Raw genomic sequence first — 140453 nt, forward strand, 5'->3', positions numbered from 1 at the left:
TACCTGTTGGTCTTCCATCCAAATGCTTAAACAGATTTGATTGATTGATTTTCCCCCAAGCCACAAAGCCAACTGAGGGGCAAGAGGATTCTGCTTTCTTTCCTTTACAGGAAGGACCCAGGTTCTTTCTGGAAGCTTACAGGATACTTGGAAATATATTCTGCACATGCTCTAGGGCACTTTTATTTTTGGGGTTACTTGATCATGTGGTTGGTTGGTTGGTTAGGTGTCACTGAGTCTTTGTTGATTCTTAAGTGACTACGTAGATAGATTTCATCCAGGAATTTTAATCTGTACATCCATGCAAACTTAACCTTTCTCTGTTTAAATTATAAAGTTCCAGCTCCTTTTGCTAATGTAGACAATGTTTTTAAAAGTCCTTTAGGGCAAACATTTCTGGACAGTTGCATCAGGTGTGTGTGTGTGTGTGTGTGTGTGTGTGTGTGTGTGTGTGTGTGTGTTTGTATAAGTATATGTATACGTGTGTATGTATATATATAAACATATCTATATCTATCTATCTATCTATCTATCTATCTATATACACACACACACACACACACACATACATATACATAGAAATATACACACAAACAAACACACACACACACAATCAGCACAAACTGCAGATGAGAAGCTACACAATATGAACTTTTTGTATATAAACAGTCCGTATTGTAGAGCTTCTCGTGTTTGTGTGTGTGTGTGTATACACATGCATATATAAGGTGTATTTTTGCAGACCCGTATTGCATAGCTTCTCGTGTGCAGATTGTGAGTGTGTGTTTGTGTGTATGCACACATCTATAAAAGGAGTATTTTTGCAGTATTGAATAGCTTCTCATGTGCAGATTGTGTGTGTGTTTGTATGTATGCACACATCTATAAAAGGTATATTTTTGCAGTATTGTATAGCTTCTCGTGTGCAGATTGTGTGTGTGTTTGTGTGAATACACACATCTATAAAAGGAGTATTTTTGCAGTATTGAATAGCTTCTCATGTGCAGATTGTGTGTGTTTGTGTGTATACACACATCTATAAAAGGAGTATTTTTGCAGTATTGTATAGCTTCTTGTGTGCAGATTGTGTGTGTGTTTGTGTCTATGCACACATCTATAAAAGGTGTATTTTTGCAATATTGTATAGCTTCTCATGTGCAGATTGTGTGTATACACACATCTATAAAAGGAGTATTTTTGCAATATTGTATAGCTTCTCATGTGCAGATTGTGTGAGTGCGTGTGTGCATATATATACATATACACACACACATCTATAAAAGGTGTATATTTTTGCAGTCTGTATTGCATAGCTTCTTGTGTACAGATTGTGGCCTGGTGTTGTTGTTAGCACTGCTGTACGGAGGGCAGAAAGGCAGCAGTTTGAAATCAAAGAAAAAAATCATTGTTATGTTTTGGCTTCGTTCTTTTGTGTGACAGTTTGGAAAGAGTTGGGGGCTTGAAGGAACTTTTAAAATTGGAAGTTATAATGCAAACAGGAGAACAGGCTTGTGTGCCGCTGGTTTCATATTCCTTTCTGATCCCTTCTTGGCTGCATTCACACAACACCCTAAACCCACATCCTGGCCCATGTCATCTTAAGGTAGCTTATCACAGCACGCAGGCGTGCCGTGGGTTTCTTTGTAGTGGGCCACGATATTTTTAATTGCTTTTTCATTTCATTTCTTGTTTCAATTAGGTATAACTTGTATAATCTGTATACGGTATCCTCGATTTACAACCACAATTGTCTCAACATTCTTGTCTCTAAGTGAGAGAGATGTTAAGTGAATTTGCCCCATTTTACGACCTTTTGGCCACGGTGGTTAAAGTGAATCGCTGCAGTTAAGTTAATATGGTGGTCGTTAAGTAAAACCAGCTTCCCATCAAACTATGCCTTAAAGATTGAAAAATACATACATAGGATTCATAATTTTCTAGGGTGGCCCAGAATTAATTTTTATTTTTTTTATTTATAATTGAATTTATACTGCCGCCTATTCGCCCATGGCAAATATTATAATATTATATCCAGTGTTGTAGATTCAGAAACCACGGGTTTAAAACTTATGCGAATTTAGCTTCTGTGGTTAGTTGATGCTGTAGTTAGTTTATAATCCCAAACGGGAATGCTAGATTAAATCCATAAACCACAGTTAAGTAAACTATTGGTAAATAGGTCACGATAATCTAACCAGCTTTCCTTTTTCCTTGTTTGGAAAAATATTAGAATATTAGAATGAATCCATCCCATACACACATATACATTGGATTCCCCAGATGGGTTGACATCATTTCCCAGAATTCTAAGCTGAACATTCTGGGGTTTGAAATCCACACATCTAGAAAGAGAGGTTTGTTTAAGCCCCCATTTAGAATTTAATAAATAATAAAAATGGATGGATGGATGGATGGATGGATGGACAAACAGACAGGAAGGAAAGAAGGAGAAAATGAGAGGGAGGGGGGAAAGAAAGAAGGAGGGAGGAGAAGAAGAAAAGAAAAAAGAAAGAGAGAGAGAGAAAGGAAGAAGGAAGGAACAGGAGAGAATGGGAGGGAAGGAGGAAGAAAAAGAAAGAAGGAAGCAAGGAAGAAAAAAGAAAGAAAGAAAGAAAGAAAGAAAGAAAGAAAGAAAGAAAGAAAGAAAGAAAGAAAGAAAGAAAGAATTAATTTGGAGTTTAGTCCTTTATAGCTTCTTCCTGTCCCTCTGGATCCAAAATAAATCTTAAAAATTTGACAGAGGGATTGCCACAATCTACCTTTCTTAAAAAAAAAAATAATCCCAAACTTCCAAATTCAATGTCTTAACTCCCCGTAAAACATTGAATTTGGAATTAAGTCTGCACAACTTTAATTAATCCCTGCCTCTTTCCTGCAAACTTTCCATATTCCTCCATCTCTTCTAGCAAATATTGAGAGTCTCCAGTGATGGGCCCAGGGGCACCACCGTAGAAATCCGCACAGGGCTACTCTATATTCCCTTCTGATATTTTTCATTTTTGAATAATTGTTTAATTTTGGTTTTTGTTTTAATTAAAAAAAAAACACCATCCTCTAGCCCTGTGGCTTTGGGCTCTCTCAACCTCAAAATTTCACTCCTTGTATCTTATATTTGGGGAACCAGCTTGTTCTCCCCCCCCCCCACAGTAGCCATTTTGTGACAGGGCCCACAAATATCCTCCTCCCACCCACCCCAAAGATTGGGGACCCTCCAATCGAGGGTTTATTAAAAATATTCTTTTCTCAGGAAAAAATAGCTTTACTTTTTAAAAGGAATAAGTTTAGCCTTTGAAATAATTGACCGTAAACCAGAATGGAGATTTCTCTCCAATCGATGATGATTAAAAAAAAAAAATCTAACATATTTTTTGGGGGGAGGTGGCTGGGGGGGGGGAGAATCTTTGCATCTTTGCAACCCAGGTTTGTTATTCTTGCAATTGTTGGCAGGACCAATTTTCCCAAGATTTAAGGAAAGGCCCAGATTACCAATCCCGTGATCTGTTAAAAAAAATCAAATCCTAAAGTAATCAAGAACAAACTCAGTTCAGAAGCCTAACAAGCCAACAATGGAGGTTTGGTCTTTGTGGTTGTTTTGTTTAAATAAACAACTAAATAAAATCGGCGAGACAGATGCTGATTTTTCTTCTTCTTCTCTCTCTCTCTCTATTCTGCAATCTGTGCAGGAAAATTTGAGTGATTTAAGATTACCGAGCTGGTACAAAGCCATTTCGTGCCCGCCTGTTCTCTGTTGTGTTAGTGGGGGAGGAAATGCCAAAAGTGTGGCCTTTTGCAAAATCCTCATTCTGTTCTCTGAGGTTTGGGGGAGTCACAAGACTCGAGGAGGGGGAGGAACACAAATAAACCCCCAAACATCCAGGTTCAAATTCTCGGGCTTTTGTTTGTGTGAATGCAACTGTGAGATCTGTTTAGGCCACGTTGCGAATGCAGGAAAAACAGGATCCAGGTTTGGGTTAAAACTAAAAACCCAAGATCCGGAACAGGAGGTGATTGAATTTTTATTTTATTTTTTTTAATTTTATTTTTTATATATATATATATCTGGGAAGCCTCGACAGCTTCCTTTTCTGGTGGGTACCAGGATGGGAAAAAAGAGGATGTTGCCTTGGCAACAGAGAGGCATTCAATATCTGAGATGCTGCCGTAGTAACAGCACGGAGGTAGTTTAGGGCTGTCGCCATGGCAACTTTCGGGACTGGGAAGAACCCTTTGAAACCGGGAGATGCTAAATGTGTTTACAATCCTTAGAGGGGAGGGGGGATAGGCAAAAAGAAAAAAAGAAAAATTCGCGCAACAACAAAGCCATGCACACAAGAGAGGAATCGCTGGCGGATGAGATGGCGCTCGGTCTCCATCCGCTTCCGAGCATGTCCAACGCACCGAGTTAGGCTGGGCTCGCTCTCTGAATCCCAGGGAGTCCATTCCTCTCCAGCTCTTTGACTTACGACCACAGTTGGTTTCAGTTGCTAAATGAGGCGGTTCTTTTAAGGCAGCCGTGCCTGATTTTATGGGTTGGATTTTTTTTTGGGACGCGAGTTGCTCTGGCTGTGTGGAGAATCAAGCCAAGGTTAGGGTTAGCAACGATTTGGCTTGTCGGAGGGGAAGGATCGACGCAGCAACCGTTGTAAATACACCCAGGTTGCCGAGGGTCCCGAATGTTGATCTTGTGACTGTGGGGGGGGGGGGACGCCACGGCAGTTATAAGAGCGAGGATTGGGGGTAAGTCACTTTTTTGTTTCATTTAATGGTGGTTAAATGGGTGTTTTGTAAGCTGAAGGATGATTGGAAAGTGTTTCTGGATTGAAAAACTTACCCGGGGTTTTTTGCATTCAGACGCTGGAAAAATGCCAGAGGGCATCTAGGTGGGGATAAGACCCGAGTTCAAATCCTCCCACGGCTATGGAAATCCCTGGGAGGATTCTGGGGCAATACCCTCCCTCTTGGCCTACCTTCCAGGAGTGTTGTTGTGTAAGGAGAGGGGGGGAATCTACATCTTGTGCTGTGCTAAGATAGAAGTGCATAGGATCTTAAAAAAAAGATTTAACTTGGCTATATAATCTTGAATTGCTAAACCAGGCCAAACTTGGTTAACATTTGGATGGAAGACCAACAGAAAAAGCAGACCTCAAAGCCCAAAAGAGAACAATGAATCAGTGGAACAGAAGTTGCCTCCAGAAGTTGTGAATACTCCAACACTGGAAGTTTTTAAGATGATGTTGGATATCCATTTGTCTGAAGTGGTGTAGAGTTTCCTGCCTGAGCAGGGGGTTGGACTAGAAGACCTCCAAGGTCCCTTCCAACTCTGTTATTCTATTCTATTCTATTCTATTCTAGTCTATTCTTTATTCTGATATCCTATCCTATTCTTTATTCTGATATTCTATTCTTTATTCTGATATTCTATTCTTTATTCTGTTATTCTATTCTATTCTATTCTATTCTTTATTCTGATATCCTATCCTATCCTATTCTTTATTCTGTTATTCTATTCTATTCTATTTTACTCTACTCTACTCTACTCCATTCCATTCCATTCATATTTTCTATCCTATTCTATTCTGTTCTATTCTATTTATTCTGTTATTCTATTCTAGTCTAGTCTAGTCTTTATTCTGATATTCTATTCTATTCTTTATTCTGTTATTCTATTCTATTCTTTATTCTGATATCTATCTTATCCTATTCTTTATTCTGTTTATTCTATTCTATTCTATTCTATTCTATTCTATTCTACTCCACTCCACTCCATTCATATTTTCTATCCTATTCTGTTCTATTCTATTCTATTCTTTATTCTGTTATTCTATTCTATTCTATTCTATTCTATTCTATTCTATTCTATTCTATTGTACTCTACTCTACTCTACTCCAGTCCACTCCACTCCACTCCACTCCACTTCATTCATATTTTCTGTTCTATTCTATTCTATTCTATTCTATTCTATTCTATTCTATTCTATTCTATTCTATTCTAAGACAGTGGCAAACTGTCCAAGTCAGTTATTTCTCAAATCTTGGCAGCTTGAAGATGGGTGGACTTCAACTCCCAGATTTCATAGGGTAGATGGCTGGGGAATTCTGGGAATTGAAGTCCAACCATCTTAAAAGCTGTTAAGCAATCCATCCAGATTGTTCCCTGGAGCCGATCCAGATCGGCTTTCAATCTTCAGAATAACCAGAACTCAATTAGGAATCCATTACTTAAAACCTTACAAAGATAAACAATGCGTGATCGCCGAATCTACTTTGTGGGATTGGCTACAGAGATAGCTTGCAAGCCATGCGTTGTTAAACGTCGCTTTTCTTCAATCCTTTTTTTTTGGGGGGGGGGTCATTTCTCCGTACCAAACTGCACATTTGCAAAACTCCCAATGGCCCCAAGTATTCAAGCCCCAAAATGTTTTGTTGCCCCCCCAGACACCACCACCCCCAGGACCTCTAATTGAAATACCTGCATTCTCCTCCAGGTTCACACAACCCTGTATTCCTAGGATGGTGCTTGAAGGAAGCGCTGAAGCTGTGAGTTCTCATCCTCTAACTCTGCGCCGGACCTGTGCCCAAAATGGGCGATTTTACCCTTCGGCGGGGGACAGCCTTCTGTTAACCAAAAAGCCCGTGAAGTACGGGGAATTGATTGTTCTCGGGTAAGTAAGTTAAACCATATTTTTTTTCTAGGTTTATTTCAAGTGTTAGGTATGGATTGAGGGTAAAGCGAATGGTTGCAGGAACTGGGGAGAGGTGTGTTATGGCCCGCCAGCAGAGGTGGTGGCAGATTCAGACAGTGAGGAGGGTTGGGGAGGAACCTGGGCCAGTCCTGGAGTCTGGGGAAGGCTCTGAGGAGGTCTCTGTGTCGGAGGCAGAGAGGGGGCCAGGGCCGTCTGACAGTTATCAGCTGCCTTCAGAGTCAGACATCAGTGAGGCAGAAGAACAGCTGGAGCCTGTTCCCAGTGTGCGCATGCGCAGAGTTGCCAGACAAAGGAAACAACTAAAGAACAGGGGTCAACTTGGGAGTAAGGCCACAGGTGGACGGTGAATGGCCCCTTGTGAAGTACCCGTGGTTCGTCCATGAGGCCAATGTTGAGAAAAGACACAGACACGAGCTTTCTCGGGATGGAGCAACCCAGATTGGGGTCTGGGACCCCCTTTTATTGAGATAGGACAAAGGCAGGAGGAAATCAGCATATGATTTAAGACAGCCTGTCAAACTACAATTGCTAATCTACTGCTCAGGGAAGTTCTGTCTATATATGGTCAAATCCTGCGCGTCGTTGGGTAAGGCACATCTAGAGTGAACTATCAGGATGTTATGTTATGAACTATCAGGATGTTATGGAGTTTGTTTTTTCCTGTGTGGTTCAGCGTGGCTGCGCATGCCCTGTTATGCACTGGGCCATGGGTGACCGCCACACCTACACAAGGAGTCATATGACAACAGCCCCTCCCATAGGGAATAAAAGAAGAGCAAAAGGGGAGTGGAGTTTGCAGGAGTTCCATTCATTAGAGTGAAGATCTGTTCCTGGCTTCTTGCCAGGTAATTGCTGCTACAGCGTGGCGTTTAAAATATATCAGCCTGGCAGCTCTCCCAGCCTGATAAAGGCCTGCAGTTGTGAAATCTCATGAAAGACTGTCGGCCGGGACTTTGCTGAAGAGGAATTCCCTCTAACCTAAATAAAAGAGGTTTTATCGAGATGAGGAGTCGGCATCATGATCTTGGGAAGCCTAGATCAGAACAGATATCCAACCTAACGAAGAGAAGGACTAGGGGGCGTGATGATAACAGTGTTTAAATATTTGAGGGGCTGCCTCAAAGAAGAGGGGGTCAACTTATTTTCCAAAGCACCTGAGGGTAAAACAAGAAGCAATGGGTGGAAACTAATCAAGGAGAGAAGCAACTTAGAACTAAGGTGAAATTTCCTGGCGGTGAGAACAATTAAACAGTAGAGCCACTTGTCTCCAGAAGTGGTGGATATTCCATCACTGGAGGTTTTTAAGAAGAGACTGGAGAGCCATTTGTCTCAAATGGTATATAGCAGTGGTCTCCAACCTTGGCAACTTTAAGACTTGTGGACTTCAACTCCCAGAGTTCTTCAGCCAGCAAACTCTGGGAATTGAAGTCCACAAGTCTTAAAGTTGCCAAGGTTGGAGACCACTGCTATATAGGGTCTCCCAATTGAGCAGGGGGCTGGACTAGAAGACCTCCAAAGTCCCTTCCAACTTGTTTTCTATAGGTTTCCAACACCATCACTTTGTCCTATTTGGGGCAGAGAGTGAGCAGAACTTTGCAAGCCAGTCTGGTTGGATTGCAAAAATTTTCAGGCACTAAACCGGTAGTAATGCTGGCAGGAAGCCACACACACACACACACACACACACACACACACACACCGGTCACCACACTACAAAACAGATGTTGAAACTCTAGAAAAAGTGCAGAAAAGAAGAACCAGGATGATGAGGGGACTGGAGGCTAAAACCTATGATGAACAGTTGCAGGAACTGGGCCTGGCTAGTCTAGGGAAGAGAAGGACCAGGGGAGACAGGAGAGCATCTTCCAATATTTGAGGGGCTGCCACAGAGAGGAGGAAGGGGGTCAAGCTATTTTCCAAAGCACCAGACAAAGAATAATGGATGGAAACTGACCAAGGAGAGATTCAACCTGGAAATAAAGAGGAATTTCCTGACAGGGAGAACAATCAATTCACAGAACAGAAGTTGCCTTCGGAAGTTGTGGTAGCTTCATCTCTGGAGGCTTTCAAGAAGAGACTGGACTGCCCTCTGTCAGAAATGGTGTAGGGTCTCCTGCTTGGATGGATAGGGGTTGGACTTGATGACCTCCAAGGTCCCTTCCAACGCTGTTATTCTGTTAAACGCAGGTACAATGGGTCTCTGGCTAACGGAGACAAAGGCCGTCACCGCAGCCGGCTGGCCCTCTACAAGCGACCCAAAGCCAACGGTGTGAAACCGGACGTCATCCACCATATCTCCACGCCACTGATGTCCAAAGTAAGTCAAGCCACCGACCGTGGTTGCAGAAATGCCCCTCCTTCCACCACCACCACCCAGCCAATGGTCTATTTAAACCTCAGGCTGTGTGTAAAGAGAGATTCTGAGCATGGGCAAAGTGCCTTCCCTGCCCCATTCACCACCACCACCAATTGCTCCAAATGGGGAAACGTAGTCAAAATTACAGTTAGTCCTCGACTTATAACCATTCATTTAGCGACCATTCAGAGTGACAACAGCACCGGGAAAAGAGACGGCTGTTTTTCCACACTTACGACCGCTACAGCATCACGTCACCAAAATTCAGGCGCTTGGCAACTGGTTCCTGCTTAATGACGGCTGCAGAGCCGTGGGGTCACGTGATTCCCCTCATGCGACCTTTTGATAAACCAGGTCAGTGGGGGGAGCCAGGTTCACTTAGCGACAGGCCGACTCATTTAACGCCTGCCGCAATTGACTGAACCGCCATGGCAAGCCATAAAATGGGACAAAACACACTTCAGTAATGCCTTACTTAGCAACAGAAATGCCGGGCTCAATTGCCCTTGTAACTCTGAACGGTCACTAAATGAACCGTCATAAGTCTCAAGTTGTAAACGAAGTATTGTAACTACTTGTCTGGTCCTACAGGCGCTGAGCGACCGAGGTCAACACAGCATCTCCTACACGCTTTCCCGAAGCCATTCGGTCATTGTCGAATATACTCAAGATGGCGAGACGGACATGTTCCAGGTATTTATCAGGTCCGGGGGAGGGAGGGAACATGCTGTGGGCTGTTGACCGCTGGCCCCTCCAGCAGCAGAATCAGAGGAGGAGGAGGAGGAGGAGGCATGGGGGTCAGGATCAGCATCAAGGCAACGTGAGAACTCCAAGGGGGAAGCGGGAATTGAACTGGTAGAGAGAGAGAGGGGAGGGAGGGAGGGAGAGAGAGAAAGACCGAGAGAGAGACTGAGAGAGACTGAGAGAGACGGACAGAGACAGGCAGAGAGACAGAGAGACAGAGAAAGACAGAGAGAGACAGAGAGAGAGACTGAGAGAGACAGAGGGAGAGACAGAGGGAGACAGAGAGAGAGAGAAAGACCGAGAGAGACAGACAGAGAGAGACAGAGAAAGACTGAGAGAGACTGAGAGAGAGACAGAGAGAGAGACAGAGGGAGACAGAGAGAGAGAGAGAGAAAGACTGAGAGAGACAGACAGACAGAAAGACTAAGAGAGAGACTGAGAGAGAGAGAGACAGAGACAGAGAGAGAGAGAGAAAGACTGAGAGAGAGAGAGAGAGAGAAAGACCGAGAGAGAGACAGACAGAGACAGAGAAAGACTGAGGGAGAGACAGAGACAGAAAGAGAGACAGAGGGAGATAGAGAGAGAGAAAGACCGAGAGAGAGCCAGAGACAGAGAAAGACTGAGAGACTGAGAGAGAGAGAGACAGAGAGAGACAGAGAGAGACAGAGACAGAGAGAGAGAGTGAGAGAAAGACTGAGAGAGAGAGAGACAGAGAAAGACAGAGAGAGAGACAGAGAGAGAGAGAGACAGAGAGAGACAGAGACAGAGAGAGAGACAGAGGGAGACAGAGAGAGAGAGAGAGAAAGACCGAGAGAGAGACAGACAGAGAGACAGAGAAAGACTGAGAGAGAGAGACAGAGAGACAGAGACAGAGAGAGAGACACAGAGAGAGAGAGACAGAGGGAGACAGAGAGAGAGAAAGAGAGAGAGAGAGAGAGAGAGAGAGGCAGGCAGAGACTGGGTTGTCCGTCAGCCCTCAGATGGAGAGTCAACAGCCCCCAGGTGGCTGAGGAGGAAGAGGAGGAACAGCTGGGTCCAGTGTCTGACGCACAGATGGGCAAAAGGCAGAGGAGAGGAGAGCAGTGGAAATCTATGGGCCGGTCCTTGGGCTGGAAGAGCAACCACTGCTAGCAAAACTCCACCTTAGCTCTGGCGATAAAAGGCAGAGGGCGGAGATGAATAGATGTGGCAGGCAACTATTCATCTCTCGGATGGACGGACTTGTTAGCCCGCGTTGAGAGAGAAACTTTTTGCCGCGGCTGCTGGCGCTCCTAATAGAGGAATCTTTGAGTTAACTTCAGAGGGTTTGTTGTGTATGGGGAGCTGGGTCAGAACAGAACACCTTTGCTGGGCCTCCAGAGATGACATCATGGGGAGCTGTTTAGCCCCTGTAAAAGGCAAATTTGGGTGGGTGGGTGGGTGTGACTCACAGTACTGCGGCCATTGGTTAAGTGGTTAAAGGAGCTGGGCTTGTCAAGACCCGATTGCCACATCATGGGACGAGCTCCCATCCTCCCCTCAGCTTCTGCCAACCTACTATGCCAATGCGAGTAGATAAATAGGTATCACTTCGGTGGGAAAGTCAGAAAATGCTCAATTGTGCTCTTAAGTCGAGAACTACCTGTACGCTGGCCAGAGACACCGAAATAATTTAAAAACAGTGATTTAAAAAACCCATCTTAGATTAACCGCTGAAGATAAAAGTAAAGGTTCCCCTCGCACATATGTGCCAGTTGTTCCCGACTCTAGGGGGCGCTGCTAATCTCCGTTTCAAAGCCGAAGAGCCAGCGCTGCCCGAAGACGTCTCCGTCGTCATGTGGCTGGCATGACTAAATGCCGAAGGCACACGGAACGCTGTTACCTTCCCACCAAAGGTGGTTCCTATTTTTCTACTTGCATTTTTTACCTGCTTTCGAACTGCTCGGTTGGCAGAAGCTGGGACAAGGAACGGGAGCTCACTCTGTTATGCGGCGCTAGGGATTCGAACCGCCGAACTTTCTGATCGACATTGATCAGAAAGAAATGGACATTGATTGACCGTTAGAGAAAAATAAAACCAGTGTTTTGGAAAGAAGGGAAAAAATGTCCGCTTTGTGATAAAAGGAAAAACGTTCGTTTCTTGTTAAAATTTTGGCCGCTGACTTGAGTCTCCTCCTTCTCCTCATCTCTCTGTTCCCAGATCGGCCGCTCGACAGAGAGCATGATCGATTTTGTGGTGACTGACACCACGCCGGGCACAAACTCATCCGTGGATGGGCAGACAGCCCAAAGTACTATCTCCCGCTTTGCTTGCCGGGTCATTTGCGAGAGAAATCCTCCGTATACGGCCCGGATTTACGCCGCCGGTTTCGACGCTTCCCGCAACATTTTCCTTGGAGTGAGTGAGTCACCAAGCAGCCTTTGTGTGCGTATGCGTGTGTACAGATAGTCCTCGACTTACAACAGTTAGTGACCGTCCAAAGTTACAACGGCACTGGAAATAGTCACTTAAGTGTTCCGACCTAGGCTTCCTGGGAAAGCATAAATCGCAACCTGAGTCCTCTAAACCTTCTTTTATTTATATGGCTGTAAATTATGGTCATTCACAGTCCGCAAGGCTTCACAAACAGCCTGTGAAGATTCTGACAGATGTCTGCTCGAGTTGCCGCAGTCTTTGAGGGGAATGTTGATAAACACCCACCTTATCTCCCTGGGAATGCTGCCAGGGAGCTAATTGCCAAATGCCAAACTTAGCACAGAGTCAAACATAACTTTTCCAAGCTTGAACCGACCAAATGAACTAATTGCTTCCTGCAAAAACTCACATCCCGTTCGCTCCTCTTTTATGTCTTATGGGAGGGGTCATTCATCTCCAAGCCTTACCCCCAAGTCGACCCTGTTTTCTTAATTGTCCTTGCCTTCTGGCAGCTCTGCGCACACGTACACTGGGAACAGGCTCCTGTTGTTCTTCTGCCTCGCTGATATCAGAGGCAGCAAATAACCCAAATCCAGATGCTTGGCCACTGGTTCATTTTTATGACGGTTGCAGAGTCCCTCTGCGCGCGCGGGGGGGGGGAGAAGTCACGTGATTCCCCCTTCCGTGACCTTCTGAGAAGCAAAGTCAACGGGGGAGCCAGATTCACTTAACAACTGAACTACTAACTTATCATACTGCAGTGATTCACTGAACCACGGTGGCACATGAGTTTTGCCCCGTTTTACGGACTTCCTTGCTGCGGTCGTTAAGGGAGTAGCCGCATGGTTTAGTAACATGGTTGTGAAGTGAATCTGAACTTCTTTATTGACGTTGCTTGTCAAATGGTCGCAAAAGGGGATCATGTGACACACACACACCCCACCCGGGACACTGCAACTGTCCTAACTACGAAGCTTTTGCCCAATGTCTGAGTTTTGATCACGTGATGCGGCCATAGTTGTAAGTGTGAAAAACGGTCATGTCACTTTTTGCCAGTCCCATTGTAACTTTGAGTGGTTGCTAAATGAACTGTTGTGCTATCAGGACTAGCTGTATTTTTTCAGGGACCCAATGGGGCACAGCCACTTTTGCAACTGGGCAGCAACTCGTTTGAAACCCAAAGAGTCTCTCACCGATGGCCATGAGAATGTTTGAATGTGTGTGGTAACTTCCTACCGTTGCTAAACGAACAGTTGTAACTCAAGGATAGAGCAGTGATTGCTAACCTTTTTTGTCATTGCATGCTATAATGCAATGTACGTGCAACAACACCCACCCACCCATGTACCCCGCCTCCCTGCACATGTGCGCCTCCCCTGCGCTCTCCCCCCATGCATGCACACATGAGTTCCCCACCCTCAATTTTGAGCCCAGTAGGCCTCCCTGCAGCCTCTGGGGAGAAAAAGCACGACCCCCCCCCCCGTGTGCATATGCATGCACCCCCTCCGCAATTTGTTTTGGGCCCATTAGGACTCCCTGCAACCTCTTGGGAGCAGAAATGGGGAGCGGGGGCATGCACCACATGTCCCACGTCCCATTTGGGCCTCGTGGGATTTCCTGCACTCACCTGGGAGCAACCCCCCCCCACCTTCCCCCCCCGTATGTGCATAAGCCCCCTCCGTGCCCCATTTTGGGCCTAGTAGGACCTCTGGAGCCTCCTGGGAGCAAAAACGTCCACCGCCTGCCTCCCCGTATGTGCATACACCTCCTCCGTGCCCCATTTTGGGCCTAGTAGGACCTCTGCAGCCTCCTGGGAGCAAAATCGTTCCTGTTCCCACGCACATGCGTGAACGCCCTCCCGCCCCGCCCTGCTTTTGGGTGTAGACCTCCCTTCAGGCTCCCTTTAGCCTTCTTAAAGCAAAAACGCGGCGTGCTGCACATATACCCCATGCTCCCCCTGCCCCCCCCCACGCCTGCGTGAATGTCTCCCACATGCGCCCCCCCCCCATGCATGGCAGAGACCCGAAAATCAGGTGGCCAGCGGGAGGCATGTGTGGTGGAGCTGAGCTGGGGCGACAGCTGACGTGCCCACTGAGAGGGCTCTGTGTGCCACCTTCGCCACAGGTTCGCCCTAACGGACCTAGATTCTGGTTGTCTTTGACTCGAGTAGGTTTGAGTGAGGAGCAGGTGGGGCATTTGACTAACCGGGACCTTAAAACCAAACTTCAGCGCCGCATCTCTCGTTGGCAGGAGAGAGCTGCGAAATGGAGGACTCCCGACGGGCTCATGGATGGCTTGACCACGAACGGCGTGCTTGTGATGCACCCCAGCGGCGGTTTCAGCGAAGACTCCACCCCGGGAGTCTGGCGGGAGATCTCGGTCTGCGGGAACGTCTACGCTCTGCGAGACAGTCGCTCGGCGCAACAGCGGGGAAAGCTGGTAGGTTGGCAACTCCAATGGATAAGCGTGGATTACAAGTCAAGATTTATAAGGCAGGAGAAAGAGGAGATTTAGGAGTGCAAAGAGCAAGAAAGATAATTAGGGGACTGGAGACTATACCGTGTTTCCCTGAAAATAAGACAGGGTCTTATTTTCTTTTGACCCCCCCCCCCGAAATAAGTGCTTGGCCTTGTTTTTGGGGAGGTCTTATTATTTTTGAGGTGCAGGAGGCGGCAAGTGGGGTCACCTCTTGGCTGCTGCTGCATTGCAATATTTTCGGGGAGGTCTTATTTTCGGGAAAACAGGGTAGATTATACAAAAGAAAGTGGCAGGAATTGGGCAGTTTAGTGAAAAGAAGGACTAGGGGTGACATGATAGCAATCTTCCAATATTTGAGTGGCTGCCCCAAAGAAGAGGGGGTCAACCTATTCTCCAAAGCACCAGAAAGCAGGACAAGAAGCAATGGATGGAGACTAATCAAGGAGGGAAGCAACCTGGAACTAAGGAGAAATTTCCCAAAAGTGAGGACAATTAACCAGTGGAACGACTTGCCACCAGAAGTTGTGGGTGCTCCCATCACTGGAGGTTTTTAAGAAGAGATTGGATAACCATTTGTCTGAAGTGGTGTAGGGTTTCCTGCCTGAGTAGGGGGTTGGACTAGAAGACCTCCGAAATCCCTTCCAACTCTATTATTATTCTATTCTATTCTATTCCATTCCATTCCATTATTACATAACATTAACAATAGAGTTGGAAGGGACCTTGGAGGTCCTCTAGTCTTGTGATTTGTCTTTGCGCTGACAGCGCAAACATCTGGAATTCTTCAAGGCTTCCATTTTTCTGTTATTCGTCTCTTCTTTTCTCTTCTCCCTCCGTACCAGGTGGAAATGGAGTCCAACATTCTGGAGGACGGCTCCCTCATTGATCTCTGCGGGGCCACGCTCCTCTGGCGCACTTCGGAGGGCCTCCTGCGCACCCCAACTTTGCAACAGCTGGAGCTGCTGCGTCAAGAGGTCAACGCTGCCCGGCCTCAGTGCCCGGTGGGTTTCAGCACCCTGGCCTTCCCCAGCCTGGCCCAACGGGGCGTGGTGGAAAAACAGCAGCCCTGGGTCTACATCAACTGTGGCCACGTCCACGGTTTTCACAACTGGGGGTTCCGTAAAGAGAAGGGGGGGCTGGAGCGCGAGTGCCCCATGTGTCGGCGGCTGGGCCCTTACGTGCCTCTCTGGCTGGGCTGCGAGGCCGGGCTGTATCTGGACGCCGGACGCCCCACCCACGCCTTCTGCCCCTGCGGCCACGTTTGTTCCGCTAAGACTGTCCAGTATTGGTCGCAGATCCCGCTGCCGCACGGCACCCACGCCTTCCACGCCGCCTGTCCCTTCTGCGGCACCTGGCTGACCGGCCAGCAGGGTTTCGTCCGGCTCATTTTCCAGGGACCCCTCGACTGAGCGGGAGGGGGAAGCACGGCTCTCCCGCTGGAGGAAGACGGTTGGAGAACATACCACACCCTCCGTGGGCCGCCGTGGACCGCTCAATCTCGTCATTTTGATTGTACTGGACTTCTGCATCGGCCGGATGGCCATCGCATCTCTTCCCATCCAAGCATTTGGGGAGGGAGGGGGGTTGGATTCCAATTTGGGGAGACGGATTCTCCTTGGGCCGCCTCCCTGTCCTCGCCCCTCCCCATGACCCACCCAGTTGTTCCCTTCCCACCTAGAACCCGTCTCCGCGAAGCAGAGGTCCCCACCACGAGGGAACTATTGCCGGGTTTCCGAAACGGGAGTGCGTCATTTTGGGGGTCAGGGGCTACGAATGCCAGCCGATTATCTTCAAACAGGGTATGAATCGACAGAGGAAGCTCGAAACTTGAAATCCGTCGCTTGGGCATTGTAGGCGATCTGCACGTTGCTGCCGTTGCGATTTCTCGAACCCCAGTGTTAGGGTTGCCGTGTGAACCCAGCCTAGATCCGTGTTTGGATCGGTGGGGAGAGCCCAAAAGAGCTTTGCTGTTGCTAACACAGAGAGATATATATCCATTATACGGTGTGGGTCTCTTATTTACATACTGTCTCCCGCCTTTATTTTGTACAACTCAAGGTGGCATACATTGCTGTGGTTCGCCAGTGGATCTGGCAGCAGATTCGGACAGTGAGGAGGTTGGGGAGGAACCTGGGCCAGTCCTGGAGTCTGGGGAAGGCTCTGATGAGGGCTCTGTGTCGGAGGCAGAGAGGGAGCCATATGCCAGTTATCAGCTGCCTTCAGAGTCAGACATCAGTGAGGCTGGCGAACAGCTGGAGCCTGTTCCCAGTGTGCGCATGTGCAGAGCGGCCAGACGAAGGGAACAGTTAGAGAACAGGGGCCAACTTGGGAGGAAGGCTCCAGGGGGACGATGAATGGCCCCTCCCAGAGGAAATAAAAGAGAAGCGAAAGGGGAGGGGGCTTTTGCAGGAAACAATTCGTTTGTTTGTTCGTTCGTTTCAGGAGTGTGAAGATCTGTCCCTGAATCTCAGAGACCCTGTGCCCAGAGTCTTTCCTTGCACAGCCCCTCATTTGGGAAAATATTCACATGGCAGCTTTCCAAGCTAGATAAGGTCTGTGGTCATAAATACGCCTTTGAAAGACTGTTTGCCAGGCCTTTGCTGAATGTGAAGGAGAGGAATTCACATTTGTTTAACAAAGGGGTTTTTGTCGGGACCAGGACTCTGCCTCGGGCTTTTGGGGGAAGCCTGGATCAGGACATACATAAGGATCCTTCCTTGTACAGTCCCAACAACAACAACAACAACAACAACAACAACAACTGCAAGATGAATTGGGCTGAGAGAGAGAAAGATGGGCCCAAAGTCACTACACTGGTTTTTCATGCCTAAAACTCAGTGCAACACCTTCGTCACCCCATCAAAATGTCTCTATTTTAATCAGTTGAAATTTCGGGGTCTTCTCTGGGTCTAAATATAAAACCTTTGGATTCCTCTTCCAATTGAGAAAAACAAATTTTTTTTTTACTTTATAATGCGATGCTTCTCAGCCTCCATGACTTTAATATGTGTTGACTTCAACTCCCAGGATTATCCAGTAAACATGGTGCCTGAGGAATTCTGGGAGTTGAAGTCCTCCCACCTTAATCATCCTGGCTAGGGGATTCTGGGAGTTGAAGTCCACCCCTCTCAAAGCAAGCTGACTGGGGAATTCTGGGAGTTGAAGTACCCCTATCGTAAAGCAAGCTGACTGGGGAATTCTGGGAGTTGAAGTACGCCTATCGTAAAGCAAGCTGACGGGGGAATTCTGGGAGTTGAAGTGCACCCCTCTCAAAGCAAGCTGACTAGGGAATTCTGGGAGTTGAAGTACACCTATCTTAAAGCATGCTGGCTGGGGAATTCTGGGAGTTGAAGTCCTCCCACCTTAAAACATGCTGGTTGATGAATTCTGTAAATAGAAATCCATTCATCTTAAAGCTGCCAAGGTTGACAAACTCTGTTCTAATCTATTTCTCCACCAAAAAAAAGGACATTAGAAAGAAATTTGCATGTGTGGGGCCATGGTTTTCGTAATACTTCTTTGTGTTCCCGTAACATGCTTTTCCTGTTTTACGCTTCCAAATTAACCAGGTTTTTTTTAAAGCTGGTAAAACCGTTAAAATTATAACCTCAGCAAAGGAAGCTGTGCCTGCCCAACATAGGATATTACACACCCCAAAAGACTGGCGATTGAAACTAATGTGTGAACGCTTTGGTAAGGTTCCTTGGCTATTCTCCCCCAAGACTTCCTACATTATGAACCTCCACAGCAAAGAACCAGGGAAAATGCAACATGGATCTCGCCTGGGATTTAATGCAAAGAGCATCACCATCATCTCAAAGGGTGAAGATGGGATATAATCAAGATCACGTGAAGTACTAGTACTGCTTTATAAAGCCTTATTAAGATGACACTTGGAATATTGCATGCAGTTTTGGTCAGGTATTAGAAAAAAGATGTGGACACTGAAAAGAGGGAGAGAGGGGAAACAAAAGAGTAATGGATGGATGGATGGAAAGGAAAGAAAGGGAGGGAGGGAGGAAGAAATAAAAAAGGATGTAAGAAGGAAGGATCAGGAGACAACGGGAGGGAAGGAGGAAGAAAAATAAGGAAAGAAAGAAGTAAAGAGGGAAGGAGGAAAGAAGGAAGGAGAAAGTGAGGGAGGGAGGAATAGCAATAGCAATAGCAGTTAGACTTATATACCGCTTCATAGGGCTTTCAGCCCTTTCTAAGAGGTTTACAGAGTCAGCATATCGCCCCACACAGTCTGGGTCCTCATTTCACCCACCTCGGAAGGATGGAAGGCTGAGTCAACCTTGAGCCGGTGAGATTTGAACCGCTGAACTCCAGATAACAGTCAGCTGAAGTGGCCTGCAGTACTGCACCCTAACCACTGCGCCACCTCGGCTCTATAGGAAAGAAGGAAGGAGGGAAGAAAAGAAAAAGAAAGGCAGAAAGGATTAAGGAAAGAAGGAACAGGAGAGAATGGGAGGGAAGGAGGACGAAAAAGAAGGAAATAAAGAATGAAGGAAAGAAAGGGAAGGAGGAAGGATCGAAGGAGAGAATGAGGGAGGAAAGAAGGAAGGAGCAAAAGAAAGAAAAAGGGTATGAGAGAATGGGAGGGAGGGGGGAAAGAGGGAGGAAAAGAAAAAAAGGAGGAAGGAATGAAGGAAAGAATGGGAGGGAAGGAGGAAGAAAAAAGAGAAAGAAGGAGAGGGGAAAGAAGGAAGGAAAGAATGGGAGGGTGGAAGGAAGGAAAAGAGGGAAAGAAAAAGGGAAGGAGAAAATGAGGGAGGGAGGGAGGAAAGAAGGATGAAAAAAGAGGGAAAAGAAAAAGGATGAAGGAAGGAACAGGAGAAAATGGGAGGGAAGGAGGAAGAAAAAGAAGGAAAGCAAGAAAGGGAAAGAGGAAGGATTGAAGAAGAGAATGAGAGGGAGGGAGGAAAGAAGGAAGAAGGGAGCAAAAGAAAAAGAAAGGATATAAAGAGAAAGGATTCAAAGGAGAGAATGGGAGGAAGGGAGGAAAGAGGGAGGAAACGAGAAAAAAAGACACAAAGAGGAAGGAATGAAGGAGAGAATCGGATGGAAGGAAGAAGAAAAAAGGAACGAAGGAAGGAGTGGAGGACGGAGAGAGAGAGAAAACAAGATAAAAAGAATCAGATAAAAAACAGCTAGCAAGCAAGAAAGAATCGAGCCAAAAATGAAAAAAAGAGAAAGGCGGACCTTCGGTCTCCCAGCAACGCAGCTATCAGCCTCTCATTGGCTGGATATGCCCGGGGGGTGGGGCGTGCCCGCCCGACCGCCCCGCCGAATGGACAAACCGAGAAGGGGGCGTGGCAGGAAGTTGGAAGGCGAGCTCTGCTGCAGGTGAGGAGGAAACCGAGCGGAGCGGGAGGTCACGTGGACACGGGTGCAAGGGAGACTCGTGGGAACGGCAGCACGCGTGTACACCCATCCGGGTCTGACCTCAGCCTGCATCGGGGGCATCCTCGAAGCCGCTGGGAGATTTCAGGAGGGCGGTCGCCTGGAACCCCTCTGGCTCCAGTTTTTAAAAAAAGCAAGTTTCTGGTCCTCATGCTTTTCAAAGGAAGGTGGGATTTAACCGCAGAGAAAGCTGGTTGCCTCTGAATCTTGGGGAGCACAATTTAGGATGGGCAAGGGTTTTTTTCCCCAGCCGTGCTTGAAAGGCAATTTCCTTGCTTGGCTGGAGGGGTGGTGGTGGACTAGATGACCTACAAGGTCCCTTCTGTTAATCTGTTAATGGCTCCTTTCCCAACCCCTAATCAGGAAATGGCTGGCTGGGAGGGAAGGAAAGGACTTTGTCCCAAAGATGTTTTTTTTCTTTTCCAAGCTGACTTTCTGGTTTTTTTTTTCTTTTCTTTGAAGGCGTTTTGCTTCTCCCCCAAAGAAGCTTCTTCGGCTCTGACCCCAAGTCCCCACCATGCAAGTCAGAGCTGCAGAAGGTTCCTGGGTGAGAAGCAAAACGTCTTCCAAGAAAAAGCAAGGAAGTCCAGTTGCCTCTTGGGGGAAAAAAAAGGACCTTTGGGACAACCATGGATGTCACCTGGGTGACGGAGAATCCCAGGGAGGATTTTGAGTAACTGTTATACAAAGCAGGGCTCGACCAGGCCCCTGGAAAGCCATGAAAACTGCCCCTCTGCAGGAAAAAGTTGGAATATTAAAACATGGGGTTTTTTCCCCCCCTTCTTTTTCAGGTTTAAAGCAACAGATTTTATATCTGGCAGTTGCTGCTTGAATTCAGGAAGAATCTGAGGTATTAGGAATGTGTTTGGAAGCCCTTCCTTCCTTCCTTCCTTCCTTCCTTCCTTCCTTCCTTCCTTCCTTCCTTCCCTAGCTTTCCTTTTATTGCTCCCTTCCTATTCTTCCTTCCTTCCTTCCTTCCTTCCTTTTTAGTTTTCCTTATTGCTCTCTTCCTATTTCTCCTTCCTTCCTTCCCTAGCTTTCCTTTTATTGCTCTTTTCCTATCCTTCCTTCCTTACTTCCTTCCCTAGCTTTCCTTTTATTGCTCCCTTCTTATCCTCCCTCCCTCCCTTCCTTCCTTCCTTCCTTCCCTAGCTTTCCTTTTATTGCTCCCTTCCTATCCTTCCTTCCTTCCTTCCTTCCTTCCTTCCTTCCCTAGCTTTCCTTTTATTGCTCCCTTCTTATCCTCCCTTCCTTCCTTCCTTCCTTCCTTCCCTAGCTTTCCTTTTATTGCTCCCTTCCTATCCTTCCTTCCTTCCTTTTTAGTTTTCCTTATTGCTCCCTTCCTATTTCTCCTTCCTTCCTTCCTTAGCTTTCCTTTTATTGCTCCCTTCCTATCCTTCCTTCCTTCCTTTTTAGTTTTCCTTATTGCTCCCTTCCTATTTCTCCTTCCTTCCTTCCTTAGCTTTCCTTTTATTGCTCCCTTCCTATCCTTCCTTCCTTCCTTCCTTCCTTTTTAGTTTTCCTTATTGCTCCCTTCCTATTTCTCCTTCCTTCCTTCCTTCCTTCCTTCCTTCCCTAGCTTTCCTTTTATTGCTCCCTTCCTATTCTTCCTTCCTTCCTTCCTTCCTTCCTTTTTAGTTTTCCTTATTGCTCTCTTCCTATTTCTCCTTCCTTCCTTCCCTAGCTTTCCTTTTATTGCTCTTTTCCTATCCTTCCTTCCTTACTTCCTTCCCTAGCTTTCCTTTTATTGCTCCCTTCTTATCCTCCCTCCCTCCCTTCCTTCCTTCCTTCCTTCCCTAGCTTTCCTTTTATTGCTCCCTTCCTATCCTTCCTTCCTTCCTTCCTTCCTTCCTTCCCTAGCTTTCCTTTTATTGCTCCCTTCTTATCCTCCCTTCCTTCCTTCCTTCCTTCCTTCCCTAGCTTTCCTTTTATTGCTCCCTTCCTATCCTTCCTTCCTTCCTTCCTTCCTTTTTAGTTTTCCTTATTGCTCTCTTCCTATTTCTCCTTCCTCCTTCCCCTTCTTTTATTTGTAGATTTGTATCCTGACTTTTATTTTATTAATAAATAACTCCAGGCGGTGAACATATCCAAGGCATTCTCCTCTCCCTGTTTTCCCCCCCACAACAACCCTGTGAGGTGGAATGGATTGGAGGGAGGGACTGGCCTAAGATCACCCAGCTGGCTTTCAATGCCTAAGCCAGGACTAGAACTCACCATCTCCTGGTGATTGGCTCAAAGTCACCCATCCGGTTTTCATGCCTAAAGGGAGACTAGAACTCACCATCTCCCAGTTCCAACCTGGCGCCTTAACCACTAGACCAAACTGTCTCTCTTTTATCTTTATAATAATAACCAAGTACATACCATGAGTATCAAATCTCGGTTTCTCCCTTGTCCAGGTTGGCATCATGGTGGACTCCCATTATGTTTTACCCAACGACATTGGGATCGCGACGTTGGATTGTGCCGAAGCTTTTGAGCTGTTGTCCGCGGAAGAGAAACTCTATGCTCATTACCTGTCACGGGCTTGTTGGTATGGGGGACTGGTGGTCCTGTTACAAACGTCCCCGGAATCTCCCACCATTTACGTCCTCCTCTCCCGCATCTTCCGAACTCAGGACACGAATCAGTTACAAGAGGTGGCCCGTTCGCTCGGCATCACAGATGAAGAATATCAGGTAATCGATCAATCAAAATGGAGCCAGGAGGGGCCTTGGAGGTCCTCTAGTCCAACCCCCTACTCAAGCAGGAGACCCTGTACCATCTCAGACAATTGTCTGTCCAATCTCTTCTTAAAAGCCTCCAGTGACGGAGACCCACAACTTCTCGCGGCAAGCCGTTCCTCTGGTTAATTGTTCTCACTCTTAATCAAGTCAGTCAATCGGAATAGACCTGGAAGGGGCCTTGGAGGTCCTCTAGTCCAACCCCCTGCTCAAGCAGGAGACCCTATACCATTTCAGACAAGTGACTGTCCAATCTCTTCTTAAAAACCTTCAGTGATGGAGCATCAACAACTTCTGGAGGCAAGCAGTTCCACTGGTTAATTGTCCTCACTATCAGGAAATTTCTCCTTATTTTCTAGGATGCTTCTCTCCTTGATTAGTTTCCATCCGTTGTTTCTTATCTTGCCTTCTGGTGCTTTGGAGAATAATTTGACCCCTTCCTCTTTGTGGCATCTCCTCAAATACTGAAATACTGCGGCCATGTCATCTTTTTCTTTAGATTAGTCAAGCCCAAATCCTGCAACCATCCCTCATAGGTTTTTGTCTCCAGACCGTTAATCATCTTCATTGCTCTTCTTTGCACTTTTCCCCCCCCCAAGTCTCAACTTCTTTTTTGTAATGCGGTGACCAAACCTGGATGCCGTATTCCAGGTGTGGCCTTACTACATTTTAATAAAACGCTACTAATGCCACATTCTGATTCTACGCCTCTGTTTGTGCAACCGAGGATCGTATTTGCTTTTTTTGGTGGTGGCTGCGCACGGCTGGCTCATATTTAAGTGATTGTTCCACTAGGATTCCAAGATCCCTCTCGCAATTACTGTTTTTGAGAGAGTCTTTGCCTTAGCTGTACTTGTTCTTTTGGTTTTTCTTGCCTAAATCGAAAATCTTCTTTTTCTCCACGTTAAATTTCATTTGATTGGATAGAGCCCGTTGTTCAAGTTTTGTCAAGATCCTCTTGGATCCTGAATTTATCTTCTGAGGTGTTGGTTATTCCTGCCAGCTTAGTTGTCATCTGGAAATTTGATGAATTTCCCTTCCATCCCCTCATCTAAATCATTTATGAAGAGATACTGAAGAGCGCTGGACCCAATTTTGTGGTGAAGTACTGAGGAGATTGTTTTTCTTTCTTTTCCTGCTCTGTTGACCACACTTGTTATGGCCTGGTAGCAGATTCGGGCAGTGAGGAGGTTGTGTGGAACATGGGCCAGTCCTGGAGTCTGGGGAAGGCTCTGATGAGGGCTCTGTATTCTGGTCCTTGGAGCTCAGCAAGGCCTAGCACCATGGCAGCCATTCTGATGAGCAAGAGGGCTCTGGTTGTGGCCCGCCAGTGGCAGATTCGGACAGTGAGGAGGGTTGTGGAGGAAGATGGGCCAGTCCTGGAATCTGGGGAAGGCTCGGAGGAGGTCTCTGTCAGAGGCAGAGAGGGGGCCAGGGCCGTCCGACAGTTATCAGCTGCCTTCGGAGTCAGGCATCAGTGAGGCAGAAGAACAGCTGGAGCCTCTTCCCAGTGTGCGCATGTGCAGAGTTGCCCAAGGAAGGGAACAGCTAAAGAACAGGAAGTAAGGCCACAGGTGGACGGTGAATGGCCCCTCCCATGGGCAATAAAAGAAGAGCGCAAGGGGAGTGGAGTTTGCAGGAGGCAATTAGTTCATTCCTGTGTTCTTGCAGTGTCTGAAAGATATCGGCCTGGCCACTCTCCAAGCCTGATCAAGGTCGGTAATTGCGAACTACCTTGAAAGGCTGTGGGAGAGGAAAGACTTTGCGGGAGAGGAATTCACTGTAAATTAAATAAAAGGGGTTTATCGGGACGAGGACCCATGCTGCTGGGAAAGCTTAGGTCAGAACAGCACTTTTGTAAAAGATTAAACTCTGGTTTTGTAAAAATGAAGGCAAATAAAATGGAATTCTCCCTTGCAGGCACTTCTGGTTTACACGGCGGCCATTTACGCCAATATGGGCAACTACAAGTCCTTCGGTGACACCAAATTTGTCCCTAGCCTTCCCAAGGTAAGCGCCAAACGGAAGACTATTGGGTGGGATCAGCTTTTTAACTTCTGCCCTTCAGCCAATTGGAAAGCTCCTTGGGCCTCATTGGGGAGGGGTTGGTGGAGGGGCGGAGTCTTGACAGTGGCTCCACCCCCTCTTGGGCCTTGAACATTTTTTACATTGATGTTTATTGTCATTTTTTTCCCCCTCAGGTCCATTTCTTTATTTTCATTTTTATTTTGTTACCCTCCCCTGTTTTTTTCTGTTTACTTTGATTTCTTGATATATATATATTATTTTGATATTTTTCCTCACTTTCAGTTTAGCTTTCTTCTAGTTTTCATTTTATTTTCATTTTTATTTCCTTTAATTATTTCTTTCCTCGTCTTTGTTTGTATTTTATTTCAGGTTTTCCCTCATGAATTTTGCGTTATTTTCTTCTTGCTTTGGTTTTCTTTTAGTTTTCATTTTTATTCTCTTTCATAGTTCCTTTCCTCATCCCTATTTGTATTTTATTTCATTTTTTATTCATTGTTGGTTTGAGTTTTTGTTGTCATTTTAGTTTTCATTTTATTTTCATTTTTATTTCTTTTCCTTATTCCTTTCCTCATCTTTATTTGTATTTTATTTCATTTTTTTCCATTGTTGGTTTGAGTTTTTGTTGTCATTTTGGTTTTCTTTTAGTTTTCGTTTTATTCTCCTTTTTATTTCTTTTCCTTATTCCTTTCCTCATCTTTATTTCTTTTTCATTTCATTTTTTCCCATTGTTGGTTTGAGTTCCTTTGTTTTCGTTTTGCTCTAGTTTCAATTTTATTTTATTTTTCTTTTGTTTTTAACTTCCTTTTTCACCCTGTTCATATTTATTTTGATTCTTTTCATTTGGATTTTTAGCAATAATATTTTTATTATTTTTATAATACTTTATTATTTTATACTATTTTATTATTTTAATAATATTTTATTATTTTTAATAATATTTTAATATTTTAAATAATATTTTATTATTTTAAATAATATTTTATGTTTTTAATAATATTTTATGTTTTTTAATAATATTTTATGTTTTTAATAATATTTTATTATTTGTAATAATATTTTATGTTTTTTTATTGTTGTTGTTGTTGTTATTTTTAGCACTACACACCAGAACAACTAGACACAAGAACAGTTATATCCCTGAATGCCATCACTCTTGCTAAACAACTAATCCCCACAACACTGTCAAATTATCTACTAAAACTGTATTACTATTATTCTTCTCTTCCTTCCTAGTACCTATTTCTTTCCACTTATGACTATAACCATGTTGCTTGTATCTTTAAAATTTATATTGCTTTTATTTGTTTCCTAGTATAATTTGATTGCTTATTAGTAACCTATGACTATCTCTAAGTGTGGTATCTTTTTACTCTACTCAATACATATGACTGTATTTTATCCTCCTTATGTACACTGAAAGCATCAGCACTAAAGACAAATTCCTTGTGTGTCCAATCACAAATAGCCAATAAAGAATTGAATTGAATTCTATTCTAATCTATTCTATTGCAATAGCAATAGCCCTTAGACTTATATGCCACTTCACAGTGCTTTACAGCCCTCTCTTAGTGGTTTACAGAGTCAACCTCTTACCCCCTCAACAATCTGGGTCCTCATTTTACCACCTCGGAAGGACAGAAGGCTGAGTCAACCTTGACTGTTATCTTTTTACTTTATCTTTTGTTCCTTTTGTTTTTCTAGGAAAAACTGAAAAAACTGGTGTGGGCGAGCCAGGCATTTTTGCAAAACCCGGAAGAGATGGAAGCTTTGTGGGAGAGCTGCGAGAAGCTAATGTACTCCCTGGAGCCTCTTCAGAGGCATTTAGGGCTCCGTGGGGAGGTATTGTTCTTGGGCCCATCTCAGCCCCATTTCTAGGGGGTGGTGGTGGGGGAGGGATTGGCCATTTGGGGGCTCCGACATCCACGCCTAGAACTATCATGGTACCTGTCCCCTTTCTTCCTTGTCTTTAGGGGGTTTCCACCTACTTCTCTGCAAATTGTTCCATGGAAGATGCGAAGCTGGCTCAGAAATTCCTGGATTCTCAGGTACTGTAGGAGTTCTAGGCTGCATCAACAGAGGGATGGAATCAAGATCCCGTAAAGTGTTAATACCACTTTATAAGGCCACACTTGGAATACGGCATCCAGTTTTGGTCGCCATGATGTAAAAACAGATGTTGAGAGTCTAGAAAGAGTGCAGAGAAGAGCAACCAAGAGGATTAGGGGACTGGAGACTAAAACATATGAAGAACGGTTGCAGGAACTGGGTATGTCTAGTTTAATGAAAAGAAGGACGAGGGGAGACACGATAGCAGTCTTCCGATGTCTCGGGCGTCACCACAAAGAAGAGGGAGTCAAGCTATTCTCCAAAGCACCTGAAGGCAGGACAAGAAGCAATGGGTGGAAACTAATCAAGGAGAGAAGCAACTTAGAACTAAGGAGGAATTTCCTGACAGTGAGAACAGTTAATCAATGGAACAACTTGCCACCAGAAGTTGTAAAATGCTCCAACACTGGGAATTTTTAAGGAGAGTTTGGACAACCATTTGTTTGATAGGATACCCTGCCTAAGCAGGAGGTTGGACTAGAAGACCTCCAAGGTCCCTTCCAACTTTTGTTATTCTATTCTGTTTTATGAAAAACTGGAAACCTTAGGCATGAAAGCCATTTGAGTGGCTTTCCCTCTCTCTCTCTCTCTCAGTCCAACCCACCTCACAGGCTGGTTGTTGTGGGCAAAATAGGAGGAGGAAGGGGTATTAGGTGTGCACTCCATGGAGTTATTTATAAATAGAATAGTGCTGGGTTAAAAATGAATACGTTTTTCCAAATGCTTTATTCTTTCCTCTGTAGAACATCAGCGCATACAACACCCGGCTTTTTAAAACAGAAACTGGAGGAAAAACCAGCTACGAAGTCCGTCTGGCTTCAGTCCTTCTGGATGGTAATGGCTGGAGCGTCCCTCCGCCCCTTCTTCTCCCTCTTGTTTAATGGTGACCCCCTAAACAAAGAATATATATATATATATATATATATATATATATATATATATATATATATATATATATATATATATATATATATATATATGTTTTATTTGTGCTGATAAATAAATAAAGGGAGACTAGTATAGATCTATTTCAAGCTATTTAGCTCTCATCAGCTAGCCATACCCTTACTGGGATTCGAACCTGGGCTGTATTACATATTAGGCAGATGTGTTAACCACTAAGCCACAGGCTCTCCTCCTTTATCAGCTGAGCCAGGGAAATAGGTATGTAATTAGTGTCACAACCCCTGGTATGCCCAAATATGGGAGGAAGCTCACTGCTTCCATTCTCTGTCTATCGGCTCGTCACAAGACATCATCCAGACAGAAACCCAATATTTTTACTGTTGTTGTTGAAGCAATGAGTTTCCTCCCATATTTGGGCATATAATATATATACAGCGGTTGTTAAGTGAACCTGGCCTCATTAACTTTGCTGATCAGAAGATCGCAAAAGAGACTCTGCCACCATCATAAATGCGAGTCAGTTGCCAAACGTCAAAACCGTGATCGTGGCCATGCTGCAACAGAGGTCACAAGTGTGGAAAAAAAGTCACTTTTTTTCCTGTGAGGTTGTAACTTTCAGTGGTCGCCAAATGAACCGTCGCAAGTCGAGGATGACTTGCATCGGCCAACGCCGCTTTTAAAATGCTGAATCCTGCCTCTCTTTTTTCAGAGCCCCAACTTGATGAGATGAAGGTCAAAACGAAGCAATTCCAGTTTGAGGGTTGCACGTTTACCGTCACGCGGGGTGATTACAGTCCGATTCTGCAGAGGGTTGTGGAGAATTTGCAGAAAGCGCAGGTAAGGGACGAGCAGAATGGGTTTTCTGATGATCTGGGTTAGCAGCTGTCTCAAGATCTCAATCTTGTAAGCTTGTGTGTCCTTCTGCAAACCCACCAGGTCTCCAAAGAGTCCCCCAGCTAGTATGCTTTAAAAGGGATGGACTTCAACTCCCAGAATCCCCCAGCCAGCATGCTTTTAAAGGGATGAACTTCAACTCCCAGAATCCCCCAGCCAGTATGCTTTAAGATGGGTGGACTTCAACTCCCCAAATTCCCCAGCCAGCATGTTTTAAAAGAGATGGACTTCAACTCCCAGAGTCCCCCAGTCAGCATGCTTTAAAAGGGATGAACTTCAACTCCCAGAATTCCCTAGTCTGCATGCTTTAAGATGGGTGGACTTCAACTCCCAGAATTCCCCAGCCAGCATGCTTTAAAAGGGATGAACTTCAACTCCCAGAATTCCCCAGCCAGCTTGCTTTAAGATGGGTGGACTTCAACTCCCAGAATTCCCTAGACAGCATCAATTCTGACTTGAGCATTCTGGGAGTTGAAGTCCACCCATCTTAAAAGGTCTAACTTAGAGAAGCAGTTCCCAGCAGCCTCTCTGTTTCCTCACCAGCAACATACCGCCAGGCCCGTTCAGACGGAGATGTTGGAGCACTACGCAACCAGCTTCAGGCAAGGCTCCATCCCAGCCCACAAAGAGGGGTCTCGCTGCTGGATTCGCGACAAAAGTCCCATCGTGGAAAGGTGAGCTTTGAACTTAGGTGACCTTGGAAAGAAATCGATGTCCTTCCTTGGGATGAGACGGGATAATTGCTTAATTCTCGAAATTTCATGTCAGCTTGTGAATTTATCATTACTTCTTAAGTTAGTTACCATTCAATGTTGCGACGGCACTGAAAAAAGTGACTAACCATTTTTCACACTTGCATCATCCCTATGGTCACATGATCAAAATTCAGATGCTTGGTAACTGGTTCATACTTATGACGGATGCAGCATCCCAGGGTCATGTGATCCCCTCTTGCGACGATAAAGTCCATGGGAACCCATATTCACTTAACTGTGTTACTCACTTAACAAATGTAATGATTCACTTGACTGCAGCAAGAAATGTTGTAAAATAGGACAAACTCGCTTAACAAATGTTTCACCCTACCAACATAAACCTTGGACACAATTGGAGTCATAACTTGAGGACTACCTGTAATAGGATAGACGGCCGTTATCAGACCTGAAAATAAGATGAATAAAAATTAAATTAAAATTGAATTTAAGAAATGGAATGAAGTTAAAAAAAATGAAATCCAATCAAAAAATGCATGCAAAATGAAATTAAAACAAAAAAAAATGCCATGAAAGAACAATCGAAGTGAAAGGAATTTTTAAAAAATGGAATGAAATTAAAAAACAAAATTCAATAAAAAGGCAAAGCGAAATGAAAAAAAAGGTAATGAACTAAAAATTGAAATTGGGAAGTGAAATTCAATCAAGATGCCATTAAGATGAAATGAAAAGGAAATAAAAATTGAAATGAAATAAAAAAAGGAAATAAATAAAATGAAACAAAATTTAAACAAAATGAAAAAATAAATTAAATGAAACAAAATTTAAACAAAATGTAAAAATAAATTAAATGAAACAAAATTTAAACAAAATGAAAAAATAAATTAAATGAAAAAAAAATTAAATGAAACTATGGGAAAAAAATAAAATAAAATTGTCGTGTATGTATACGTCTGTTGATACTTGTTCCATTTGCCTCCACAGCTACATTGGTTTTATCGAGAGCTACCGAGACCCATACGGATCCCGCGGAGAGTTTGAAGGTACTTTCTCTTTGAGATGTGGGAATCTTTGAATCCAGCACTTTATGTGGACTCGAAGGAGGAAGATTGGAGACAGTCAAGGAACCAGTTTGCCCTGTCCTCATAGAAAACCCCTTTGAGTGAGGAAGAAACGTGGCTTGCGCCCAGAGCTATGCTTCCGTTTCCCACACATCAGCCGAGCCTCGATTCTCCCCGCTCGAGTGACGCGAATACGAATCCAGCCCAGAGAATTTGCAAGATGCGAGAAGCTCCTCTGGTCTTTTGTTCCTCTGACGTCTTGTCTTTTTCAGGTTTTGTGGCTGTGGTGAACAAAGCGATGAGCGCCAAGTTCGCACAGCTGGTGTCCCAGGCCGAACACCTCCTGGAAGAGCTGCCTTGGCCCCGCGCCTTTGAGAAGGACCACTTCCTGAAGCCGGACTTCACTTCCCTCGATGTGCTGACTTTTGCAGGAAGTGGGATTCCTGCCGGCATCAATATCCCAAATTGTAAGGCTGTGCGGATATTTGGATTTTTCATTACAGCAGTGTTTCTCTTATTCTTTACATTTTTTATTTTTAATTGCATGTTGTTGTTAGTTGCGAAGTCGTGTCCGACCCATCGCAACACCATGGACCACGTTCCTCCAGGCCTTCCTGTCCTCTACCCTCCTCTGGAGTCCATTTAAGCTCACGCCTACTGCTTCAGCGACTCCATCCAGCCCGCTCCTTCTCTGGCATCCGCTTCTTCTTCTTTTGCCCTCCATCATTCCCAGCATGAGGCTCTCTCTCTCTTCTCTTCTTCCTTCTCATTAGGTGGAACAAAGTCTTTGAGTTTCCCCTTCAGGATCCAGCCTTCTAAAGAGCAGCCAGGGTGGATCTCCTCTAGGACTGACAGGTTGGATGGCCTTGCAGTCCAAGGGACTCAATGCAGGAGTCTTCTCCAGCACCAGAGTTCAAAGGCCTCCATTCTTTGGCGCTCAGCCTTCCTTGTGGTCCCAACTTTCACAGCCATCCGTTGCAACTGGGGAAACCATCGCCTTGACTATATGCACCTTTATTGTCAGGGTGATGTCTCTTCTTTTTAGGATGCTGTCTAGAGTTGCCATAGCTTTCCTCCACCGGTTTTATTGTATTGTATAAAATATAAGAACCAAAAGAATATAGGAAATTAAGGGCAGAACAGGGAACAAGAAAAGGGGCATGTGAGATACAAGGGGGGAGAGAAAAGAAAAGTGGCCATTGACTTCCAACTTCTCCAAGCACAGTACAAGATAAAACATTCTATAAAGGTATTTTGGAGGGAGGCAACTAAATCCAATATTGAAGTTTAAAGCTTGCACGGCAAAGTCGAAGAATAAGATGCATTAGAAAGTTTTGATTTAAAAGGAAGAAATGCTTTTTCTTGTTTGTGTTTTTAAAAAGTTTAGTACTTTGAGGAAAAGGGGGGGGGTGAAAAGGAAGGAAGGAAGGAAGGAAGGAAGGAAGGAAGGAAAAAAAGGTCCCCCCTCTTCAGTAAGGCCAAAAAAAATTGAAACAATACAATACATTTTGTAAATAAAAATGGGGGACAGTTCACAAAGATGACTAGGTGCAAATAGAAATGTATTTTCATAGCGAGAAAGATAAAGCAGGAATGGTTAAATTGAATATTTCATTTAAAGAAGAAAATATGTTCTTATTTGGTTATCATTTCTGGAATTTACGCTTGTGAAGAAGGAAAAAAAGAACTTTGATTTTCGTTTTGTTGATTAGAAAGATTTGGTGTTATAGAAATGGCTAGTCATCTATATATATAAAAGCCAAATACCACTCACTCATCACGAAATCTTCAGAACTGTAAAGCCTACAAACTTGAAATTTGGCACCTATGTTCCTCTTGGCTTCTTGGTGCTCACTAAGAAATGATTTTTCGAAATGGCTATCAGATCATTAGTATTTCTTATACAGTAATTAATATGCTCTGATACTAAGAGGTTCCACTCCCCCTCCCCACCTGAAAAGAATTCTGTTCCAACTGCCAGTTGCCTTATATTAACACGCTCTGATGCTAAGGAGTTAGACATTCTACTCCCCCTCCCCACCTGAAAAGAACTCTGTTCCAACTGCCAATTGCCTCACATTCCGTTACCTCAGTTCAAAGTGGCAGATGTTCCACTCCTTTACTCAGGAGCGGTCTGAGGCTCCTTACAGTACTAAACGTCAAGTCCCACTCCCAGAATTCTCCAGCCATTGTGCTTTAATATCTGGACTTGGGGCAGAAAAAAAATATATGACCCCTTTCTCTGCTCTCATCCAGCCCGGCTTCTGTTGGCCCCAGGGATGATGGGAACTGTAGTCCACCTCTTCTTCCTCCTCCTCCTCCACAGATGATGACATCCGCCAGACAGAAGGATTCAAGAACGTCTCGCTGGGGAACGTGCTGGCGGTTGCTTACGCCACCCAAAAGGAGAAACTGACTTTCCTGGCAGAAGAGGACAAAGTACGGCTTCTGTGTGTGTGTGTGTGTGTGTGTGTGTGTGTGTGTGTGTGTGTGTCTCTCTCTCTCGGAGGACATGATGGAGGAAAGCGGGACCTGGTGGGAGGGGGGAAAACTTGAATGACAAGTCATTTAAAGAAAAGCCGCAGGGCGTAACAAAAACCAGTCCTTTCGATCTAGAGAGGAATGACAGAGTTGGAAGGGATCTTGAAGGTCTTCTAGTCCAACCTACTACTAACCTCAACGGTGTCTTTTGCAGGATCTCTACATCCAGTGGAAAGGACCTTCTTTCGAAGTCCAAGTTGGCCTCCACGAACTTCTTGGTCATGGCAGCGGGAAGCTGTTTGTTCAGGTAAGACCTATCCAGACTGCAAAGCTACAATGGAATAGAACAGAAGGAAAGAAGAATAGAATAGAATAGAATAGAATAAGAGGAAAGAAGAATAGAATAGAATAAGAGGAAAGAAGAATAGAATAAGAGGAAGGAAGAGAATAGGAAAGAAGAATAGAATAGATAGAAGGAAAGAAGAATAGAATAAGGAAAAAGGAAAGAAGAATAGATAGAATAGAAGGAAAGAAGAATAGAATAAGGAAAAGAAGAATAGAATATAATAATGGGAAAGAAGAATAGAATAGAATAAGGGGAAAGAAGAATAGAATAGAATAAGGGGAAAGAAGAATAGAATAGAATAAGAGGAAAGAAGAATAGAATAAGGGGAAAGAAGAATGGAATAGAATAGAATAAGGAAAAGAAGAATAGAATAGAATAAGGGGAAAGAAGAATAGAATAGAATAAGGGGAAAGAAGAATAGAATAAGAGGAAAGAAGAATAGAATAAGAGGAAAGAAGAATAGAATAAGGGGAAAGAAGAATGGAATAGAATAGAATAAGAGGAAAGAAGAATAGAATAGAATAAGGAGAAAGAAGAATAGACTAAGAGGAAAGAATAGAATAGAATAAGAGGAAAGAAGAATAGAATAGAATAAGGGGAAAGAAGAGTAGAATAGAGCTGGAAGGGACCTTGGAGGTCTTCTAGTCCAGCCCCCTGCTCAAGCAGGAGAACCTATACCATCTCAAGACAAATGACTGTCCAATCTTTTCTTAAAAACCTCCAGTGATGGAGCACCTACAACTTCTGGTGGCAAGCAGTTCCACTGATTAATTGTCCTCACTGTTAGGAAGTTTCTCCTTAATTCCATGTTGCTTCTCTCCTTGATTAGTCTCCATCCATTGTTTCTCGTCCTGCTTTCTGGTGCTTTGGAGAATAGGTTGATCCCCTCTTCTTTGGGGCAGCCACTCCAATACTGGAATACTGCAATCATGTCACCCCTAATTCTTTTCTTTAGACTAGCCAGACCCAAAACCTGCTGCCATTTGCTTTTCTAGTATTTTTAGCCTCAGGGCTGGATATCTTCCAGGTGTTTAGATGCCACATCTGTAAATCTCTGTGGGTCCTCCATTTCCCAGTTATTTTTTTCTGCGACAATATTGCTTCGACATTAATTTTGCACGGGACTTGGGATTTCAACAGCTTTTTTCCCTCCCTCTCTTCCTACGTAGGACGATTCGGGGGCTTTCAACTTTGACAAGTCTGCCGTGATCAACCCGGAGACGGGAGAATTGGTGAGGATGGACAGAGGGGTTTAAGTGGATATCACATCTGTCCTGGGTAGTTCGCAAAAGGCGATCGCGTGACTGGCACAATAAGTACGAATCAGCTGTGGCCCGCCAGCGGCCAGCAGAGCTGACAGCAGATTCAGACAGTGAGGAGGGTTGGGGAGGAACCTGGGCCAGTCCTGGAATCTGGGGAAGGCTCTGAGGAGGGCTCTGTGTTGGAGGCAGAGAGGGGGCCAGGGCCGTCTGACAGTTATCAGCTGCCTTCAGAGTCAGACATCAGTGAGGCAGAAGAACAGCTGGAGCCTGTTTCCAGTGTGCGCATGCACAGAGTCCCCAGATGAAGGGAACAGCTAAGGAACAAGGGGAGACTTGGGAGTAAGGCTATGCATGGACGGTGAATGGCCCCTCCCAGAGAAAATAAAAGAGGAGCGAAAGGGGAGTGGAGTTTGCAGGAGACCATTAATTCGCTTAATTGGTTCGTGACTCTCCGAGACTCCTGGCCAAGTTTTGCAGATCTGGGCCTGGCAGCTCTCCAAGCCAGATAAGGTCTGTGACCGTAAATCCTCCCTTGAAAGACTTTGCTGGAGGTGAAGGAGCAGAATTCACAGTCAATTAACAAAAGGGTTTTTTTGTTGGGACCAGGAGTTGGCTTCAGGTTCTTGGGAAGCCTCGGTCAGAACATTAGTTGCCAGGCGTCCAAATTTTGATCCCATAACCAGGGAGGTGTTGCGACAGCCATCAGTGTGAAAAAAACGGTCCTCGGCCGCTTGTTTCAGCTCCGTCGTAACTTGGAACAGTCACTAAATGAACTGCAAACCCAGGGCTACCTGTATTGGTTTTGGCTTAGGAAGAACAAAGTTTTGGGGGGACAGTGACTTAGAATAACAGATGAACCTTCCATCATGATGTTCTCTGCTCACCCCAACCCCGTCCAGATTCGGAGTTGGTACCAAGGGGGCGAGACTTGGGACAGCAAATTCTCCAGCGTGGCCTCGAGTTACGAAGAGTGCCGGGCAGAATGCGTGGGTCTCTACCTCTGCTTGAACAAGGATGTTCTCCGGTGAGCCGTGACAGGCTTGGGGGAGGAGGGAGAACGAGGGGGTACCTTCTTAGCGGCGGGAAATCTGAATTGCAGCCCAGAAAGAGGCAGATTGGGTAGTTTCAACCTACGACCACCGTCGAGCCCAAACCCTCTGTGGTTAAGTGACACATTAGTTGTGTGAGTTTTTGCTTCCGTTTTACGACCTTTCTTGCCACAGTTGTTAAGTGAATCACTGCAGTTCTTAAGTTAGTAACACGGCTGTTAAGTGAATCTGGATTCCCCATTGACTGCCGGTCAGAAGGTCGTAAAAGCGGGTCACATGACCACAGGACACTAGAATTGTCCTAAATATGTGTCAGTTGCCAAGGGTCTCCCATTTTGGTCGCATGCTGCAACAGTCGTAAGTGTGAAAAATGGTCATCTGTCACTTTTTCCACTGCTCTTGTAACTCTGAAGAGTCATTAAATATACTACCCGTACCTATAATATAAGGGACACGGTGGCTCAGTGGCTAAGAAGCTAAGCTTGTCGATCAGAAAGGTCGGCGGTTCGAACCCCTAACGTCATGTAACGGAGTGAACTCCCGTGACTTGTCCCAGCTTCTGCCAACCTAGCAGTTCGAAAGCATGTAAAAAATGCAAGTAGAAAAATAGGAGCCACCTTTGATGGGAAGGTAGAAGCGTTCCATCCGCCTTCGGCATTTAGTCTTGCCGGCCACATGACCCCGGAGACGTCTTCGGACAGCGCTGGCTCTTCGGCTTTGAAACTGAGATGAGCATCGCCCCCTAGAGTCAGGAACAGCTAGCACATACATGCGGGGGGAACCTTTACCTTTTATCCATAATATCTTCCCTAGTTGAATGTTGACTAAATATCATCCAGCAGTGTTAATTTCCCACCCTTTGTGGAAACAGGCGGAAAGAATTTTAAAACCATTGAAGTACTAAATCTTACAAATTGTTAGCCTATATAACCGTACTATAGCAATAACAAAGTAATTAGCAGGAAAAGCAATAACAATAAGCATCTTATATAAAAGTAATAAGGATTATGAATGATAGTTATATGGAATGAAAATAATAACTTTGGGGACGTTTTTATTGATTTCAAAAAAATAAGATAAAATAGAAATATCTTTGCATTTATCGTATTTTTTCCTCTCTTAACTGGAGTGTTCATTTTGTTTTTGGCTTTGTCAGGATCTTTGAACTGAAAGGGGAAGATGCTGAAAATGTGATCTATATTAATTGGCTAAATATGGTGCGGGCAGGACTTCTGGCTCTGGAATTCTATACCCCCGAATCTGGTAGCTGGCGCCAGGTAAGGATCTAATTTTGGAACTGTATTTCCTTGGTGTTTCATTATGCCCCATTTGCAAAAGACAGAAATATTGGCTTTATTATTACTACATGATGATGATGATAATGATAATAATGTAATGCAGTTTTCTCAACCTTTGCAGCTTGAAGATAAGTGGGCTTCAACTCCCAGAATTCCCTGGCCAGCCTAACTGGGGAAGCCTTAACTAACCCTCAAAAACCTTCACTAATAATAGTTTCTTATTAACTTTATGTTTTCTTTATTTGTGAGTATTATTTTTGCACCCAAACCGAAAGCACCAAGGTGTTTCGGGATTGAATAATATCACTCTTATATTTATCTATAAATGAGTGAAACATAATGGCACAAAGTAAGCACAAAATATATCCATGTTTTTAGGACACTTACTAAATTATTGACAATACGATAAGTCGCATTTTGGTTTATATTGGTTTTTTTTTACTTATTATATATAATTATTTCTATTGACATTTTGTCCAACGTTGGCTTTATCATTTACTGAGTTATGATTATTCTTCCTTCCCCTGCCCTTACTGGCTGGGGAGTTCTGGGAGTCAAAGTTCACCCATCTTAAAGCTTGCTGATTGGGGAATTCTGGGAGTTGAAGTCCACCCCTCTAAAAGTCTGCTGGCGGGGGAATCTTGGGAGTTGAAGTCCACCCACGTTAAAACCATGCTGGTTGGGGAATTCTGGGAATTGAACTCCACCCATCTTAAAGCCTGCTGACTGGGGAATTCTGGGAATTGAAGTTACCCATCTTAAAGCATGCTGGCTGGAGAATTCTGGGAGCTTATTTCCACACACACATTTACTGAGTTATAATTATTCCTCCTTCCCCTGCCTGTACTGGCTGAGGAATTCTGGGAGTGGAAGTACACCCAAGTTAAAAGCATGTTGGATGGGGAATTCTGGGAATTGAAGTCCACCCATATAAAAGTCTGCTGGCTGGGGAATCTTGGGAGTTGAAGTCCACCCATGTTAAAAGCATGCTGGTTGGGGAATTCTGGGAGTTGAACTCCACCCATCTTAAAGCCTGCTGACGGGGGAATTCTGGGAGTTGATTGGCAACATTGAACTCCTAAAGAAAACCTGGAATTTTGCTTGGCTCTCTTGGAAATAGCACGCCGATTCTACTTTCTAGACTCCTGTTTCCCTTCCTGACATCCCCTCATTTCTCCCCCAGGCCCACATGCAAGCCCGCTTTGTGATTTTAAGAGTGCTGCTGGAGGCTGGCGAGGGCCTGGTGTCCCTGCACCACACCACGGGGATGGACGGGAAACCCGACGCGGCTGTCTTGCTGGACCGCACCAAGATCACCTCCGTGGGAAAACCAGCTCTGGAAAGTTTTCTCCGGAAGCTGCAAGTAAGTGAGGGGGTGTCTTCCCTCCCTTAGCCATGGGAACTCCGCTCCGAATTGTGAAAGAAGGGAGCCAGTTTGGTCTAGAGCAGGGGGTGTCAAACTGAAGGCCCTGGGGCGCTCTACATGGGGCTGCCCCTGAAAAGTGTTCGGAGACTACAACTGGTCCAGAATGCAGCCGCGCAAGCGATATTGGGTGTACCGAGATACACCCATATTACACCCATCTCCCGCGAGCTGCACTGGCTCCCGATCGGTCTCCGAACGCGCTTCAAGGTGCTGGTTATCACCTTTAAAGCCCTACATGGCTTAGGACCTGGATATCTACGAGACCGTCTTCTGCCACATACCTCCCAGCGTCCGATAAGATCTCACAGGGTGGGCCTTCTCTGGGTGCCGTCAAGTAGACAATGTCGTCTGGCGGCCCCTCAGGGGAGGGCCTTCTCTGTAGCTGCCCCGGCCCTATGGAACGATCTACCCACAGAGATCCGGACCCTCCGCACTCTCTCAGCCTTCCGAAAGTCTATTAAGACTTGGCTATTCCGGCAGGCCTGGGGCTGTTGACCTCTTGAATGAGGTCCAGCCCCACTAAGGTTGAGTGCATGTTGTGTCTTTTAACTTCCCTGTCATTCTATTTTTTAAATTTTTTTAGTATTTTTAAATTGTTTTTATGTAAGCCGCCCGGAGTCCTTCGGGATTGGGCGGCATATAAATTTATTAAACATTAACATTAAACATTAACATACAGCCTACGGGGAGAGCTTAGATCTAGCCCGCAGAAAAGGTGGAAGAAGGCGGAACATAGAAAAGAAAGTATTAATATATATCTTCAAGAATGAGATATAGAGGGGGAAAAATAGGACATGATAATGAAGAAAAGGGAATGGGAAAGAATAAGTGTAAATTATAACAGGGTTTGCGGGAATACCACCCCGAAAATACACTAATTCAGAGTAGAAAAGAGATAACCGCAACAACAGAAAAGGAAAGGAAGAGAGGAGAGGAGAAGAAAGGGGAGAGAAGGAAAGGAGAGGAAGGAGGGAAGGGATAGAAAGAGAAGGAGAGAGGGTAGGAGGGGGGAGAGGAAGAGAGGAGCACGGGAGAGGTAAGGGAAGTAGGAAAAAGAAAGGAGAGGAGGAAGGGAGAAAGAGAAGGGAGGGAGGGTGAAAAGAAAAAAAACAGGGTGGTGATAATACAAAGTAAGTGTATGGGAGGGTAAGAAAAGCAACGCAGAATGTATGTTTTAACTTTTTATATGGAAAAACAAATATGTAAAAGTGATCAAGATAAATAAGAACAATAACTATCTGAATGTATACCTGTTACTGTCGTGGCACGACAAAACCGCGGTCCACTAAAGCGCGCCCGATTAAAGCGCGTCGCTGACATCATCAGCAGCGCGACAACAACGACCGCGGAGAAAAAAGGGCGCTTTAAAAAGCACTTTTAAAGCAAGCCGATTCACGTTAAGGTAAGGGTTAGGGTTAGGTTTAGGGTTAGGTTTGGGGGGGTTAGGTTTAGGTTTACGCGTTAATTTTAGCTTTACCGCTCACAGCATGCTTTTTTTGTCGCGCTGTGATGACGTCAGGTACGCGGTTTCGTCGAGCGCGCTTTAGTCGAACGCGGTTTTGTGGTGGAACCGTTACTGTATATAAGAGAATAAAAATAATAAAAAGGTCTGGCCCACAGGAGCCTGGAAACAGCAAAGGAGCAGCAAAACTACCTTTGCTAGCTAAAATGGAACTCGGGAGTGGGTGGGGGGGCTGTGCGTGGCACCCCCGTACCCCATTTTTTGCTGGTGGGAGGCTATCAAAACAAATTAAAAACACGCACCTGCCATCCCCGCCAAAGGGCGTCATGGAGGCTGCTCCCGCCGTGTTCTAACCTAGGCTTCCTGATAAAGCATAAATCACACGCTTCCTCCCCAAAACCCTCTTTTTATTTAAATGGGTGTGAATTATGGTCATTTACAGCCCATAATGATTCACAAACAGTCTGCCGAAGAGTCTGACAGTTGTCTGTCACAGTCTTTCAAGGTAATGCTGATTAAGCACCCACCTTTGTCTCCCTTGATACGCTGCCAGAGACCTCGTGTTGCCAATTAGTTTTTCAAGGCCAAAGAGAGCACAGAGTCAAAACAGAGCTTCTCAGAGTTTGAACCGACTAGAACGAACAAAGTTGCTTCCTGGAAGGGCTCATGTCCGTTTGCTGCTCTTTGATGCTTTACAGTGGGGCCAATCATCTCCAAGCCTCACGCCCGAGTCGCCCTTTCTGTCTTACTTGTTCTTGCCTTCTGGAAGCTCTTCACATGCGCATGCAGGGAAAAGGCTCCACTGTTCTTCCGCCTCGCTGATGTCAGGCTCCGGAGGCAGCACTTAACGACCAGATGGCCCTGGCCCTCTCTCTGCCTCTGACGCGGAACCCTTGTCCGAGCCTTCCCCAGACTCAAAGACTGGCCCATGTTCCTTCCCAACCTCCTCGCTGTCCGACTCTGCTGTCAGCTCCACAGGCCGCCGACGGACCACAACACTGCAAACCCTAGCTACTACGCCCTTTCTCTTAGTGGCGGTCACAAAAAGAGCGGCGAGCCCAGGGACGCTAGGACTGGCTAGAGTGTGCCAGAAACAGAGACGGCGTCTCCAGCCTTCTCTGGATCAGCTGATCCACGGGCCGAGGTTAAAGGGCCTCCTACACCTCAAAAATAATAAGACCTCCCTGAAAATAAGGCCAAGCGCTTATTTTGGGCATCAAAAGAAAATAAGACCCTCTCCTATTCTCGGGGAAATACGGTAATTTTAGCAAGATTCCCCCCCCCCCCCCCTTTCTTTACAGATCCTGAAATCGACTGCCGACGTGGAAGGGGGCCGAAAGCTTTACGAAGCCTATTCAGCCGTGACGGACGACAAACCGGAACGCTTCCTAAGCCTACGCAAGACGGTGCTTTTGCGCAAGGAAGCACGGAAGCTCTTCGTCCAAGCCAACACCCGTCTGGAGGGTAAGGAGGCCGAGGTCTTAACCTGGTTTTTATCATTTCTCGGGGGGGTCCAACGTCACCGATTTCACTCGGTATGCACAACCTCTGAGCTCTTCCCAGGATTTTCCAGAGATTTCCGGTGTAAAAGGATTTAGAGCTGGTCTCCGTTCAAGGAAGGGACACCGGATTGCAATTCAGCCACTTGGCTCGCATTTGCGACGGTCACAGCATCGTGTATGTGTGTGTGTGTTGATTGCCAGTTGTGACCTTCCCAGTGGCACAGTGGTCAAGTGTGTGGTACTGCAGACTACTTCTGCTGCCTGCTGGCTGCCTGCAATTTGGCAATTCAAATGCAACCAGGCTCAAGGTTGACTCAGCCTTCCATCCTTCTGAAGTGGGTCAAATGAGGACCCAGATTGTTGCGGGCAAGAGGCTGACTCTATAAACCGCTTAGAGAGGGCTGTAAAAGCACTATAAAGCAGTATATGTTTAAGTGCTATTGCCCTCCCTCCCTCCCTCCCTCCCTTCCTTCCCAGTGATTAGTACTGCAAGCTAACTGCACATTGCCAACAGTTTGATCCTAATGGGCTCAAGGTTAACTTAGTTTTCCGTCCTTCCGAGGTCGGTAAAATCAGGACCCAAATTAATGGGGGCAAGACGCTGACTCTGTCAACCGCTTAGAGAGGGCTGTAAAAGCACTATGAAGCGATATATAAGTCTACGTGCTATTGCTATTCGCATTAAACATGGTCCCCGGATACGTTTCTAGAGTCCACAACCAAGGAGAAAGGATGATTTGAGGGGGGATTGATTATAATCTTAATCATAGAATTGGGGACAGAATAAATTTTGCAATTTTCTGCCGGCTGACTGGTTTTCTTGCTCTCCCCTTCCTTGCCCAGGCGGCAAAGTCCGACTGACTCAGTACGAATCCAGCGCCGTGGGGCTGATCCGTTCCTTCTGCGAACGCTTTTCCGAGGACGCCGACATCCTCGAGCGGGAATTGCTGGAGCTGACTCACGCCGATGCTCATTTTTGGCAAAGTTAAGGCTGCAGGGCGGGTGAGAGGGGGTGGGTGGAGGGGCCTGGGTCTTCCCTCCTCTCCCCCCTTCCCAACGAGCCCTCCTGACGTCTGCCGTTCTCTCTGAATCACCTTCAGAAAGGGGAGGATTGCCATGATAGCGATATCGCGAATAAAGCTAACTTTTCTAAAGTTTGTGGGCTTCCGTTTGATTTGCCTCTCCCACCAACTCCATGGTGGCCACAGTCCAGGAGTTGGGAATTTGGTAGCACTGGATGGAAAGGCCTTGAAAAACCGAAGGGAAAGAGCAGGCTGGGGGAGGCGGAATTTTGACTCAAGAGTTGCACACATTTTATTTTATTTATTAGTTTGTCAAACATGTATGGGATAGCAGGTATAAGTAGATTTCCAAGCAGAGGGAAGACCTGCGGGAGTTGCAATGCCAGGTACCGGCGCCTGGAGGCTCAGTGGGCTGAGATGGTCAGCCAGTTCCAGGCCGTGATGCAGTCCCACTGGAACGAGGCCCTCCGGCTCTTCACCACCAGCGTTGCTTCCCCCCAGCCTTCGCCCAAAGCCCCCCACCAGGAGGCTGAAGCAGACCCCAAGTCAAAATTTCTGCCCCCCCCCAATCCCCACAAAAAGACCCCGAAGGGGGAGACTCTCTGCAGCAACACAATCGTTCATTGCACATATCCGTCCCAGGGGCCGTAGTTTGAGGACCCCTGATTTAGTGCAATATAAAAACGCAATTAATTTTTCTGCAGACCACCAACAATTTCTCACACACCACCAGTGCTCCATGGGCCACCAGTTGGTGACCCCTGCATTAATCGGCATATAATAAAATGAAATTTCTTTGCATACAGTTCTCAAAAGGATCACCACCTCCAATTTACACTACAAAAACATGACAAAATAAATACTAAATTACGCATATTACCCACATATGAACACAGTATAGTCTGAATGTATACATGTACATGGCGAGAAAAATGAATCTTGCAAGTTTATTTCAACTCCCAGAATCCTTGTGCGCCGGCCAACTGAATAGAACAGAATAATTAACAGAATAGATTGAATAGAGATTTAGAATAGAATAGAAAATAATAGAATAATTAATAGAATAGATTGAATAGAATAGAGATTTAGAATAGAATAGAAAATAATAGCATAATTAATAGATTGAATAGAATAGAGATTTAGAATAGAATAGAAAATAATAGAATAATTAATAGAATAGATTGAATAGAATAGAGATTTAGAATAGAATAGAAAATAATAGCATAATTAATATTGAATAGAATAGACATTTAGAATAGAATAGAAAATAATAGAATAATTAATAGAATAGATTGAATAGAATAGAATATGCAGTAGAATATATGGAATGTAATTGAATGGAATAGGAGAATAGAATAATAATAAAATAGAAAGAATAGAATACTTTGTGAATGTACACTAATCTGCATACATTAAAAAGAAATTACATTGCATTCAGCTCTCAAAGGGTCACCACCTTCAATATTCATTACATAACCCTGACGGAATATATAAATACAAAATATAATCCCACATATATGACACAGTCTAGTAATTCTAATGTATTTATATAACAAAGGGAATCTTGCGAGTTTACTTCAACTCCCAGAATCCTTGCGCGCGAGGGACTCTGGGATTTGAAGTCCACATCACTGAAAGTCCCCCAGCTTGGGGGGACTAATGCGTGGGGGAAACCCCGGGTGTCAAATCGGCCTTTCCCCTGCCTCGGCACCCTCCTTTCCCCCACCCCCGCCATCCCCTGCCCAAAACCCCGCCGCGCCCCGCGAGGATGGAGACGGATAGCGAACCGGCCCCTTCCCCGCAGGCCCTTCCCCAACCTCCGGTTTTCGTGAACAGGGGGCGGGCCCTTCCTCGGGCCCCGCCCCCAACCCGGAACGAAGCAGGAGGCCGCGCCACGTCGCGCGGAGACGCAGCCCAAGGGGGGCGCGGCGAGGGGAGCCAGCCGCGCATGCGCGCTTGGACAATCCCCGGAGCTCGCGCCCGGGGAAGCGCAGAACGGTTGGAGGTCGCGGCGGCGTTTGCACCGTGCAAAGCGCGATCCCGGGAAGGGAAGCGGGGGAAGAGGGTCGTGGGAACGTGCCAACCCGGGTTCTGGGTGCGATCCGAACCCCGAAGGGTTGGGGTCGTTGGAACAAACCACCCCACCCCAAGATCAGCAGCACCGGAGTCGTTTGGAGACCCCCACCCAAAATCAGCCCCGTGGAAGGCGAGGGTCTCCCTTTTACAGCGTCACCATGTGGCTGCCCGCCCTGCTGGGTCCCTGGGCCGTGCTGCTGGCCCTATCTGCCGGCCGCTGCCGGGGGCTCTCCTTCCACTTGCCCCCGCTGAGCCGTAAGTGCTTGAAAGAGGAACTGCACCGGGACGTGATGGTCACCGGCGAGTTCGAAGTGTCCGAAGCGGCCGCACCGGGCATCCGGACGGACTTAAAGGTGGGAGCGAGACATTCCCTTCTTCTTCCTCCCCGACCCTTTTGCACAACCCTCCAACCCTTAATGCACCGCCCGAGCTCTTGCAAACTGTTGCTGATCTGGGTTTTGCACTCTGTGCATGCTCAGGGGTTCTCTCTTCTTCTGCTCGCAGGTGACCGACTCGTCCGGGCACCTGCTCTACTCCAAGGAGGAAGCCAAGAAGGGGAAATTCGCCTTCACCACCGAGGATTATGAAATCTACGAGATTTGCTTCCAGAGTCATGGACAGCCAGGTGAGGGCATGCAGCTGCCTGACTACAGTACCCATCGTCCCCATTCAGGGCCTTCCTGCAGCGTGGGGATGGGTCTTACTTTGGGAAGAGAGAGGTCCACTGTTGCTTTTTTACTCCCCACAACAAACTTTTAATTACTTGGTTGTGAGTTTTTAGAATAGAACAGAATAGAATTAGTATTTAGAATTAGAATTTAGAATATTTATTTATTTATTTGTAAAATTTATATGCCGCCCAATTCCGAAGGACTATTCTAGAATAGAATAGAATTAGAATTTAGAATAGAATAGAATTCTTTATTGGCCAAGTGTGATTGGACACACAAAGAATTCGTCTTTGGTGCAAATGCTCTCGGTGTACATTAAGAAAAATAAAATAGAATACATTCATCAATAGAATACATTCATCAATTTTTCCAAAATTTGTGTGCTTTTTTGTGTCTGTGTGATGGTCAGCTAAAGCAAACACATTGAGTCTCGCAGCCCCCTAAATTAAAATTAAAAAGTCAAATGACTATAATAAGTTGCACAAAGGCAAAAACAAAAAAAACGGAAATGTTTTAACTGACGTGGTTCAATGGGTTTTGCCACCAAAAGTTAGGAAATTTGTTTTGATCATTTGAAATATCTTTCTTCGTGTTGACCAAAGGCACTTTTTACTTTAGATTTATTTTTGGAGGTTTCTTATTTTGCTACGGGCTTTGAAAGAGGTTTCAGACAAAACTGAACCCTGTTGTTGTTGTTGTTGTTGTTAAGTTTTGTCAGCCAGATGTTTAAACTGAATTTGGCATTTTTATCCATCTGTCAAATCTTTCCCAAGGATCTTTAATAATATTAAAGGTTTGGTCACAAAATGTCAGCTGTGCCAAGTCAAGGTGCCTTTTGCAATGGGGGATTTTGGCAATGCCAGTGGTGTTCCAGGTGTGATCCAGATGTTTTGGGATGGCACCAACCACTATTGGTCCTAATTGCTATCTTTTGCCCCAGTTGTTGTAAGTCTTTGTGTGTTAGGATTTTCTCTAGTTTGTATTTTTTATATTAACTTATATTACTGCTATTATATTAGCTAACCTCACTCAATACAGTAGAACATAGAAAATGTTAAGAATATTAGGAACATACTTTATTATGATTATATTCCATGTTTTAGTGCACAGTCAGATTAGATTTGGCCTTTTTATCTTACCTGTTGAGTCCTTCTATTACTATTAATATGCAGTAATTAATAAGAACATAAAAACTGCAATAGGCTTTCTTAGCTTGGTTTTGCTATGGTTAGTAAAACCAAATATTATAATTTGTAAATTACAATTGGCAACTTAATACAGTAGTGGCCAAAATTGTGAAAAACCTTTTGGGAAAAGTGTACAGTATTTTTGAGGTTTGATGGTTAATAACACCACTTTTTTTTTGGAGTAGCACCATAAAATTATATATCAATGAAAAGATATTTGAATCAAGAATGTAATGTAATAATTTTTATGAAGGATTTGCTCTTAGAATAGCAGTTACAAAGAAGAAAAGTGAAACATGTAGAAAAAATGAGATATACTAATATCCCCCTAGAAAAAAACGAGATATACAAAAATGATCACCGTGTCAGTTAATACTTAGTTAATACTTAACCTGTAGCATGAATTACATTAACCTGTAACCTGTAGCATGAATTACAATGTCTTCCCATAGAGTGAACCAAGTCTTTTAGTTCTGGAGCTGTTATAATGAGAAGGAAATGAAGGAAAGCTACCTGTTATCAACCTAAGCACATTTTCTTTTTCTGGTTATTTGGCTGTAACTTTTCATAGAATACAGATAATTGAACAAACGTCGTTGCATTACATTCCTGATTAAATTATCTTTCCATTGAGATATAATTTTATGGTAGTACTGCAAAAAACAAAAAGGGGTGTTATTAGCCATCAAACCTGAAAAATACACTTTTCCCAACAGGTTTCCACAATTTTGGCTACTGCCGTACTTCGTGGGAATCCAGCCATTTCAATAGAACGAACCAAGCCTGTATAGCTAATTTGATTTTTCTCCTTGTGTTTTTCATCCTATACACAACCTTCCCTTTTCTTTATTTTCAGGGAATTTTCGGCTGCCAGACCAACTGGTCACCCTCAATGTTAAACATGGGGTAGAAGCCATGAATTATGAAAGCGTAAGTCAACTTTTTTGACTAAGTGTAACTGTGAATATTTGTTAAGTCCAGATTGTTCTGTGGCAAGTTCAGAGGCTGCATTCAAATCACAGATTTAATTAACACGGTTGCTCAATTAATACACCTTCCTAGATTTCTAAAGTAATCCCAATCTTAAAATAAAGTCAGTGAGGGAAACCGGATTCACTTAACGACCGTACAATTCACTTAACAACTGCAGGGATTCACTTAACAACCATGTTGAAAAAGGCCATAAAATTGGGGGTAATAGCAATAGCAATAGCAGTAGACTTATATACCGTTTCATAGGGCTTTCAGCCCTCTCTAAGCGGTTTACAGAGAGTCAGCATATTGCCCCCAACAATCTGGGTCCTCATTTTACCCACCTCGGAAGGATGGAAGGCTGAGTCAACCCTGAGCCGGTGAGATTTGAACCGCTGAACTGCTGATCTAGCAGTAGCCTGCAGTGCTGCATTTAACCACTGCGCCACCTTGGCTCACCTTAAGGGTGACTCCCTTAACAACTGCCTTGCTTTTAGCAGAGGAAATTTTGATCCCAATTGTGACTAATTTGAAGTGGATAAGCTCGTTTGTGGGGGGGAAAAGCCCAATTGTTCACCATGTTATAGAAATGTTCTTTGAGGACTGGTAACTTGATTAGGTGTGTGGCCTGACGACAGCCATTGATGGTGGCACTACTTAACTTCACTTCTCCCTGATGGCCCCTGGGAGGGGTCAGGGTGACATCACAGGATGATGTCACAGGATGATGCCACAAGTGTAATGATGTCACTGCAGACGTGAGGTCGCTCTTCCCACGCCAAACTCTATGGTTCTTCCTGCCAGGTCGCAAAAGCGGAGAAGCTGAAGCCGTTGGAGATCGACCTCCGCCGGCTGGAGGACCTTTCCGAGTCCATCGTCAAGGATTTTGCCTTCATGAAAAAACGGGAAGAGGAGATGCGGGATACCAATGGTAAGGCCCAGGCTTTCTAATTGGGGATTTGACCCCCTGCTTTTCTGGGCAGCTGACCCCCCAAGAAAAACGGCAGAACTTACCATCTTCTGCATCCGCTGCCTCTTGCTTCCAAGCTTCTTCTGAACTCCCAGGGAAGCCAAGACTCGATGTTCCCTAGTCCAGTGGTTCCCAAACTTGGCAACTTTAAGACTTGTGGACTTCAACTCCCAGAATTCAGAGCTGGCTGGAGAATTCTAGGAGTTGAAGTCCACAAGTCTTAAAGTTGCCAAGTTTGGGAACCACTGCCCTAAGTCTTAGCTACTGTGTGGACTTCAATTCCCAGAATCCCTCAGCCAGTATGCACGGACTCTTGATTGTAAACTTGAGGTTAACAAGCAAGGTAATTCAAGCTATAATATGTCGATATGAGCCATCTGCCACTTCTCCTTCTAACTAGTGCTAGATAGCAATAGCAATAGCCCTTAGACTTTTATTCCGCTTTATAGTGCTTTACAGCCCTCTCTAAGCAGTTTACAGAGTCAGCCTCTTGCCCCCAACAATCTGGGTCCTCGTTTTACCGGTCTCTCGGAAGGACGGAAGATGAGTCAACCTTGAGCCAATCAGGATCGAACTGCTAGCAGTGGGCAGGGTTAGCCTGCAGTACTAATCGCTGGAAAGAAAGGAAGGGAATGAAGGAAGATAGCAATAGCACTTAGACTTATATACCGCTTCATAGTGCTTTACAGCCCTCTAAGTGGTTTACAGAAGCAGCCTCTTGCCCCCAAGAATCTGGGTCCTCATTTTACCGGTCTCAGAAGGACGGAAGGCTGAGTCGACCTTGAGCCAGTCAGGATCGAACTGTTGGCAGTGTGCAGAGTTAATCGCTGGGAAGAAAGGAAGGGAAGGAAGGAAGGAAGCAATAACATTATCAATTAAGACTTACATACCGCTTTATAGTGCTTTTCAGCCCGCTCTAAGCAGTTTACAGAGTCAGTCTCTTGCCCCCAACAATCTGGGTCCTCATTTTACCGACCTCGGAAGGACGGAAGGCTGAGTCAATCTTGAGCCTGGAGAGATTTGATCTGCCAAATTGCAGTCAGCCGGCAGTCAGCAGAAATAGCCTTCAGTACTGCACTCTTAACCACTGCGCCACCGTGGCTCATCAGAGCAGAGATTCTCAATCTTGGCCTCTTGAAAGACGCGCACATTTCAGCTCCCAGAATCCCCAAACCAGCATGTATTGATTCTGATGGACAGCTTGGGGTTAACAAACCAGGAGATTCAGGTTAGCCATCAATCACTTGTCAATTTGAGCCATCAGCCAGTTCTCTTTTCAAACAGGCCAGATTACAGTTTCTCAACCTTGGCTGAACAATTCCAGGGAGTTTAGATTTACTCATCTGAAGCATGCTGGCTAGGGGATTCTGGGAGTTAAAATCCATCCATCTTAAGGCATGCTGGCTGGGGAATTCTGGGAATCAAAGTTCCACTCATATTAAAGTATTCTGGCTGGGGAATTCTGGGAGTTTGTAGCCCACAAGTCTTAAAGTCACCATGGTCTTAGTAACTGCCAGCGCCATGTGGGTGATCCTTCCTCTCCTTCTGTGGTGGGTTTCAAAAAATTTTTGGAACCTCTTCTGTAGGTGTGGCCTGCTTTCCGGGTCCACTGGTGGAACCTCTTCTAACCGGTTCGGTAGCTTTGACGAACCGGTTCTACCGAATAGGTGCGAACCGGTAGGAACCCACCTCTGCTCTCCTTTCTTTTTTTGCAGAATCCACCAGCACTCGAGTTTTCTACTTTAGCATTTTCTCCATGCTGTGTCTGGTCAGCTTAGCGTCCTGGCAGGTGTTCTATCTACGACGGTTTTTCAAGGCCAAAAAGCTCATCGAGTGACGAGCCAAGATTCCTCGTCTCCTGACCTGATTGTGCCAAGATCTCGGGACAAACCACTTTTTATCTCCTCACTGGCCCTCCGATCTCAACGGAGGTGACAATTGGAAATTGGACCGGATCTCTTTTGGGGGGGGGGGCCACAGATCGGTTTTGAAAAAACGGCCTGGCCTCTCTCGGTTTTGGGTGTGTTTCTTTTCTCTTGGACTTAGCTGGGTGATTTCTCTCACCTTTGGGGTGGCGTTGGAGGGCAGGCATTCGATCCGACTGTTACGCAATTTGAGCACACTGGATAATATTTGGAAGTAATAAATCTTGGTTCCTAGACTGGCGGCTGTTGGTGGAGGAAAACTCGTTTGAAACTTGAGTTGGGAAGAAAATATTAAATTGAGGGGGGAGAATAGCAATAGCAGTTAGACTTATATACCGCTTCATAGGGCTTTCAGCCCTCTCTAAGCGGTTTATAGAGTCAGCATATCGCCCCCAACAACAATCCGGTTCCTCATTTTACCCACCTCGGAAGGATGGAAGGCTGAGTCAACCCTGAGCCGGTGAGATTTGAACTGCAGAACTGCAGTCAGCTGAAGTAGCCTGCAGCGCTACATTTACCCACTGCGCCACCTCGGCTCTATGGCATTTTGGGGGTTTGGGTTCACGCATGCGCTTTGGGCACTCGGACCGGAAAAGGTTAACCATCACTGGGCTAAGCCATTGTTTCTCCAACTTTAAAATCTGAGCGTCAACTCCCAGAATTCCCCAGCGAGGCTGGCTGGGGAATTCTGGGACTTGGAAGTCCAAACATCTTAAAGTTGTTAAGATAAATACTGCTCTAAGCAGTAGCAATAGCAATAGCAGTTAGACTTATATACCGCTTCATAGGGCTTTCAGCCCTCTCTAAGCGGTTTACAGAGTCAGCATATCGCCCCCAGCAACAATCCGGGTCCTCATTTTACCCACCTCGGAAGGATGGAAGGCTGAGTCAACCTTGAGCCGGTGAGATTTGAACAGCCGAACTACAGTCAGCTGAAGTAGCCTGCAGTGCTGCATTTAACCACTGCGCCACCTCGGCTGTTAATGCCACTGTAATTCTGGTTTAGGATGACGTGTCAGCCCAGCCAATTGTGGCTTATCAACCATGCCTTGATGGCTTGGTAGTTTATTACTAAGTGTGAACTCAGTTAATCATCACAGGTGGCTTATTAACAAGCCTTGGTTCCCGTCCCGTTTCAGAGAGCAATCTATGATTTTATGCCATGGGGTGTGATTACAGAAACGTGTGAATATGAGCTGTTGGATTTGAAAAATAAAAACGGCTCACGGTTGTAGAGTCGATGACCAATGAGGCATTGAAGATGCCCTTTCATTGAAACAACAGACTCATCCAACTCCCCACTGACTACAAAACACATGATTCCCAACCAGGGTTTGGTACAGGTAATCCTCAACTTCATTTAGTGACTCAAGTTACAACCCCTGAAATAAGTGATTTATGCCCTGTTTCTACCATTGCAACATTGCCACCGTCACGTCACCAAAATACACTTGGCAACTGTCTCATATTTATGACGGTTGCAGTGTCCCGGAGTTACGTGATCCCTTTCTGCAACCTCCCGACAAGCAAAGTCCACGAAGAAGCCGGATTCACTTAACAACCGGGTGCTTAACTTCCCAACTGCGGCGATTCAATTAACCACAATGGCAAGGCAAGGTGTAAAATGGGGGTTTAGGTTAGGTTTCGTTTTATTTATATGCCGCCCTATTCCCAGCGGGACTCAGGGCGGCTCACAAACCCAAGGGGGGAAGGGAAACACAAAAACTACAAATACAAGCATTTAAAAATAACCAACAGACACACAAATCGAGAGGGGAAGGGAACTCATCAACCCCAGGCCTGCCGACACAGCCAGGTTTTAACGGCTTTTCGGAAGGCCTGGAGAGGTGAGGGTCCGGATCTCTGCGGGGAGTTCGTTCCAAAGGGCCGGAGCTACCACAGAGAAGGCCCTCCCCCGGGTAGTAGCCAGATGGCATTGGCTGGTAGAAGGAACCCGGAGGAGGCCAACCCTGTGTGATTAATGGGTCTTTGGGAGGTAATTGGCAGCAGGCGGTCTCTCAAGTACCCAGGTCCAATACCATGAAGGGCTTTATAAGTGACGACTAGCGTCTTGAAGCGTATCCGGAGACTGATCGGTAACCAGTGCAGCTCGCGGAGGATAGGTGTAACGTGGGTGTACCGAGGTGCACCCATAATTGCTCGCGCGGCTGCATTCTGGACGAGCTGAAGTCTCCGAATGCTCTTCAAGGGCTGCCCCATGTAGAGCGCATTGCAGTAGTCCAGTCTTGAGGTCACGAGGGGAGAAATCGGTTACTAGCTGCCTCGTTTAGCAACAGAAATTTTGGAACTCCTTTCGGGTTGCAAGTTGACTACCAATGTTTGTTACTTGGGATGAGAAAAAAAGGTGGGGGAGTCCAGTTGTTCCCATGTCTCGAAGGAGCTCAGCTGGAGAAATCTTGAGCTCTTCCAGAAGGCGGAAGAAGGCACTCTGTGCATGGACAGAAACCCCCCTTTTATTCTTTCCTATTCCATCATGGAGGAATCCGCCATACAGATGACCAAAGGAGAGGTGGCAGATGCATCAAACACAACACGACTTAACATTTATTGTGTGGCTGATTTTGTAGGTCCCGGAAAATTGTGCAAATGGAGAAATAGAGACTGGAAACGCAACTAATTCATTGCACACTTTTATTTCTTTGAAAGGGGGCTAAACCCTTGCTAGCTGTGAATCCCAGGACTGTGTATGTATCACTATTTCCCACCCACCCCCCAATAAATTTTGGGATACCCCAAACCCAAAATTGATCAGAATAAATCATCTCTCCAGGTCAGCCAGTTGACCAAACTCTTAACATCCCTTATTTCAGAGGTCTTCAAACGGCAACTTTAAGACTTGTGGACTTCAAATCCCAGAATTCCCTAGCCAGACATGCTGGCTGGGGAACTCTGGGACTTGAAGTCCACAAAGCTTTCAAGTTTGGAGATCTCTGCCTTATTTCAACGGCTTGCAGAGAAGACGAAAGGAAAATTTCAAGTCGGTCTCGGAAGCTGCCCGGCGTGGGTCACTCTTAACTTTTGGAAGTTTATGAGCCCGTTTTGAGTGGGGACTCATTTTCGCGATGCGCCCATTGCGCGCCGAGGGGGGTTTCCATAGCAACGGGCTTCGCAGGCGAGGGCTCCTTTTCGCGGTGCACCCCTTGCCCGTCGTGAGGTTTCCATGGCAACGGGCTTCGCGGCCTAGCAGTGAGGGCTTCCAGGGCCCATGGCGATGGCGGTGTCTTCCAGAGGCGCAGGCGACGGGTAAAAACAAACACCCGGCATGCACCCAGGGATATAGCGAGCGCAGCCCTTCAGGGCGGAAAAAATGTTGTGAGGGACGAGAAAAGGAGCCAATTCTCCCTCATTCCCCCTTCTGGGTCCGCTTGGAGGGGAAGATATCCATTTGTATGGACAGGAGTCTTTGGGAATCTAGCCTAGATTGACGCTACCACAGTGTTTCTCAGCCTTGGCGACTTGAAGATGGGCGGACTTCAACTCCAAGAATCCCGCACCCAGCATGCTTTAAGAGGGGTGGACTTCAACTCCCAGAATCCCCCACCCAGCATGCTTTAAGAGGGGTGAACTTCAACTCCCAGAATCCCCCACCCAGCATGCTTTAAGAGGGGTGAACTTCAACTCCCAGAATCCCCCAGCCAGCATGCTTTAAGAGGGGTGGGCTTCAACTCCCAGAATCCCCCACCCAGCATGCTTTAAGAGGGGTGGGCTTCAACTCCAAGAATCCCCCAGCCAGCATGCTTTAAGAGGGGTGGGCTTCAACTCCCAGAATCCCCCAGCCAGCATGCTTTAAGAGGGGTGGGCTTCAACTCCCAGAATCCCCCACCCAGCATGCTTTAAGAGGGGTGGGCTTCAACTCCCAGAATCCCCCAGTCAGCATGCTTTAAGAGGGGTGGACCTCAACTCCCAGAATCCCCCACCCAGCATGCTTTAAGAGGGGCGGACCTCAACTCCCAGAATCCCCCAGCCAGCATGCTTTAAGAGGGGTGGGCTTCAACTCCCAGAATCCCCCAGCCAGCATGCTTTAAGAGGGGTGGGCTTCAATTCCCAGAATCCCCCAGCCAGCATGCTTTAAGAGGGGTGGGCTTCAACTCCCAGAATCCCCCAGCCAGCATGCTTTAAGAGGGGTGGGCTTCAACTCCCAGAATCCCCCAGCCAGCATGCTTTAAGAGGGGTGGGCTTCAATTCCCAGAATCCTCCACCCAGCGTGCTTTAAGAGGGGTGGACAATACAAACGGAGGTATAAGGGTAACATATATAAATATCTGAGTTAAAATACTATGGCAGAAGATATAATATTGTTTTGTTATTGGAAATATACAGGTTGATAGCTGGAAGGGTGTAACTTAAAACTAGTTAAACTTAGTGAAATTTAGTGATAATAGCTATAATTAAATAAATAATTGATAATGATAATAATGTATACAATGTGTAGTGTTATGATAAGTAATAATTGGATATTTATATTGAATGCTACCCATGAAAGGAAGATTAGAAATCCTATATACAAAAGTTAATAAAAAAGAATTAAGTTAGATACAGTTAAGTTTTGATTATTAGGGGGGAAATGTTATGATACAGGATATAGTCAAATAAAGGAGGGATAATGATGACAACCTATATATATGTATGAATATAATATAAGGAAACTAGATGAAAATTGCCAACAGCTATTTGGAAAGGAGGATTAGAAATGTTTGTTATTAAATATTATGGATGTTTAGCTAGAACAGGACATAAGGATTCAGTGTTATTGGAGGATTTTAGAAATATTAAATGAAATGCCAGTATGTGGTTATGTATTAAATCTTGGTATATTTTATGATGAAGGACGTTTAAATAATTATAGTCAAATAAAAATGGAGCTATAAGGGTAACATGTATAAATATTTGAGTTAAAATACTTGAGTTAATATGAATTATGCTGGATGACTGTGGAAGAGATGTACGAAAACCTTTTGTAACCAACTGATACACTTTCTACAGTATGTAAAGAAGGAAGATTTTATGTGTTGTGTTTGTTGTGAAAATAAAAATAAATTCTATTTTTTTAAAAAAGAGGGGTGGACTTCAACTCCCAGAATCCCCCAGCCAGCATGCTTTTAAGAGGGGTGGACTTCAACTCCCAGAATCCCCCAGCCAGCATGCTTTAAGAGGGGTGGGCTTCAACTCCCAGAATCCCCCACCCAGCATGCTTTAAGAGGGGTGGGCTTCAACTGCCAGAATCCCCCGGCCAGCATGCTTTAAGAGGGGTGGACTTCGACTCCCAGAATCCCCCAGCCAGCATGCTTTAAGAGGGGTGGACTTCAACTGCCAGAATTCCCCAGCCAGCATGCTTTAAGAGGGGTGGACTTCAACTGCCAGAATCCCCCAGCCAGCATGCTTTAAGAGGGGTGGACTTCGACTCCCAGAATCCCCCAGCCAGCATGCTTTAAGAGGGGTGGACTTCGACTCCCAGAATCCCCCAGCCAGCATGCTTTTAATAGGGGTGGACTTCAACTCCCAGAATCCCCCAGCCAGCATGCTTTAAGAGGGGTGGACTTCAACTCCCAGAATCCCCCAGCCAGCATGCTTTAAGAGGGGTGGACTTCGACTCCCAGAATCCCCCAGTCAGCATACTTTAAGAGGGGTGGACTTCGACTCCCAGAATCCCCCAGACAGCATGCTTTAAGAGGGGTGGACTTCGGCTCCCAGAATCCTCCGGCCAGCATACTTTAAGATGGGTGGACCTCAACTCCCAGAATTCCCACCCAGCAATTGAGGACTTCCTATCTTAAAGCATATTGGCTGGGGAATTCTGGAAAATGAAGTCCGCCCATCTTCAAACTACCAACGTTGTGAAACATTGGTTTGCCATGTTCATATATCTTTTTCATCTTTTTTTCTGTGGTTGCCAACAGTGTTCGCACCAGTTCCAAATGGTTGGATGCCTACTACGATCCAGTCGCCAATTTGCACACTTTTACCTCGTGTGTCAGTAAGTCTCAGCTCCTTTCCCCCCCCCTCCTCTTTCCTCTTTTTTTGTGGAGGGGTGGAGTGCAGTTGTGGATGCTCCAACATTGGAGGTTTTCAAGAAGAGACTGGACCATCCAGAATGGTATAGAATCTCTTGCTTGAATAAGGGGTTGGACTAAATGACCTCCATGGTCCCTTCCAGTCCTATGATTCTATGTGTCTAAACTGGCAGTGTGAGCTGTTTTAGTATCTTGGTGAATGGCCTGGCTTAGGCGATACTAAGTTTTAAAACACATCCCGCCCTGGGCATGAAAGACAGCTGGGTGTTTTGGGCCAGTCTCTCTCTCAGCCCAACCAACCTCACAGGTTTGTGGTGCCACGGTGGCGCAGTGGTTAAAGTGCAGTACTGCAGGCTACTTCTGCTGACTGCCGGCTGCAAGAAGTTTGGCAGTTCAAATCTCACTAGGCTCAAGGTTGACTCAGCCTTCCATCCTTCCGAGGTGGGTAAAATGAGGACTCAGATTGTTGGGGGCAAGAGGCTGACTCTGCAAACCGCTTAGAGAGGGCTGCAAAGCGGTATATAAGTCTTAAGGGCTGTTGCCATTGTGGAAAAAAATAGGAAAAGGAAAGAATATTCAACATGCTTGCTCCCTTGAATTTTAAATATATATAAAAGGTAGGATAATAAAATGGAATGAAATGGAACATAGAATAGAATGGGAAACAGAATAGAACAGAAAATAATTGGAATGGAAAAGGAAAGGAAAGAAAGGAAAAGGAGATAAGGATTAGATCCCCACACTCACTTGTGCTGATGATGTTACCTGCTTGGGTAATAAAAAGTCTGCAAGGAAACACACTAAGCTCAGAGAGCATTAAGGACTCCACAGTTCAGCCCTCAACTCTAGATCATATTCCAAGATTCCCTCTGTCTGTTCTTAGTAGGCTTTGATAAGTTTACATCATTGTCCTCTCGTTGACTGTTCATTTTCTTCCAGCTCTGGCTGACCTGCATGGGGATGGAGACCACAAGGTAAAGAAAATATGCCTACCGGAGATAGAAAATCCCTAGCCAACTTTTCCCATTTCCGTTCAGGATATACATCATCCACAGCCCTTTTTAGTGCTTAGTGGGCACTAAACAAATGGTTAGAAATCAAAGATGACCTGTATCGGGTTTTTTGGGGGTCTGTTGTAACTTTGAACAGGCGCTAAGCAGCTCGTCGTAAGTGGAGGACTATCTGTATCCAATTGGTGATGGTTTAAAGAAGTCAATCGTGTTGTATTTGTTCTCTCTCTCTCCTGCAGTTAGTGGTGGGCAATTTTGGCTGGACGGGCCACGAGATGAAGCTGAAGGTCTACCAGGGCACCACCCTGTTGAGTGAAAACACCCTGCCGGATTTACCCACAAGCGTGGTCTCCTTTCTGACGGAGCTTCACGAGCCCCGCATACCAGCCCTGGCTGTGGCTTCTGGGCCATGTATCTACGTCTACAAGAATATGCGTCCCTACTTCAAATTTACTCTGTCACCGATGGAGCCCAACCCGATGGAGAAAGTGGTCTGGGATCAGGCAAAGGAGGTGAGGAGAGAGAGAGAGACAGATAGAGAGGGAGAGACAGAGAAAGACCGAGAGAGAGAGAGACAGAGAAAGACTGAGAGAGAGACAGAGAGATAGAGGGGGGGAGAGAGACAGAGAGGGAGAGAGAGAGAGAGAGACCGAGAGAGAGTGACAGAGAGGGGAGGGAGACAGAGAGAGAGACTGAGAGAGAGAAAGACCAAGAGAGAGACAGAGAGAGGGGAGGGAGAGAGACAGAGAGAGAAAGAGACGGAGAGAGAGAGAGAAAGACCAAGAGAGAGACAGACAGAGAGACAGAGAAAGACCAAGAGAGAGACTGAGAGAGAGAGAGAGACAGAGAAAGACCAAGAGAGAGACAGAGAGATAGAGAGAGGGGTGGGAAACAGAGAGACAGAGACAGACAGACAGACAAAGATAGAGAGAGACAGAGAAAGACTGAGAGAGAGACAGAGATAGAGAGGGGGGAGAGAGACAGAGAGAGAGAGAAAGACAGAGACAGACAGACAGACACACACACACACACACATACACATACACACAGAGAGAACAGGTTTTAAATGAGCCCATTTGAATGGCACAAAGATGCCAAGATTTGAAGCTTACGGTCCTGTCCTTTTTGGGGTAGGTAGGGTGCCTGTTGATCACATCTGCTGGCATCTCTTGATCCATGAATGAGTCAGCTTGGTCTAGTAGTGGTTAAGGCACCAGGCTAAAAACAAGGAGACAGTGAGTTCTAGTCCTGCCTTAGCCATGAAAGCTGACTGGGTGACTTTGGGCCAATCACCTGGAAGATGATGAGTTCTAGTTCTGTCTAAAGCCTGAAAGCCGGCTGGGCCTATCATGCTTTGCCAGCCCAACCCACCTCACAGGGTTGCTGTTGTGGGGAAAATAGGAGGATGTAGGTGTGCTAGATATGTTCTCCACCTTGACTCCTTCCCCTTCCTCCTCCTCCTCCTTCTCCTCCTCCTCCTCCTCCTCCTCTTTCCTTGAATGTACATTGCGTACTTCTGTACCGGAGACAAATTCCTTGTGTGTCTAATCACACGCTTGGCCAAATAAAGTATCCAAACAATTCAGATAATTGCTGTATTTTTCGGAGTATAAGACGCACAGGTGCATAAGACGCATCAAGATTTTGAAGTGGCAAATTAAAAAAAAAAGTTTTTGCATTTGGCAGACCTCCCGAAAATGGGCCCTTTTTTTTTTTTTTCAAAAAAAGTGGGGGAAACGAACAAAAAATGGCCCGTTTTTCGCTCATTTTTGCCCTCCCCAGCCCCTCGGAGCACTCCGGAAGCCTCCTAAAGGCAATACACGGTGAAGTGGGCGGGGTTTCGGGAGGCCAAAAATGCTGTATTCAGTGTATAAGACACACCCAGTTTTTCACCCTCTTTTTTTAAGGGAAAAGTTGCATCTTGTACTCCAAAAAATACGGTACTTTATCCAAAAAAGAGAGACCTAAATAAGCTGCCTATTTTGTAACTGTAATCCTGGAGGTCGCATTTTGTGCTGCATGCCTTTTTCTCTCTCTCTGCACAGGACAAGGTCGACCTTCTGTCAATGAAAGAGATGCTGGAATCCATCAGGTAAGAGAATCTCAACCCCACGCATGGTGAATTGCTGTTCTTCCGATTTGGAGGGAGGAATAACAGAGTAGGAAGGAAGCAAGGAAAGAAGGAAGGAAGTAAAAAGGGGGAAAGAAAGAGGAAGAAGTCAAAAAGAAAGGGAAAGGGTGGGGGGGCAGAAGAAAGAAAGGTAGGAGACAGAAACAAGAAGAGAGGGAGGAAGGAAGGAAGGGCAATAGCACTTAGACTTATATACCGCTTTACAGTGCTTTTACAGCCCTCTCTAAGCGGTTTACAGAGTCAGCCTTTTGCCCCCAACAATCTGGGTCCTCATTTTACAGACCTTGGAAGGATGGAAGGCTGAGTCAACTTTAAGTTGGTCAGGAGCGAACTCCTGGCAGTGGCAGAATTAGCCTTCAATGCTGCATTCAAACCACTGGGAAGGAAGGGAGGGAAGGAAGGAAGGAAGGAAGGAAGGAAGGAAGGAAGGAAGGAAGGAAGGAAGGAAGGAAGGAAGGAAGGAAGGAAGGAAGGAAGGAAGGAAGGAAGGAAGGAAGGAAGGAAGGAAGGACAGAAAGACGAAAGACAGCACTTAGACATATACAGCTTCACAGTGCTCTACAGCCCTCTCGAGCCTATAGGAGTATAGGAGCCTATAAATGTATGTATAGGAGCCTATAAATCCTAATAAAATGAAAAATGAAAAATGAAAATGAGCGGTTTACAGAGTCAGCCTCTTGCCCCTAACCATCTGGGTCCTCATTTTACCCACCTCGGAAAGGTGGAAGGCTGAGTCAATCTTGACCCGGTTAGGATCGAACTCCTGGCTGTGGGCACAGTTGGGCATAGTTTGCTTGTAATTCGGCATTATAACCAATGGGAGAGAGGGAGGGAGGGAGGGAGGGAAGGAAGGAAGGAAGGAAGGAAGGAAGGAAGGAATAACAGAGTTGGAAGGGACCTTGGAGGTCTTCTAGTCCAACCCCCTGCTCAGGCAGGAAACCCTACACCACTTCAGACCAGTGGCCATCCAGTCTCTTCTTAAAAAAGTCCAATTTTGGCGTATCCACAGCTTCTAGAGGCATCCTGGTTCAGCTTGAATTTGAGTTGCACAATCCCCTTGGCTCTTCCCTGTAGCCATCGTCTGTTCCAATGTGTGTCTTCTCTTCTTCCTTCCCAGAGGAAATGCCGAAATTCCCCTCTCGTTGCAGTCTTTGAGGTGAGTGTCTCATGTTGGAGGTGTTGGCTTGCGGGGGGACCTCACACCGATTGTGGGAAATGTTCTCTCTCTTTTTGGGGGGAGGTGGTACTTCTTGACCTGGGAATCTATATCAGGAGTCCCCCGACTTTCAACCAGGATTGAGCCCCGAAAGTCTCTTGTTAAGCAAGACCATTGTCGAATGAATTTTGCCCTGTTTTACCACCACCCTTGCCACCGTTGTTAAGCGAATCGCCGCTGTTGTTAAATTGTTAACACGGTTGTTAAGTGAATCCGGTTTCCCCGTTGACTTCGCTCGTCAGATGATCTCCAGGGACACCGCGACCGTCGTAAATATAAAACCGGATGCCCAACGTCCCAATTTTGATCATGGAGATGCTTCCATGGTCATAAGTATGAAATAAACCCCGATCCTAAGTCACTTTTTGTCAGCATTGTCGTAGCTTCGAATTAGTTGTTGTAAATAGAAGCTGGCCTCTATTTCTCTCACCGCCTTTTCTCTTCTCTGTAGGTTCCTGACCCTTGACCTCCCGGAGATGGAGTCCTTTGTGAACCAGAATAAGTTCCAGCCCATCAAACGTCAGGTGCGTACTCCTGAACCTAATAGCACAGTTCGGCTAGTGACTGTTCGAAGTTACAACGGCACTGACAAAGGTTTGGGCCTTCAGGCATGCCACTTTCAAGGCTGTGGGAAAATGGAAGGGGGCATTATATTTTTTTAGAGTTACAACCCCCGGTATGCCCAAATATGGGAGGAAGATCACTACTGCCATTCTCTGTCCTTCGGCTCGTCACAAGAGACCACCCAGGCAGAAACCCAATATTTTTACTGTTGCCTTTTTGCTACATTTGTTGTATTTGTGCTGATAAATAAATAAAGGGAGACTAGTATAGATCTATTTCAAAGGTTTCTAGATACCTTTCACCCTGGCTTGGCTGATAGGGAGTCGAACTCTGTGGCTTAGTGGTTAACACATCTGCCTAAGATGCAATACAGCACAGGTTCGATTCCCAGTAAGGGTATGGCTAGCTGATGAGAGCTAAATAGCTTGAAATAGATCTATACTAGTCTCCCTTTATTTATTTATCAGCACAAATACAACAAATATATATGTGTGTGTGTGTGTGTGTGTATATGTATGTATGTGTATGTATGTATATATACATACATACATACATACATACAAACACACACTATATTGCCAAAAGTATTTGCTCACAACTGAATGTAATTATTTGGATGGGTGAGTGAATACTTTTGACAATATAGTGTGTGTGTGTGTGTATCTAACTATCTGTCTGTCTATCCATCCATCCATCCATCCATCCATCTATCTATCTCTATATATGTATATGTATATATATATATGTATATCTGTTGTATTTGTAACAAAAAAAGGCAACAGTAAAAATATTGGGTTTCTGCCTGGATGGTCTCTTGTGAGGAGCCGAAGGACAGAGAATGGAAGTAGTGATCTTCTTCCCATATTTGGGCATACCGGGGGTTGTAACTCTAAATAGATATGTATATCTATATCTATCTATATCTATCTATATCTATCTATCATCTATCCATCTATCCATCTATCCATCTATCCATCTATCCATCTATCCATCTATCCATCTATCCATCTATCCATCTATCCATCTATCCATCTATCCATCTATCCATCTATCCATCTATCCATCTATCCATCTATCCATCTATCTATCTATCTATCTATCTATCTATCTATCTGTATATCTATATATCTATATCTCTATATCTATCTATCATTATCTATTATCTATCTATCTATCTATACATACATACATACATACATACATACATACATACATATTACTCCATATAATACCATATATAGTTCCCCTTGGACCACGTTCCTCCAGGCCTCCCTGTCCTCTCCCATCCTCTGGAGTCCACTGAAGCTCATGCCAACTGCTTCGGTGAATCCAGCCAGCCACCTCCTTCTCTGCTGTCCCCTTCTTCTTCTTCTTTTGCCCTCAATCCTTCCCAGCATGGCTCTTCTCCAGGGAGCCCTTCCTTCTCATCAGGTGGCCAAAGTCTTTGAGTCTCCTCTTCAGGAACTGGCCTTCTAAAGAGCAGCCAGGGTGGATCTCCTCTAGGACTGACCGGTTGGATGGCCTTGTGGTCCAAGGGACTCAATGCAGGAGTCTTCTTCTCCAGCACCAGAGTTCAAAGGCCTCCATTCTTTGGCGCTCAGCCTTCCTTATGGTCCAACCTTCACAGCCATCCATTGCAACTGGAGAAACCAGAGCCTTGACTAGATGCATTTGTGTTGACAGGGTAATTTCTCTGCTTTTAAGATGCTGCCTAGATTCACCATCGCTTTCCTCCCCAGGAGCAAGCCTCTTTTAATTTCTTGGCTGCAGTCCCCATCTGCGGTGACCTTGGAGCCCAGGAAAATAAAATCTGTCCCTACCTCCATTTCTTCTCCGTCTATTTGCCAGGAATTGAGAATGCCAGATGCCATGATCTTAGTTTCTATCTCGCTTAACAACTGAAATGTTAGTCTTCATTGTGGTCATAAGTTGAGGACTACCTCTAAATCGGTTGGCTGGTTAATGCAATAAAGTGCCTTCCTTATTTTTCGGGGGCTACTGTGGGTGTTTTTCAGACGGTGATCACCTGTATGGCCACTCTGAAGAGGAACAGGGTGGAAGAGGACGCGATCAGCTGCTTGGTGGTCGGGACGGAGAACATGGAAATCCTCATCCTGGACCCCGAAGCCTTCACCCTCCTGTCAAAAGTGAGGCTCTACAGCTGAATTTTGCATACCGTGTACCCCTTTTGCAAGATGGTATGCTCTCCTTCCTTCTCATGATAATAACCCAACACATAGGGAATGTATACGTACATATTCGGAAGATTCTGGCTTTAAGACCATGGATTTTGTCAGTCTTATAGGGCAGGAGGGTCCAAACTTGGCAGCTTTAAGGTGGGTGGACTTCAACTCCCAGAATCCCCCAGCCAGCATGTTTTAAGATGTCTGTATGTCTCCTTCCTTCTCATGATAATAACCCAACACACAGGGAATGTAGCTAGTCGTCACCTACAAAGCCCTTCATGGTATTGGATCTGGGTACTTGAGAGACCGCCTACTGCCAATTACCTCCACTAGACCAATTAGATCCCACAGATTAGGCCTCCTCCGAATTCCATCCGCCGGCCAGTGTCGACTGGCGACTACCCGGAGGAGAGCCTTCTCTATGGCTGCTCCGACCCTCTGGAAAGAACTCCCCGTGGAGATTCGTACCCTCACCACCCTCCAGGCCTTCCGCATAGCCCTTAAAACCTGGCTGCTCCGACAGGCCTGGGGCTAAAGACTCGCTGCCCCACTTCGAATGGTATGATTGTTGTGTTTTTTTAACTAAGTATGGTTTTTATGTTTTTTTATAATTTTGTTTGTTTTTCCCTTTGAGTTGTGAGCCGCCCGAAAAGGGCGGCATACAAATAAATTAAAATTAAAATTAAATGTATACGTACATATTCGGAAGATTCTGGCTTTAAGACCATGGATTTTGTCAGCCTTATAGGGCAGGAGGGTCCAAACTTGGCAGCTTTAAGGTGGGTGGACTTCTATCCCCAGAATTCCCCAGCCAGCATGTTTTAAGATGTCTATATTTCAACTCCCAGAATTCCCTGGTCAGCATCCTTCAAAGTGTATGGACTTCAACTCCCAGAATTCCTCAGCCAACATGCTTTAAAGCAGTGTTTCTCAACCTTGACGACTTTAAATCCTGTGGACTTCAACTCCCAGAATTCCCCAGCCAGCATGTTTTAAGATGTCTGTATTTCAACTCCCAGAATTCCCTGGTCAGCATCCTTCAAAGTGTATGGACTTCAACTCCCAGAATTCCTCAGCCAACATGCTTTAAAACAGTGTTTTTCAACCTTGACGACTTTAAATCCTGTGGACTTCAACTCCCAGAATCCCCCAGCCAGCATGGTTTAAGATGTCTGTATTTCAACTCCCAGAATTCCCTGGTCAGCATCCTTCAAAGTGTATGGACTTCAACTCCCAGAATTCCTCAGCCAACATGCTTTAAAGCAGTGTTTCTCAACCTTGACGACTTTAAATCCTGTGGACTTCAACTCCCAGAATTCTTCAGCCAACATGCTTTAAAGCAGTGTTTCTCAACCTTGACGACTTTAAATCCTGTGGACTTCAACTCCCAGAATCCCCCAGCCAGCACAGCTTTCTCAAGGTTGAGAAACACTGCTTTAAAATGTCTGACTGGCGGGTGAATTCTGGGAGTTTAAGTCCACCAATCTTAAAATTGCCATAGCTGGAACTCCCTGTTTTATGAAGCATCCTTCATTCCCAAATCCACTTCCTTCCCCCTCATCTCCTCCACACAACCCACCTCACCTGTTTACACAACTAACCTACTTTGGGGGTCCCTACCATCTCTTGGGACACGATGGCTCACTGGCTAAAGCGCTGAGCTTATCGATCAGAAAGCTTGGCAGTTCGAACCCCCTAGCGCCGCATAACAGAGTGAGCTCCCGTTACTTGTCCCAGTTTGAAAGCACGTAAAAATGCAAGTAGAAAAATAGGAACCACCTTACTGTTACCATCTCTTGAATCCAATATTGTATCAACCCAACAGGCCATGTTAGAAAAAAAAACACCCATCCCTGAATTAACACTAATCCAGTTGAATAGACTGTGCGAACGTAACCACACTGGGCTAAAATGACCTGGTTGGGTGCAGTGTGAGAATTCGGCTATCATGTCCAGTCCTCCCTCCCAGGTTTCGCAGAGAGACAGCCAACTAAGGGCTCAGGATTCTCTTTTTCCCTTGTAGGTGGCCATACCAAGTGTGCCCGCCTTTCTGGACATCACAGGGCAGTTTGACGTGGAGTATTATCTCAGCGTGGCATGTCGGAACGGTAGCATTTACATCCTTCGCAGGTATGTGATTCCACCAGCGGCAAAGGACCTGCTCCGGAGCAAACATCTGTTGTGGCCCACCAGCGGCCAGAGGAGCTGGCAGCAGATTCTGACAGTGAGGAGGTTGGGGAGGAACCTGGGCCAGTCCTGGAGTCTGGGGAAGGCTCTGATGAGGGCTCTGGGTCGGAGGCAGAGAGGGGGCCAGAGCCGTCTGGCAGTGATCAGCTGCCTTCGGAGTTGGAGATCAGTGAGGCAGAAGAACAGCTGGAGCCTGTTCCCAGTGTGCGCATGCGCAGAGCTGCCAGATGAAGGGAACAGCTAAAGAACAGGGGTCGACTTGGCCAAAGGTAGACAATGAATGGCCCCTCCCAGAGGGAATAAAAGAGGAGCGAAAGGGGAGTGGAGTTTGCAGGTGACCATTCATTCACTTAATTGGTTCATGAGTCTCCGAGACTCCTGGCTAAGTTTTGCAGATCTCGGCCTGGCAGCTCTCCAAGCCAGAGAAGGTCTGTGATTGTAAATCCTCCCTGGAAAGACTTTACTGGATGGGAAATAGCAGAATTCATAGCAAATTAATAAAAGGGTTTTTTGTCCGGACAAGGAGTTTATTTCATGCTCTTGGGAAGCTTTGGTTAGAACAGACGGTAGGTAGAGTACATTCAAGCCACAGCCATCAGCCACTTTTCAGAGCATCCCATAATAAACACAGTATTTTTTAGAAAAGTTGTAATTGGTGGAAGAGGGCCCAATTATGAGAGATTGTGGCAGACTGGAAAATGAATAGAAGGGAAAATGGACAATAATTCAGTTTCACAACCTTGGCAGATTGAAGATGGATGGACTTCAACTCCCAGAACTCCCTAGCCAGCCATGGGAGTTGAAGTCCACCCATCTTAAAACATGCCAGTCAGGGAATTCTGGGAGTGGAAGTCCACCCATCTTAAAGCATGCTGGCTGGGGAATTCTGGGAGTCGAAGTCCACCTATTTAAAGCATGCTGGCTAGGGAATTATGGGAATTGATGTCCACCCATCTTAAAGCATGTGGTCTGGGGAATTCTGGGAGTCGAAGTCCAGACATCTTTTCAAGTGTGTTTGCTGAGGAATTATAGGAATTGATATCCACCCATCTTAAAGCATGCTGGCTGGGGAATTATGGGAGTCGAAGTCCACCTATTTAAAGCATGCTGGCTAGGGAATTATGGGAATTGATGTCCACCCATCTTAAAGCATGTGGTCTGGGGAATTCTGGGAGTCGAAGTCCAGACATCTTTTCAAGTGTGTTTGCTGAGGAATTATAGGAATTGATAGCCACCCATCTTAAAGCATGGCAGTTATGGAATTCTGGGAGTGGAAGTCCACCCATCTTAAAGCATGTGGTCTGGGGAATTCTGGGAGTGGAAGTCCATCCATCTTAAATCATGCTCGCTGGAGAATTCTTGGAGTCAAAAGTCTACCCATCTTGAAGCATGCTGACTAGGGAATTCTGGGCATAGACATCCACCCATCTCAAAGCATGCCAACTAGGGAATTCTGGGAGTCGAAGTCCATCCTTCTTAAAGCATGCTGGGTAAAGAATTCTATGAATTCTGAATTCTATGCATCTTAAAAGTGTCCAAGTTTAAGAAACTTTGACTTGTAGCTTCCTTGTTTATTGAGCCAAGGTGGCGCAGTGGTTAAATGCAGCACTGCAGGCTGACTGCTAGATCAGCAGTTCAGCGGTTCAAATCTCACCGGCTCAGGGTTGACTCAGCCTGCCATCCTTCCGAGGTGGGTAAAATGAGGACCCGGATTGTTGTTGGGGGCGATATGCTGACTCTGTAAACCGCTTAGAGAGGGCTGAAAGCCCTAGGAAGCGGTATATAAAAATCTGCTATTGCTATATTGCTATTGCTATATTGATAAGAGGCACTTAGATCTTTGGCGTTTTCTGCCCCATTGGAACCATGTCCCCTGCTCCCTCCGTCTCTTCGGACTGAATTTTTTTCCTGCTTTTTCTCCTCCCCACACAGGGACTCCAAGCGGCCCAAATACTGCATTGAACTGAGCTCCCACGCTGTGGGTTTAGTCCGAGTCCAGAAGAGCATCATGGTGGCTTGTTCAGATGAGACGTTGCGAGGCTACAACCAGAAGGTTAGTTTCGACTCTTGCTGCAAAATTGAGTCCTGTCATGCGGCAGGTGGCTCGATTTACGACCACAACTCATTTAACCAATGTTTCACATAAGCCAACAACAGAAATCCGGGCTCCCTTGCAGTGGGGAAGTCCAAAGAACTGCCTGTATATTCTTCCGCAGTGCCTTGAACAATCCTGCAGGGGGCAGTGTTGCTCTGCCCAAACTCCTCCCCAGGAATGGGAGGAATATAGAGTAACAGAGTTGGAAGGGACCTTGGAGGTCATCTAGTCCGGCGGGTACCAACTGGTGGTCCGTGGACCAGTGGTGATCCGTGAGACAATTTTGATGGTCCGCAGAAAAATTATTTGCATTTTTTATATTGCACTCAATCAGGGGTCCTCAAATTACAGCCTCTGGGATGGATAGGTGCAATGAAAGCTTGTGTTGCTGCAGGGAGTCTCCCCCTTTGGGGTCTTTTTGGGTGGGTCGGAGGGGGGCAGAAATTCAAACTTGGGGTCTGCTTCAGCCTCCTGGTGGGAGGCTTTGGGCGAAGGCTGGAGGGAAGCATCACTGGTGGCAAAGAGCCGGAGGGCCTCGTTCCAGTGGGACTGCATCACAGCCTGGAACTGGCTGACCATCTCAGCCCACTGAGCCTCCAGGCGCCGGCACCTGGCCTTGCACTCCCACAGGTCTTCCCTCTGCTTGGAAAGCCTGTGCTCCTAGTCCTCAGTGAGATCCTCCTGCTGAGCCTCCTTCTCAGTCAGATCCAATTTGAACTGAGCTCTTTTGCCAACTCTTTCTCCGGGTGGCTGCTTAGCTCCAGCAACTGCTTCCTGTTGGGGCCCTAAGGAGCCCGGGGTGGGCAAGCGAGGAAGGGCTTGGAGGGGAGGGGTGAGTAGAGGACGACAAGGCGCCCCTCAACGTGAGTGACATCGAGTTGGCCACGCCCACCCAGTCACATAACCACCTAGCCACTCCCAGACGGTCATTAGGCAGGTCATATTAGTGGTCTGCAGAATTTAAAATTATGAATGTAGTGGTCCCTGAGGTCCGAAAGGTTGGTGGCCTGGACTAGATGACTTACAAGGTCCCTTCCAACTCTGCTAATCTGAATCTAACCTGAAACTGAATCTAAACTCCAGAAACATTGTTCTGGAACTCATTTTAAGAAGCACGGACTTCAACTCCCAGAATTCCCGCTCCACACAAATGGAAGCAAATGCATAAAACTTTGATAATATTGATAATATTAGGGTGCATTTGAAGCCCAGGGTATTCAGGAGCTCCTCCCTGCTCTCCAAATGGCTTCCTCACCAGTGGTCCATGGGATTTAAAATTTAGTGAGGTCCGAATGGTTGGGGACCCCTGATCTGATCCAACCCATCCTTCTCAAGCAGGAGACCCTATGATTTTCTGATATTCCACCCCCTCTCCCCCCCCCGCCGCCCTCTTCTTCTACCAGGGAAAGAAACTCTGGGCAGTGAAGTTGTCGGCGAATCCCATCACTTTGGGCTTCATGGATGGGAAATTGCAAAGTTTCCAGGCTGTGTTGGTGGCGCTGGCCAACAGGGAAATTCATGTTTACCGGGATAAGAACCTCGTCAACGTCATCCAGGTGCCGGTAAGCTTCCAAGCTTTGGGAATATTTGTGGACATCCTGTCAAGTTTATGCCAACCAACTTCCTTTTCAACCCCCTAGACCTCTTTGCTCACTTCGGGAATTAACATTACAGATCATCCAAAACAGGGCTCAAATTTATATACTTTCACTCATCTAAGGGACACAGTGGCTCAGTGGCTAAGACGCTGAGCTTGTTGATCAGAAAGGACGGCAGTTTAAATCCTTAGCGCTGCGTAATGGAGTGAGCTCCCGTTACTTGTCCCAGCTTCCGCCAGCCTAGCTGTTCGAAAGCAGGTAAAAAATGCAAATAGAAAAATAGGCACCACCTTTGGTGGGAAGGGAAGAGCGTTCCGTGCGCCTTTGGCGATGAGTTATGCCGGCCACATGACCACGGAGACGTCTTCGGACAGCGCTGGCTCTTCGGCTTTGAAACGGAGGTGAGCACCGCCCCCTAGAGTTGGGAATGACTAGCACGTATATGTGAGGGGAACTTTTATCTTTAATCTTAAAATTGCAATATATTAAGTAATGGAACATTATTAACCTCTTTGTTTTCTTCTTAACATATCTTCAAATAAAAATACAATGCTAATATTAATCATAATTATCTTCCTCATCATAATACTAACAATTATCATCTTGTTTATAGCTCTATCTTGACATATTTTCTACTCTTTTTTTAGTCTTCTTTCCTCATTTCCAGGTTCCCTTTTTTTCCTCTATTGATAAAATACTTCCCATATCTTACAGTATTCAGTTTGTTCTTTCTCTTTCATTATTAATGTTAATCTATTCATTTCTGCACATTCTAATATTTTCCCGATCACCTTCTCATCAATAGGAATTCTTCACTCTTCCAATGTTGTGCAAATACAATTCCAGCTGCAGTTAATACATGGATAATCAAATAGGTATTCTCAACGGGTGAGTCTTCACGGCAGGCTCCCACGATGGTCGTAAATCGAGGACTACTGAGAAAGCCCCTCACACATACGACATCCAGCTTTAGCTTCGAAGGATCCAGCAAAAATATCCGGCTCTTCCCCTCTCAAAAGGTTTCTGATTTCGCTCCTTCGTTGCTGACCGATTTTCCTTCTTTCTTTCCGATTCTTGGCAGGATGTCGTCACCAGCATTGTTTTCGGCCACTACGGACGAGAGGATAACACCCTCATCATGACAACTCAAGGTGTGTGAATGTAAACGAGCTAGGTTTGGGATCCGATCTGGGTCGGTCAGCAGGACCGGAGGTTTTGCCTTCCGAGCTTTCGCACTCGTTGCTGGAGCCCAGCTTCATGGAACTTCCCTCTTGCCAGAATGTGGGGGCTGTTGGCCAAAGGCAGCCTATTCGTTTCTTTCATGGTCTGGTGAAGCCTTTTCTTCATTCATGGCTGCAGGACAGTTTACCCTTTCTTTAACAGATTTCTTTAACAGATGTTGGAAGGGACCCTGTAGGGTCATCAAGTCCAAACCACCACCCCTGCCCAAGCAGGAGACTCTCCACCATTTCTGACAGAGGGCAGTCCAGCCTCTTCTTGAAAGCTTCCAGGGATGAAGCTTCCACAACTTCCGAAGGCAACTTCTGTTCCATGGGTTGATGGTTCTCACTGTCAGGAAATTCCTCCTTATTTCCAGGTTGAATTTCTCCTTGGTCAGTTTCCATCCATTATTCCCTGGCTTTAGAGAATAGCTTTGACCTCCTTCCTCCTCTCTGTGGCAGCCCCTCAGATATTGGACAACTGCTATTCTATCTCCCCTGGTCCTTCTCTTCACTAGAACCAGCCATGCCCAGTTCCTGCAACTGTTTTAGCCTCCAGGCCTTTGATCATCTTAGACAGATTCAGATTAACAGAGATGGAAGGTGCCTTGGAGATCATCTAGTCCAGTGTTTTTCAACCTTGGCAACTTGAAGATGTCTGGACTTCAAGTCCCAGAATTCCCCAGCCAGCAAATGCTGGCTGGGGAATTCTGGGAGTTGAAGTCCAGACATCTTCAAGTTGCCAAGGTTGAAAAACACTGATCTAGTCCAACCCCCCACCCAAGCAGGAGACCCTATGCCATTTCTTAGAGAAGGCAGTCCGGTCTCTTCTTGAAAGCCTCCAGTGATGAAGCTCCCACAACTTCTGAAGGCAACTTCTGTTCCATGGGTTGATTGTTCTCACAGTCAGAAAACTTCTTATTTCCAGGTTGAATCTCTCCTTGGTCAGTTTCCATCCATTCTTCCTTCTCTGGTGCTTTGGAGAATAGCTTGACCCCCTTCCTCCTCTCTGTGGCAGCCCCTCAAATATTGGAAGATGCTCTCCTGTCTCCCCTGGTCCTTCTCTTCCCTAGACTAGCCAGGCCCAGTTCCTGCAGCCGTTCATCGTAGGTTTGAGCCTCCAGTCCCCTCATCATCCTGGTTGCTCTTCTCTGCACTCTTTCTACTGTCTCAACATCAGTCTCTGTGCTGCCTTCCATCTACCCATCCCACTTCTAACTTTTCTATCATCTCCAGGCGGGGGTCTCATCATCAAGATCCTGAAACGCACCAGCACTTTCCATAAGGGGGACGCCACAGCTGGCGTACTTGTTACCCAGAGCGCCAAACTCAACATGCCCAAGAAAACGAAACTCTACGTAGACCAGACGCTGCGGGAACGGGAATGTGGAGCGGGTAAGCAGAAGAGGCCAGAAATACAGTGTCTCTCCAGTCCATTCTCTACCTTCAAATACTGTTTGGATGTTGATAGGAAAGCAAATTTGGTATAGAGGGGAAGGTGCTAGACTAGAAACTGGGAGGTCCAGAGTTCTAGTCCCGCCTTAGGCATGAAAGCCAGCTGTGTGACTTTCGGCCAATCACCAGGAGACGGTGAGTTCTAGTTCCGCCTTAGGCACGAAAGCCAGCTACGTGACCTTGGGCCAATCAACCGGGGATTGTGAGTTCTAGTTCCACCTTATGCATGAAAGCCACTAGGTGACCTTGGGCCAATCAACTGGGGATTGTGAGTTCTAGTTCCACCTTATGCATGAAAGCCAACTAGGTGACCTTGGGCCAATCAACCAGGGATTGTGAGTTCTAGTTCCACCTTATGCATGAAAGCCACTAGGTGACCTTGGGCCAATCAACCGGGGATTGTGAGTTCTAGTTCCACCTTATGCATGAAAGCCAGCTAGGTGATCTTGGGCCAATCAACCGGGGATTGTGAGTCCTAGTTCCACCTTATGCATGAAAGCCAACTAGGTGACCTTGGGCCAATCAACCGGGGATTGTGAGTTCTAGTTCCACCTTATGCATGAAAGCCAGCTAGGTGACCTTGGGCCAATCAACCAGGGATTGTGAGTTCTAGTTTCACCTTATGCATGAAAGCCAGTTAGGTGACCTTGGGCCAATCAACCGGGGATTGTGAGTTCTAGTTCCACCTTATGCATGAAAGCCAGCTAGGTGATCTTGGGCCAATCAACCGGGGATTGTGAGTCCTAGTTCCACCTTATGCATGAAAGCCAACTAGGTGACCTTGGGCCAATCAACCGGGGATTGTGAGTTCTAGTTCCACCTTATGCATGAAAGCCAGTTAGGTGACCTTGGGCCAATCAACCAGGGATTGTGAGTTCTAGTTCCACCTTATGCATGAAAGCCAGCTAGGTGATCTTGGGCCAATCAACCGGGGATTGTGAGTCCTAGTTCCACCTTATGCATGAAAGCCAACTAGGTGACCTTGGGCCAATCAACCGGGGATTGTGAGTCCTAGTTCCACCTTATGCATGAAAGCCAGTTAGGTGACCTTGGGCCAATCAACCAGGGATTGTGAGTTCTAGTTCCACCTTATGCATGAAAGCCAGCTAGGTGACCTTGGGCCAATCAACCGGGGATTGTGAGTTCTAGTTCCATTTTACACATGGAACCAATTTGGTGACTTTGGGCCAATCAACCCGGGGATTGTGAGTTCTTATTCCGCCTTACGCCTGAAAGTCAGCTGTTGACTTTGGGGCAATCACCAGGAGACGGTGAGTTCTAGTTCTGCCTTACACATGGAAGCCAGTTTGGTGACTTTGGGCCAATCACCAGGAGACAGTGAGTTCTGGTTCCGCCTTATGCATGAAAGTCAGCTGGGTGACTTTGGGCCAGTCACCAGGAGACGGTGAGTTCTAGTCCCACCTTAGGCACGAAAGCCGTCTGGGTGACTTTAAATCCCCAGGAGACACTGAACAGCGTGTCAGAAAAGAGAGATGCATGACCATTTTTCACACAACCATTGCAGCAACCCATGGTGCCCGTGATCAAAATCCAGGCGCTTGGCCACTGACTCCTCTTTATGACGGTCACAGTGTCCTGGGGTCATGTGATCCCTTTTTGCCACCTTCGGACAAGCAAAGCCAATGAAGGAAGCCGGATTAACACCCGTGTTGCTAACTGAACAACCGCAGTGATTCACTTAACCCCAGTGGCAAGAAAGGTCGTAAGATGAGGGTTCGTCTCCCTTCACGAATGTCTCGCTTATCAAAAGAGATTTTTTTTGTGGTCGTAAGCCGAGCCTATATCGTAAGAAGGGGTTAAAAACTGAAGGGCTCCTTCGCTTGCCTTCCGCTCATCCTCCTCTCTTCTTCCCTTTCTCAGCCATGCACCAAGTCTTTCAGACGGACCTCAGACGCATCCGACTCACGGCGGCCCGTGCCTACGCCCGGGCGCTGGAGTGCAGCATGGGCCCCATCTCGGAGTCCCTGCAGGAGCCACTCAAGCTGAACGCCGTGGTGAGGAAGGCATTCGGAGAGCAGGGAGGAGCTCCCGAATACCCTGGGCTTCAAATGCACCCTAATGTTATCAATATTATTGAGGTTTTATGCATGTGTGTGGAGGGGGAATTCTGGGAGTTGAAGTCCGTGCTTCTTAAAATGTGTTCCTGAACAATGTTTCTGGAGTTTAGATTCAGTTTCAGGTTAGATTCAGGTTAACAGAGTTGGAAGGGACCTTGTAAGTCATCTAGTCCAGGCATCACCAACCTTTCGGACCTCAGGGACCACTAAATTCATAATTTTAAATTCTGCAGACCACTAATATGACCTGCCTAATGACCGGCTGGATGGGTGTGGCTAGGTGGTTATGTGACTGGGTGGGCGTGGCCAACTTAATGTCACTCATGTTGAGGGGCGCCTCATCATCCTCTACTCGCCCCTCTCCTCCCAGCCACTCCTCGCCTGCCCGCCCGGGCTCCTTAGGGCCCCAACAGGAAGCAATTGCTGGAGCTAAGCAACCCCCAGGAGAAAGAGTTGGCAAAAGAGCTCAGTTCAAATTGGATCTGACCGAGGAGGAGGCTCAGCAGAAGCACCTCACTGAGGACTAGGAGCATGGGCTTTCCAAGCAGAGGGAAGACCTGCGGGGGTGCAAGGCCAGGTCCCGGTGCTTGGAGGCTCAGTGGGCTGAGATGGTCAGCCAGTTCCAGGCCGTGATGCAGTCCCACTGGAACGAGGCCCTCCAGCTCTTCACCACCAGCGGTGCTTCCCTCCAGCCTTCGCCCAAAGCCCCCCACCAGGAGGCTGAAGCAGACCCCAAGTCGGAATTTCTGCCCCCCTCCGACCCTCCCCAAAAGACCCCAAAGGGGGAGACTCTCTGCAGCAACACAAGTGTTCATCGCACGTATCCGTCCCAGGGGCCGCAGTTTGAGGACCCATGTTTGAGTGCAATATAAAAAAGGCAAATAATTTTTCTGCAAACCATCCAAATTTTCTCACGGACCCCCATTTGGTGACCGCTGTTCTAGAAGAACGTTTCTTGATCTTAGATTCAGACTCAGATTAGATTCAGATGAACAGAGTTGGATGGGACCTTGTGGGTCATCCAGTTCTCGTCCAACCGCCCGCCCAAGCACAAGACTCTACCATGCAACTTAGCCCCTTCAACTCCCAAAATTCCCCAGCCAGCCCTTCCCCCGCCTCCTGGAGAGATTTCATGTGCGGACTGCTTAAGGCCAAGTCTTATTCATTCATTAACTTTAATGGCATTTAACTCCCAGAATTCCTCAGCCAGCATGCTTTGAGATGTGCGGACTTCCAGTCCCAGCATGCTGGTGCGGGAATTCTGGGAATTGAAGTCCATCCCTCTTCAACCAAGCTGGCCAGGGAATTACAGTATATCTTAAAGTTGCCACAGTTAAGGAGCCCGTGTTTAGATGGCTTTGATTGCTAGAGGTTGCATCTGTAAAAAAAGATTTCCTAAAGAAAAATCAATTTAGAACCATTGAAAAGATGTTCCCTCTCTCTGGCACTTGCAGAGTTGAAATGCAAATGATCTTTTATCTATTTGTTTGTTTGTCAAACATGTAGGAGATAACAAGTATAGGTATGAATGGAAGTAGCTACAGATAAATGGAGGCAGTAGGACAGGGACGTTAGACACGCTGATGCGTTTATGCACACCCTCTTTACGGACCTCTTAGGAATGGTGTGAGGTCCATGATAGACAGTTTAAGGTTGAAGCTGTGACAGTTTGAGGATGTAACAATGGAGCCGGGTAGAGCATTCCAGGCGTTGACCACTCTGTTGCTGAAGTCGCATTTTCTGCAATCGAGTTTGGAGCGGTTTACCTTGAGTTTGTATCGATTGTTTGCCTGTGCGTTATTTGCGGTTGAAGCTGAAATAGTCGTTGACAGGATGTTGTAGCAGACAATTTTGTGTAATGTGCTTAGGTCAGACCGTAGGCAACGTAGTTCCAGGTTGTCCAAGCCCAGAATTTGCAGCCTGGTGGCATAAGGGATTCTGTTGTGAGCAGAGGAGCGGAGGACTCTTCTCGTCAAATACCTCTGGACTCGCTCGATTGTGTTAATGTCCATTATACAGTCTGGATTCCAGGCAGACGAGATGTATTCGAGGATTGGTCTGGCAAAGGTTTCGTATGCCCTAGTTAGCAATGCAATGTTACCGGAGAAGAAGCTTCGCTTAGGTTAACAACTCTTCGCTTAGGTTAACAACTCTTAATGCCTTTTGGGCAATGCTGTTACAGTGAGCTCTGGGGCTTAGGTCATAAGAGCCGAGGTGGCGCAGGGGTTAGGGTGCAGTACTGCAGGCCACTTCAGCTGACTGTGATCTGCAGTTCAACGGTTCAAATCTCACCGGCTCAAGGTCGACTCAGCTTTCCATCCTTCCGAGGTGGGTGAAATGAGGACCTGGATTGTGGGGGCAAGTTGCTGACTCAATTTGCTAAAAAATTTGTAAACCGCTCAGAGAGGGCTGAAAGCCCTATGAAGCGGTATATGTCTAATAAATAAATAAATAAATTTGAGGTGAGCACTCCTAGGTCCTTGGCAGAGCGAATCTACCAGGTTGTATCTTCCCAGCTTATATTTGTTCTGATTTTTACTTTTGGGCTTAGGGAGAGAAGCTCTCCTTTTGGAGGTCTCTGTCCTTGCCCCAAGTCCTTTGTCCTCGTGTAATGCTGCTTCTTCCTCCTCTTCCTCCCCTTCCAGGTGCAGGGCATGGGCCCCACTTTCAAACTCTGTCTTAATCTCCAGAACATGTCCGAGAGTCGCGCCATAGCAAATCTTCTCATTTGCTTCATTTACAACGAAAACCATTATTCCGTCGAACGCCCGTTCTTCAAGGTAACGCTGCAGCCTTCTCCGGCTTCACACACCCCCACCTCTTGACACAAAGGGCAATCGCATGACCCCAGGATAATGCAACCCGCCAAGCATCTGAACTTTTTTTAAATTCATTTTTTTAACTTGAACTTATCCTCTTCCACTAAACAGTTTGTCGACTGGGTACATGTCTCTATGCCAGCGTTTCCCAACCTTGGCAACTTGAAGATGTCCGGACTTCAACTCCCAGAATTCCCCAGCCAGCGAATGCTGGCTGGGGAATTCTGGGAGTTGAAGTCCGGACATCTTCAAGTTGCCAAGGTTGGGAAACACTGCTCTATGCTATTATGATCAAAATTTACAGTATTCGTTACATTGACATTGAATCAATTTATTGATATGCCGTTGAGCCATATCCAGTTTCAAGGTTCCAGAAACAAATTATGATTAATATTGGATCAAAGCAATTTAAAATGAAATTTGATAGAACCCCATTTAAAACGGAGTTGGAATAAAATACGATTTAAGATGGAATTGGAATAAAACCCAGTTTAAAATGAAATGGGAATAGAAGACAATAATTTAAGATCTAGATAAAATAGGATAAAATTATATTTCGGTGTCACCCTTACATATCTACCCCAATCAGTCCCACGTATGCAGATCTCAACCGAACCATTTTGTTTAAGGACTGTGCTGCGCTAAATATTATTTCCCAAATTATGGCTGCATATAAAGTAAGTTGTTTTGATATAGGGGATCTCAATGGGTTTCATTCATTCGTTATATAGACCTGTCTTTCACCCCCTTACACAAGAAACAGTCCAATAGGATGTGAGCCAGATCTTCCCCCTCTTCCACTCCACAAATGCAGAGACGCTCATTGTAGGGTATAGAATGGAGTCTCCCGTATCTGACCATTAAGGTCAAGCGGTTCGAATCTCGCTCGCGTAAATCTCTCCATAAGATGTTTTGGCAGTTGTAACTTCAAATAGCTGAAAAGTACGTTTGTATTTTCTCAACCATTTCAAGTTACCCACCTTACTAAGGATAGCTACACTATATTGCCAAAAGTATTTGCTCACCTGCCTTTCCGCGCATATGAACTTACCGTAAGTGACCTCCCATTCCTAATGCATAGGATTCAATATGACGTCGGTCCACCCTTGGCAGCTATAACAGTTTCCACTCTTCTGGGAAGGCTGTCCACAAGGTTCAGGAGTGTGTTGATGGGAATCTTTGACCATTCTTCCAGAAGCGCATTTGTGAGGTCACACCCTGATGTTCGACGGGTTTACGTGGCCTACTACTTCGTGGTTGAGTTGCTGTCCTTCCCAAACACTTCCACATTCTTATAATACAGCTGACAGTTGACTCTGGAATATGTAGGAGCGAGGAAATGTCACAACTGGGTTTGTTGCACAGTTGGCATCCTATCACACTTCCACGCTGGGATTCACTGAGCTCCTGAGAGCGATCCCTTCTTTCACCAATGTGTGCAAAAACAGTCTGCACGACTAGGCACTTGATTTTATACCCCTGTGGCCGTGGAAGTGATTGGAACACCTGATCCTGATTATTTGGATGGATGAGCGAATACTTTTGGCAATATAGTGTATATCATTTTGTGCTCCTATCGCCTTAATTCTTTGGGCAGCTCTCCTTTCGAGATGTTCTCCTGTGACGCAAGAGACTGGAAAGCCACAGCTTCTTACAAAATTTGTTAATTTGGTGATCCAGGAGATTTGTGATTGTATTCATTACATTGATAATGACTCTCTAACCTTACAGTAATAATAATAATCAGCATTGCCGTTATCCCACTCATTTCTTTGAATATCCCAATTTTGTCCCCAATATTTAGCCACCACTAATCTAGCTGCCATTATCAAATTGACAATCCACTCCTTTTCTTGTTTCATTTATGTCCCATTTTTCTACCAGCAATGCCATCCTCGGTGACATATCTACATTGGCATTCCTGACAGAACTAAATTCGCTTTGTTTGTTTTTTTAATGGAATCAAATCAAGACTCCTCCTTGGTCATCCAATGGCGGAGGGTATAGCAAACTATTGCTTGGCAATTGACTCCTCATATTTATGACGGTCGCAGTGTCCCGGGCAGGGGTCGTGTGATCGCCTTTTGCGACCTTCGGCCGAGCCAAAGATAATGGGGAAAACCATTTCACTTTAACAACCGTGTTATTCATTTAACAACTGCAGGGATTCACTTAACAACCGTGGCAAGCAGAGTCGTAAAACAGAGCACTTAAATGTTTCGCTTAGCGACAGAAATTTTGGGCTCAGTCGTGGTTGTAAATTGAGGACTATCTGTAAATTTGATTCAGGCCGGGTGATAAGCTGGCCTTCAAATGCCCCAGGCCTGCTTTATTTTATGCTCCAGATCCACTTAATGACTGTACAGGTTGTCCTCATCTTACAACTGCAATAAAGCCCGCAATCTTCATAAATATGAGCCCATGGCCAAGCGTCTGAATTTTGATTGCGTGGCCATGGGGCTGCGGCAACAGTCGTAAGTGTGAAAAATGGTCCTAACTCGCTGTTTTCACTGCCGTTGTAACGTCGGTCACTAAACAAATAGTTTGTAAGTCGAGGATTATCTGTGTTTATTTCTCCTTTTTCAACTTTCTCTTCAGGCTCCCATGTTGATCCCAGGACTGAATTATCCTTTATCCACCTTTGTCGAGTGTCTCAGCGACCAAGCGATCTCGGATGTTATCAAGGTTGGTGACCTTAAGTTGGTTTCCCCATCATTCAAGCCCCCCCCTCCCCCCCGGTCCTTTAGTTTAAAGGAAAGAAGGTTTAATGAAAAGAAGGACCAGAGAAGACAGGATAGCAGTGTTCCAATATCTCGGGTGTTGCCCCAAAGAAGAGGGAGCCAAACTATTCTCCAAAACACCTGAAGGCAGGACAAGAACCAATGGGTGGAAACTAATCAAGGAGAGAAGCAACTTAGAACTGAGGAGGAATTTCCTGACAGTCAGAACAATTAATCAATGGAACAGAAGTTGTGGGTGCTCCAACACTGGAGGTTTTCAAGAAAAGATGGAACAGCTATTTATTTGGGATGGTTGCAAAATGCGATTGCATGACCTTGGGACACACAGCAGGATCGAACTGCTGGCAGTTGGCAGAGTTAGCCTGCGATACTGCATTCTAACCATTGCATCAGAACGCTAACCTGTTGTGGCCCCCCCAACGGTCAGCAGAGCTGGCAGCCGATTCAGACTGTGGGGAGGTTGTGGAGGAGCCTGGGCCAGTCCTGGAGTCAGGGGAAGGCTCTGGTGAGGGCTCTGTGTCGGAGGCAGAGAGGGGGCCAGAGTCATGTGCCAATTATCAGCTGCCTTCAGAGTCAGACATCAGTGGGGCAGAAGAACAGCTGGAGCCTGTTCCTAGTGTGCTCCTGCACAGAGCTGCCAGACGAAGGGAACAGCTAACTTGGGTGTAAGGCCACAGGTGGACAGTGAATGGCCCCTCCCAGAGGAAATGAAAGAGGAGCGAAAGGGGAGTGGAGTTTGCAGGAGAGACAATTAGTTCGATTAATCAGTTCGTGACTCTCTGAGACTCCTGGCCAAGTTCTGCAGATCTCAGCCTGGCAGCTCTCCAAGCCAGATAAGGTCTGTGACTGTCAATCCTCCCTCGAAAGACTTTGCTGGATGTAAAGCAGCAGAATTCACAGGGAATTAATAAAAGGGTTTTTTGTTGGGACAACAAGGAGTTGGCTTCATGCTCTTGGGAAGCCTCGGTCAGAACATAACCCACCAAGCCCCTTTCCTCTCCGTTCCCCATTTTGCTGTTGGGAGAAATCGGGTTTGTTTATCTCGGTACCCCAATTCCCTCTGCGGGACCCCTCCAGTCTTTCTATGCTCCAAAAGGGAGCCCTTCCATATGCTCCCCCTCCTCTTCGACTCCCCTTGACCTTCAGCCGGGTCCCTCTCTCTTTCCCCTGCAGGTGTTCGTGGTGAAGGAGGGCAACAGCCAGCCGCTGCTCACGGCTCACATTAGCATGCCCGTGAGCGAAGGCTTGGCCGCGACATGAACCGCCTCCGAGGGGACACCCAAACTCTCATCCACCTCACCGCAGTCTTTCTTGACAGTCTCGGCACAGCGACTGGTCACCGGAGGAAAGAGGAGAGTCCCAAGTTGCGTCTTTTCAAATGTAGGAAGAAGATTCCCGTTTGCTGCTAAGGAGCTACAACTCCCACACACAGACCAGGTTAGAATTAGCTACCAAAACAGCAGCGTGAGGCTAGAAGGCCACAAGAGCTCAATAAATTATATTTATCCTGCCGTCTAAAGGATAGGAGTGTTCCCTGCCTAACAGGAATAGAATGGAATGGAATGGAATGGAACAAGAACAGAACACGACAGAATAGAGAATGGAATGAGTTTAGGATAGGACGGAAAAAGGAGCAGAACAGAATTAGGAAGAGAACAGAGTAAGACTAGAATAAAAAATAGAAAATAATAGAGAATGGAATGGAATAGAAAGAATAGAATAGGAATAGAATAGAATAAGAGACTTCTGAACAGAACAGAAGAGAATAGAAAAAGGAGCAGAATAAAAAAGAAGCAGAATAGAATTAGCAACAGAACTCTCCTCCTCTTCCTCCTCTCCTCTTCCTCCTCCTCCCCCCCCTTCTCCACCTCTTCTTTTTCTTCTCCTCCTCCCCCCCCTCCTCCTCTTTCCTTTCTTTCTTTTTTTTCTTTTTTTTGCAACGAAGGGAGCAACAATCTGCATCAAAAACCTGGCAGCTTTTCTCACTCTGTGTGGGCTTTTTTTAAAAAACAAAAAAATTTCACACCCTTCGAAGCTGATAGTCATATTCTTCCTAGCAGTTAACAGCCTGGTTTATGAGAAGAGACCTAATTTCCCTTCTCAGAAAGCTTCTGTTTTTCTTGCACTTTCCGGGTATTTATTCAGCCTCCCTTTCCCACCCCTCCCTCCACGCCCCGCCCTCCCATGGCAACCCCTTTAAAACTGAAATGGTGTAGGGTCTCCTGCTTGGGCAGGGGGGGTTGGACTGGATGACCTCCAAGGTCCCTGCCAACTCTGTTAATCCCAGTTGGGCATCTGGGCCGCAAGAACGGCCTAAGGCTTGCTGCCTTAAAAGTGGCATCATGGCAGTCAACTTGACAAGATAATTCAAGAAGATCTGATGTTTGGTCTGTTGGATTTTAAGACTTATTTTTCCTTTGAGACCCTTGGAGAAGATTTAAGGCAGTGTTTCTCCAATATGGCAGCATTAAGAGCTTCAACTCCCAGAATTCCCCAACCAGCTTGCTTTAAGATGGGTGGACTTCAACTCTCAGAACCCCCCAGCCAGCTTGCTTTAAGATGGGTGGACTTCAACTCCCAGAAACCCCCAGCCAGCTTGCTTTAAGAATTCTGGGAGTAGAAGTCCACACTTCTTAAAGTTGCCACATTTAAGGAATACTGCTTTAATGAATGTCATCCCCTCTCTCTCAAAATTAAAGCGTACAAAATCAGACACCCCCACCCCCACCCCAAAAAAAAAACAGTTGCAGTCCTCAAGATTTTGGCTCTTTGAAACTCTAAAAAGCAAAAAGAAGCCTGTGAAAATCTTGGCTCCATCTTTACCACTGTAGGTAAAATCACAACTTGAGCAGCTACAGGATCCCCTCTTCTAACTCTGCTCTTCTGTTCTGTTCTGTTCTGTTCAGCTTTGCTTCCTGCAGTTTCTAAGTGGAGCACAACCACAGACGGTGTTTGCAAGACCTAACCTCGGCCCTAAACCAATTAAAATTCACTGACTCTTAAATTAACACACCTGTTAGCTCCCTGCAAGATCTTAAGAGTTGTGGGAATACAGCCATTATTTTTTTTACACTGCTCTTTTTTTGCACTGGATAAGCGTAAGAAATTGAGACGCAGTGGCTCAGCGGCTGAGCTTGTCAATCGGAAAGGTTGGCTGTTCAAATCCCTAGCGCCACGTAATGGCCTGAGCTCCCGTTCCTTGTCAATCTTAGCAGTTCTAAAGCAGGTAAAAATGCAAGTAAAAAAATAGGAACCACCTTTGGTGGGAAGGGAACTGCGTTCCATTGGCGTTGAGTCATGCCATCCACATGACCACGGAGACATCGTCAGATAGCGCTGGCTCTTTGGCTTCGAAATGGAGATGAGCATCACCCCCTAGAGTCGGGAACGACTAGCACATATGTTCAAGGGGAACCTTTACCTTTATCTAAGCCTAAGAATAGCTTTTCATTTCTGATTAATTTAGGTGGATAAAATGCTGTCTCTTGATCATATTGTACAGGCCTGGGCAGTCTCAGATGTGGGAACATTCGGTCTCTGTACAATATATATATATATATATTCTTGATTTTCCCCCCTCCCTCAACTGTGTATGTGTTGAGGTTTGAACATGTACAAGTTAAAGAAACACGGGGATGCCACATCAAATTAACCAACCACACACTTGAGTTCGGGCGCACAGCGGAAACGAAGTGAAACTCTGAAAAAAAACCAAAACCCCCAAAGAAATGAAGATACACAAACTCGAAAGACCGTGTGGCTTTGGAGGTGTGAAAAAAAACACATCCCCGCGCATCTAATCGTAATATAAAATGCGAGAGCCGAAAAGCCAAATATCTTCCTTTCTGAGCCAAAAAGGGGTGGGAAGAAAATGAAGAGGGGAACAAATGTGGGGAGGGGGATTTTTGGTTTTGTTAATGGCTCATCTCGAATGAAAGACGGTTTTGATTCCAGCATTGTGGGAGAGGGGAGAAAATACATGGTGGTTTTGATGAGAATCCTTTTTTTTTATTCATTCCGTATGAAGATTATTAGCAGTGTTCACTGTATTTTCAGCATCTCCTTTCTTTATTTTGATACTAGCTGATGTCCCGGCGTTGCCTAGGTATTTATAGACGTCGAAGGGTTTGTCTGACAGAGGCCTCCCCACTCCCATGCCCATCATCCCTGCCCTCTCCCTTTCCCCCTCCCATGCACTCCTCTTTCCCTCCCTGTCTACGATCCTGGCACTTTGCCCGGAAGCATTTGTCTGACAGGGAGCCATTGAGAGGGGGCTTTCTTCCCCCTACTCCCATGCCCATCATCCCCGCCCTCTCCTTTCCCCCTCCCATGCACTCCGCTTTCCTGCCCTGGCATCTTGCCCCAAATCCATAGGCACTTCACAATTGGTCCACCAGAAGGTGAACATCACAGCTGGCTTTCCAGAGTAATATGTGAAGGAACTGACATCACAAACAATTGCCGCTCTAGGATGCCACACACTCTCTCCTTAACGGCCCAGGTTCTGCCTCCCATGAGATCACAAACAATTGCTGCTCTGGGACGCTCTCCTTAACGGGCCAGGCGTTCCAGAGTTATATTGGAACACATAGACAAAGACACACAAACCCCGTAGGGGTGTCTTACCCCACCCCACCCCCCAGTATTTGTTTCAAGAGGGTAAGTCAGATCTGTGTACTAAGTTTGTTTGGAATTGCTCAAGGCGTTCCAGAGTTATGTCGGAATATACATACATATAAAATAAATAAATAATAAATAAGATAGAAGAAGATAGATAACATATTCTGTCCATGCATTTTATTCCGTTCCCATTCATATATTCCTTTCCTCCATATCCCCCCAACTTCACATCCGCATACACACGCAGAGAGAAAAATAGCGGGTTTTTCTACACAAAAGGATTTTGCACCAAAACTGGGGATTCGGTCCGTCATCCCCCCCAGTTGTTGCACTTGGCAATTCTAAAAAGTTACACTACTCATCGGTTGCTCTTAAAAATGAAGAAAAATTCGAGAAACACTGCGTTTGAAAGAAACCGAATCACTCGGAGGACAATCAAATGCTGCAGGCCGCCAACCTTCGGAAGGCTCCAGATTGCAAAAGCTTGAAAATTAATAGGACTGAGTGCTCCAGAGCTGTTGTCTGAAAGACAGGCAAATGCACGCATAGCATCATCTCGGACAAATAACCGGCTTCTTTCCTGCCAAATCTTTGACGGTGGCTGTTGTGACATACTGGGCAATCCCACAGGTGTTGGAGCCTTTATCCATCCGAAAATAGCCCTAACAGAAAATAGAAAGAGTTCAGTTCGATATCCCTAAGCAATACAGCTAATCAATCAATTATCAATCAGAATAGAGCTGGAAGGGACCTGGAGGTGCTTCTAGTCCAGCCCCCTGCTCAAGCAGGAGACCCTGGACCATTTCAGGTACAGTGGCTGTCCAATCTCTTCTTAGAAGCCTCCAATATTGGAGCACCCACAACTTCTGGTGGCAAGTTGTTCCACTGGTTAATTGTCCTCATTGTTTAGTTTCTACTGCATGTACATCAATTTATGTCAATGATGATGCTTTCCCTGCCCCTGAATTGCATTTTGGTTGACCTAACCCACTTCCCCAATTTATCCAAGTTAATCCAGCCAACTTTCATGCCTAAGGCAGGACTAGAACTCCCTGTCTCCTGGTGACTAGGCCAAAGTCACCCAGCTGGCTTTCATGTATAAGATGGGACTAGAACTCACCATCTACTGGTGATTGGCCCGAAATCACCCAGTCGGCTTTCATTGCTAAGACAGGACTAGAACTCCCCGTCTCCTGGTGACTAGGCCAAAGACACCCAGCTGGCTTTCATGGGTAAGGTGGGACTAGAACTCACCATCTCCTGGTAATTGGCCCGAAATCACCCAGTCAGCTTTCATTGCTAAGACAGGACTAGAACTCCCCGTCTCCTGGTGACTGGGCCAAAGTCACCCAGCTGGCTTTCATGCGTAAGGCGGGACTAGAACTCACCATCTCCTGGTGATTGGCCTGAAGTCACCCAGTCAACTTACATTGCTAAGGCAGGACTAGAACTCCCCATCACCCCAGTGATTGGACCAAAGTCACCCAGCTGGCTTTCATGAGTTCCAGCCCCATAAGGTGGGACTAGAACTCACCATCTCCTGGTAATCGGCCCGAAATCACCCAGTCAGGTTTCATTGCTAAGGCAGGACTAGAACTCCCTGTCTCCTGGTTTCTAGCCTGGTATACCTTACCTTAAGAGATTGGACTGCCATTTGTCAGAAACGGTGTAGTAGGGTCTCCTACATGGGCGGGGGGTTGGACTAGATGACCTACAAGGTTGCTTCCAACTCTGTTCATCTCCTCTTGGCCAAAGAGGCACTTCCATTCTCTTTTTCCCACCAATCAGTAGAACTCAACCCACCTCTTCTCCCCAGTGTGTTCCCCAGGAGTTCTGGATAATCCAGTATGATCCGCTCCAGGTGCCGCGTCGGATTTTGCCTGCAACCAAAAAGGCACGCCATAAACCACAACAACTCGGTCATGGATGCTAGTTTCCTTCTTCCACCTATCAAGAAGCCCCCATGTTTTATGCTAAGGCGCTGAGCTGGTCAATCAGAAAGGTCAGCAGTTTGTCAGTTTGAATCCCTAACGCCGCGTAACGGAGTGAGCTACGTGTCCCCCAGAATTCTCCCCTCCCCCCTGTTCTCAGCTGAATGGTTTTGGGGTTCATCAAGACAACCCAACCACCTTCAAATGGGTGTTGTGATGTCCCATCTCAAAACTGGTGGGATGCTGAATGGAGAATCAAACCAGTGTTCTGACTCCTTGTCCCGACAAAAACCCCTTTTATTAATTGACTTTGAATTCTGCTCCTTCCCATCCAGCAAAGTCTTTCCAGGGAGGATTTATGGTCACAGACCTTCTCTGGCTTGGAGAGCTGCCAGGCCGATCTCTGCAGAACTTGGCCAGGAGTCTGGGAGAGTCACGAACCAATGAAGCAAACTAATGGTCTCCTGCAAACTCCACTCCCCTTTCGCTCCTCTTTTATTCCGTCTGGGAGGGGCCATTCATCATCCACCTGTGGCCTTATTCCCAAGTCGATCCCTGTTCTTATCTGTTCCCTTTGTCTGGCAACTCTGCGCATGCGCACACTGGGAACAGGCTCCAGCTGTTCTTCTGCCTCACTGATGTCTGACTCCGTAGGCAGCTGATAACTGTCAGACGGCCCTGGCCCCCTCTCTGCCTCCGACACAGAGCCCTCCTCAGAGCCTTCCCCAGACTCCAGGACTGGCCCAGGTTCCTCCCCAACCCTCCTCACTGTCCGAATCGGCTGCCAGCTCCGCTAGCCATTGGCGGGCCACAACAGCCAGATCCCTTGGACCCCAACAACCAAGAAAACACAGCTTACCTTCACCGAAACCAACAATAAGGACTGCGTGGTCAAGCCAGTTGGGGTCGCAGCTCACCTTGGACCTCTGGATGATGCCTTTTTGGTAATGCTGCCCCATGGAGAGAATCGAAACAGACCATGATTAACCATAGATAGAATACCTTTAAATCCCGGTTACCTCTCTGGGTCTCTGCTTCTCCTTTCTGGAATTAGACCGTTCTCGCCACCGATGTTTAAGGGATTGTTAACTCAGTCACACGGTTGTTAAGCGAATCTGGCGTCCCCTTTGACTGCTCGTCAAAAGGTCTCCAAAAGGGAATCACGTGACCCCGGCACGCTGTAACCGTCATAAATCTGAGTCAGTGGCCAAGCGTCTGAGTCTTAATCACCTAACCACAGGGATGCTGCGATGGTCGTAAGTGTGAAATGATCTCAAGTCACTTTTTTTCAGTGCCATTTTTATCGGTCACTAAATGAACAAAGTCGAGGACTAGCTGTACCGGAGCTGTAAAGGTAAAGCTTCCCCTCGTACAGCTGTGCTAGCCGTTCCTGACTCTAGGGGGCGCTGCTCATCTCTGTTTCAAAGCTGAAGATCCAGCACTGTCCGAAGATGTCTCCGTGGTCATGACTCAACGCCGAAGGCGCACGGAACACTGTTCCCTTCCCACCAAAGGTGGCTCCTATTTTTCTACTTGCGTTTTTTATGCGCTTTCGAACTGCTAGATTAGCAGAAGCCGGGAGAAGTCACGGGAGCTCACTCCGTTAGGGATTCGAACCGCTGAGCTGCCGACCTTTCTGAATGACAAGCTCAGCGTCTTAGCCCCTGAGCCACCACGTCCCAGCATGTACAGGAGCTAAGCCGAGCTCAAATTAAGCCAGGTTAGAGAGCTGGGGAAATTCAGCCACAAAAGTACCCAGCCAACGAATTGGGAAGGATGACACCTAACAAAACTGTTCCTTTCGCCTCTTTTCCACTCCAAAATGTTACCTGATTCTCACCTGGATGATTTTTTGGTTCATCAGAGCTGTCACAGGACCCTGGGTGGCCACAATACTGGCGATGTCTGGGAGAAAAGCATCACAAATTAACATGGGAGTGCAAAAATCAGGATTTGGGAACGAAATTCATTTCCCCTCCCGAATACGGGTTGTCCCGGACTTAAAACAGCATGTTTAGTGACCATTCAAAGTTACAACAGTGCTGAAAATAGTGACTTGGGGCCGTTTTTCACACTTGCGACCGTCGCAGTGTCCACCCAGTCATGTGATTAGAGTCCCGGAAGGGTCATGTGATCCCTTTTTGCAACCTGACAAAGCAAAGTCGACGGGGAAGCCAGGTTCGCTCAACAACTGCAAAGATTCACTTAACAACGGCGGATAAGGAAGGTCGTAAAATGGGGCAAAATCCACTTGACAAAGGTCTCACTTTGCAACATAAATTTTGGTCCAGGTAGACCACGACTTACGACCACTGCCGTTGTCATTGACGAGCAAGGCGGAAGTGAAGTGAGTCACACCACATTTTACCCCTTTGTCGAGGTGGTGTAGCAAATCAACAGGGTTGTTAAGTGAATCACGCAGTTGTTAAGCGAATCGGGCTTCTCCCCCCCCCTCCATTAACTTTGCAGAGGCCCGCTGGGAAGATCCCAAATGGTGATCACATGATCCCAGGACACTGCCACGGTTATAAATAAATGCCCAAACTTTGATCACATGACCATGGGAATCCTACGACAGTTGTAAATGTGAGGATTGTTTGCAAGCCTCTGTTTTCAGTACCATTGTAACTCAACAGTCACTAAAGGAATGGTTGTAAGACAATCACCATAGTCGCTTAGCGACCCCATAATCCCTGGCAGGGTGGAGTCCCCTGGCAACTGAATTAGAGCTAGCAAAGGGTTTGAATGGCCCGATGCCCTCCCTGTTGCCGATGCAGAGTTTTCTTCTGCAGATATATTCTCGTGTGTGGCCAGAGAGAGAAATATCTGCCTCTACCTTGGATCGAACTCAACAGCCTCCTTGATTGTGAGGCGAGAGCGCCACCTCTAGGCCAGAGTACCACAATGGTTGTAAGACAATGATTACCTGTCATTAAAGCCCCAATGGGTTTTTTTTGGGGGGGGGGGAACAGCATATAAATGCACCCCCCACATTTAAATAGGTTGAACATGTAAAAGAGACTGTCTGCTTGCATATAAATGTTTTTATTTTCACTCCCGTTTTTCCATCTGCAAAAGGAAAAAAAAACTCTACACTTTTTTAAAATCTTGAGTAAACCTAATTTTTTTCCGGGGCCTCCAGAGCCTTAGAATTCAGACGTCTCAACCCTGGCCAAAGACTTACACTTCTCGTCTCTTGGAAGTACACTATAACCATCAATCTTGGTTAGTTTTCTCCCCCTGTGTTTCTGGCAGTGCTGGTTTTTTCCGATGTAGGGGTAAAGGGTGTCCGATGACAATCCACCTGTGTGTGTGGAGGGGGGGGAACCAAGGATGCTTTACAAAAGAGGTAGATTAAAAAAAAGACTTTTTAAAAAAAAGGTTTCTTTCTGTTATTATTTTGGAATTTCCCTAACGTTGGCAGTTCAATAACTGCCTTGAAACTTTTAAAATTTGTTTTTAGTTTTAAACACATTGACAAAAACATACACAAAACTTACGAACAACACCGGAATTACACGTTGGTTCTTACAGGAGATATCTATCGGTGCATCTTTACAAATATTACTTCCCTCTGAAAGCATTCTAATTTTACACTTCTGATCCTTTTATTTATTACAGAGCCAAGGTGGCGCAGTGGTTAAATGCAGCACTGCAGGCTACTGCTAGATCAGCAGGTCAGCGGTTCAAATCTCACCGGCTCAGGGTTGACTCAGCCTTCCATCCTTCCGAGGTGGGTAAAATGAGGACCCAGATTGTTGGGGGCAATATGCTGACTCTCTGTAAACCGCTTAGAGAGGCCTGAAAGGCCTATGAAGCGGTATATAAGTCTACTGCTATTGCTATTACTGCTATTACTCTTTTGCTGAATGTTTGTTACAATCATTGTTACTCTTCTTCTTTTATATACCTTTTTCCACTTTTGTCAATCCTACTTTCCCTACTTTCTTATCACGGTTTCCTAATTCTTCTATAATACAAATCACCTTTCCCAAATTCTTATTTCCTGTTTCTAACATCTAACCACTTATGCCATTTTTCCCAAAACTAAACAGTCCTCCGTTTCCTCCTCTCCTCGAATTTCCTTGCTCAATTTATTACTGCCTTGAAACATTTAACGTCCAGGCAGATAACTCGCTAACCAAACTGAGATTTCAGCTTTCAGCATACGAAGCCGAGATGCTCATCAAATAACCAATACGAAAATCGCTGCAGGAATTGGGTGGGTCTATTTTAGTAGCAATAGCAATAGCAGTTAGACTTATATACCGCTTCATAGGGCTTTCAGCCCTCTCTAAGCGGTTTACAGAGTCAGCATATCACCCCCAACAACAGTCTGGGTCCTCATTTCACCCACCTCGGAAGGATGGAAGGCTGAGTCAACCTTGAGCCGGGGAGATTAGAACCGCTGAACTGCAGATAACAGTCAGCTGAAGTGGCCTGCAGTACTACACCCTAACCACTGCGCCACCTCGGCTCTATCAATTTTAATGAGAAGAAGGACAAGGGGTGACTTGAAAGCGGGTTCAATATTTGAGAGGATGCCACAAAGAAGGGACCCGGTGGCTCAGGGGCTAAGACACTGAGCTTGTCAATCAGAAAGGTCAGTGGTTCGAACCCCTAGCGTCAGGTAATGGCGTGAGCTCCCATGACTTGTTCCAGCTTCTGCCAACCTAGCAGTTCGAAACCAGGTAAAAAATGCAAGTAGACAAATAGGAACCACCTTTGGTGGGAAGGGAACAGCGTTCCGTGCGCCTTCGGCGTTAAGTCATGCCAGCCACATGACCCCGGAGACGTCTTTGGACAGCGCTGGCTCTTCGGCTTTGAAACAGAGATGAGCAGCGCCCCCTAGAGTTGGGAACGACTAGCACAGATGTGCAAGTGAAACCTTTACCTTTTTATTTTAATGAAAAGAAGGACCAGGGGTGACTTGAGAGCGGAAATTCAATATTTGAAGGGATGCCCCCAAGAAGAGGGAGTCAACCTATTTTCCAAAGAACTGAAGGGCAGATAAGGAATAATGGATGGAAACTCATCAAGGAGAGAAGCAACCTGAAACTAAGGAGACATTTCCTGATGGGGAGAACAATTAATCTGTGGAACAATTTGCCTCCCAAAGTTGCGGGTGCCCCATCACTGTAGGTTGTGAAGAAGAGATTGGACAGTCATTTGTCTGGAATGGTATAGGATTTATTGCTTGAGTAGTGGGCTGGACTAGAGGACCTCCGTGGTCCCTTCCAACTCCCTTGTTTTGTAATTCCAAAGCATCTGAAGGCAGGACAAGAAGCAACGGATGGAAACTAACCAAGGAGAGAAGCAACCTACAACTAAGGAGGAATTCCCTGACAGGGAGAACAATTAACCGGTGGAACAGCTTGCCACTAGAAGTTGTGGGTGCTCCATCACTGGACGTTCCCTGCTCGAGCTGGGGGTTGCACTAGAAGACCTCAGAGGTCCCTTCCAACCCTGCCTTCCTGTTATCTCTGCCCCCGCTGTTCAACTCACTCACCTGTTTGCACAGAGCCCACCTTACGGGGTTGTTGCGAGGCTCCAACATGGGTTGAGCCATCACAGCCCAGACTCCAATGGGGGCGGGGAACAGTTGTGTGAACTCACATAAATGCTACAATGAAAATTGTGCAATGCTGCACAACAGAAATGCTGCAACTGAACAGGGATGTCCACATACTTTTGTTGAAGACGTACTGGAGGGCGTTCCAGACATAGCCCCCGAGGCAGCCTCCTCTGGATGGGTATGTGCAGTCGATGAGTTCTAGGGCGAAAGAGACAGAGAGGGAAAAGATTATTTTTGAAGAAGACTACAGTCGGACAGTGATGGAAGACGCTTGCCTTCCCCCCAGTTCCCGAATTAGTCAGCTCTCGCTGTCACCCGTCCCGTCCCCACTTCCCAATCCGAGTTCTTCACCTTTGAGGGAACTACCCAGACTTTCTCAATCCCAGCAATTTTAAGATGGATGGGCTTCATCTCCCACAATCCCCCAGCCAGCGTGCTTTAAAAGGGATGGACTTCAACTCCCAGAATCCCCCAGCCAGCATGCTTTAGGATAGATGGACGTCAACTCCCAGAATCCCCCAGCCAGCATGCTTTAAAAGGGATGGACTTCAACTCCCAGAATCCCCCAGCCAGCATGCTTTTAAAGGGATGAACTTCAACTCCCAGAATCCCCCAGCCGGCATGCTTTAAGATGGTGGACTTCAACTCCCAGAATCCCCCAGCCAGCATGCTTTAAAAGGAATGGACTTCAATTCCCAGAATCCCCCAGCCAGCATGCTTTAAAAGGGATGGACTTCAACTCCCAGAATCCCCCAGCCAGCATGCTTTAAAAGGGATGGATTTCAACTCCCAGAGTCCCCCAGCCAGTATGCTTTAAGATGGTGGACTTCAACTCCCAGAATCCCCCAGCCAGCATGCTTTTAAAGGGATGGACCTCAACTCCCAGAGTCCCCCAGCCAGCATGCTTTTAAAGGGATGGACTTCAACTCCCAGAGTCCCCCAGCCAGTATGCTTTAAGATGGTGGACTTCAACTCCCAGAATCCCCCAGCCAGCATGCTTTTAAAGGGATGGACTTCAACTCCCAGAATCCCCCAGCCAGTATGCTTTTAAAGGGATGGACTTCAACTCCCAGAATCCCCCAGCCAGCATGCTTTTAAAGGGATGGACTTCAACTCCCAGAGTCCCCCAGCCAGTATGCTTTAAGATGGTGGACTTCAACTCCCAGAATTCCCCAGCCAGTATGCTTTAAGATGGGTGGACTTCAACTCCCAGAATCCCCCAGCCAGCATGCTTTTAAAGGGATGGACTTCAACTCCCAGAATCCCCCAGCCAGTATGCTTTAAGATGGGTGGACTTCAACTCCCAGAATCCCCCAGCCAGTATGCTTTAAGATGGGTGGACTTCAACTCCCAGAATCCCCCAGCAAGCATGCTTTTAAAGGGATGGGACTTCAACTCCCAGAATCCCCCAGTCAGCATGGTTTAAGATGAATGGATTTCAACTCCCAGAATCCCCCCGATAGTATGCTTTAAAAGGGGTGGACTTCAACTCCCAGAATTCCTTAGCCAGCAAGGAATTCTGGGAGTTGGAAGTCCACCCGTCTTAAAATGGCTGGCATTGAGAAACTCTTTAAGAAACCGTCCTTCCTCACTTACCTTCCCGTCATCTGACATACCTTGCACCGAGAGGCTGCAGTTAACATTTCGGTGAATCTTCCACAACGCCTCTATGTTGGAGACGGCTGCGAAAGCCCAGCAGGATCTGCAACTCTCTCCCTAGGAGAGAGTTAGGAAACATTAAACTAGGATCTGGCCCGCCATGTCCTCTTGTTTCTAACCACGGCTCTCGTATCCCAGGGCTGTTGACAGTGCAGGAAAATTTCCCACTGCCATTTCAGTCACCTATAACTGGTTAAAATTTAGAGGGGAAACTATCCTGCGCAATTCACAGAAGGAAGGAAAGCCATTCCTTAAGAGTTGCCAAGAGAATTGCATGAACTAGTCCAAGGCATCACTAGCCTTAGCAATAGCAATAGCAGTTAGACTTATATACCGCTTCATAGGGCTTTCAGCCCTCTCTAAGCGGTTTACAGAGTCAGCATATCACCCCCAACAATCTGGGTCCTCATTTCACCCACCTTGGAAGGATGGAAGGCTGAGTCAACCCTGAGCTGGTGAGATTCGAACCGCTGAACTGCAGATAACAGTCAGTTGAAGTGGCCTGCAGTACTGCACTCTAACCACTGCGCCACCTCGGCTCATCCTGGCCCTACCCTACAGGGTTGTTGTAAGGAGGAGGCAGTCTACGATCGAGGAGGTCCTAACTGACAATCTGTGCACCCCGCACTACTGAATCGAAACACGGGGGGTCCTACATGCAATTGAGCCCCATCCCTAATTCAGTTCCTCATTTTATCTATTATCTAGGTTTTGCTGACAAATCTGTACTTGGGAGGGACCTTGGAGGTCTTCTAGTCCAGTATTCTTTTAAGATGGGTGGAATTGAAAACCCCAAATTCCCCAGAAAAGCATAATTTAACACGGATGGACTTCAACTCCCAGAATTCCCCAGCCAGCATGCTTTAAGATGGGTGGACTTCAACTCCCAGAATTCCCCAGCCAGCATGCTTTAAATTGGGTGGGGATCCACTCCCAGAATTCCCCAGCCAGCATGCTTTAAGATGGGTGGGCTTCAACTCCCAGAATCCCCCAGCCAGCATGCTTTAAGATGGGTGGGCTTCCACTCCCAGAATCCCCCAGCCAGCATGCTTTAAATTGAGTGGGGATCCACTCCCAGGATTCCCTTAACCAGCATTCTTTGAAGAGATCAGCTTGATGGAGAATTCTGGGAGTCGAAGTCCACCCCTCTTAAACTTTCCAAAGTTTCAAAACAACAACAACATCAACAACAACCCTTACTCCGGGGACTTTATTCAGTGGTTCAAGACAATCTCACTCAACCGGGCTGGAGGAATCCATCTTCCCCCTTCAACATCATCCAGGCTTTCCCTAAAATCTACGCTCTGCGTAAGCTGAGGTGGCGCAGTGGCTAAATGCAGCACTGCAGGCTACTTCAACTGACTGCAGTTCTGCAGTTCGGCTGTTCAAATCTCACTGGCTCAATGTTGACTCAGCCTTCCATCCTTCCGAGGTGGGTAAAATGAGGACCCGGATTGTTGTTGGGGGCAATATGCTGACTCTGTAAACCGCTTAGAGAGGGCTGAAAGCCCTATGAAGCGGTATATAAGTCTAACTGCTATTGCTATTGCTATAAGTCACGTCCATCACCATCAAAAAGTCCCCACCGGGTGAGAAGACCGGAAATCGGCAGCCAATACAACGTCACTTTGCAGAAGATTATGTTGGCAGCTCTCTCTATCCACGCTCACCTGGTACTTCACAGGGGACAAGCCCTTTTTTCTCCAGTCGCAGAATCGGGTTGCCGTCGAGTAGCCGCGGCGCGGTTCCCTCGGCCCAACCGGCACAGACCGCAAAACCGGGTTGCCGAACCTCTTCGCAAACTCGCTTTCTGCAGTAAGGAAGGAAACACATTTTGTATTATTCGCCGGCGGCTTAGGCTTTATAATCCCAATATTCTCTAACAAACCTGAGTTTTGTGGGCGGGGGATGAGGGGTGTTGTAGTGCAGAGCCAAGTGGAGGAAGCATCCGTCGGAGGTTGCAGTATTGGGCGACCCGGTTAATCTAACTTTCTCTTTGCCCAAAAGCCCCAAAGTCTGAACAACTTTAGATCCTAAATCACTTTTCCCCTCCAATTCTGACGTAACTTTGAACGGCCACTATAAATGCACCGTTGTAAGACGAGGACTACCTATGGATCTTGAAGGCTTCCCCAGTTGGCCCTCTGCCTGCCTTTTGGCAATTCAAACCGCACCGTTCAAAACAGACCAGGGAAAGTTGACCCACTGAAGGCGTGGGGTGGCATAGCTTTCCTTCTTTTTATTAATTTTCTATTTTTACTCTCTTCCAAAGAGGGAGACGTCCATGTGGAATTCTCAGCCTCGGCTGCCAAAATAATTTGGCTGGCCTTGGGTGGTGTTGTGTACCTTCACACACACACACACACACACAAAGGAGTATGGAAAGAGAAGGGGAGGAAAAAGCCAATTCTTTTGATCCTGCAGTATAGCCTTGTGAGACTCTGGGGCAAAATTACCCAGGAATTCAACTTCCTTGGACCCTTTGCTTGGTATTCCACCGAGGTTTGTGCCAGCCCAGTTGTGTTCTCCACCCCCAGCTCATCCCTTCAACTAGGGTGAATAAAACACACTGCTTAAACACACAACACTTTTGCCTGTGCCCAAACAAAAGAGCTATTGTGTGATAGCCAGCCATTGAGATAAGGGCAGCTTCCTACAGTTCAGTTTAACAGAATTACAGACTTGGAAGGGACTTGTAGTTCCCCTCTGCTCGAGCAGGAAACCCTATGCCGTTTCAGGCAGGTGACTGTCTAATTTTTTCTTAGAAACCTCCAGTGATGAAGCATTCACAACTTCTGGAGGCAAGTTGTTCCACTGGTTAATTTTTTCTCAATTGTTAGGAAGTCTCTCCTTGGTTCTAAGTTGCTTCTCTTCATTAGTTTCCACCTATTGCTCCTTGTCCGGCCTTCAGGAGTTTTGGTGAATAGGCTGACCTTCCTCTCTTTCCTGGGGCAGCCCCTCAAATATTCAAACCCCTAGTCCTTCTTTTCATTAGTCTAGGCATCCAAAATCCAGGTTGCAGCAAAAGAGCAAAATAAATAGAAATAAATTCGTGGAATGAAGGCTGGGCTGTCAAGAGGAGCAATTGGCTGTACGGAAAATAACAGAACGGAAGAATTGGAAGGGACCTTGAAGGTCTTCTAGCCTAACCCCCTGCGGTGAAAGAGACCCGTATATCATTTCAGGCAAATGGTTGTCCACACTCTGCTTGACAGCCTCCAGTAACGGAGCATCCACAACTTCTGCAAGGAAGACATTCCACCGACCAATAGTTTTCACTGTCAGGAAATTTCTCCTTCGTTCTAGGTTGTTTCTCTCTTCTCTCTCTTTTTGTCTTGCCTAATGGTGCTTTAAGGCTCAGGGGCTAAGACGCTGAGGTTGTCGATCAGAAAGGTCGGCGGTTCGAATCCCTAGCACCGCATAACGGAGTGAGCTCCCGTGACTTGTCCCGGCTTCTGCCAACCTAGCAGTTTGAAAACACGTGTAAAAAATGCAAGTAGGAAAATAGGAGCCACCTTTGGTGGGAAGGGAACAGCGTTCCGTGCGCCTTCGGCATTGAGTCATGCCGGCCACATGACCACGGAGACGTCTTCGGACAGCGCTGGCTCTTGGGCTTTGAAACGGAGATTAGCACCGCCACCTAGAGTCGGGAACGACCAGCACATACTAGGAGGGAACCTTTCCCTTTAATGGTGCTTTGGAAAATAGAAAACTGGACAAGAAGTCCAGCTGCGTTTTGGGGGGGGGGGGAAGCACCTTGGGGACTCTTGATCGGCTTGGAAACCACCTGAGCAAGCTACAGAGCGATTTAGCCGTCGTGTGGATGCCACAAGTCTGAAACTCAACTGGTTAGACCTCGAGCAGAGTTTGAGTGCTGCGGTGGGCTCATCTCTAAACATCCTGCTTGCCACAGCAGCACAGTGGCCCGCCTTCCTCTGCAGGACGGGATCACTCAGCTCACCACCAGCCCGCCGCGAACCCAACCCGGGGTCTCTGCTCCCACACTCTGTCAACAGAAACACTTTCCAATTTGCAAACCGGGGCTGTGCAGTTTCCCCAACGAATTTCACTTTGTTGAACTGAATAGGACTGCTGGCTACTTTGAGAATATCCCCTCCTTTCATTCTTCCCCATTGCCGCTTCATAGAATCCTAGGCCTAAAAAGGAACCTTGGTTGGACTAGAAGGCCTCCAAGCAGGGGTGAAATCCAGCAGGTTCTGAGAGGTCCTGGAGAACCGGTGGCGGAGATTTTGAGTAGTTCAGAGAACCGGTAGCAGAGATTTTGAGTAGTTCAGAGAACCGGTAGTGAAAATTTTGAGTAGTCCGGAGAACCGGTAGTGGAAATTTTGAGTAGTTCAGAGAACCGGTAGGGGAAATTTTGAGTAGTTCAGAGAACCGGTAGGAGAAATTTTGAGTAGTTCAGAAAACCGGTAGCGGAGATTTTGAGTAGTTCTGAGAACTAGTAGGTGAAATTTTGAGTAGTTCAGAGAACCGGTAGCGGAGATTTTGAGTAGTTCTGAGAACCAGTAGGAGAAATTTTGAGTAGTTCAGAGAACCGGTAGCGGAGATTTTGAGTAGTTCAGAGAACCAGTAGGGGAAATTTTGAGTAGTTCAGAGAACCGGTAGCGGAGATTTTGAGTAGTTCAGAGAACCGGTAGGAGAAATTTTGAGTAGTGCAGAGAACCGGTAGCGGAGATTTTGAGTAGTTCAGAGAACCGGTAGCGGAGATTTTGAGTAGTTCAGAGAACCGGTAAAAGAAATTTTGAGTAGTTCAGAGAACCGGTAGCGGAGATTTTGAGTAGTTCGGAGAACCGGTAGGGGAAATTTTGAGTAGTTCAGAGAACTGGCAAATGCCATCTGCAAAATGGAGTTTTTGCAGTATCCTTCCCCTGCCATGCCCCCAAGCCATACCACGTCCACCAAGCCACGCCTACTGAACCGATAGTAATCGCCCCCATTAATCAAACATTTCATTGCCCTTCCATCTTACCTGTCAAGTCGCTGAAAGGGGTGACACCGTATTGTGCGGTTCCCAGCTCAGTGTCCTGCAAAACTTGGCTTGTTTCCATGTTTTGTGCAAAAACCTTGAAGCGGTAAGTTGCCTCTAGGGTGAAGAAAAAGCAGAAACGTCACCCTGCCAACACAAGTGTCAAGGCTACAGTTTTCCCAGTTGCCATGGAGGGCTGTGAAGGTTGGACCATAAGGAAGGCTGGGCGCCAAAGAATGGAGGCCTTTGAACTCTGGTGCTGGAGAAGACTCCTGCATTGAGTCCCTTGGACTGCAAGGCCATCCAACCGGTCAGTCCTAGAGGAGATCAACCCTGACTGCTCTTTAGAAGGCCAGATCCTGAAGAGGAAACTCAAATGCTTTGGCCACCTGATGAGAAGGAAGAAGGACTCCCTGGAGAAGAGCCTCATGCTGGGAACGATGGAGGGCAAAAGAAGAAGAAGGGGACGGCAGAGAAGGAGGGGGCTGGATGGAGTCACTGAAGCAGTCAGCCTGAGCTTCGATGGACTCCAGAGGAGGGTAGAGGACAGGAAGGCCTGGAGGAACATTGTCCATTGGGTCACAATGGGTCGCACACAACATTGCAACTAACAACAGCAGCAGCAAGGGTGAAGAAATCAAAGGGGCAGGAAGCAGAAAACTGCACTTACAAACACGGATGCTTAGTTGATGTTAGACCCTGGTTTGTCTGCTTCTCTCCTTCCTGGGTAACTCTGGTTTTAATATTTTTATACTGGGAAATCAAGTAACCGTTCCAGAAAGCAGGATTTGCAAAGTCTTGTAGCCAAATGCTTTACGTGTCCCTGTTGTTTAACACCTCCAGAGTCAAAATAATTTCATGTTAAGCTCCTGAAGTGCACTGAAATGCTTCAAAATTGGCAGCTGGGCAGATGGAAATTACCGCAGCTGGAGTGTAATATTTTTAGAACAGGGTTTTTCAATCTTGGCAGCTTGAAGATTTACCGCCCACAGAATTCCCCAACTAGCATGCTTTAAGACAGGTGGGCTTCAGCTCCCAGAATTCCCCAGCCAGCATGCTTTAAGATGGGTGGACTTCAGCTCCCAGAATTCCCCAGCCAGCAGACTTTAAGATGGGTGGACTTCAACTCCCAGAATTCCCCAGCCAGAATGCTTTAAGACAGGTGGGCTTCCACTCCCAGAATTCCCCAGCCAAAATGCTTTAAGATGGGTGGACCTCAACTCCCAGAATTCCCCAGCCAGAATGCTTTAAGAAAGGTGGGCTTCCACTCCCAGAATTCCCCAGCCAGATGCTTTAAGATAGATGGACTTCAACTCCCAGAATTCCCCAGCCAGCAGACTTTAAGATGGGTGGACTTCAACTCCCAGAATTCCCCAGCCAGAATGCTTTAAGACAGGTGGGCTTCCACTCCCAGAATTCCCCAGCCAGAATGCTTTAAGACAGGTGGGCTTCCACTCCCAGAATTCCCCAGCCAAAATGCTTTAAGATGGGTGGACTTCCACTCCCAGAATTCCCCAGCCAGCATGCTTTAAGATGGGTGGACCTCAACTCCCAGAATTCCCCAGCCAGAATGCTTTAAGAAAGGTGGGCTTCCACTCCCAGAATTCCCCAGCCAGCAGTTCATCTAGGGAATTCTGGGAGTTGAAGTCCATGCATCTTCCAGCTGCCAAGATTGAGAAACACGCTGCTCTCGGGGGGCATCTGGCTGACCTCCTCACCTTGGTGGTCTCAGATCCGCTTCTCCTTACTCAAGTCTGCATTCACACATACTAAAAACATGGCTAGATTCAACCTCTTCCACGTTTCATCAGAATCCCATTCCTTGGGCTACTTTTACGATTCAGGGTGTAGTAGAGGGAGGAGCAGACCTTCATAGAGATTGCTTACCTTCTTGGCTGTGGTAGGTTTTGCCAAACTTCACCATAAAATCCCAGAACCTCTCAGTCATCTCCATCTGGATTAAACAACAGTGCCTTAAAAAGTTAACCCACTTCAGAATAAAAACATTGCAAAGATAAATTTCCCTTTGCATTTGATTCCCTCCCCACCACCCCACCACAAACGCAATGCTGGTTTACCCTGAAGGCAAATTTGCCATAGCTCCCCCCCCTCCCAACAATCGTTCTACCAAATGCAGCCCTGCCTTTTCCCAATCTGGGGGGGGGAATCATATCTCCCCCCCTCCGCCCCCAATAATATGGAGAATCACCAGAAAGCTGGAGAGAAAATTAAAAGATTTTGATCGATAACTTATCAAAAGCACATCGATGAGATTTAAGAGAGATTTAGACCCAGACACTAAGGAAAAGTTTCCTGGGAGAACAATGGAATGGAATGGAATGGAATGGAATGGAATAGAATAGAATAGAATAGGATTCAGAATAGGATTCAGAATAGGATTCAGAATAGGATTCAGAATAGAATAGGAAAGATAGAATAGAATAAAATAGAAAGAATATAATAGAATAGGATTCAGAATAGGATTCAGAATAGGATTCAGAATAGAATAGGAAAGATAGAATAGAATAAAATAGAAAGAATATAATAGAATAGGATTCAGAATAGGATTCAGAATAGGATTCAGAATAGGATTCAGAATAGGATTCAGAATAGAATAGGAAAGATAAAATAGAATAAAATAGAAAGAATATAATAGAATAGGATTCAGAATAGGATTCAGAATAGAATAGGAAAGATAGAATAGAATAAAATAGAAAGAATATAATAGAATAGGATTCATAATAGAATAGAAGAGGAAAGATAGAATAGAGAATAGAATAGAATTCAGAATAGAATAGAATAGAATTCTTTATTGGCCAAATGTGATTGGACACACATCAGTGGAACAGCTTGCCACCAGAAGTTGTGGGTGCCCCATCAATGGAGGTTTCTAAAAAGAGATTGGACGGCCATTTGTCTGAAATGGAATAGGGTCTGGTGCTTGAGCAGGGGGTTGGGCTAGAAGACCTCCAAGGTCCCTTCCAGTTCTTCCGTTATTCCGTTAGAGGGCTGGAGGCTAAACCATACGTTGAATGATTAAAAGAACCAAATACGTTTAGCCTAAGAAAGAGAAGGCTTGCTGGGAAGGTAATAGCTGGTTTCTAATATTTGAGGGGCTGCCCCAAAGATGCGGGGTGGGGTGGGGTCAACCTATTCTCCAAAGCACCCGAAGTCAGAACAAGAAGCAATGGATGGAAACTAACCAAGGAGAGGAGCAACCTGGAATTAAGGAGAAATTTCCAGCCATGCTTTGCAATACGGCATCCAATTTTGGTCACCACGTTACAAAAAAACTCTTGAGGTTTTTTTTGGGGGGTGGGGGGAAAGTGCAGAGAAGAGCAATTAAGACGAGCATAGGCCTGGAGACTAAAACATAGGAAGAACGGCTGCAGGAATTTGGGTTTGGCTAGACTAGAGAAAAGAAGGACCAGGGGAGACAGGATAGCAGTCTTCCAGTATTTGAGGGGCTGCCCCAAAGAAGAGGGGAGGGTCAAACTATTCTCCAAAGCCCCCTGAAGGCAGGACACGAAGCAATGGATGAAAACTAATCGAGGAGAGAACCACTCTACAAATAAGGAGAAATTTCCTGACAGTGAGGACAATTAACCAGATATTTTGGGTGGTCCATCACTGGAGCTGGAGAAGAGATTGGAGAGCCATTTGTCTGGAATGGAATAGGGTCTCCTGCAGGGGGTTGGACTAGAAGACCTCCAAGGTCCCTTCCAACTCTTCCATTATTCTATTATTTTCTGCATAGCCAATTATGAAGCTGTTATCAAAAGGCAAGGGATGGGAGATGGGGGAAAAATTGGAATATATAGCCATTTTACTCTCTTCTTTCAACCCCCCCCTCCCCAATCCCCTTCCCCTACGAGGGGGTCTCCTCACCATGCCCGGGTCTGAAGGAAAGGTAAAGTTGGAATGAAGAGCAGAGATCCATGCCGCCCATAAAGTCAAGCAAGCGGGAAGCTTGGCCAGCCACATTGCGGGTGCGTCTTGTTGCATCTGAGGCCCTTGTGAAAGTATCGACCAAGGATGGAAAGAAAGATGAAGATTGGGGGAGGCGTGGAGGGGAAACCCGCAACAGCAGGAAGGCGAGGTGTGAATTCTAGCCCTCGATCACAAAAGCAGGCGGCCTACTTTTCTTTTTTAAAAAAAAAAAAAGTTCTTGGAACATTTGCAGCTGTGGCTAAAGAAGTCGATCCCAGCAGCATCAACAACAACAATTAAACAATTGTTTAATTGATTAACAATTAAAAGTCTCTAACCAACGTCGATGAAAACTGTCAGTCATCCAGATAAGAGTTGCCGGAAGGCAGACTCATTGCAACTGGACTCATTTTTATTATCTGGTTTGAGACATTTGGCTGCTCACCCATAGAATGTTGAGTCATAGTTTTGGAAGGGACCTCAGAGGTCTTCTAGACCAACCCCCGCTCGAGTAGGAATGGAATTGAATAGAACTGGAGAAGAGCCTCCTGCTGGGAACGATGGAGGGCAAAAGAAGAAGAAGGGGATGGCAGAGAAGGAGGTGGCTGGATGGAGTCACCGAAGCAGTCGGCCTGAGCTTCAGTGGACTCCAGAGGATGGGAGAGGACAGGAAGGCCTGGAGGAACGTTGTCCATGGGATCACGATGCGTCGGACACGACTTTGTGACGAACAACAACAACAACATCTCTCTCTCTCTCTCCCTCTCCCTCTCTCTCTCTCTCTCTCTCTCTCTCTCTCCCTCCCCCTCTCCCTCCCTCTCACCTACCTACCTATCTATCTATCTATCTATCCTACCTACCTACTTTTTATCCATCCATCCATCCATCCATCCATCCATCCATCCATCCATCTATCTATCTATCTCCTGTGAGTCCCTTGGACTGCAAGGCCATCCAACCGGTCAGTCCTAGAGGAGATCAACCCTGGCTGCTCTTTAGAAGGCCAGATCCTGAAGAGGAATCTCAAAAGACTTTGGCCACCTGATGAGAAGGAAGAAGGACTCCCTGGAGAAGAGCCTCATGCTGGGAACGATGGAGGGCAAAAGAAGAAGAAGGGGACGGCAGAGAAGGAGGGGGCTGGATGGAGTCACCGAAGCAGTCGGCCTGAGCTTCAATGGACTCCAGAGGATGGGAGAGGACAGGAAGGCCTGGAGGAACGTGGTCCATGGGGTCACGATGGGTCGGACACGACTTTGTGGCGAACAACAACAACATCTCTCTCTCTCTCTCTCTCTCTCTCTCTCTCTCTCTCTCTCTCTCTCTCTCTCTCTCTCTCTCTCTCTCTCTCTCTCTCTCTCTCTCTCTCTCTCCCCTCCCCCCTCTCCCTCCCTCTCTCCTATCTATCTACCTACCTACCTACCTACCTACCTACCTATCTATCTATCCTACCTACCTACTTTTTATCCATCCATCCATCCATCCATCCATCCATCCATCCATCCATCTATCTATCTATCTATCTATCTATCTACCTATCTCCTGAGAATCCCTTGGACTGCAAGGCCATCCAACCGGTCAGTCCTAGAGGAGATCAACCCTGGCTGCTCTTTAGAAGGCCGGATCCTGAAGAGGAAACTCAAAGACTTTGGCCACCTGATGAGAAGGAAGAAGGACTCCCTGGAGAAGAGCCTCATGCTGGGAACGAAGGAGGGCAAAAGAAGAAGAAGGGGACGGCAGAGAAGGAGGGGGCTGGATGGAGTCATCAAAGCAGATGGCCTGAGCTTCAATGGACTCCAGGGGATGGTAGAGGACAGGAAGGCCTGGAGGAACGTGGTCCATGGGGTCACGATGGGTCGGACACGACTTTGTGGCGAACAACAACAACATCTCTCTCTCTCTCTCTCTCTCTCTCTCTCTCTCTCTCTCTCTCTCTCTCTCTCTCTCTCTCTCTCTCTCTCTCTCTCTCTCTCTCTCTCCTCCCCCCTCTCCCTCCCTCTCTCCTATCTATCTACCTACCTACCTACCTACCTACCTATCTATCTATCCTACCTACCTACTTTTTATCCATCCATCCATCCATCCATCCATCCATCCATCCATCCATCCATCCATCCATCCATCCATCCATCCATCCATCCATCCATCCATCCATCTATCTATCTATCTATCTATCTATCTATCTATCTATCTATCTACCTATCTCCTGAGAATCCCTTGGACTGCAAGGCCATCCAACCGGTCAGTCCTAGAGGAGATCAACCCTGGCTGCTCTTTAGAAGGCCGGATCCTGAAGAGGAAACTCAAAGACTTTGGCCACCTGATGAGAAGGAAGAAGGACTCCCTGGAGAAGAGCCTCATGCTGGGAACGAAGGAGGGCAAAAGAAGAAGAAGGGGACGGCAGAGAAGGAGGGGGCTGGATGGAGTCATCGAAGCAGTTGGCCTGAGCTTCAGTGGACTCCAGAGGGATGGGAGAGGACAGGAAGGCCTGGAGGAACGTGGTCCATGGGGTCACGATGGGTCGGACACGACTTTGTGGCGAACAACAACAACATCTCTCTCTCTCTCTCTCTCTCTCTCTCTCTCTCTCTCTCTCTCTCTCTCTCTCTCTTCTCTCTCTCTCTCTCTCTCTCTCTCTCTCTCTCTCCTCCCCCCTCTCCTCCCTCTCTCCTATCTATCTACCTACCTACCTACCTACCTACCTATCTATCTATCCTACCTACCTACTTTTTATCCATCCATCCATCCATCCATCCATCCATCCATCCATCCATCCATCTATCTATCTATCTATCTATCTATCTATCTACCTATCTCCTGAGAATCCCTTGGACTGCAAGGCCATCCAACCGGTCAGTCCTAGAGGAGATCAACCCTGGCTGCTCTTTAGAAGGCCGGATCCTGAAGAGGAAACTCAAAGACTTTGGCCACCTGATGAGAAGGAAGAAGGACTCCCTGGAGAAGAGCCTCATGCTGGGAACGAAGGAGGGCAAAAGAAGAAGAAGGGGACGGCAGAGAAGGAGGGGGCTGGATGGAGTCATCAAAGCAGATGGCCTGAGCTTCAATGGACTCCAGGGGATGGTAGAGGACAGGAAGCCTGGAGGAATGTTGTCCAGGGGTTGCGATGAGTCGGACATGATTTCCCAACTAACAACAACAAGTCTAATGAAAAGAAGGACTAAGGGTGACACGATAGCAGTGTTCAAATATTTGAGGGGCTGCACCTAAGTTCTATTCTCCAAAGCACCTGAAGGCAGGAGAAGCAAGGGATGGAAACTAATCAAGGAGAGAAGCAACTTGGAACTAAGGAGAAACTTCCTAACAATGGAGAACAACTAACCAGTGGAACAGCTTACCACCAGACGTTGTAGTTGCTCCATCACTGGAGGTTTCTAATGAAAAGATTGGACGGCTATTTCTCTGGAATGGAATAGGGCCTCCTCCTTGAGCAGGGGTTGGACTAGAAGACCTCCAAGGTCCCTTACAGCTTGGTTATCCTGTTACTTGAGGGACTGTCAGTGAGAAGAGGGGAGTCAACTTATTCTCCAAAGCTCCTGAGACAAGAAGCAACGGATGGAAACTCATCATTCGCCTGGTGCACCAGTTGCGTCCCTACCTGAACCGGGAGGCCCTCACTACAGTCACTCGCGCCCTTGTGACCTCTAGACTGGACTACTGCAACGTGCTCTACATGGGGCAGCCCTTGAAGAGCATTCAGCGACTTCAGCTTGTCCAGAATGCAGCCGCGCGAGCGATCGTGGGTGCACCTCGGTTCACCCACGTAACACCTATCCTCCGCGAGCTGCACTGGCTGCCTATTGGTCTCCGGATACGCTTCAAGGCGCTAGTCATCACTTATAAAGCCCTTCATGGTATCGGACCTGGGTACTTGAGAGACCGCCTGTTGCCAATTACCTCCACTAGACCCATTAGATCCCACAGATTAGGCCTCCTCCGAATTCCATCCGCCGGCCAGTGTCGACTGGCGACTACCCAGAGGAGAGCCTTCTCTGTGGCTGCTCCGACCCTCTGGAACGAGCTCCCCGTGGAGATTCGCACCCTCACCACCCTCCAGGCCTTCCGCAAAGCCCTTAAAACCTGGCTGTTCCGACAGGCCTGGGGCTAAAGAACCGTGCCCTATCTTGAATGGTATGATTGTTGCGCTTTTAAATTATGTATTGTTTTGTGTTGTTGTCAAATTGTTTGTATCCCCCCCTTCCCTTGTTTTGAGCTGTGAGCCGCCCTGAGTCCCCCTCGGGGGGGGGGGGGGGAAAGGGCGGCATACAATGAAATAAACAGTTAGACAGTTAAATCAAGGAGAGAAGCAACCGGAAATCAAGGAGAAATTTCCCGACGGTGAGAACGATCAAGCGAGAACAGTGGATCTGCTTCCCCTCCAGGAGTTGTGGGTTTTCCATCAAGGGAGGTTTTCAAAAAATAAATAAACCAGGCCTCCATTTGACCAGGATGGTAAAAAAACGGTTGGACTAGAAGACCTCAGAGGCCCTCTTCCATTCCCTCTGATTCTAGTACTCTCTGTTCTCCAGACATGCACCCAACAATTCCCTTGACTTCGAGATGCTGAACATTCCTACCTGGGCGGGTCCCGAAACATCAAAAGGCCGGAGGACGCCCTCCCTCCCTCCCTGCCAGCCCTCCAGCCGAATCCTGGCAAGGGGTGTTATCTTCAAAGCGGGCACCCCGCATCCCGTCCCCTGGGCCGCAGCAGCTCACCGATGCGGCCCCATCCTCCGCCTGGAAGCCTTTTGATGTGGAGACCTTGGCTGCAGGTGTCCGAGAAGCTGTTTGTGAACAGCTAATCTCTGAGGCCGGCAATGGGTGGCCCCAGCTCCCTCCCCATAGGAACATTCCTCCCCAGGGACTTTGGGGGGGGTGGTATTTATAGCTGATAGACAAGAGGTGTCTATTTGGGAGGAATGTCAGGTCTGGGAGGGGGGCGAGAGAGGAGGAGGAAGAGGAGGAGGAGGAGAAGAGACCTTCAGGCTTTCTTCTTCTCCAGGGTTTTTCTTTTAACTCTCAGGATTTCAGAAGTGAAGGATAGGGAGTCACACAATGACAGAGTTGGAAGGGACTGTAGAGGTCTTCTAGTCTAATCCCTACTCACCATTTCAGACACATTTTTCCTTCCTTTCTCTCTATCTTTTTTCTTCCTTCCAGTTCTCTCTCAAGCCTTCCTTTTTTTTTCCTTCTCCCTTCCCTTCATTCCCTTCCTTTCCTCCCTCAACCCATCCTTTCCTTTCTTCCCTTCCTTCCTTCCCTCCTTCCTTCCCTCAATCCTTTCTTCCTTCCTTCCTTCCCTCCCTCTCTTCCTCAATCCCTCCCTCCCTTCCTTCCTACCCTTCCTTTCCCAATCCATCCTTCCTTCCTTCCTACCTTCCGTCCTTCCTTTCTACCTTCCCTCCCTCAATCCTTCCTACCTTCCCTCCCTCCCTCAATCCTTCCTACCTTCCTTTCTTCTTACCTTCCCTCCATCCCTCAATCCTCCCTTCCTTCATACCTTCCCTCAATCCATCCTTCCTACCTACCTTCTTTCCTTTCTACCTTCCCTCCCTCAATCCTTCCTTCCTTCCTTCCTTCTTACCTTCCCTCCCTCCCACCCTCAATCCTTCCTTCCTTTCTTCTTACCTTCCCTCCCTTCCACCCTCAATTTTTCCTTCCTTTCTTCCTACCTACCTTCTTTCCTTTCTACCTTCCCTCCCTCCCTCAATCCTTCCTTCCTTCCTTCCTTCCTTTCTTCTTACCTTCCCTCCCTCCCACCCTCAATCCATCCTTCCTTCCTTCCTTCCTTCCTTCCTTCCTTCCTTCCTTCCTTCCTTCCTTAACTAATCAAAGGGAGAAGCAAAGGGAAAACCTTCCTAACAGTGAGGACAATTAACCAGTGGAACAGCTTGCCTCTAGAAATCGGCGGGCGCTCCATCACTGGAGGTTTTTAAGAAGAGACTGGACAGTCACTTGTCTGAAATAGTATAGGCTCTCCTGCTTGAGCAGTGGGCTGGACTAGAAGACCTCCAAGGTCCCTTCCAGCTCATTCATTCTATTCTATTCCCCCCCCCTTGTCGTTTCTTTCTTTCTTTCCTCCTTTTGCTTTGGAAACCACAATGTTTCCGCATCCTCTGTGTAAGAAACTCACAATTACGCTTCCTTTCCTTCTCTTGGTTCGATGCAACCTCAGCTATCAATCTTCCCTACCACGGTTTGCCTAACAAAACTAACCTCTTCAAGACAGCATCCCCTCCGTGGCTTTGATGTTCCCGAGTCCTGCTGACTCTAACCTGCATATCACACCAAGCCATCGTATTTTTTTTTAATTTATTTGTCAAGCCTATAGAAAATAACAGATATAAGTATAAACATGGACACGAACACAGGAAATGGGTACGAATAAATGGGGACAGTAGGACAGGGATGGAAGGCACTTTGCTGCATTTATGCACGCCCCCTTTATGGACCTCTTAGGAATGGGGTGAGGTCGGCTGTAGACTGCTCTATATGGGGCTGCCCTTGAAGAGTGTTCGAAGACTGCAGTTATAGCGATAGCAATAGCAGTTAGACTTATATACCGCTTCATAGGGCTTTCAGCCCTCTCTAAGCAGTTTACAGAGTCAGCATATCGCCCCCCACAGTCTGGGTCCTCATTTTACCCACCTCGAAAGGATGGAAGGCTGAGTCAACCTTGAGCCGGTGGGATTAGAACCGCTGAACTGCAGATAACAGTCAGCTGAAGTGGCCTGCAGTACTGCACCCTAACCACTGCGCCACCTCGGCTCTTGGTCCAGAATGCAGCCGCGCGAGCGATAGTGGGGGTGCCGAGGTACACCCACGTTACACCTATCCTCCGGGAGCTGCACTGGCTCCCCATCAGTCTCCGGACACGCTTCAAGGTGCTAGTCGTTACTTTTAAAGCCCTACATGGTTTAGGACCTGGCTACCTGAGAGGCCCCCTCCTGCCATTTACCTCCCAGAGACCAATAAGATCACACAGACTAGGCCTCCTCCGGATTCCATCTGCCGGTCAATGTCGGCTGGCGACTCCCCGGGAGAGGGCCTTCTCTGTAGCGGCTCCGGCCTTATGGAACGATCTCCTCATGGAGATCCGGATCCTTAGTACTCTTACGGCTTTCCGCAAAGCGATTAAGACCTGGCTGTTCCGGCAGGCCTGGGGCTGTTGATTTTATCCAGCTCCACTCTAAGCTGTATGTATGTTGTGAACTTTTAATGTTTGTTCTTTTTAATTTTTATATGTCGTCGTCGTCATCCCCCCCCCCCACATTTTTATCTGTAAGCCGCCCAGAGTCACTAGGGAGTGGGCAGCATACAAATCCTAATAAAACCTAAAAACCAGTCTAAGGTTAAAGTTTTGGGGGTTTGGGGAAGAAGCCACAGAGTTAGGTAGAGCATTCCAGGTGTTGACCCCTCTGTTGCTGAAGTCGTATTTTCTGCAATCGAATTTGGAGCGGTTTACCTTGAGTTTGCACCTATTGTTTCCCTGTGTATTATTGAAGTTGAAGCTGAAGAAGTCATTGACAGGTAGGATGTTATAGTAGACAATTTTATTTAGAATTTTTAGAATTTTATTAGAATTTGTAGGCCGCCCTTTTCCCTGAGGGGACTCAGGGCGGCTCACACAAAAACTGGGAAAGGGGAATACAGACAGTAGGACAAAACATGTAATAAAATAGCAAACAACAAACACTCATCATTCGGGCGGGTAACTATCCTATCCCCAGGCCTGACGGGCGAGCCAGTTCTTCAAGGCTATGCGGAAGGCCTGGACGGTGGAGAGGGTACGAATCTCCACGGGGAGCTCGTTCCAAAGGGTCGGGGCTACTGCTGAGAAGGCCCTCCTCCTTGTAGTTGCCAGCCGACACTGGCTGGCCGATGGAATACGGAGGAGGCCTAATCTATGAGATCTTATCGGTCGTAGGGATGTAATTGGCAGAAGGCGGTCTCTCAAGTATCCAGATCCACTGCCATGTAGGGCTTTATGGGTGATTAATAGCACCTTGAAGCGCATCCGGAGATCAACAGGTAGCCAGCGCAGCTCGCGGAGGATAGGTGTTATGCGGGTGAATCGGGGTGCACCCGCAATCACTCGCGCGGCTGCATTCTGCACTAGCTGAAGTCGCCGGATGCTCCTCAAGGGCAGCCCCATGTAGAGCACATTGCAGTATTCCAGCCTAGAGGTCACAAGGGCCCGAGTGACTGTTGTGAGAGCCTCCCGATTCAGGTAGGGTCGCAACTGGCGCACCAGGCGAACCTGGGCGAATGCCCCCCTGGTCACAGCCGTTAAGTGGTGGTCAAATGACAGCTGTGGATCCAGGAGGACTCCCAAGTTGCGAACCCTCTCTGAGGGGTATAAAATTTGACCCCCCAGCCTGAGTGGTGGAATAATAGCCAAATCTTTGGGAGGGAAACACAACAGCCACTCGGTCTTTTCTGGGTTGAGCACAAGCTTGTTCACCCTCATCCAGTCCATAACGGCCTCAAGACCCCGGCTTATGTACCACAATTAGGTCAGATCGAAGATGGCAAAGTTCTTAAGTTCTCCAAGGCCAAAATTTCAACCCTGGTGGCATAAGGGATTCTTTTTTTTTTTAACTTTTTATTTTTTATTTTTGAACAAACAAATACAGACCTACATAAAACATAAACACACCTTCCAGTTCCGTACAGTGTGTTGATTGCTTGCAAAACTTTTTGTACGTTCTCCCCATAGTCATCACTTACACTTTATATAAAATCTCATATTATCCATCTGCTACATATGTAAACAATTATTATCATTATTATACATTTATTTGACTATAATTGTCATTGCCACATTTTATGTGAGATATTCTACATTATAAGTAAATTTATATTATGACATTTCATTACATCATCCAAAATCCATCCAATAATAGTACATCTTTATAAAATTCTTTATCTAACCATTGTTAAGATAAATTCCATATTTTATAAAATTGTTTATCTTTGGTTACCAAACTTTTATGCGTCCTCTCCATAGTCCTCACTTACAAATTATATAAAATCTCATATTATCAATATATAAGTATACCGTATTATCATTATTCATCATTTCTTTGACTATAACTATTACTACTTCATTTTATACAAAATGGCATAAGGGATTCTGTTGTGAGCAGAGGAGTGGAGGACTCTTCTCGTGAAATATCTCTGGACTCGCTCAATTGTGTTAATGTCTGATATGCTTCTAGTCCTCATGGTTCCAAGGAGCTGGACAGAGACCTGTTAGATTGTGGCTGAAGATAAATAAATTCAGCAGCCACAAACCAAATAAGATTCTCCCCCCGCCCCCACGCCTCTTTGGCTCAGATGGAAAAAATAACCAGCCTTGTGAGTAAGGTTGTGTGTGTATGTGTGAGTTTTCATATACTCTGTTTACGCTCAGAAATTTTTTTCCATTTTATTAAAATTGTTCCGATGCCACTGAAGATAAAATGCTGAAGACACGATACACTGGGGAGGACACACTTGGCATCCAGTTTTGGTCACCATGATGTAAAAAAGATGTGGAGACTCTAGAAAGAGTGCAGAGAAGAGCAACCAAGAGGATGAGGGGACTGGAGGCTAAAACATATGAAGAACGGTTGCAGGAACTGGGTAGGTCTAGTTTAATGAAAACAAGGACCAGGGGAGACCTGATAGCAGTCTTCCAATATCTCAGGGGTTGCCACAAAGAAGAGGAAGTCAAGCTATTTCTCAAAGCATCAGAGAAGGAATAATGGATGGAAACTGATCAAGGAGAGATTCAACTTAGAAATAAGGAGGAATTTTTTGACAGTGAAAACAATCAACCCATGGAACAGAAGTTGCCTTCGGAAGTTGTGGGAGCTTCATCCCTGGAGGCTTTCAAGAAGAGACTGGACTGCCATTGGTCAGAAATGGTGTCCGGTCTCCTGCTTGGGCTGGGAGGTTGGGCTAGATGACCTCCAAGGCCCCTTCCAGCTCTGTTAATCGGAATCTTAAGATGATCAAATGCCTGGAGGCTAAAACATATGAAGAGCAGGAACTGGGCCTGACTAGTCTAATGAAGAGAAGGACCAGGGGAGACAGGATAGCAGCCTTCCAGTATTTGAGGGGCTGCCCCAAAGAAGGGGGGGGATTTGTTAGGTAAGCTGCCCGTTGGGAGAGCGAGTGCGTTCAGAGAAGCGTTGTGAGAGTTGTGTTGGAGAACACACAAACCAGCATACAGAGACACTGCAGTTTAAATAGGCTTTTACTTTCATGGAAATAGAGGTATCAGAGTCCATCAAACAGTCCAAGTTACACACGGATAATTCAGTCAGTCATCAATGTCTTTCAGTTAAGGGATAATCTAAATGACATAGTCCAATATCATATAATCAGTCCAGTAATCAAAGTTTGCTAACAGTTGCAAAACTTACAATAGCTCACGACACTTTCTAACAGCCAGCTTCCAAAACACTCAGATCAGATCAGCCCAGCATCTAACAAACAGAGAGAGCTAACAGTCATTCTGGCTCCCTCTTCTGGCCGATTGAGGAAAACAGCAACCAATCACATTTTTACAGCATGATTTAAAGAAACAGGTACAGCATTGTTACATGATTTATATATTGCCAACCCAAGCGTTAGATTATATTCCTAACAGGGTTCAACCTATTTTCCAAAGCACCGAAAGGTAAGACAAGAAACAAGGGGTGGAAACTAATCAAGGAGAGAAGCAACGTGGAATTAAGAATAAAACATTTTGACAGCGAGAACAATTAACCGGTGGGACTGCTTGTCCTCAGAAGTTTTGAACTGAAGATTCATCACTGAAGATTTTTAAGAAGAGACTGGATGGCTATTTGTCTGAAATGGGCATTCAGGGTCTCCTGCTTGAGCAGGGGATTGGACTAGAAGATCTCCAAGGTCCCTTCCAACTCGGTCACTCTCTATTCTATAGAATCCCTCCCCCCCCACCTGCTGATGCTTCCTTTGGGGCAAATAGCAATAGCAGTTAGACTTATATACCGCTTCATAGGGCTTTCAGCCCTCTCTAAGCGGTTTACAGAGTCAGCATATTGCCTCCACAGTCTGGGTCCTCATTTTACCCACCTCGGAAGGACGGAAGGATGAGTCAACCTTGAGCCGGTGAGATTTGAACCGCCGAGCTGCTGAACTGCAGTCAGCTGAAGTAGCCTGCAGTGCTGCATTTAACCACTGTGCCACCTCGGCTCTTACAGTCTGTAGAGATCCAAGTCCTAGTTGTCCCAAAGATGCTTTTTTTTTTTCAGAAGGCAACTGGATTTTCTTGGTTTTTCCCCCCTTTTTGAAGACGTTTCGTTTCTCCTCCCAGAAGCTTCTTCAGCTCCTTCCATTCCCCCACCATCCCATCAGAACTGAAGAAACTTCTGGGGAGGAGAAGCACGTCTTCAAAAGGAAAAGAAAAAAACAGAAAACCCTCCTGGGGGAAAAAAAAAAGCATCTTGGGGGTGGGGGCTTGACAATGCACTCTGCTCAAGCTCAGGAGCACCCTCTCCACCTCCCTGCTCTCTCCCCGCCCCACCCCTGACCCCAAATCCAACTGCTCACATTTTGAAGGCCTGGCATCCATTGGTGCGAAATCCTGATCTTAGTAATTGCAAGCAGGGGCCAGTAATTGCAAGAAGGGAGGGAGAGAAGGGAGATAGGGAGGGAGGGAGGGTCCCACAGCATGCCTGCTGTGCCCCCCGGGTGCTCAGAAGAGCTGGCACACTCGACTCTCCTCTGGCAGTTTCTTTTCCTTCGGGGGATAAGGAAAATCTGAAAAATGCCAAGGTCACCGCAGGCCTGGAGGAGAGACAGATAAAAGTCTGTTCCCAGAGTCCCATCCCCATTCAGAAGGCAACACCTTAGCCTTGCTGGCTTTCGGTGCCCACCTGTGCCCATTCCCACAGCCCCGGGAGCCATCTGTGCCATGTTCTCCCTGTTTTTCCTGCCCCTCTTGCTGGCTGGGGTGCCCTCCGGAGGCACCTCTGACCTGCGGAAGGGAGACCCCGCAGGGGAGCAAACTCCGGGATTTTCTGCCTTGACTCTCAACGAAAGGTAAGGCTTTTCCAGCAGCTCCAAATGTTGGGGAGCCCCAGGGTGGGGGGAAAGGCAAGGCGGTTGAGGGCTGGCTGGGAGGAGCTGGGTTCAAATCCCCACCTGGCTAAGAAACACCTGGGTGCAAAGACCTCTTGTCAAGACAGCCCAACCACCACCTCACCCGTGAGTGAGAAGGCGAGCCACGTACCCTAAACTGGGGAGGGTATAATTGGAAGGTTAATTACACGGATCAGCACATACGGAGTTTTTTGGGGAGAAGCAAGGCTGGGACATCTGCTTTTTTGGGGGGGAAATGTTTTGAAAATGTGGGAGGGTGTAGAGGTGGCAGCGTAAGGTGTAAAGTGCTTTTCAAAGGGGGCAGAGGAATTTGGGAGCTGCTGGACTACACCTCCCATCAGGCACATTACCCTGCAGGTAATAATTTGGAAAGGCTGATGGGAGGTGGTATCCACACCCTTCCCTTCCCCCCCTCCCCCGCACCTCTTTTGATTCCAGCACCCGGTTGTTGCCGAGTTTTTAAAAGGTCTCTGCTCCTGCGTCTCTCTCTCTCCCTCTGAAGGAATCCCTGGTGAGCAGGAAATGAAAAGGGAACTTTTAACATTGTACTTTCATCATTCTCGCCTTTTTAAAAATTTTGTCCTCTGGTTCTGTGTTTCTGTATTTTATCTCTTATGCTGCCCGAGTGTCCCTCGGTGGGGGAGATGGGTGGTTTCAAAATTTGATAGAGAGAGGATGGATGGATGGATAGATGATAGATAGATAGATAGATAGATAAATAGATAGATAGATAGATAGATAGATAGATAGATAGATAGATAGATAGATAGATGAGAGAGAGAGAGAGAGAGAGAGAGGGAGAGAGAGAGAGAGAGATTACCATGAATGCTAAGGTGGTGTTACAACAGGCGGAAGGGATGGTAAATTAAGCAACCCAAATTGTATATTATATCCTATTAAATGGTATAACAAATGTATAAGAATGACAAGTATAAAGAAGAATAACAATTATGTGAATGTATACTTACAATGGTATGTAAGAGAATTAAAAAAAACTTTATACAGATAACCATGGATGTATAGGATGGATGGATGGATGGATGGATGGATGGATGGATGGATGGATGGATGGATGGATGGATGGATGGATGGATGGATGGATGGATAGATACTGATGAATGTATAAATGATGTATGTATGCATGTATGTATGTATAGATAGCTAAATGGATGGATGGATGGATGGATGGATGGATGGAGACATTGTAGGTAGAATAGAATAGAATAGAATTCTTTATTGGCCAAGTGTGATTGGACACAAAAAGAATTCATTTTTTTATACATAATTTGCTCTCAGTGTACATAAAGAAAAATAGAACAGAATGCATTCATCAAGAATCATAAGATACAACACTTAGTGATAGTTGTGGGTTACTAATAAGCAATCAAATTATACTAGGAAACAAATAAAACAATATAAATTTTAAAGATACAAGCAACAAGGTTATAGTCATAAGTGGGGAGAGAGATACTAGAAAGGAAAAGAAGAATAATAGTAATACAGTCTTAATAAGTAATATGACTGTGTTGTGGGGATTAGTTGTTTAGCAGAGTGATGGCATTTGGGGGAAAAACTCTCCTTGTGTCTAGTTGTTCTGATAGATAGAGAGGTAGATAGATAGATAGATAGATAGATAGATAGATAGATAGATAGATAGATAGATAGATAGATAGATAGATAGATAGATAGATAGAAAAGCATGGATGCATAGGATGGATGGATGGATGGATGGATGGATGGATGGATGGATGGATGGATGGATGATGGATGGATGGATGGATGGATAGATAGATAGATAGATAGATAGATAGATAGATAGATAGATAGATAAGCATGGATGCATAGGATGGATAGATAATGGAAGATAGATGGATGGATGAATGAATAGATAGATGGATAAATAGATAAGCAAGGATGCATAGGATGGATGGACGATGGAAGGTGATGGATAGATGGATGGATGGATGGATGGATGGATAGATAGATAGATAGATAGATAGATAGATAGATAGATAGATAGATAGATAGATAGATAGATAAGCATGGATGCATAGGATGGATAGATAATGGAAGATAGATGGATGAATGAATGAAGAGATGGATAGATAAATAGATAAGCAAGGATGCATAGGATGGATGGACGATGGAAGATGATGGATGGACGGACGGACGGACGGATGGACAGACAGACAGATATCCTCATTTATTCCCTTCTGCCCTTCGAGGCAGGAACACCTTACTTAGCTGCTTCCAGGAGAAAATTGCAGACCTCCATCTCCCCCCCCCCCTCTTTCTATTATCCCAAACTTTGCTCCACTCCTGTGGCTGAGCTCCTGTTGACTGTATCTCCCCCACAGCTGTCGAGAGCAAATCCTCCAGCGAGCGAGGACGGCGATGTGCCAGCAGCTCCGCTTAGACCACCCACCCCGGCTGACGGCCAGCGTGACCCGCCAGGTGCGGGAAGAATGGGCCAAAGAAGGAAAGAGGTCTCTGGACCCCTCCATCAGGGGACAACACCTCAGTAAGTGTCCCTCTGCCCCCTCCTCGCTCCTCCTCTGTCTGGCATCTCCCTCTCCCTTTTCCCAAGACCCCCAAAGAGATTCAGAGGGGAGGCTAAAACATACGAAGAAGGGTTGCAAGAACTGGGCAGGGCTAGTCTAGTGAAAAGAGGGACTAAGGGAGACAAGGTTGTTGTTGTGAGTTGTGAAGTTGTGTCCAACCCATCGCGACCCCATGGACAATGTTCCTCCAGGCCTTCCTGTCCTCTCCCATCCTCTGGAGTCCATTCAAGCTCAGGCCGACTGCTTCGGTGACTCCATCCAGCCTCCTCCTTCTCTGCCATCCCCTTCTTCTTCTTTTGCCCTCTGTCGTTCCCAGCATGAGGCTCTTCTCCAGGGAGTCCTTCTTCTTTCTCATCAGGTGGCCAAAGTCTTTGAGTTTCCTCTTCAGGATCTGGCCTTCTAAAGAGCAGCCAGGGTTGATCTCCTCTAGGACTGACCGGTTGGATGGCCTTGCAGTCCAAGGGACTCAATGCAGGAGTCTTCTCCAGCACCAGAGTTCAAAGGCCTCCATTCTTTGGCGCTCAGCCTTCCTTATGGTCCAACCTTCACAGCCATCCATGGCAACTGGGGAAACCAGAGCCTTGACTAGACGCACTTTTGATTGGCAGGGTGATGTCTCTGCTTTTTAGTAGGCTGTCTAGATTCACCATCGCTTTCCTCCCCAGGAGCAAGCCTCTTTTAATTCCTTGGCTGCAGTCCCCATCTGCCCTGATCTTGGAGCCCAGGAGAGTAAAATCTGTCCCTACCTCCATTTCTTCCCCATCTATTTGCCAGCAATTGAGAAGGCCAGATGCCATGATCTTAGTAGGAGACAGAATAGCTTCTTCTTCCAATATTTGAGGGGCAGCCACAGAGAGGAGAAGGGGGTCAAGTTATTCTCCAAAGCACCTTTGAAGGCCAGACAAGGAAGAATGGATGGAAACTGATCAAGGATTCAACCTGGAAATAAGGAGGAATTTCCTGACAGGGAGAACAATCAACCCATGGAACAGAAGTTGCCTTCGGAGGTTGTGGGAGCTTCATCCCTGGAGGCTTTCAAGAAGAGACTGGACTGCCCTCTGTCAGAGGTGGTGGAGTGTCTCCTGTTTGGGCAGGGGGGGGTTGGACTAGATGACCTCCAAGGTCCCTTCCAATTCTGTTCATCTGTATCCTTTGCCAGGGCTCTCTTCTAAATTTCAGAGTCGATGGGTTCACACCACACTCCTCCCCAGCCTGCAAACCCTGAATTCAAGTGGGGTTAAACCAAGCCTGGCGAGCTACAGATAGTCCTTAACTTACAACATTTCAATTAGTGGCCCTTCCAAGTTACATCGAATTGAAAAAAACGTGACCCTTAGGATCTTTTTTCGCACTTAACGACCGTCGTAGCATCCCCACAGCCAGGTGAATAAAGTTAAGACGCTTGGCCACTGTTTCATATTTATGACGGTCGCAGCGTCCGAGGGGGAGGAGTTTCACGCGATCCCCTTTTGCGTCCTTACGAAAAGCAAAGTCAAGGGGGTATGCTGGGTTCACTTAACAACCGGGCTACTCCCATATCAACGGCGGCGATTCACTTAACAACGGTGGCGTGAAAGGGGTCGAAATTCACCGAAGGCTTGGGTTTAACGCCGTTCGTAAGTTGAGGACTAGCTGTATCTCGCGAGTCCCAATTACTGGATGATGCAAACCGCCGAAAAGGGGACGAAACCCGAATGCGGTGAAACACATCGCAAGGAAGTTGACTCAGAAGAGTGCGCACGGGCATACCAAGAGCGCCCTTTGTCGTACACATTGCTGGCCGTTTCCTTGAGGAGTTAAAAAAGCATTGCCGCTCTCTTTTGCCGGGGAGAGGGAACTCACCACAACCATCCGTTCTGTTTACGTCAAAAAGCTGGTCTAGAAATACTCACTTCTGCTTTCGGACCGCATAACGGATCCCGTTTTTGCGTCTATCCGGGTTTTAATCTGCCGTTCAGCCTGGGAAACCTCGTTTTTTTGTTTAATTTTTTAAAAAAATTGCCGTTGCACAAGCCGTGTGGTCTTGCCACTCCCAGAATCCCCCAGTCTGCAGGTTCGCTGCCGAGAATTCAGGGAGTAAAGATCCATAGAATTGGAGCTGCTCAGACGAGGAAATCTGAAGATAGGACCGTATTTCCCCCGAAAATAAGACAGGGTCTTATCTTCTTTTGACCTCCTGAAATAAGCCTTACTTTCAGGGGGAGATCTTATTATTTTGGGGGTGCAGGAGACGGCGAGCGTGGTCACCTCCTGGCTGCTGCTGTGTTGCAATATTTTCGAGGGGGGGGGCTTATTTTAGCGCATGCACTCAAAAGCCCGATCGGGCTTATTATCCGGGGAGGGCTGATTTTCGGGAAAACCGGGTAGAACTGCGTTTCCCAGGGCTCCTGGCTAGTTTGGTCTCTAGCAAGGAATTCTGGGAAATGCGGTCTTGACACCCCTGTGGCGATCAGGGTTTGATGACCTCAAGATGCTTCCACAGATAATGTTAGAGAAGCCGAAAAATTCCTAGTGCCTGAAACCGAAACTTTTAGCCGAGGTGGCGCAGTGGTTAGGGTGCAGTACTGAAGGCCACTACAGCTGACTGTTATCTGCAGTTCAACGGTTCTAATCTCCCCGGCTCAAGGTTGACTCAGCCTTCCATCCTTCCGAGGTGGGTGAAATGAGGACCCAGACTGTGGGGGCAATATGCTGACTCTGTAAACCGCTTAGAGAGGGCTGAAAGCCCTATGAAGCGGTATATAAGTCTAACTGCTAACTGCTATAGCTATTTCTGGGGAAGCGTAGGACAGAGTGCCTATTTATCCTCCTCTGTTGTTTATTCCCGTTCCTCAGGGTTATTCTTATTTCTGTTTTTTAATTAACAAACATGTAAAATACACACACACAAAAGCTAGACGTACACCACATTTACACAATACAATACGAACAGGAGCTTCCTGTTCTTTCTAATGGCAATTATCAATCGATACCGCTCACCTTATATTATTTCCCCTTCTATTGTATTTCATTTGGATTTCACTATTCTTAACCCTCTTATTTTACTCATAACTATTAATTTTTGAGTTTTGTTATATTTCTTCTTTGATTCTTGTTTCTTTCCTCCATCCACCTATTTTATCCCATATCTGGTAGAATTCTGATTCTTCTTTTCCCTGGATTTCTTTAGTTAGTTTGTCCATTTCGGAACAGTCCATAACCTTTCTTCTTATTTCATCTTCGCTTGGAATTAATTTGTTTTTCCATTTCTGGGCAAAGGCAATCCTTGCCGCCGTAATTATATGTAGTATTAAATACTGGATTTCTTTTTTGTATTTCGCAGACATTATTCCTAATAAAAAAAACCATCAGGTTTCCATTCTATTTTAACCCCTGTTATTGCCTCCAGCCAATTTTTGATCCTTTTCCAAAAAATCTTAGCCTCCTCACAGGTCCACCATAAATGGTAATACGTTCCGTGTATTGATTCGCATTTCCAGCATTTTGGGGAGGCATTTGTTAAGATTTTAGCAATATCCTCTGCACTCTTTCTAGAGTCTCCACATCTTTTTAACATCGTGGAGACCAAAACTGAATGCCGTATTCCAAGTGTGGCCCTTCTGAAAAGCAAAACCAATGGAGAAACCAGATCCACTTATAGTAACTGCCATCTTACTTACTTAAAACTGCAGTGATTCACTTATATATATATATATATATATATATATATATATATATATATATATATATATATATATATATATATATATATATATATATATATATATATATATATATATATATATATACCATTTATCCCATATCTGGTAGAATTCTGATTCTTCTTTTCCCTGGATTTCTTTAGTTAGTTTGGGTTATTCCTATTTCAGACACAATCTTTTCACTCCCTGCCGACTTCGAAGGAGAACAGCTGGCCGGAGGGGGGTCTTGCTCGATTAATAAAAACTCAGCCTTGGTTCTCTGTAGAAGGAAAGGACATTTCTCATTCGATATCTTTTCTAACCCAAAGATTACACCACGACACACACCTGCTCTTCTCTTTTTCCTCCCTGTCTGAAGGTGCCGCCTGCAGGGTTTACTCCTCCGCACAGCTGCGAGGAAAATTAAATGTCTCTCTTTCAAGTAAACACAAGCCGTCCTCGACTTACGACGACCACAAGCCGAGCCCCAAATGCCTGCTGCTAAGCGAGGCATTTGTTAAATGAGCTTTGCCCCGTTTTATCGCCGCCTTTCTGAAGGACGCGGTGGCGCAGCGGCTAAGACGCTCAGCTTGTTGATCGGAAAGGTTGGCAGTTTGGCGGTTCAAATCCCCTAGCGCCCCGTAACGGAGTGAGCTCCTGTTACTATTACTATCTATTTTAATGAGAAGAAGGACAAGGGGTGACTTGAAAGCGGGTTCAATATTTGAGAGGATGCCACAAAGAAGGGACCCGGTGGCTCAGGGGCTAAGACACTGAGCTTGTCAATCAGAAAGGTCAGTGGTTCGAACCCCTAGCGTCAGGTAATGGCGTGAGCTCCCATGACTTGTCCCAGCTTCTGCCAACCCAGCAGTCCGAAAGCACTTAAAAGTGCAAGTAGAAAAATAGGGACCACCTTTGGTGGGAAGGGAAGAGCGTTCCGTGCGCCTTTGGCGTTGAGTCATGCCGGCCACATGACCACGGAGACGTCTTCGGACAGGGCTGGCTCTTCGGCTTTGAAACAGAGATGAGCACTGCCCCCTAGAGTCGGGAACAACTAGCACCAATGTGCAAGGGGAACATTTACCTTTACCTTATCACCTTTTCTTGGCACAGTTGTTAAGGGAATCACTGCGGTTGTTAAGTTAGTAACACGGTTGTTAAGCAAATCCAGTTTCCCCGTTGATTTGGCTGGTCCGAAAGTCGCAAAAGGGGATCTCGTGACAACAACACACACACACCCGGGACACAGCAACCGTCATAAATACAAGTCCGTAGCCAAGCGTCTGAATTTTTAATCACGTGACGGTGGGGATGCTGCAACGGTCGTAAGTGTGAAAAACGGTCCTAGCCAAGTCACTTTTTCCAGTGTTGTTGTGAATTTGAATGGTCACTAAGTGAACCGTCGTAAGTCGAAGACTACAAATTGCTTATCTGCCTTTTTTTTTTTTTTGGTCCTCAGATATCACCTCCAATCAGACATTAGTGAGCCAAAGAGGGGGCTGCTTACAGATCTCGCAACACATCACCCTGGATGGTAATATGATAAATAATATGTTAATATCACAATATTATTAATATGTGAATATTACAATCCAATAGGTTTAGCGGGATTTTTTAAAAGAAAAAAACGGGGTAACTTTTCTGCCAAAGCTTCATCTGTGCAAAATGTTGGTTTGTTGCCTGAACTCTGTTAGTCAGGTTGAATAAATTAAAAAAGCTATCAACTAGGTTTATAATAATACGTCCATTCTGCTAAAGCATAGCTTATTTCATTTCATTTATTGAATTTATAGGCTGCCCAATCCCGGAGGACTCCGGGCGGCTTACAGAAATGAAATATATTAAAAAGGATTAAAACAATAAGATACAACAAGATTAAGAAAAAAACACAACATGCACCCAATCAAAGGGGGGCTGGACCCTGGTTATATCCTGGTTTTGTTGACTAAACCATGATGGCTAAAAATTGACCTATGATGTTAAGCCAGGATAGTGTGTTACAACAGGTTGAAAAAGCAGATTAAAAGTAAAAAACATGTTAGATTAAAAATAGGTTAGAAAAGCAGCATAAACACTATAGTATGGTGTTTTTTTTTTAATTACCTGTGATAGTCGCTCAGGATAGTAGTGTGTTACAACAGGTTGAAAAAGTAGGTTAAATTTTTTTTTAAATGTATTAGGTTAGAAATAGGTTAGAGGAGAGAAAATACAGTATGTTGTTGTTGTTTAATTTACCTATGAATTTTGGTCAGGAGAGTATGTTACAACAGATTGAAAAAGTAGGTTAAAAATAAAAAAAAATGCATTAGATTAAAAATAGGTTAGAAAAGAAGAAAATAGAGTATGTTTTTTTTTTAATTACCTGTGAAGTTTGGTCAGTATAGTGTGTTACAACATGATGAAAAAGGAGGTTAAAAATACAAAAGTAGATTAGATTAAAAATAGGTTTAAAAAAAAACAGAAAACATGGTATGTTTAAAAAAAAACAGGTTAAAAGAATAAAAATACAGTAGGTTAAAAATGGACTAAAAATTTAAAAATTCCTTGGTTTACAAAATAGATTGAAAAGTAAAAAAAACAAAAAAACCCAATGGGTTAAAAATAAAAAATACAGTACCTTAAAATGGGCTAAAAGATAAAATACTTTGGGTTAAAAATATAGGTTAAAAAAAAAAATACAGTGGATTAAAAAATAAAGTAAAAATATATAATTAGTTAAAATAGGCTAAGTGTAAAAAAATACGTTAGGTTAAAAAATAATAGTAAAAACGAATGCAGGGAGTTAAAAAATACGGTAAAAAGTGAAAAATACGGCAGATTAAAAAATAGGTTTAAAAAGTAACTATGCCCCCTAGTGGCTGAGGTTGCACATTAATCCTGGCTTCTGGAAATGCTACAGAGAGCCATTTTCCCATTGAGCTGAACTGGAATTAGAAACTAGGCATAGGGCAGGAATGAAGAATTTCAGAATAAGAGAACTGGAAGGGACCTTGGAGGTCTTCTAGTCCAACCCCCCCTGCTCAAGCAGGAGTGCCTTACAGGATTTGGACGATAATTCTCTTTCTCCCCAACTCAGATGATGTTGTTACGGGACAAACGATGAGGGAGCACAACAGACCATGCTCTTGAGTTGTACAAAATCAAACTGCAATATCAATCTAATATATAATACGATTAAGGATGTAAAATTCCAGACAAATAGTTGTCCAGTTTCTTCTTAAAAACCTTTTTGGAAGGGAGGGAGGGAGGGAGGGAGGGAGGGAGGGAGGGAGGGAGGGAGGGAGGAAGGAAGGAAGGAAGGAAGGAAGGAAGGAAGGAAGGAAGGAAGGAAGGAAGGAAGGAAGGAATAACAGAGTTGGAAGGGACCTTGGAGGTCTTCTAGTCCAATCCTCTGCTCAAGCAGGAGGCTCACTACCATTTCAGGCAAGTGATTGTCCATTTTTTTTTCTTAAAAACCTTCTTTTTTGGAAGGAAGGAAGGAAGGAAGGAAGATGGGAGGGAAGGAAAGAGAGAGTTGGAAAGGACCTTGGAGGTCTTCTAGTCCAACCCTCTACTCAAGCAGGAGGCTCACTACCATTTCAGGCAAGTGATTGTCCAGTTTTTTTCTTAAAAACCTTCTTTTTTGGAAGGAAGGAAGGATGGAAGAAAGGAAGGAAGGAAGGAATAACAGAGTTGGAAGGGACCTTGGAGGTCTTCTAGTCCAACCCTCTGCTCAAGCAGGAGACCCTCTACCATTTCAGACAAATAGTTGTCCAGTTTCTTCTTAAAAACCTTCTTTTTGGAAGGAAGGAAGGAAGGAAGGAAGGAAGGAAGGAAGGAAGGAAGGAAGGAAGGAAGGAAGGAAGGAAGGAAGGAAGGAAGAACAGAGTTGGAAGGGACCGTGGAGGTCTTCTAGTCCAACCCCACTGCTCAAGCTGGAGACCCTCTACCATTCCAGACAAATGGTAGTCCAGTTTCTTTTTGAAAAGGAACTATTCTGTAAGTGTCGTGTATGAATCTGTTCTTTCTTTCTTTCTTTCTTTCTTTCTTTCTTTCTCTCTCTCTCTCTCTCTTTCTCTCTCTCTCCTCCCCTATCCCACCACCCAGATCTTGGCTGGCAGAATTGGGTGCTGAGCCCCACTTCCTTCACCTTCACCGAATGCCTGGGGTGCCATTGCCACCGAATCAAAGAAGACACCCAGCTGGATCTCTGGATTCTGGCCTGCGGCCTCCAGGAGCCAAGCCACCAAGGCCAGGTGGATGCCCAACAGGTAAAGCAGGGAATGGAGGAGCTGGCTGCTTCCTGGTGCAAAGAGCCAGGCAGATCTGGGGTTTCAATCCTGTGGCATACAGGTAGTTCTTGGCTCACAACCCCAATTGGGCCCAACCTGTTGCTAAGCGACTCAATGGCAGAGTGAATTTGGCCCCCGTGTTACGACCTTCCTTGCCCCAGTTATTAAGTGAACTGCTGCAGTTTTGAAGTGGGTAACACCGTTGTTTTAGTCTTCAAATTTTCTTGTGTTAAAATTTTAAAAAAGGAAAAAATAGGAAATTAAGGGTGGGAAAGGGAGGTGTGTGCGAAATACAAGGGGAAAGAGAAAAAGAAAGAGGATTGACTTTCCCAGCACAGGACAAGATAAACACACTCCAGCCTCAACTTCCTTGCTTTTACATATTAATATATAACATTTCCATAACACCAAGTCTTTCTAATCAACAACACCAAAAACAAACTTCCCATTTTTTTTCCTTCACAAGCACAACTTCCAAAAGAAATATCCAAATAAGAACGTTATTTTTCTCTTTAAATGAAACCTTCAGTTTAACCATCCCTGCTTTCCCTTCCTTGCTATGGAAATAGTGTGTACGTTTCTATTTGCACCTACTAATCTTTGTGAGAAGGGACGGAGGTGGCTCGGCGGCCAAGGCACTGAGCTTGTCGATCAGAAAGGTCGGCAGTTTGGCGGTTCGAATCCCTAGCGCAGCGTAACGGAGTGAGCTCCCGTGACTAGTCCCAGCTTCTGCCAACCTAGCAGTTCGAAAGCAGGTGACAAAATGCAAGTAGAAAAATAGGAGCCACCTTTGGTGGGAAGGGAGCAGCGTTCCGTGCGCCTTCGGGGGCGTTGAGTCACGCCAGCCACATGACCATGGAGACGTCTTCGGACAGCGCTGGCTCTTCGGCCTTGAAACGGAGATGAGCACCGGCCCCTAGAGTCGGGAACGACTAGCGCATATGTGCGAGGGGAACTTTTACCTTTACATTTAATCTTTGCGAACTGTCACCATTTTTATTTACAAAATAGAAAAAGGGGGAGAGGGAAAACCTTTCCTTCAAGGTACTAAACTTTTAAAAAACAGACACACAAACAAATAAACAAACACAAAAGGACTTTAAATGAAAACTTTCTAACACGTTATTTGATGTTAACATGCAGGTTTTAAATTTCAGTATTGCATTTAGCTCCCTCCTTCCAAACTACCCTTATACCGTGTTTCCCCCAAAATAAAACAGGGTCTTACTTTCGTTTGACCCCCGAAATAAGCGCTTGGGGTTACCGCACGGCAGCTGCTGCGTTGCAATATTTTCGGGGAGGGCTTATTTTATGCGCTCAAAAGCTCCAATTGGGCTTATTATCCGGGGAAGTCTTATTTTCAGGGAAACGGGGTAGTTACACCGTTGTTAAGTGAATCCGGCTTCCCCATAGACTTTGCTTGTCAGAAGGTCGCAAAAGGAGACCACACGACCCCGGGATACCGCAACCGTCATAAATACAAGTCAGTTGCCCAGCGTTTTAAGTTTTGATCACCTGACCAAGGGGACACCAGAACAGTCGTAAGGGTGAAAAGCAGTCGTAAGTCACTTCCAACGGCCACTCAACGAAGGGTTGTATGCCAGAGACTACCTGTAGAGGGCGCCAGGGCTCAGATGGCTTTGGGGAGACCCCCGAATTCACCCCACTTTTTCCTTTCTTCCGCCAGAGACGCTGCTGTCGACCCCGAAAAACCCCACTCCCCTTTCTCTTCTTGAAAGAAGACGGCTCCTTGAATCTCCAGACGGTCCGCCTGGCCCACGATTGTCACTGCTGACCCTGAGCTGAGACACACACACACACACCCGAGACCCTCACCCAGCCCCCCCCTGCACGGGGAGAGGGGGGTACGGTCAGCAAGCATCCCCTCTCTTGGCAGGGAGAGCATCGCTGGGGAGGGAAGGAAAAAACAAACTTTTTAAATGTTGTTGTCACCTTTTTAAACACACAAAAGTAGTCCTTGGGGGGGCTGCGAGAGCCCCTTTTCTACAGCCCCCCCCCCCATTGCAAACACCAGCACCGCTAAACTGCTCGGAACAAGGTGTACTAGGCATCCCGGGAGTTGTGGTTTGGAGAAGGCGGGTTGTGTGTGTGTGGGGGGGGGGTTAACCCAAACCTCGTGCTTTTGCAAACGCCGGTCAGGTCATCTTGAGGTGTGGGTCGCTTGAGGGAAAGAACATTTTTAGCCAGGGAGCATTTTCTCCAGCTGCCCTCCAGCCCTCCTTGTTCCTACACCTTTATTAACAGCAGCTAAATGCAGATCCATTTCTTACCTTTATAAGCCACCATTTTGCTAGAGCAGTGTTTCTCCACCTTGGGAACTTCAAGGTGGGTGCCAGCTTGCTTTAAGAGGGGTGGGCTTCAACTTCCAGAATCCCACAGCCAGCTTGCTTTAAGGAGTATGGATTTCAACTCCCATAATCCCCCAGCCAGCATGCTTTAAGGGGGGTGGGCTTCAACTCCCAGAATCCCCCAGTCAGCAAGGTTTAAGGAGTATGGATTTCAACTCCCATATTCCCCCAGCCAGCATGCTTTAAGAGGGGTGGGCTTCAACTTCCAGAATCCCCCAGCCAGCATGCTTTAAGAGACATGGATTTCAACTCCCATATTCCCCCAGCCAGCATGCTTTAAGAGGGGTGGGCTTCAACTTCCAGAATCCCCCAGCCAGCTTGCTTTAAGAGACATGGATTTCAACTTCCAGAATCTCCCAGCCAGCATGCTTTAAGAGGGGTGGGCTTCAACTTCCAGAATCCCCCAGCCAGCTTGCTTTAAGAGGGGTGGGCTTCAACTCCCATAATCCCCCAGCCAGCATGCTCTAAGGAGTATGGATTTCAACTCCCAGAATTCCCCAGCCAGCATGCTTTAAGAGGGGTGGGCTTCAACTTCCAGAATCCCCCAGCCAGCATGCTTTAAGAGGGGTGGGCTTCAACTCCCATAATCCCCCAGCCAGCATGCTCTAAGGAGTATGGATTTCAACTCCCAGAATTCCCCAGCCAGCATGCTTTAAGATGGGTGGACTTCAACTCCCAGAATTCCCCAGCCAGCTTGCTTTAAGAGGGGTGGGCTTCAACTCCCATAATCCCCCAGTCAGCATGCTCTAAGGAGTATGGATTTCAACTCCCAGAATTCCCCAGCCAGCATGCTTTAAGAGGCATGGATTTCAACTCCCATATTCCCCCAGCCAGCCATGTCTGACTGGGGAATTCTGGGAGTTGAAGTCCACCCGTCTTAAATTTCCCACGGTGGAGAAACCCAGGGCTGGGACATAGTTTGCGTCCACCGCATTGCCAGCTATTGTTGACAAGAGTCTTTGGGGCGAAGTTCCACCGTCTCTTTTATCACGCTAGAAAAAAGCTACTTTCTCAACTGCTCCAAAGTTATCGCTGTACATTCCTGCAGGCACAGCTGCTGCTCTGTGAAATCGCCAGGCGCTGCTGAGCAGGCGCTGGGAGCCAGCAGATATCATGGGGAAACTGCTTTAAATGCAGCCGAGGTGCCCTTGGCCTCCTGCAGCTGGCCGAAGGGAAGAAAACAGAATTGTTAAATAGCCTGTGTGATTTTGTTGGTGTTTTCTTTTTAAAAAATTTATTTTTATCGCTCTTCACCGATTTTGCAATAAAAACGCACCAACTATTTTAATACAACTTGGCGACTTGGGTTTGAGAAGGGTGGGGGGCAGACCACACTGAAATCATATTTAGGGGGTTTAAAAAAGTATAAAGCATCGGAAACTTGGCTTTTCAGTCTTAGAAAACCACCCAATCTATTTATTTGGGGGGGGGGCATTCATCTCCTCGAATGGCTTTCATTACTTTCATGGACTTTCATTAAAGGGAGGGAGGAAGGAAGGAAGCGAGAGGAAGGGAGGGAGGATAATGGAAGGGAGGGAGGGGGAAAGGAAGGAGGAAGGGAGGATAATGGAAGGAAGGGAGAGGAAGGAGAGAGATGACACAAGAAGCAAAGGGAGGGAAGAAGTGTTAAAGGAATAAAACACTGAAAGGATAAAGGATTAAAAAAAGGAAAAGGAAAATCACTAGCTCTCTCTGCTCAGTCCTTAAATGTTTCATAAAATCATCCCAAATAGAGTATGGAGCTCCTCTCTGCATTAACTTCCTTTAACAGAAGCTCCAGACAGAAATTCCACCTAGCTCTTTAATCTACAACACCCCCTCCTCCCTGCTCTTTGTGGATCCACTTGCTCTCTTCGATCTGTTGCGAGTGAAGACCGTAGCCAAGCCCCCCCCAAAAAACACTCCTTGGCATGTCATTGCCTCCTTCCTAGGGCTGAGAGAGCATGGCTGGCCCAGGATCAACCCAGCCACCTCCGTGCCTAAAGTGGGACTTGAACTCACGCCTTGTTTTTCACCCTTCCCCTAACCTGCACTAAAACCACAGTTAAGCACCACGAACCCAATGAGGAAGGGTCTCAGGACCCTCCCCTGGGGTTAACAAAGCATCTTCAAGCGTGCCCGGCACGCTTCGCGGTTCCACCCCCGGCCAAAAACGCAGGGTTTTCATAACACGGCTGATGAAAGAGGGAAGCAAAAGCGTTGACTCACTTTCCCCCCATTTCCTCTACGGCTGGTGGGTGGGCAGCGGGGGGGGGGGGGAGGAAGGAAATTAAGGCACCGATTGGCAAGTCCTGTTTCCCCCCCCTCCACACACACACACACACCGTTTTGTGCACTTGTGGGTGATTCAGACGCCAAGAATGGCATCTCTCTGATTCTCTTGCCAAAAGGATGAACAACTAAGTAGAAATGCAGAATGAATCACTAGCAAAAGTTGGTGGTCGGGAAATGGGGTGGGGGGATTGGATGCTTTGGTGAAGTCCAATTGGGGGGGGGCTCTCTGCCCTATTTATTCGGCTTTCCTGGGCTTTTGGAGGGAAAGAGGCAGAAATCCAACTGGTGGAGGTTTTTTTTTGCCTAGGATGCAGAAGGGAAGTTCAACCGGTTGAGCTGAGTAATAGATGAATAGAGTTGGAAGGGACCTTGTAGGTCATCTAGTCCAACCCCCCGCCCTGATGGAGGAGGAGAAGCAACGGTTGGAAGTTCATGAACGCATTCGAACCTGGAAATTCCAGAGAAATAGCAATAGCAGTTAGACTTATATACCGCTTCATAGGGCTTTCAGCCCTCTCTAAGCGGTTTACAGAGTCAGCATATCGCCCCCAACAACAATCCGGGTCCTCATTTTACCCACCTCGGAAGGATGGAAGGCTGAGTCAAACCCTGAGCCGGTGAGATTTGAACAGCCGAACTGCAGAACTGCAGTCAGCTGAAGTAGCCTGCAGTGCATCTTCCGACTTTGAAGGGGGGGGGCATAACCGGAGCCTTCCGATATTTGGGGGGGCTGCCCCAAAGAAGTGGAGGTCACACTCTTCTCCAAAGCACCTGAAGGCAGGACATGAAGCAACGGATGGAAACTAACCAAGGACAGAAGCAACCTGGAATGTAGGAGGAATTTCCCGACAGCAAGGACAATTAACCGTTGGAACTGCTTGCCACAAGAAGTTGTAGGCACTCCAAAACTGGAGGTTTTTGAGAAGGGATTGGCCAATGAGCGGTGAAATCACTTGGCTTTTGGCAATTTCACACGGGCAACGCCTGTTTGATTAGCTTTGTGTGTCTGTGTGTGTTTTGTGACTTTAGAAATTAGAAGCCAGTTAGAACTAAGGAGAAATTTCCTGACAGTGAGAACAATTAATCAATGGAACAACTACTTACCTATGATATATTGGAGACTGCAGAAACTAGATATATTTAGTACATCATTTTTTTTAAAATAACAATAATACAAGGCCAGGCAGCGAACAAAAATCCCTCTTTAAGCAACTTCCAGATTAACTGTGGAACTCTCTGCCACAAGACACAAACTTTGCATATCCGTACATCCAGTACTCTAGGTACCTTTAAAGAAAAAAAATACCTTTTGCTGGGCTCAGGAAAAAAACTCATTAAAGGTGTGAACTCTTCCCTGGAAGGATTACTCACCTTTATAACATGGAGCCTCCCCAACCAGGAGCAGGCTACCTGCCAGGAACATCTAAGTAGTTAGTTGTTGGAGGATTAGATGAAAGGCATATCCAAGGCTGTTTCTGCAAATAATTTATTAGGAAAGCTGAACTGGGAGGAAGTTTAGAAGTGGGAGGAAGGATAACCCCAGCGATCTCCCCACACACACACACACACAAAAGTCAACAAGGTTGAATCATTTTGTGTGGATAGGAAGAAAACTGACATAACTCACCCTGTGTCTAATTTTGTTTGAGTTTAGTAGCGACAACTCCTCCTGGGGAGGAAAGCGATGGCGAATCTAGACAGCATCCTAAAAAGCAGAGACATCACCCTGCCAATCAAAAGTGCCTCTAGTCAAGGAGATGGTTTTTCCAGTTGCAATGGACGGCTGTGAAGGTTGGACCATAAGGAAGGCTGAGCGCCAAAGAATGGAGGCCTTTGAACTCTGGTGCTGGAGAAGACTCCTGCATTGAGTCCCTTGGACAGCAAGGCCATCCAACTGGTCAGTCTTGGAGGAGATCCACCCTGGCTGCTCTTTAGAAGACCAGATCCTGAAGAGGAAACTCCAATCATTTGGCCACCTGATGAGAAGGAAGAAGGACTCCCTGGAGAAGAGCCTCATGCTGGGAACGATGGAGGACAGAAGAAGAAGGGGACTTCTACCTACCTATCTGTCTATCTGCCTGCCTGCCTACCTACCTATCTATCTCCTGAGAATCCCTTGGACTGCAAGGCCATCCAACTGGTCAGTCCTAGAGGAGATCCACCCTGGCTGCTCTTTAGAAGGCCAGATCCTGAAGAGGAGACTCAAAGACTTTGGCCACCTGATGAGAAGGAAGAAGGACTCCCTGGAGAAGAGCCTCATGCTGGGAACGATGGAGGGCAAAAGAAGAAGAAGGGGACAGCAGAGAAGGAGGTGGCTGGATGGAGTCCCCAAAGCAGTCAGCCTGAGCTTCAATGGACTCCAGAGGATGGGAGAGGACAGGAAGGCCTGGAGGAACATGGTCCATGGGGTCGTGATGCGTCGGACACAACTTCGCAACTAAGATCAACAAAATGACAACTTGGCCAACTGGATTGATGGAGCAAAATTGTGTAGTGAGATAACCCAGCAGCAGGTGAGTTTGTAATCCCAGGTACGGGGCATCTGTGGTCCCCCAGGTGCCAATCCTGCTCTCTCCTCCCTCTCTTCCCCCCTCCCCCCTGATGGGTGCTGGGAATTGTAGCTGCAGCTCTACAGGTATTCCTTAATTTACACCAGTTCATTTAATCAACATCTTCATTTAACCATCCCCATATTCGCTAGGGATTCGAACCGCTGAACTGCCGACCTTTCTGATTGACAAGCTCAGCCTCTTAGCCACTGAGCCACCGCCTCCCTGGTACCTGTTCAAGTAAGTCCTTGACTTACAATGATTTGTACAGCGACTGAAGTTACATCATCACTAAAAAAAAAAAGAAGAGGAAATTATTACCGTTCTTCACACTTATAATAGTTGCAGAATCCCCAGAATAAGTTGCTCAAACTTTGGATCCAACCAGCGAAGTCAATGGGAGAAACCTGATTCACTTAAGGACCCTGCGACTGACTTAGCGGCCGTAGCGATTTGCTTAACGGCAGTGGCAAAAAGGCCGTCAAATTGGACCCAGCTCATTTAACAACCGTCTCATTTAGCAATGGACATTCTGGTTGTAAGTTAAGGGCTGCCTGTACAGTGAATCAGGGCAGCGTCTGCAGGAAAGTTATCTTGCTATTCTAGGTTTTTTAAAAAAAAATGTTTCAGCCTAGATCAACATTTTTCAACCAGGGATCCAGTCACTCTGGCTCGTAAACCCTGATTTTCATTTAAAATGTTCTTTCTGAGCCAACTCAAGAAGCTCAAACTGTCCAAAGAGCTGCTGATTCAGTTCTACAGAGGAAGGATGGAGTCTGTCCTCTGCACCTCCATCACTGTCTGGTTTGGCTCTGCAACCCAACAAGGCAGACGGAGACTTCAGAGGAGAATCAGAACGGCAGAAAAATCCATGGCTACCAACCTGCCTTCCATTGAGGACCTGCACACTGCAGGAGTCAAAAGGAGGGCTGGGAAAATATCTACAGACCCCCCGCATCCTGGACATCAATTGTTTCAACTCCTATCCTCAAAACGACGCTAGAACAAATAGACACAAGGACAGTTTTCCCCTGAACGCCATCACTCTGCTTAACAACTAATTCCCACAACGCTGTCAAACTATTCACTAAGTCTGCATTATTATTACTACTATTCTTCTCATCCTTCCTATCGCTCATCTCCTCTCTCTTACGACTGCATGGCTGTAACTTTGTTGCTTGTATCCTTATGATTCATATTGATATTGATTATTTCCTGATTGCTTATTTGTACCCTGTGACTCTCATTAAGTGTTGTACCTTATGATTCTTGACGAATGTGTCTTGTCTTTCTACGTACACTGAAACCAGATGGTCTAAAGACAAATTCCTTGTGTGTCCAATCACACTTGGCCAATAAAGAATTCTATTCTATTCTATTCAGAATTCTCCTATTCTATTCTATTCTATTCAGTATTCTCCTATTCTATTCTATTCTGTTCAACATTCTCTTATTCTATTCAGAATTCTTCTATTCTATTCAACATTCTATTATTCTATTCTATTCAGTATTCTCCTATTCTATTCAACATTCTATTATTCTATTCTATTCTATTCAGTATTCTCCTATTCTATTCTATTCTGTTCAACATTCCATTATTCTATTCAGAATTCTTCTATTCTATTCAACATTCTATTATTCTATTCTATTCTATTCTATTCTATTCTGTTCAGAATTCTTCTATTCTATTCTATTCAGAATTCTCCTATTCTATTCTATTCAACATTCTCCTATTCTATTCTATTCAGAATTCTTCTATTCTATTCTATTCAACATTCTATTATTCTATTCTATTCTATTCAGTATTCTCATATTCTATTCTGTTCAACATTCTTATTCTATTCTATTCAGAATTATTCTATTCAACATTCTATTCTATTGTATTCAGTATTCTCATATTCTATTCTATTCTGTTCAACATTCTATTATTCTATTCTATTTTATTCAACATTGTATTATTCTATTCTAGTCTATTCAGAATTGTTCTATTCTATTCAGCATTCTATTATTCTATTCTATTCAGAATTATTCTATTCTATTCAGCATTCTCTTATTCTATTCTATTTTATTCAACATTCTATTATTCTATTCAGGATTATTCTATTTTATTCTATACTTATTTATATTCTGTTCTGTTCTATTCTATTCAGAATTATCTTATTCTATTCTATTCTACTATTCAGAATTATCTTATTCTATTTTACATTCTATTCTATTCTATTCTATTTTATTCTATTCTAAAACCATGGGAAACCAGCATGAACGGAAAGTGCCAGCTGAATGCCGGGCTACCCTTTTCTGCTCGGAGGTCAGTGCCCACTTACCTATTTTTCGTCCTTGGCTGACCTCCTGTTCCCACTTCTGGTTTTGGTTACGGGAGGAAAGAGACACAATTTCTGTAAGAGAAGATGGCTTGGATTGGATCCAAGCAACATACTTTGCAATGTGAGTGAAGTGACTCCAAGAAGAAAGGATGGATGACTCAGCTCTGAAGTTAAGAGAATACTCTGCCCCAACCCAGCTTCTGAGTTTGGCCCATCATCATCCTGGCCTCTCTCCACACGTGAGCCCTTACGATTTACTCCCCAAAGCCAGCGGCCCTTCGGAGTCAGAATTTCTCCATCTCTGCAACTTTAACATGGGTGGACTTCAACTCCCAGAATTCCCCAGCCGCACTACCGTGGGTGACAGGATAGCAGTCCTCCAATGTTTGAGAAGCTGCCCCAAAGAAGAAGGGGTCAAGCTGTTCTCCAAAGCACCTGAAGGCAGGACAAGGATCAATGGGTGGAAACTAATTGAGGAGAGAAGCAAGCTAGAAAATAAGAAGAAATTTCCGGACTGTGAGAACAATTAACCAGTGGAATAACTTGCCTCCAGAAGTTATAAATGCTTCAACACTGGAAGTTTTTAAGAAGAGATTGGACAAACAGTTGTCTGAAATGGCATAGGGTCTCCTGCTTGAGCAGAGGGTTGGATGAGAAGACCCCCAAGGTTCCTTCCAACTCTGTCCTTCCTTCCTTCCTTCCTTCCTTCCTTCCTTCCTTCCTTCCTTCCTTCCTTCCTTCCTTCCTTCCTTCCTTCCTTCCCTTCTTTCCAAAAAGGAAGCTTTTTAAGAAGAAACTGGAGAACCATTTGTCTGAAATGGTAGAGGGTCTCCTGCTTGAGCAGAGAGTTGGATGAGAAGACCCCCAAGGTTCCTTCCAACTCTGTCCTTCCTTCCTTCCTTCCTTCCTTCCTTCCTTCCTTCCTTCCTTCCTTCCTTCCTTCCTTCCTTCCTTCCTTCCTTCCTTCCTTCCTTCCCTTCTTTCCAAAAAGGAAGCTTTTTAAGAAGAAACTGGAGAACCATTTGTCTGAAATGGTAGAGGGTCTCCTGCTTGAGCAGAGGGTGGGCCTAGAACAAGGGTCACCAACCTTTTGGACCTCGGGGACCACTAAATTCATAATTTTAAATCCGGTGGACCATTCATATGAATTTTTTTAAAAGATAAATACTATTTAGTGCAATATAAAAAATGCAAATAATTGTTCTGCAGACCACCATAGTTTTCTCGCAGACCACCAGTGGAACTGGACAACCACTTGTCTGAAATGGTAGTGGGTCTCCTGCTTGAGCAGTGGGTTGGACTAGATGACCTCCAAGGTCCCTTCCAACTCTGTCTTTCCTTTCTTCTTTCTCCTTCCTTCTTTCTCCTTCCTTCCTTCTTCTTTCTCCTTCCTTCTTTCTTTCTCCTTCCTTTCTTCCTTCTCATCTCTTCTTTCTTTCTCCTTCCATCCTTCCTTCCTTCTTTCTCCTCCCTTCCATCCTTCCTTCCTTCCTTCTTTCTCCTTCCATCCTTCCTTCCTTCTTTCTCCTTCCTTCCTTCCATCCTACCTTCCTTCTTTCTCCTCCCTTCCTTCCTTCCATCCTTCCTTCTTTCTCCTTCCATCCCTCCTTCTTTCTCCCTTCCTTCCATCCTTCCTTTCTCCTTCCCTCCCTCCCTCCAAAAAAGAAGGTTTTTAAGAAGAAACCGGAGAGCCGTTTGTGTGGAACAGTAGAGGGTCTCCTTGGTTGAGCAGGGGGGATTGGACTAGATGACCTCCAAGGTCCCTTCCAACTCTGTCTTTCCTTCCTTCTTTCTCCTTCCTTCTTTCTCCTTCCTTCTTTCCATCCTTCCTTCCTTCCATCCTTCCTTCCTTTTCATTCCTTTCTTTCTCCTTCCTTCCTTCCCTCCCTCCCTCCCTCCCTCCCTCCCTTCCTTCCTTCCTTCCTTCCAAAAAAGAAGGTTTTTAAGAAGAAACCGTTTGTGTGGAACGGTAGAGGGCCTCCTTGGTTGAGCAGGGGGGATTGGACTAGATGACCTCCAAGGTCCCTTCCAACTCTTGTTCTTCTGTATTCAGAGCTCAATCACAGGGAGAAGCCGAAGCTGGCTGAGTCCTAGGTCCTTTCCCCTAGGTGAATCACCAAAATCCTATATGGCTGTGTCACATCCTGCCGGATCTTAAGAGAGAAAAAAGTTTTGGTTAACCCTTTACAGTTCAGAAGCAAATCCAGGGGAGTTTGGATGGAGGGGAAATTAGCCTTGGACGGGTGATAGAAAACCTAATGCCCCCCACTCCCCCCCCCACTTCCTCATTAAATACAACCAGGAGGTTCAAATTTTACAATTTCAATTCTGGATCTTTTTTTTTTCCTCTTTGAGACCCAGCCTCAGTTTTCCCATCTGTATAATGGGAGCAAACTTGGTCATTCCATTCCAGAGTAAAGAACGGATTGTGAATGAGCTAAAAGTTGTATTTTTTTTAAAATAAAATGAGATTACTCCCCTTCAAAGGGTGGTTTTCTTTTTAACAGATCAGTTTCCCCTTGTGAGAAGGAAGCCTTCAAAAGTTCTGGGGGTGAAACTGAAAAAAAAAAACTTTATAAGAAAATTTATTTTTCCCCCACCTCGGTCTGAATTTCAAATAATTTTACAGGAGAGCCCCCCCCCCCCCCGCTTAACTAAATTTTCTTATCTGCAAGGATGGGGGAATTGTCCTATCATCCACACCCGTCCGCCTATCGGTCAGGGGCTGATGGGTGTTGGAGTCCCGCCGCTTCCAAAGGACCCATGGTTTTCTCCTTTTTTTTTTTCTTATTTCAAAGTCCAGAGAACCTACGTTACTTTCTATTTCTCCTTCTTCTCTTTGAAGCAGTTTCCTTTTGAATTGCTTTCTATTCCTCATTCAGCCCTGTCAAAATCTGAATGCGAATCTAAAAAAGAGGAAGGTTTGCAGCTCACATGCTCACCTCATTCAGATTGGGGGTGAAACCCCTTCCTATGCTTGGACGAGAACTTGAAAAATAGTATCTTGATCTAAGCAAATAGGGGGGGGGGAACAAGCCCAAATAACAGAATAACAAGGATTGGAAGGGACCTTGGAGGTCTTCTAGTCCAACCCCCTGCTCAAGCAGGAGAGCCACTATCATTTCAGAAAAATAGTTGTCCAGTTTTTTTCTTAAAAACCTTCTTTTTTGGAAGGAAGGAAGGAAGGAAGGAAGGAAGGAAGGAAGGAAGGAAGGAATAACAGAGTTGGAAGGGACCTTGGAGGTCTTCTAGTCCAACCCACTGCTCAAGCAGGAGACACACTACCATTTCAGAAAAATAGTTGTCCAGTTTTTTTCTTTAAAACCTTCTTTTTGTGGAAAGAAGGAAGGAAGGAAGGAAGGAAGGAAGGAAGGAAGGAAGGAAGGAAGGAAGGAAGGAAGGAAGGAAGGAATTACAGAGTTGGAAGGGACCTTGGAGGTCTTCTAGTCCAACCCCCTGCTCAAGCAGGAGACCCACTACCATTTCAGACAAATGGTTCTCCAGTCTCTTTTTGAAAACTTCCAGTGTTGGAGCACCCACAAGTTCTGGTGGCAAGCCGTTCCACAGGTTAATTGTTCTCACAGTCAGGAAATTCCTCCTTAGTTCTACCTTTCCTCTCTCCTCTCTCCAATTTCCACCCAGTTGCTTCTTGTCCTGCCTTCCGGTGCTTCAGACATTCAAACCCTGCTCTCCCGTCACCCCCTGGTCCACCTTCTCATTAGCCAAGGCGTGCCTTAAATCCAGGTGGAAGCCAAAGGACATGAGGACAAAAGGAATAGAAATAAATAGGGCTGTGCTTCTAAAGGATCTTGTGAAGGGGATGGAGACAGGTGAGAGATCAGGTTTTGACCTGAACTGCGAATAAATATTTGATCTTTAAAGGTGTGGGGGGGGGGAGACAGGAAACCAGGTTTGCCCCCATTTTTTTTTTCTTCAATGAAACCGGAGTTCAAGACGTTTAGCTTCAGGATTGCAAACTGGCTCAATTCCCACTGGGGAGAAGTTAGGGGATTTCCCCGTTTCTGGCGCCTGGGGTGGGATCTGAGTCACCTCCGTGAAGAATGCACCGAGGCCCTTTGGATGAGACAGATAAGTTTGACACGTGCCCAGCATGAAGAAGAGGAAGTGGGGGGGAAAGGGACGTCGGAGAAAGTTGTTACCCCCATCGCTTCCTTTATTCCCAAGCCCACCTGCCTCCCGCTCCCCGATTTCCACTACAGGTAGTTAGTCCTCGATGTACGACCACGACTGAACCCCCCAAAACTTCTGTTGTTAAGCCGGATGGTTGTGAAGCGAGGTTCGGTGGTTCGAATCCGCAGTACGGGTCCCCTGCATGAGCAGGGGGTTAGACTAGATGACCTCCAAGGTCCCTCCCAACTCTGATACTCTATTCTATTCTCTATGCTATGCTATGCTATGCTATTCTGAATCCTATTCTATTCTATTCTATTCCTTATTCTTTTCTGGCTGCCGCCGTTAAGCGAATCCCTGTGGTCGTGAAATGAGGAACCCCGTTGCAAAGCGAGTCCGGCGTTCCCCGTTGACTTTGAGTTCGCCAAAGAGGGAAATCACGCAACCGCCGGGACATTGAAACCGTCGTAAAGACGAGTCAGTGGGCCGAGCGTTTGAATTTTCATCCTGGGGATGTTGCAACGGCCCTAAGTGTGTGGGGGGGGGGAATCACTCTTTTCAGGGTGGTTGTAACTCTGAACCGGTCACTAAATGAATAGTTGTAAGTTGGGGACTACCATATGCAAACAGCTCCATGGCCTAGAGTTGGAGCTCACAATCAGGAGGTTGTGAGTTCAATCCTAGGTAGAGGCAGATGTAGGGTCTCCTGCTTGGGCAGGGGGTTGGACTAGATGACCCCTCAAGATCCCTTTTAACTCTGTCAATCTGTTATACTTTTCTGTTTCCAGCAAGAAGAGCAGCCTCTGGGCATGTGCAGAGTGTAGAGAGCACTCAAAGCCTCTTCCCCCACCCCCTCTCTTCTGAGCCCCCCTCCAAAGCGTCCAGATTCTGTATCCCCCCACCCCAAAAAACACGGTTGGCCAAGCCCGCACGTGCGAAGCCGGCACGAGAGGGGAATCCTTTTGGCGGCGAGCCAAACAGGAAGAAACCAGCCCATTTAAGGGCATCTGCGTCATCGTCTCGTGATTCACGGTTCGGGAGAAACCAACCGCCTCCGCTCGTAGGGGGGGGGACGCGTGTTGGGTGAAACCCTTCGGATTTCCCCCGGGAGGGCGTGGGAAGGCGTGGAAGGTCGGTTTGGATGTAAAATAGTTTTTTTCTCTCCCGTGAGCTGCTCGGGACGGGGTTCCCCCCTCCGGTTCGCGGGTGAGAAAGTTTAAATCCCCTCCCTCGGCCTCCCCTCCCTTTGGAGACAAGTGGAAGAGCCCGCGCCGGGAGTCCCCATTCATAAAAAAAAAAAGGCCAAGGTCGCCGGCGCTTGGCTTCTTTCGGGCATCGGAGCGTCGGCGGCGGGGCTGAGGCCGGCTAGACATGTTCAAGGGTTACGGAGGAGGAAGGCCACCTCCGCCCGCAGCTCCGCGGCCGCGTTTACCCGCCTTGCCCTCCGCAGTCCGCCCGGGATCTCAGCAGCAAGTAAGTTTCCCTTTGCTTTCGCTCTCTTTGGAACTCTGCACATGCTCTGGGGATGGAGGGGGGGGGAGTCTGGACTCCGCTGGGATCGCGGCGGCGAGTAACTTTCCCCTTCCCCCCTCCCTCTCCCCCCATCTCTCTCTTTTGAACTCTGCACATGCTCTGGGGATGGAGGGGGGGGGAGTCTGGACTCCGCTGGGATCGCGGCGGCGAGTAACTTTCTCTTTCCCTCCTCCCTCTCCCCCCCTCTCTCTCTTTTGAACTCTGCACATGCTCTGGGGTACTCTACACTTCGTAGTCTGCCGAGATGCCAACAGCAAGGACGTTTCCCCCCGTCCCCCCTCTCTTTTGAACTCTGCACATGCTCTGGGGATGGAGGGGGGGGAGTCTGGACTCCGCTGGGATCGCGGCGGCGAGTAACTTTCTCTTTCCCTCCTCCCTCTCCCCCCTTCTCTCTCTTTTGAACTCTGCACATGCTCTGGGGATGGAGGGGGGGGA

At 46.3% G+C, this 140453-nt stretch overlaps 7 protein-coding genes across 8 annotated transcripts in view; 6 read left to right on the plus strand and 1 right to left on the minus strand.

Moving 5' to 3' along the window:
• Positions 1-16649, plus strand: part of PELI3 (pellino E3 ubiquitin protein ligase family member 3) — an 18079-nt gene extending 1430 nt beyond the window's left edge. Inside the window, exons 2-7 of the mRNA XM_087703717.1 lie at positions 6486-6662; positions 8892-9021; positions 9652-9753; positions 11984-12181; positions 14450-14638; positions 15520-16649. Of these exons, the coding sequence (XP_087559843.1) occupies positions 6511-6662; positions 8892-9021; positions 9652-9753; positions 11984-12181; positions 14450-14638; positions 15520-16086 (1338 nt within the window). The 5' untranslated portion in view covers positions 6486-6510 and the 3' untranslated portion in view covers positions 16087-16649. The remainder of the gene's footprint in view (positions 1-6485; positions 6663-8891; positions 9022-9651; positions 9754-11983; positions 12182-14449; positions 14639-15519) is intronic.
• A 3343-nt stretch (positions 16650-19992) lies between these two features.
• DPP3 (dipeptidyl peptidase 3) lies at positions 19993-42494 on the plus strand. The gene is made up of 19 exons (XM_087705284.1): positions 19993-20023; positions 20872-20930; positions 22480-22758; positions 24724-24813; positions 26533-26670; positions 26802-26876; positions 27681-27771; positions 28553-28680; positions 29281-29411; positions 30435-30493; positions 30784-30978; positions 32838-32950; positions 33207-33299; positions 34508-34570; positions 35500-35624; positions 36806-36926; positions 38131-38310; positions 41137-41299; positions 42181-42494. Exons 3-19 carry the CDS (start codon positions 22489-22491, stop codon positions 42324-42326), a joined length of 2181 nt encoding a protein of 726 aa, XP_087561410.1. The 5' UTR covers positions 19993-20023; positions 20872-20930; positions 22480-22488; the 3' UTR covers positions 42327-42494.
• A 1811-nt stretch (positions 42495-44305) lies between these two features.
• LOC148048733 (transmembrane emp24 domain-containing protein 10-like) lies at positions 44306-50396 on the plus strand. The gene is made up of 5 exons (XM_087705286.1): positions 44306-44788; positions 44940-45060; positions 47150-47223; positions 48070-48196; positions 49951-50396. The coding sequence occupies exons 1-5, from the start codon at positions 44594-44596 to the stop codon at positions 50070-50072; spliced, it is 639 nt and encodes a 212-aa protein (XP_087561412.1). The 5' UTR covers positions 44306-44593; the 3' UTR covers positions 50073-50396.
• A 2941-nt stretch (positions 50397-53337) lies between these two features.
• BBS1 (Bardet-Biedl syndrome 1) lies at positions 53338-81011 on the plus strand. The gene is made up of 17 exons (XM_087705287.1): positions 53338-53424; positions 56079-56155; positions 57132-57166; positions 57442-57714; positions 59248-59294; positions 60451-60489; positions 61001-61073; positions 63129-63260; positions 65323-65429; positions 67419-67539; positions 68985-69143; positions 70261-70330; positions 71636-71794; positions 73736-73869; positions 76578-76712; positions 79350-79436; positions 80666-81011. Exons 1-17 carry the CDS (start codon positions 53387-53389, stop codon positions 80750-80752), a joined length of 1773 nt encoding a protein of 590 aa, XP_087561413.1. The 5' UTR covers positions 53338-53386; the 3' UTR covers positions 80753-81011.
• Positions 81012-84274: 3263 nt separating this feature from the next.
• CTSW (cathepsin W) lies at positions 84275-102268 on the minus strand. The gene is made up of 11 exons (XM_087705288.1): positions 102153-102268; positions 100152-100218; positions 98268-98381; positions 94948-95087; positions 93235-93334; positions 91733-91816; positions 89228-89347; positions 87884-87948; positions 86903-86993; positions 85916-85992; positions 84275-84774 (listed from the first exon to the last, which is right to left on the minus strand). Exons 1-11 carry the CDS (start codon positions 102246-102248, stop codon positions 84664-84666), a joined length of 1065 nt encoding a protein of 354 aa, XP_087561414.1. The 5' UTR covers positions 102249-102268; the 3' UTR covers positions 84275-84663.
• An 11870-nt stretch (positions 102269-114138) lies between these two features.
• LOC148048734 (uncharacterized) lies at positions 114139-126694 on the plus strand. The gene is made up of 5 exons (XM_087703446.1): positions 114139-114266; positions 116684-116847; positions 122027-122101; positions 124654-124817; positions 126526-126694. The coding sequence occupies exons 1-5, from the start codon at positions 114139-114141 to the stop codon at positions 126631-126633; spliced, it is 639 nt and encodes a 212-aa protein (XP_087559572.1). The 3' UTR covers positions 126634-126694.
• A 13162-nt stretch (positions 126695-139856) lies between these two features.
• The window catches only part of FOSL1 (FOS like 1, AP-1 transcription factor subunit), an 11931-nt gene continuing 11334 nt past the window's right edge, over positions 139857-140453 (plus strand). Inside the window, exon 1 of one of the 2 annotated variants that reach the window (XM_087705290.1) lies at positions 139857-139962. In XM_087705290.1, the coding sequence (XP_087561416.1) occupies positions 139857-139962 (106 nt within the window). The remainder of the gene's footprint in view (positions 139963-140453) is intronic. The other variant, XM_087705289.1, reaches the window with a different exon arrangement.

The sequence above is a fragment of the Thamnophis sirtalis genome, unplaced genomic scaffold (genome assembly GCF_051295495.1).
Source record: "Thamnophis sirtalis isolate CommonGarterSnake01/CBP01778 unplaced genomic scaffold, rThaSir2_p1.2 scaffold_2, whole genome shotgun sequence".
Lineage (NCBI taxonomy): Eukaryota > Metazoa > Chordata > Lepidosauria > Squamata > Natricidae > Thamnophis > Thamnophis sirtalis.

Bases quoted from the DNA above. Each gene is read 5' to 3' on its own strand.
- DPP3 (XM_087705284.1), top strand. From the start codon at position 22,489: ATGGTGGACTCCCATTATGTTTTACCCAACGACATTGGGATCGCGACG. The intron at 24,814-26,532 runs GTAAGCGCCAAA...TTGTTTTTCTAG, and splicing joins TTGTCCCTAGCCTTCCCAAG to GAAAAACTGAAAAAACTGGT. The intron at 32,951-33,206 runs GTACGGCTTCTG...TGTCTTTTGCAG, and splicing joins TCCTGGCAGAAGAGGACAAA to GATCTCTACATCCAGTGGAA.
- LOC148048733 (XM_087705286.1), top strand. From the start codon at position 44,594: ATGTGGCTGCCCGCCCTGCTGGGTCCCTGGGCCGTGCTGCTGGCCCTA. The intron at 44,789-44,939 runs GTGGGAGCGAGA...TTCTGCTCGCAG, and splicing joins GCATCCGGACGGACTTAAAG to GTGACCGACTCGTCCGGGCA. The intron at 45,061-47,149 runs GTGAGGGCATGC...CTTTATTTTCAG, and splicing joins CCAGAGTCATGGACAGCCAG to GGAATTTTCGGCTGCCAGAC.
- BBS1 (XM_087705287.1), top strand. From the start codon at position 53,387: ATGGCGATGGCGGTGTCTTCCAGAGGCGCAGGCGACGG. The intron at 61,074-63,128 runs GTGCGTACTCCT...GGTGTTTTTCAG, and splicing joins TCCAGCCCATCAAACGTCAG to ACGGTGATCACCTGTATGGC. The intron at 63,261-65,322 runs GTGAGGCTCTAC...TTTCCCTTGTAG, and splicing joins CCTTCACCCTCCTGTCAAAA to GTGGCCATACCAAGTGTGCC.
- CTSW (XM_087705288.1), bottom strand. From the start codon at position 102,248: ATGTGGCTGGCCAAGCTTCCCGCTTGCTTGACTTTATGGGCGGCATGG. The intron at 98,382-100,151 runs GTAAGCAATCTC...TCTTCACCCTAG, and splicing joins AACCTACCACAGCCAAGAAG to AGGCAACTTACCGCTTCAAG. The intron at 91,817-93,234 runs GTATGTCAGATG...CTTTCGCCCTAG, and splicing joins CTGCAGCCTCTCGGTGCAAG to AACTCATCGACTGCACATAC.
- LOC148048734 (XM_087703446.1), top strand. From the start codon at position 114,139: ATGTTCTCCCTGTTTTTCCTGCCCCTCTTGCTGGCTGGGGTGCCCTCC. The intron at 122,102-124,653 runs GTAATATGATAA...CCCACCACCCAG, and splicing joins GCAACACATCACCCTGGATG to ATCTTGGCTGGCAGAATTGG. The intron at 124,818-126,525 runs GTAAAGCAGGGA...TTCTTCCGCCAG, and splicing joins GCCAGGTGGATGCCCAACAG to AGACGCTGCTGTCGACCCCG.